The following is a 110,170-nucleotide window of genomic DNA, read 5'->3' on the forward strand; positions in this document are numbered from 1 at the left end:
GATTTTTTTCTCAAATTCACTTTTGTCTTGTGACTTTGATGGCATTTCATAAAATAAAAAAAATCCAAAAAAGTATTGTTGAATTTCGTAGTGATCTTTATGACGCCAACTGCATTTAGAGCAAAAAACTACCCCAGACCCAAATACCTAGAGGTGTGTAGTTTCTAAAAATACGTAACTTATGGAGGTCTTTCACTTCTATCATTAGATATACCATGTTAACCTAGAGATGCGCTTATCGGTTTTGTTTCAATGTAAAATTGTAGAAAATGTTGTTTTATTATTGGGGTGTTTTCTGGGCAAGAAAAGTGGGATACCAATACATATTTGGTATTGGTGGATTCAGCAGAATCGGGGCTTTTACGAATAATAAAATTTTTGTCAGTAAATGTAATTTTTCTTGAAAAAAAAACACAAAATAAAAACATATTTTTCTTTATTTATTTTTTTTTTTACATATTTCACTCAAAATTTTTGTTACATCTCTTGAAAAATTGATTATTTTTTTTACAGTGTTAAAGTCCAATTCGCTCCGGAAAAAACGATATATAATTTGCCTTATTTCATGTAGGCTTTCTTGTCAAAAAACTTAAGCAAATGTAATGAGTGCAAAATGTCTCAAAATTGCTTGGCAGTAGATGTTCGCTTTTAGGGCAAATTGGCTGGCAGTGAAAGGGTTAAGAGACGCAGAGAAAGTTGTTGTTGTACAAGGTAATAATTATGACATTATTTTGTTTGTGACACTTTCACTATATAAATGTCTGAAATCGGTTCATATGGATAGAAAGGCACTGCCCCTATTGAGTAAGAGCCGGAAAATAGCAGCAGTTAGAGACTGCAGTATCTGCAGGCTTATCATAATGAGGGAACCGAATGAGTATTAGCCCAATGTTTTGGCACAAGCCTTTGTCAAGGGGAAATGTTAAAAACGAGTGTGTGGAGTAATTGTATATTATGGGATGTGGTTCTGCCTTAGATTTATGAAGACGCTATGTGCTCCAGCACTTATTTACCTGTTAAAGGAAATGTTTCAGATGACTTTCTCATACTGAGTGCCCTCTGTTGATTGCAGTCTCCTGTTATCACATTAAAGGAACAGTAACACCAAAAAATTAAAGTGTATAAAAATAATTAATATATTATGTACTATTGCCCTGCACTGGTAAAAGTTGTGTGTTTGCTTCATAAACACTACTGCAGTTTATATAAATACACTGCTGTGTAGCAATGGGGGCAGCCATTTAAATTGAAAAAAGGAGAAAAGGCACAGGTTACTAAGCAGATAACAGATAAGTAGCATAGATTCCCATTGAATTCTACACAGTTTATCTGTTATCTTCTTATGTAACCTGTGCCTTTTCTCCTTTTTTCAATTTAAATGGCTGTCCCCATGGCTACACAACAGCTATTTCTATTAACTACAGTAGTCTTTCTAAAGCAAACACACAACTTTTACCAGTGCAGGGCAACAGTACATATATTTTAATTATTTTAAAACATTTTTATTTTTTAGTGTTACTGTTCCTTTAACCTTATTGTTTGGAAGAGTTCATGAAACCGTTACTTTTTAGAAGCTAAAATACAGAAAACAGAAGAGGGAGACCCTCACGAGCAAAAAGAAAACAAAGAGCATGAAGTGACTGGGTCTATTATAGAGACTGATCCCCTTAATAAGGACTGTGCTGAAACAGAGAAAGGGATAAAAGAAAGTAAGTACAAACCACAAGGCTGACAGTAGCTGGTTTAGATCAGCCAACCTATCACAATGGCACGTTAGTGCCACATAGAAGCTAGGGTGAAAAATCATATACATAACTGTTAATTTATCCATTAGACAGGCTAAGGGCAGACGGTGCATATCCGCTCCCTGTAGCTGCACATAGGCTGATGCTGCGCACGTCAGTGTAGGTACATAAAGGTGCAGATGAAAGCGGATCAGCTTCTCTCCATCTGTGTACAAAATGCGGGCAGAGAGAAGCAGATGAAAGGCACTTAGCCTTAGAAATGAGATTAAAAAATGAACAGAGCAACTTAAGATCTAGTAACCCTTAGTAACCAAACAGCGGTTACTCTTTGTTGGTCTGCTGTTTAAAAGCAGTTATTTTATTGGTTGCTATGGGTTTCCATGGAGGAAAACTTTACAGCAAACAGCTGATTGGTTGCTATGGGTTATCATAGAACAAATATTTCACTTGACATAAAGGACACATGGATTCCTCTGCCTGCAGGTGAAGGAACATGGATCCACTGTCATATGCTCCCTGCTATAGCTGCATTGACAGGTATGGCTTTGGCCCATGTGGTGCACGGAGCAGCACAAAAATGCATAAATATGTATCTCCCCCCCCAATATCTGCTCTGTGTAGTTTCACATAGTGTGACACCATGCCTGCAATGGAGCTACGGGGTGGGGCGTATGAGAACAGATCTGCATTTCTCCACCTGGGTTAAAAATACGCTTAGTACTCATCCTCCAAGCACTCCGGCCCTGAGGAACATGCACAGTATGAGGGGGTACAGGCACACCCCGTCTTTATATCCTGCTTCCTCCATCCCACCCCTCCTGAATACAGCACTGCCAAATGTAGGGAACATTGTAATTGTGAAATTAGCTGCGAAGATCTGTAACAATTCTACATGCAATGAAGGCCGACTGTAAAGTAAAAACACTGGGCATGTTGCTCCGCAATTTTTTTTTACTTTGCACTCTGCCTTTCTAATAGTAAATGGCCCCTAAAGCCTTACTTTACCAATCTTGTCTTATTGTTGCTATTGGCCATACTAAACTACACACAGCTCTGTTTGTAGAGCAATGAGAGATGCCTCAGGGTGTGGGAGATGAGACATTAGTGCTGAATGGAGAGTTCTCTGAACAATCTTATGTTTTAGGTGCCAAGGAATCAATATCAGCAGAACTGGCAGAGGAAACAGATGAACAAGAAAGGGGAGTTGATGAAAAGAAAAAAGTTGTTGATAATAACAACACAGGGGCTCACAACATAAATGAGAACAAACAAACACAAGGGAAAAAGAAAAGTAAAGAGCAGAAATGGCAGTTACGTGAGAGAATGAAAGCTGAAAGAGCCGCCATTCAGAATACAGAATGGAATAAGAGCAGCCCTATGTAACAGGCCTTTGCTGAGCAAGTTTCCAGGCTATTTCTAACCCTATGGATTATGGGACACGTGATGTTTGACTGCTGTGTTGCTCTTATCAAGTTAAAGGCAGCGAGTCACGATGGCACCTCAGTAGAATTACCCCCAAGTGGTGTAAAAGTCCTCTCCCAAGCAACGTCAAATTCAAGCAATGTCAGTGTCTATGTTTGCTATTACGTACCAACAGGATTCATGTTCTATAAGAGCTCGCTGCTACACCCCAACCAATGGCCAATGGACCCACCTACCAGCTTTCCCCCTTCCCAGACCTGTTACACAACCCTACCTACAGGTCGCCCTGATAAGGAAACTGCGTAAACTGAAACTGACATCACCGTCTATTTGGCGGATCGACCAGGTGCAACTGGTCTTGTTCCTGGAGCCACTAAAGTGGCTTCTGCTACACCCCAAACAATGGTTAATGGACCTACCTACTCAACCCTACCTACAGGTCTTCCCATCCAGTAGAATGTGTAAATTGAAGCTGATATCACCAGCTACTGAAAGTGACGTCCCTTCATCTGCAGATCAACCAGGTTGTTACTGGTTTTGTTCCTTGGGCCACTTAAGTGGCTTCTGCTACACCCCAAAAAATAATGGCATTGATTAAAGGTACTTGTGTCCAAAGCCACACTCCTTGTGCTTCTGTGCAGTTGTGCTGTGTACGTGCCAAATGTTAGGCACCCCCAGTGATGCTGTGTCCACAGTCACTGGGGGTGCCTAACATTTGGCATGTACAGGTTAATGGGGTTGTCCACCTTTATATTAAGTTTTAGTACGACATAGACATTGATATTCTGTGACAATTTGCAATTGGTTTTGATTTTATTGTTTGGATTTACAGCAGGTATTTGTTTGCTAGGACCTTGTTTACTTTAGCAGCCACACAGTGGTGTGAATGAGAGACTGGAATATATATAGGAGAGGAACTGAACAGAGAGATAAGTAATAACAGTAACAATAATAACAACATGGTAACTTCACATAACAATAGTTTTTTGCCTGTTGGGGTCAGTGACTCCCATTTGCAATTGGGAAAGATGTAGAAAAGAAAGGCATATCATTCAAAAACTAGAAAAATATATAGAACCAATTGCAAAGTTCATAACAATGGGACATTCTGTAACATACTAAAAGTAAACTGAGTCATCCACTCTTTTAAGAACTAATGCACCTGAAGGCCTGAATGAGGGTCACACTATTCATACAGAAAATCTGAAACTCATTTCAAATGAGGGATCCATGAACGCTGGCATTGAGTACGGAATACTGTCTATAAGGTTAGACCCTTAAATAGATCCCTGCCTGCATTAAGCAGCACTCTATCAGAGAGGGGCAGGCAGAAGTGGTACGTAGGCACCCCCATCCTACCCCCTGTACTGTATAATGGAGCTGTGAATGAGAATTTAAGAAAAGTATCTTGGTGCTGAATGAATGCGGAGGGGCAAAAGGCTATTGGCTACTCTGGGTACAGTGCAGACCTTAGCGCCCAACAGTAGGATATCTACTGCACTATATAACAGATGTACTCTGCATCTTGTACTTGTTGACTTTTTCCACACAAATTTTTAAAATTTAGTTTTCAAAAACTATTCTCTAGTACATCTAGAATCACTTTTTTTGCTGTGTTTTTTTTATTCCAGGACCTTGTACTAATGTTGCACAAATGTACTACATCTGTATGAATAGTAACAAGTATATGACGGACATACTCCTTGCAGAATTACTCATATTTAAGGAAAGTTTGCTTAGCGAGGCCTCGGCAGGGATTTTGCGGAGCCAGGTTGTATTGGTGCCTAAAGCAATTCTAATTCATCTGGTGCCCTGACAACAGTACTAAGAATACTGTGCACTCCTTGCAGTATTTTTGCTAAGTGCCCTAACTAATGATTTTCACAAATGAATTCTCTTCTATTACCAAGAAAGCAGCATAAAGGGGCTCAGTGAAGGAGGCAGTGAAGGTGTGCAAGAGTCTTATAGGCTGACTCAGTGAATAAAAGGAGAGCCGTCCAGCCTCGTAGTCTAGAGAGATTCTGATTTTTCTGCAGGACCGGATGTGGGGTAAATCTATGTCTTTACCATCATGTTTCACTGAATATGTGACTTTATATGGACGTGTATACTCTGTCCATCTGTACAAACACCAGGACTTGTTACTATTCCCAATGACGGCCAGCTTCCCTTTCCTCTTTGTACTGGGATAGACCACCCCTACCCTCCAATCCTCAGATTCACTGACCTTCATATCCCAATAATGTCGCCCTGAGGTGAAACTCTTGGTGCTTAAAGCCTGACCAATATACACAAATCTCTTAGGGGTTCTTGGGCGACCCAGGTCTGTTAGTGTGCAGACAGCGGATTTCCTATCCTTTGATACCAGAACCTGATCCCCAGCTGTGCTTATATCCAGTAACATGTCCGTAGCCTCCTGCCCATACAGCCTTTCATTTACCACAGCAAAAATCCCATCTAAGCCTTTGAGTAATGTCTCTGAGACCAGGTCCATGAAAACATCCCCTGAATCTAGGGCCTGTATGTGATTTGTTTCTTTGTGCTTATTGTGCCCCCCCTCCATGACAGCTCCACTAAAATCTGATTCCTGTCTGTTGCACAGACCCTCAATGTCACCGATCTTCCTAGACAGCTCGTCCTTCTTTATTTCCAGCTGCTGGATTAGGGTACAAAGATGGAGGAAAAGCTTCTCTTCTTCTCTGTAGATCTCATTCAGGACTCGCTTCTCTACAGCTTCCAGCTGTTCCTTGATGTCCCTAAACAGGGCAGTGATGACGTCTATCCAACAGGCTGCTTTTTCCTCCACTTCTCTTCTGCGCTCATGCAGCCTCTGGGCTTCTCCATCAGTCTCCTTTCTGTCTGGGCTCAGTTTGAGCAGAACATTTCTCAGTGCCTTTTTCTTCTTCTCAGAGGCCTCAATCAGTGAGCCCACACTGTGGCCCCTGTGCTCCTCAGCCATCCAGCAGTACACACAGACACAGGAAGAGTCCTCCCAGCAGTAATACTCCAGCATCTGTTTGTGTAGGGAACATTTCCACTTCATAAAGCTGGTGGTGGGCTCAGTGAGGACATGTTCTGCTGACTTGCTGTGCACCCTCAGGTGAGTGTCACACAGGGAAGCCTCACAGTGCAGACAGGATTTAGCAGCAGCTACAGATGAGCAAACACAGTAGGTGCAGCAGATATCACTCCCCCCCTGCTCTCCCTTATTAGGACGGAAGTGCTCGGCTATGTTCCCCAGGGCTCTGTTCCTCTGCAGTTCAGGGCGCTCCTGAAACTCCGCTCTGCATTCAGGGCAGGAATAACCGTCAGACTCCTCCTGGGAATCCAGCAGCCTCTCGGCACAGCCCTGGCAGAAGTTATGGCCACATGGCAGCATTATAGGGTCCGTATAAAGGTTCAGGCAGATGGAGCAGGTCAGCTCGTCTCTCACACCAGCAGCTGCCATTGCTGAAACCTGGAACAAGAAATAAAACTAATTGCTCCTCTTTTTCTTTAACCAGTGAGAGTTTCCTTATCCCCCTCCCCTTACACAGCGCGTGCACTAATATACGAGTTTCCTGTTAACCTTTGACATTAGGATTTTACATGTAAAACACCACCACCAAGAATTACAGTATATATAAGTACAATAGTACAAACTTACACTTTACTCCAAAAACTGGTTACAAAGTACTCCCCAAACTGTATTTCCTAAAAAAACAAACAAAAAAAAAAAAAAACGACATTTAATGCAAGGAGAAATAGAGAAAAAAAAATAAAAAAAGGAAAAAAAACCCAATATATATTAGGACTGATTCACTAAAGTGTGTTAAAACGAGCGCTATTTATAGCATGCGTAAAATTTTTATCGCGTCTAATTTTTAACGCACGATTCACTAAAAGGATATTTGCGTTAATTTAGACGCATGTGCGCTACTTTTCGCGCGTACGCCATATTAGCCATACACAGCATTACGTTTGTAAAACTACTTTTTTTGAAAATGCCCATTTCCCTGCAAACTGGCGGCTGCATCACTCTGGGGCCAACACAAACTTGAATAAATCCCACTGCAAAGTCCATATTGTGTTGCCAAAAGCTCATTAACTGTACTTTTCTATAATTACCGCCTGTCCCAAGTAGGGATTAATTTTCGCACAGACTAATGCGATATTTAGCGCGCCTAAGTGTTTGTGAATCATGCGTTAGTGTTATTTCGGCACACGAATTAACGCAATGCGATAAAATTAACGCATGGGGTTTGCTATTTAACGCACGCGATATGTGACTTAACGCATGCGATAATACTTTAGCTAATCGCACGTTTTTTGCGCATCAATTTTAACACTTAAAAGCATGCGATAAGCATTATGGCACTTTAGTGAATCAACCCTATTGTGTGGTAAGATCGAGATGAAGTATGGCTCAGTTAGCAGAATGGATCATTTGTACATAAAAGAATACTGTCACGGGAATTTTTTTTTCAAAATGTATCAGTTAATATGGCTGCAGATTTCTGCACTGAATTTAAAACAAACAGATTTTATATTTAATTTTTAAATTTCACATGGGGCTAGCCATATTCTTCATTTCCCAGGGTGCCACAGCCATGTGACCTGTGCTCTGATAAACTTCAGTCACACTTTACTGCTGCGTTGCAAGTTGGAATAATATCCCCCCTCCCAGCAGCCGATCAGCAGAACAATGGGAAGGGAGTAAGATAGCAGCTCCCTGACACCTCTCCTGAAGGATTCATCTGCAAATGGGTATACAGGCAAAACTGTCTATACTGACCCTCAATTATTTAGGGTTTAGGCATTTCTCTGCCAGCTAAAATACACTGCGGAAAAGGTGTCGCAAGTGCCGTTACGCACAATTAGCTTGTACAGTAAAGCATATTTATATACACCAGTGATCCTCAACCATTGGCTCTGAAGCAACATGTTGCTCACTATCCCTTTGGATGTTGCTCCCAGTGGCCTCAAAGCAGATGCTTATTATTGAATTCCTGGCTTGGGGCAAGTTTTGGTTGCATTTAAACCTGTTGTACTGCCAAACAGAACCTCCTGTTGGCTGCCAGTCCATGCAGGGGCTACCAAATAGCCAATCACAGCTCTTATTTGGCACCCCCAGGCATAGGCGGAGAGAGAATTTTTTGTTTGGGGAGGCTAAAGATGGGCCATACATAGACTGACCTAAAACTAATGTGAGATTTAGTGGATTCACTCACTGCTGGCGTAAAAAAATTAACCCCTCAACTATCTCTTCCAGTTCCCACTGACTTCCAGGGATACTGTGCAAAAGTGCAGGTGGGGGTGCTTTTTTCACTCTAAAATGCATAAGATGTAAAAGTATTCATGCATGCACTTCTGTGAGGGGGTCTCTATCCATTTGTGTTTGGGATCAGTTAGCCTAAATGCAGGGCCGGAACTAGGGGTAGGCAGAAGAGGCAGCTGCCTAGGGCACAAACACTGGGGGGCACCAGGCAGGAACCTCTACTGCCTACCCCTAGCTCCTTTTTCATTGCCCCCCACGCTTGTCAATACGCAGTGGGGGCAATGAACTATAGCGTAGCCACCGTCCCCCCTCCCCGCATGTGCGCGAGCTGAAACGCGAGGGGGGGGGCGGAAGGTGCAGGGGCGAGGTGGCCGACCCGGTTGCCTAGGGCGCCCGGTCGGCTTGGCCCGCCCCTGCTTAAATGTGTAGTTTTATAGCGAGAATGGCAGTGGGTAATGACACCCCAGGCACAGGGTCAGAATCCCGGTGGGCCCCGGCGGCCCAGACCCGACCCTTGCCGCCGCTCCCCCTGCCCGACTGTTCCTCCCCTGACACGTCCCGGGTGGGGGACCCTGCAGGGAGTTAGGGGGGCCCCTGCAGGGGGGGGGGGTTAGGGGACACAGCCGGTGGGGGCACCTTTTCTTTTAAAAGAAATATAAAAGAACAATTAGCTTTTTGTGGTGGAAAGAGTTAATTTAGGACCAGAGAAAGGGTCAAAAGTATATTACAGATGGCGGCTTACAAACATTATTTCATTTCAGTTAGTGATTCAGCCTTTAGACCATATATAATACAGTACCTGTGAGAGTGGGATGAAACCTGCAGCAGATATACAGAGCTAGTGAGGCTCTCACGTAAAGATTACAGCCTGCACAACCTTCATATCAGTCTTTGTGCCTGCAGTGTCTTCCTTTCCCCAGTCCTGCCTACATCTGTGGCTTGATTGGCCAATTTCACTGTCAAGAGAGCTGCACCCTGATTGGAGAAGCCACAGGAAGAAAGATCCAATCAGAGTGCAGCTGATTACAACAGAACCAGAGCTTGCAGGAATGCACAAACCTACTCAGATGTTAAAGTAGCAGCAGCAGCAGCAGCGCAGAGAAAGTCAAGTATAGGGTGAGTTGGTTTTTTTATGTGCCAAGCAGGTTTACTGAAAATCTGCCTATGCCCCCAGGTACTATACCTGATACAGGTATAGGACCCGTTATCCAGAATGCTCGGGACCAAGGGTATTCCGGATAAGGGGTCTTTCCGTAATTTGGATCTCCATACCTTAAGTCTGCTAAAGAATCAACAAAACAATAATTAAACCCTATGGGATTGTTCTGCCCCAATAAGGGGTAATTATATCTTAGTTGGGATCAAGTACAGGTACTGTTTTATTATTACAGAGAAAAGGGAATCATTTAACCATTAAATAAACCCAATAGGGCTGTTCTGCCCCCAATAAGGGGTAATTATATCTTAGTTGGGATCAAGTACAGGTACTGTTTTATTATTACAGAGAAAAGGGAATCATTTAACCATTAAATAAACCCAATAGGGCTGTTCTGCCCCCAATAAGGGGTAATTATATCTTAGTTGGGATCAAGTACAGGTACTGTTTTATTATTACAGAGAAAAGGGAATCATTTAACCATGAAATAAACCCAATAGGACTGTTCTGCCCCCTATAAGGGGTAATTATATCTTAGTTGGGATCAAGTACAGGTACTGTTTTATTATTACAGAGAAAAGGGAATCATTTAACCATTAAATAAACCCAATAGGGCTGTTCTGCCCCCAATAAGGGGTAATTATATCTTAGTTGGGATCAAGTACAGGTACTGCTTTATTATTACAGAGAAAAGGGAATCATTTAACCATTAAATAAACCCAATAGGGCTGTTCTGCTCCCAATAATTCCAGATCCTGAATACATTATACAATGATGGGCAGAAGTAGTGGCACCTAAAATAAAATGTTAAATGGCAGAGTGAATTACTTGCTATGTAAACAGTGTAATTTAGAAATATAAAGTACCCCATAAAAATCATAACACTATCCCTTTAATAGCGCTTGGCATCAGATATCATATTAAGCTGTTAACCCCCTAAAATCCCTTAATAAAGCGGATATCTTACGCTGGGTTTTAGCTTCAAGGTCATTTTGTTACACAGAGGAAAGTAGTGGTTGAGTGTTTTGCTGTACAAGCGACACTTTATAGTATATCCAATAAATGTAAGTTTCTGGGGTCTAAGATGATGTTTTGACCAATTAGATAACACAATTTAATTGTATTTGATCATAACATGCTAATATTGTTTATGCAAGGGTAAAAAAACACATTTAATGGGATGTGGGTGAGGCAATTTAGTCCAAAGCTACTGAGTGCTGTATTGCTATTGTAAGCTTGGTGCACCCAATCAATGAAATTCCTTATCTGAGCGAGCGTTACAAGGGTCCCCAGCTGTGGTGTTTTGTGGGAAATCACCCAGACTTTTTAAACTTATACATCAATATATTCAATTCAGTAGAACTTCAGTTATACCAAATTATTGTTAACATTTATTTATAAAGCGCCAACATATTCCGCAGCGCTGTACAATAATGCCAAATATTCATCCCCGTTCCTTTAGGCTCCTTTAGTAGATGTAATGCATATCACATATATATTGCTTTTCTTGTAATCGCTTTTAAATGTGTAAGATTTTTACAATATATATATATATATAAAATATAAATAATAATAGTATAATATTATAATATAATATTAATCACCCCTTTTACTAGGATTACGGTTCTTGAGAAGCAGACAAATAATACACACCAATAAGTGTATATATAAATGAATATATTGAATAGCAAATCAATTGAAGGATTATTTAAAGGAACAGTAACACAAAAATTTTATACCTTATAAGTCACAAAACATCTCTAACCTGAGATCTCTAGGCCTAGCCTTTCCCCCCTTGCCTTTTTTAAATGCTTCATGTAGAATTTTAGTGATGAACTGCTCCATAGCAGCATGGCGAAAAGGCAATGGCTGCTTGAATTCCTGTGTGCGCTGACCCGGATGTTGTCTTTGTGTTGGAAGACCTTCGGCACTTAAGCTTTTTATTAGTGTATGCAGTTTCAATTTATGTTTCTATTTCTCCAGACAGTTTGGGGGGTAATGTTGCGATCATAAATTTAAACTACATAAGCTGATAAAAAGATTAAGTGCGGAAGGTCCTCCGACACGAAGACAACGTCCGGGTCAGCGCACACAGGAATTCAAGCAGCCATTGCCTTTTCGCGGTGCTGCTATGGAGCAGTTCATCACTAAAATTCTACATGAAGCATTTAAAAAAGGCAAGGGGGGAAAGGCTAGGCCTAGGGGCACATTTACTAATCCATGAACGTCCGAAAAAGCGTCTGAATGCGTTTTTTTTGTAATGATTGGTATTTTGCGACTTTTTCGCAAATTGTCGCGAATTTTTCGAGCTCAATACGAAAGAGTCGTAATGGCTATGAAAAAGTCGTGACAATTCACGAAAGTCATAATGGCTATGAAAAAGTCGCGACAATTCACGAAATTTGTAATGGCTATGAAAAAGTCGCGACTATTCGCGCAAGTCGTAACGGCTACGAAAAAGTCGCGACGATGACGAAAAAATCGCAAAAATACGAAAAAGTCGCAAAATGTTTGTTTCCAATCCGATTTTTTCCCATTCGGGATTCGGATTCGTGGATTAGTAAATCAGCCCCCTAATGTTAGAGATGTTTTGTGACTTATAAGGTATTTAAATATTTTTGTGTTACTGTTCCTTTAAAACAAAACAATACATTTACACTATTTACATTTACAGATTAATAACAAAGTCGACATGATTATAGCTACCGACAAGCCAGCTGATCATGGCCTCCCTCTGGTCTGTAGCCCTCGCATCCTGCCCGGCCACTTCTGATGCAGTTCCAAGATGCTCTCTCTGGAAGCTCCCCAGATGCTCCTCCCCAGGTTCCCCCTCTTACTACTGTCCAGTCCACATTTATACACATTTTCAGCCACTGCCCCCACATACCAACTGATCAGTTGGGGTTGATAAAAACCCCACCTCGCCTTTGTTCAGTTACTGTTGAGAAGGCTTCTCGCATACGGTAATGAGTTTTTATGGCTCCTGTAGCAGCCGTACTGTCCCACCACCATCCACAAATAAACCCTTTGATATGGAGATTTGGCTTTGGGTGTGACGACTGGTTTATAGTAATCAGTAGAACTCCCCCATACAGTGTGTATAACACATAAATATGTATAAAGACACAAACACATATGTATATAACACATATAATGGCACCCAAGATGAGCAATTTCTTACACCTGAAACCCCCGGGTGGTGCTCCTGGTAGGGGCGCGCAAGCGTTCGCGCAGTACAGTGAATAGCCAAACTTTAACACAAAAGCCAGCTTTTTCACTTAACTGCACTCGTGCGGGCCCCAGCATTGCTACAAAAGGAAAAGGAAGGAAGAGGGTCGCTCATCTGCATTTACCCCTGGCCGGTGCAGTTTCCTCCTAACAAGAGCATCAGCTGGGGGTTTCAGATAAGTGATTACAATCGCTGGCGTGGCCTAACATTTGGCACCCCCTAGTGATTTAGCCTTTCCTTCTCCTTTAATATTTGTTTTTCATAATAGTGACAGTTTCCCCTTTAACAACAGCAACAACCCCTGCAAATCACCTGAACATGACACTACAAAAGCCGAGGGTTTTTGCTTTTGCACGTAGATTTCCATGTGCAGATTGCTTGTTCCTAGAAACCAACATAGGATGTTAATATAAAAGGGAAAGTCACTGATGACTGACTAGATTACCAGGCACATTTCAACATGAATTCTAAGAATCTCCTTATACATTATGCATGGGCTCAGCTCCGCGCCATGATAGATGGGCCACTGGCTTGTATGCAGAGCTCAATCTGAAGGGAATTATGTCTGTTTCAGGGTAATGACGATATGGAAAATGTATGGTAGCACAGTACATCCATTGTCTTTTCTCTAATGTGGGTTTATTTTGGGCAGTGTTATGAAGATTTGAGTTCATTCCTTCTCCTGAATGTTGAAAGAAATCTGCACATAAATACATGCAATTACCCTGAGAATGAGGTTACCAAATCCATGTAATAATGGCACCTACTGTAGGCATATATTTGTGGCTACCTTGCTGCTAACCTGAGTTCAATACTGACCTATGTTCACCATGTGCTTTGGTGCGGTTACTCCAGATTCCTCCGAAGGTGTACAAGAGCAGGAGGTGCAGGCCGCAATGGGCCATAGGGCGGGTGGTAATGACCGGGCTTGCCTGCGCCTCCTACAGCTGCATTTGGCTCAGGGAGCAGAGTGGATCTTTCCCTAGGGCACAAGTGCTTCTTGAGGGTGCGCTCTTGCTCCCCTTGCACCCTGGGAAACAGAAAATGAATAATCCATTCCCATTTGGAGAAACCGACACATGACTTTCATGGCTCACTTTTCCTTTGTTCAGTGGTCCCTTCTTTTTGGAAAAGCCATATCATATCCCTACTCCCCTCCCCTTGGGGCCACAGTCACTATGGCCTTCACTTGATTATTTTTATATGAGAATTAACCAAAAAAGTAACCAAAACTGACTTCTGTGATTTATGCTTTTCCCATATACAGCAATACGTAGAGTCCTGTTCAGGTCCGGTTGGAGAGACCATAACCAATACGAACTTGCTGACTTGCAACACGACACAGATCCGCTGACCCACAATACACCCTGGTACACAACCCTACCTGCCCTATCTAAACCATTAGCCTGACCTGAGGACCCATGAAATCCATAAAAAAGTGTCATCTCCGTTGGCTGAAAGTGACATCAGTTCGGAGTCAGATCAACCAGGTCAGGGCAGAAAAAATACCTTTTGACTTTGGGAGAGGTGGGGGTGGAATGTGAGCCTGAATTCCACCATTCCACCCGTCTACCCAGAAAGGGCACCAATGGACTGACCACATAGGGAATTATGGACTTTCAGCCTGAAACTGTACCGCTTTCTGGAAGGTACCCAACCCAATGCAGGACTATAGAATAGGGAGTGATGATGAACAATAGGGTCATTTTGCCTTACATGCCAATGCCCCCCAAACCCCTACATGTGCCATAGACTTTATAGCTCCAAGGTGCACACACGTTCCTTTAGGGCTAGGAGTTCTCAGGGGATTATTCTTCTACAGTAAATGTAGTGATGCCATAAATTTCTGTGCCAAGTAGAACTCACTTGCAGCCCTTTAAAGTGCCAGCCCTTATTAAGCATATTGGTGAAGAATGATAAAAACAATGAAAAATGGATAAAAGCAATGGAAACAATATTACAGCAGATGGATAGAGGATTTGATGTAGCGCTGAGCACTTTTGCTGTTTGAGCTCTGTGCCAATTCTATCACCACAGCATCTGTTTTTAGCATTTTGATGTAATAGCCTAGAATTATTATTAAATGTGTGAGAATGGGGCTTTATTTGCATGATGTCTCAGTAGATGAAGATGTGCTGTGTTCTGCTGGAAGAGCAACAGTATATGGCTTTGGGTTTTGTAGGCTGGCTGGCGTTTGCTGCTTACTGGCATTTCTCAGGCTGGCTGTAGGTGGTCTGCAAGTAACCAACCAGGTAGTAAAATGCATTATTTATAGGATATTAAAGGGCCACCGCACCCTCATGTTTAAAAATTCCCTATATACCTACCATAATCTGCAGAACTGGCCTTTCTATGGCCACCATTAGATTGCTGTTTTTGCTTTGTTTAAGCAGCCATTGTATGACAGGCAGGCTGGCTACATACTCCTTACTACCTTCCGACTGTATTTTCCCATTACAATAGGTCAGAAGGGCGCATCCTGTAATTGGGGACATGACCAACTGAATGGGGCTGTACATGCCACCCACTAAAGCAGTCACAACACCCTATGCTTTTTTATAAGCTGTAATGAGAGATGCCATAAATGTACACAGATATATCTGAGGATAGAGTGGCCTTTTTAAGTTTTGCATTTGTCTAATAGAAAGTGGCCCACCATAATAAATGTGCAAAAGGGGTCCCCCACTCCCTGCAATGTGCTTTGATCACAACTTAGGACACAGTGTTGGACTTGTTGGCAGGCCGACATCAGGGGGGGCACTGGGGGGACAGTTGTCCCGGGCCCGGATGATCGTCGCTTTAAAGGGGGCCCGGCCATGATACAGTTTTTTAGCTCGGGCCCCCTTTAAAGAATAATGGGCCCTGTCATTGGTGGTCAGCCAGTAATTCGATTGGTTGCGCCCCGTGCATACGTGTGACATCAGTACGCATGGGGTGCAACCCTATAAAAATGTGCAGATGCAGCGGGGAGCTGGGGGACATATCAAGTGGATGCAGCCAGAGGAATCTGCAGGAAGCAGGGGGAGCTGGGGGGAGCCGCAGGAAGCAGGAGGATGCTGGGGGGAGCGCAGGATGCAGGAGGATGCTGGGGGTGGGAGCTGGAGGACGCGGGGGGGGGGGTAACTGGAGGATGCTGGGGGGATGCTGGCTACCAGTGTTTTAGTGGGGCCCTGGCTACCAATGTTTTAGGGAGTTCCTGGCTACCAATGTTTTAGGGAGTTCCTGGCTACCAATGTCTGTGTGTCCTTTGTACTGATGGGAGGGGTCCCTGGGGGAAGGGCCATTGGGGGGGGCAGGACGTGGGAGGAGAGGGGGCCCAGAAAATTTGTTGTGAGGGGCCCCGTGATTTCTGATGGCAGCCCTGCTTGTTGGTATTTTTTCTAACCTAACATGCAGGGCCGCCATCAGGGGGGCACAGGGGGGACTGTTGTCCCGGGCCCGGCCGATTGTTGCTTTAAAGGGGGCCTGGCCGTGACACAGCTTTTAAGCACGGGCCCCCTTTAAAGAATTACGGGCCCTTGGGTCATTGGTGGTCAGCGGGTAATTCAATTGGCTGGGCCCCGTGCGTACTGACGTCACAAGTACGCACGGGGCCCAGCCAATTGAATTACTCGCTGACCACGGGCGCAACCTTATAAAAACTGCAGCGGCGAGCCAGTGGGCATAAGAAGGGGATACAGCCGGAGGAGGAGGCGGTGGCGGCGGAGGATGATGATGATGATGATGTAGAAGGCGGGTGCTGGGGAGAGCCACAGGACATGCCTCAGGAGATGTTAGGGGGGGCTGGAGGATGTTGGGGACGACGCTGGGGGAAGCTGGAGGATGGTAAGGGGGGCTGGAGGATGCTGGGGGAAGCTGGATGATGGTAGGTGGGGCTGGAGCATGCTGGGGAGGATGCTGGAGGATGTTGGGGAGGATGCTGGAGGATGTTGGGGGAGGTCGCTGGGGGGAAACTGGATGATGGTAGGTGGGGCTGGAGGATGCTGGGGTAGGATGGTAGGTGGGGCTGGAGCATGCTGGGGAGGATGCTGGAGGATGTTGGGGAGGTCGCTGGGGGGAAACTGGATGATGGTAGGTGGGGCTGGAGGATGCTGGGGTAGGATGGTAGGTGGGGCTGGAGCATGCTGGGGAGGATGCTGGAGGATGTTGGGAAGGACACTGGGGGAAGCTGGAGGATGGTAAGGGGGGCTGGAGGATGCTGATGAGGGCGCTGGGGGAAGCTGGAGGATGCTGGGAGGGAGCTGGAGGATTTTGTGGAGGATGCTAGGGGGCAACTGGAGGATGCTGCAGCGGGGAGCGGGCCATAGTATGAGGATGCTGGGGGAGGACCAGCAATGTTTTAGGGGGCCCTCGGCTGGCTAGCAATGTTTTAGGGGGTCGCTACCCTGGCTACCAATGTTTTAGGGGGGCCCTGGCTACCAGTGTTTTAGGGGGCCCTGGCTACCAATGTCTCTGTGTCCTTTGTACTGATGGGAGGGGCCATTGGGGAGGCGTGTGGGGCGTGGGAGCCCAGAAATTTCTGTTCTGAGGGGCCCCGTAATTTCTGATGGCAGCCCTGCCAACATGCCTTGTCATAAAACAAGACTCGGAGACAAGGTTCTTATTGTGCAAGCCGTTTCTATAGCGCACCGACCGAGGCAACAGCATGTGATACGAGAAGCTTCAAAACAATACAGTAACGGTCTGTGCTTTTATAACCTTTCATATATGACGATTTCCATCAGAAACACTATATTCTAACAGTTATATCCATAAAAGCCAAAATTGTTAGTTACAAAAAAATATCTGTTATTATGAGCATGCAACTGTATTAAACTTAAGGTTTCCTGTGCAAACAGGAACGAGATGAGTTGTTTATTATCACCAAGGGGTGCAGGGCTGTCTGCTAGACTTCACATAGTCTCAAATCTGCCAGCTATGATCTTAAAATATCTATAAACCCATTACTGCCTTTTGCCATTCCTCTTATTTTACCCTGCCTTAGGCCTGTCTATATTGGGGACATAAATTGGGGCTATAGATCAAATAAAGGGGCGGTATCCCTTCTCAGACAGGTCCATTTTGGGGTGAAAGTCATTATATATAATTTTATTTATATTATTATACATATCAACATACTTGGGTGTCCAGGACCCACCACCCCAGTCGCAAAACTACTCTGGCAGTTACCCCCATATATACAACTCCTGTATATCAATCCTTCCACTCTCATAGATTGTTATATTGCAGGTTTCCAAGAAATCCATTTACATTTTTTTGCAATGGACAAAAAGGACTTTGGATTTCCAAAAACGATAATGGGTTAAACTCATCACATATAGTAAGAAGTGCAACCACTTGGCCACAAGGTGTCACCCAAACAGAAAATTCTATACATGAGGCAATAAGAATGAAGTTAACACATTGTATTTATGTAGGGACTGATTAAAGGCCTTGTCACAAGTGTGAAGAAATAGCTAAAAATATATATGCCATTTCCCTGGACTTTGCACATTGTGGGGCACATAGTGCAGCAGTTTTAGGTAAGCATACCTCTATGACAGGTGTTATACAGTATAGGAAAGCTTCCTGCGCAGGAGTTAATAGCATCTGAAAATCTAAAAGGGAAAGGCAGGCTGTATGAGTACTTTGTGAATGAGGTCATTAAAGGAACAGTAACACCAAAAAATGGAAATGTATCAAAGTATAATGGACTGCTACTGTACTAGTTTATTAAAAATACCCTACTGTGTAGCCATGGAGCAGCCATTCAAGCTGGAGAAAAGGAGAAAACGTACAGGTTCCATTGCAGAAAACAGATAAAACACCATTGTAGTCTACAGAGCTTTTCTATTATCATGGATACAAAGCAGGGTATTTATATAAACTGTGGTAGTGTTTCTGAAGCAAACACACTTCATTTTTTGGTGTTACGGTTCCTTTTAACAGTGATAGGTATGTAGCACCTGTAATGGTACCCCTAGAAGTGCAAACTAGACTGGTTACCTAGATAAAGCAGCACTGAGTCCCAACACAGGATTCATTTATTGCCTGATTGGAAGGGACTCTCCCAGGTAGTACTCTGCATGACCAAAGTGGCCACGTTTTGAAAAGAGACTCAGGTTAGAACTTCTCCTAGACATTTCAGCTGAAGGGGATATTAGGAAGGTAGATAATACAAAATCTCGATCACTGGATTGATTTTCCACCGCCATTAGCTTTTATAAGGAGAGAGGCTGCCAAGACCATCGGTTTCACATGATTAATCCTGCCCTGTTTGCAGCTTTAAGGCTAATTCCGCACGTAGCATATGGCGCATATTTTCGGCAAGCCGTAAAACGTCCCTTATTGTACATATTGTATGTCCCATATTGTACAATATACATGTACAGTGGAGCTGATCTGGCCACATTGGCTACAAGAAGACAAAAGAGAGGGGACTGATCAATGCACATTCCCTGATCCCCTGCTGTAACTGTAATCTCTCTTTTGGCAAATGTAGAACATACCAGTTAGCATTTCACATCATTAACCCACGTCCCATATTGTCTGGAAAAAGTCACAAGTTAACAAGTTGTACAGCTTTATGCTTTTAACAGTAATCAGGGGGTTGGTAATATAACTGAGGACATAATGTACACCCAGTAGTAAATAGAGAATGTACCAATCACGTAGAGCTCAAAACGTCACAATCTGTTCCCGTCTTAAGATGATTTCTGCAACTTTCTATCTGTCTATAAGCAAAAGTTCCAGACAGACCATAATATATGCCATACCATACTTTTCAAGGCTACTGTAAGCTTTACTTAGATTGCAAGCTCTATGGGTCAGGGATATCCTTCTGACAGTGTCTATTACCATGTGGAACTTAATCTCTGTATACTTAAACTTGCTATTATTCTATTTTTTAATATTGTAAAATGGTGCTGTGTATCCTAGCAGTGCTTTATAAATAACTTTATACGTACATACTGTATAAGTATTCTATATACCTGTCGATATGTACCTGTTGGAGACTTTTGGTCCAGGACGGGTGAAGAGTAAAAAGTGTCAGCACTCAAACATCAGTTATATTGTAATTGCCAATTACTGCAGGCAATTAATATAATAAATGGAAGGAGGCAGAATATATGCCCTGTTACTTTCAGGTACAGGTTTTGGACCCATTGTCCGGAAACCCATTATCCAGAAAGTTCCGAATTATGGGAAGGCCATCTCCCATAGATTCCATTTTATTCGAATAATTCACATTTTTAAAAATGGTTTCCTTTTTCTCTGTAATAATAAAACAGTACCTGTACTTGATCCCAACTAAGATATAATTACCCCTTATTGGGGCAGAACAATCCTATTGGGTTTATTTCATGGTTAAATGATTCCCTTTTCTCTGTAATAATAAAACAGTACCTGTACTTGATCCCAACTAAGATATAATTACCCCTTATTGGGGGCAGAACAGTCCTATTGGGTTTATTTCATGGTTAAATGATTCCCTTTTCTCTGTAATAATAAAACAGTACCTGTACTTGATCCCAACTAAGATATAATTACCCCTTATTGGGGGCAGAACAGCCCTATTGGGTTTATTTCATGGTTAAATGATTCCCTTTTCTCTGTAATAATAAAACAGTACCTGTACTTGATCCCAACTAAGATATAATTACCCCTTATTGGGGGCAGAACAGCCCTATTGGGTTTATTTAATGGTTAAATGATTCCCTTTTCTCTGTAATAATAAAACAGTACCTGTACTTGATCCCAACTAAGATATAATTACCCCTTATTGGGGGCAGAACAGCCCTATTGGGTTTATTTCATGGTTAAATGATTCCCTTTTCTCTGTAATAATAAAACAGTACCTGTACTTGATCCCAACTAAGATATAAATAATCCTTATTAAAGCCAAATAATCCTATTGTGTTTAATTATTGTTTAAATACATTTTTTAACAGACTAAAGCTGGCCATACACGTGGCGATCTGACGATGTTTCGTGCGACCATCGGTCACCGTCAGGGCTGAAACAGCAGATAAGGAGGTAGAAACAATAGGATTTCTACCTCCTTCTGCCGATTCAGCCCTGACGGCAGATTTTGGTCAGACGCCTTCTATGGCGCCCGATCAAAATTTTCTAACCTGGCCGATCGGCGAGTCGACTCGCCGACATGCCATACACGCACCGAATATCGTACGAAACGAGGTTTTGTACGATAGTATCGGTGTGTGTATGGCCAGCTTTAAGGTAGGAGATCTGAATTTCGAAAAGGCCCCTTATCAGGAAAACCCCAGGTCCCAATCATTCTGGATAACGGGTCCCATGCCTGTAGTAGAATGACTAGTTATTGGGCCTAGTAGCATCATCACTTGGGACAAGACATTTTCCATAATCAAGTTTCTGATAGTGTCCCTTTATATATACTCTCTGTTGTAACCAGGCTGTAGTCATTGAGCTACTGAAGCTATGGAAAACTGATATTGTTCATAAAAAAGTAGAGGGAGATGAACAGTGGAATATATTGGGATGACTATAGCCCTAGCTCTACAGTGATCATTCAATCCATTCAATCCCATTCAATTTCCTTAATGCTGATTTTAGTCAGTCTATTCTCCTCTTCTTGAAACAGGGACTACATAAAAAATATACAGAATTGGTTTAAAACAAAATCAAATAAAAGCAGTTGTTTTTCACATATTTTGGAGGTTCAAACACCCCTTTGCAGTCTAACCTCCAATCAGAACCCTGGGCTTCAGTTGCAGCCCAATCCAAGCCTTGCTTATACCAGGCCTTATCTCTGTATCTCTTTGATAAGTGTTTAGACTGGCTTTAGGCTTTCTGAGTTCCGACTACAGATACACTCACAGGGGACGTACAATATTTACCGAAGCGCATAATGTGCATTTATCTAATGCATGAACATTATTTGGCCATATACATTTAGGCACAGATTTATCAAAATGTGAGTTTAGAGCTTAATACATAAAAACGCACCAAGGTTCTATTCATTCCTATGGGATTTTTAGAAGCTTATTTATCAATGGGTGAAAGTCAGATCTCGCCATTTGATAAATACTCTGCTAAAAATCCCATAGGAATGAATAGAGAGTGGGTGAGTTTTATGTATTAAGCTCTAAACTCACATATTGATACGTTCTTTCTGACATAACTGGGGCAGTTGATTTATCATTGCTCATATCAGGGAAGAAGATTTTATTCTCATCAAACAAAAAGAGTCAGGTTTATTTGCCTTTAAATCAGCTTGTACCCCCACTTTAATGAGGGGTCCCAACTCCCTCTGTATTTTATGATGGCTGTTATTCTTCTCCGTGGGACCACGCCCATATTAGTGACCACAATCCCTAAATGCCACTCACATTTTACAAAATTTGGCAGGTTATTTAAAGTTTGAACACATTTTGGGGGTTTTGGGGTCTTGTTTTATGTGTTATTACAGTCTTGCTAACTCAGTTCCCCCAAGAGGCCTTTTTAGCTTTTACTTACAATTGTATCTAAGTGCAGGTGTAGCTTGTTGAGTTTCTGGGCTCTCTGCCAAAAGCTACTTTTTAAATTAAGTTTGAGAAATATTGTATCTTTTTTAGTGTTCAGTGCTCAGATCAGAGATCAAAGGGAAGTGAGGGACTTTTCAGAAAGAATCCAGGACTGCGGGCTGTCCAGCAAAAATTAGGACAGTTGGGGTGAGTGGTACCATGGGCATTGTAACGTGTCACGGGTAGAAGCCACCCACACCCATGAACATGCTCAGTTTGCAAGCTGGGTGGGTCGCACCGGTGCCTAGGGTGACACCTGACCTATGTGCAGCGCTGCCCCCAATGGGTTGTGTCAATAGGTGCAGCAGACTTGTGCCAAAAATCATATGCAAAAGAAATTATAACTCAAAATGCTGGACATGACTCAATCTCAACATAAAAACATCCTGCATTTAACTGAGGAGAAGCAACAACACTGCCCAGAACCCTTACCCAGAAACACACAGCAGATCTTATATCTCTCTGCTGAGGATGATGGGAATTGTAGTTCATCAGACACACGGCTTCCCTTGCTCCTGTAATTCTCTAGATTATAAGCTGCTTAGCTTGGTTATAGGATTCATTCATTTAATAACAAATAAATGAAAGTGCTTTCTATTTATACATTAGTGCATTCATTACTGTATAGGAAATATCTGCTTTTCCCAGCTCAGTGCAACCATCCCAGCACCGCCTCCCACCCCCCCCCTGCAAATCTGTCAGCTCTCTCCTGGGTACCATCGCCCCGCCAGTGATCTGTTGCTATGACATTTCACCATGGTAACAAGCATCACCTAATTCACTGTACGGAAAGCCTTGGCTCACAAGCCCTTCTGTGGTTCCAGCCTGAAGCAGCCATTTCTGACACGGAGGCGACAAAGGGAAAGGAGAGAGGGAGAGAGACGGGCATTATCAGGTACCTACTCATGCACATTATATATATATATGTATATTTATATATATGTAATAGGCACACAGTATTTTAATTGGGGATTAGACATTTTAAACTAAGAAGCTTTATGGGGATCTGTGTAATGATGTTGGGGAGCTGGAATGATTAAGGTGTGGGGGCTTTTAACACTAGAACCGTCCCTAAATGATGACCTTGAGCATTAGTGGGTCACCAATATAAACGTGCAAGGGATAATGTAGCTGTGCAATTAGGAGAGAGCTATGTTGCTTTATACAGGGCTGGGCTGTAAGGCCAATCACATCCCCTCTAATCCGTACATAATGGGCTCCTGCTGAGACCATCTCAATGCAGTCACATCTGATCCCCTTTCCGGAGACTGAAGTGCAGACACATAATAGGTATTTTATGTGGCTTTTACTACCAAGATCCTAATTGTGGGGTCAGGCGCTTTCAGGCACATAATGGGTTAATGGGGGCATCATTTTCCCTGCAGAGACAGTAGCGAGTCCCAGTTACGAGATGGCACTGCAGGCATTTGTCTATGTTTGCTGCATAGGGGGGACACCTTATTTGTTTATTTTAACCATTTTCCCTTGGCTCTATGTTAAAAAGCTCACGTCAAAGACGGACAGGGCTGTTAACCCTTTACTTGCCATATTGACTGATCTGTGTGTTTTTCTTGTAATTATTTATTCAGGGAACACTGCCTTTTTCATATCAAATTCAGTGGTTTGTCCAAAAAAACCCCCAAAACTTTATTTGGTCCATAAGAATATGCACCAAAATAAAAGGTTTAACGGCCACAATCTGTGAAAACCGGTAATTTGTACCTATAAAATGCAATGCCCATTGTGGGTTTTCTAAATCATGACAAATTGTCAGAGGTAGGAGGGGAGGGGAGGGGGGGTGGCAAGGCAGAATAACTTAGTCCTCCATCTGTTGGATAGAGCAGTGTTTTTCAACCTTTTTTGGGCAAAGGCACACTTGTTTCATGAAAAAAATCACGAGGCACACCACCATTAGAAAATGTTAAAAAATTTAACTCTGTGCCCAGCAGCAGTGCCCCCCTAGTACATTGGTGCCCAGCAGCAGTGCCCCCCTAGTACATTGGTGCCAAGAGCAGTGCCCCCCTAGTACATTGGTGCCAAGAGCAGTGCCCCCCTAGTACATTGGTGCCCAGCAGCAGTGCCCCCTAGTACATTGGTGCCAAGAGCAGTGCCCCCCTAGTACATTGGTGCCAAGAGCAGTGCCCCCCTAGTACATTGGTGCCCAGCAGCAGTGCCACCCTAGTACATTGGTGCCAAGAGCAGTGCCCCCTAGTACATTGGTGCCCTGCCTACGGCACACCAGGCAACATCTCAGTGGTTGAAAAACGCTGGGATAGAGAATGATATGGATTAGGAAGGATCAATCTGCGGCCCTCCGGCTCTAGGTGGATGTGCATTTTAATCACAAAGGGATTATTGAGCAGAAGGGAGAACTACAACTTACTCTCACCCCGTGAGGGCCATATTATCAAATACAATCCCTCCTGACCCCAAAATGCCAAGTGTATACAGATCCCTGGATCATGGAGATAAAAACAGATCCTTTGTGCTCACCCGTATCAGTAAATCAAAGGACGTTACGTATACATGGTGCATTCATGTTCCATATAAAATCCTTTTAAACAAAACAAGGATTGTCTTTCCATTAGAATATATCCAAGCTAGCCAACAGAGCCATCCCTCATCTGCCCAGTCCTACACTCACTTCCATCTGATTCATTAGGAATTCTAATAATTCATGATGCTTTTTTATAGGGTCTAAGGGTAACATGATTAACTTAACTGGGTCATGGTACCCTAAGGCTTGTTTCATTGTCACAAATATATTTATATATTCCCTTTGTTGTGCAACATATTTCCTAAACCTTGGTTTTGGATCTTGTGTGGAGATAGAGAGATAGAGAGATAGAGAGATAGAGAGATAGAGAGATAGAGAGATAGAGAGATAGAGAGATAGAGAGATAATTGATAGATAGACTTTACATTTTTCCTTTTTAAACATTGTTGCAAAAGGCATAAAATATCAAGTTCTCTTAATGGAGTTCATACTTGTATTATTTTCTGTTGTGGTTGGGTTACGGTGCCTCTATCCTATACCCTTGGCCATCACTCATACATCTGAAAGGCTGTGTGCCTGTACTGAGATATCCTTGCAGTGTAGGCTGTACAATACCAGAGGACAAAGGTGGCACACTTTCACCCTGAGCAGTGATTACAGCAAAATGGTCCAGCTTGTCCCCTATGAGGGGATGATAGAGCAGGGGTTTCAAACTGAATCACATAAGGGGGCCGAAAACTAAAACGCAGGCTAAGTCGCCTACCAAATTTTTTATTAAGATACTGTACAGCCAGGCACAGTCACAGTGCAGTCAGGCGATTGGTGCTGTACGCTCAGGCACAGTCACCAGGGGCCACATAAAACAGCCAGAAGGGCCATATTCGAGCCACGGCCGTGTGTGATAGAGAGAAGCAGCTCCCAGTTATCAGCTGCCTTATTTTGCTAAGGTGAGGGTATAGGTGAAGGTATAAGGTGAGGGTATAGGATGAGGGTATAAGGTGAGGGTATAGGTGAAGGTATAAGGTGAGGGTATAGGATGAGGGTATAAGGTGAGGGTATAGGTGAAGGTATAAGGTGAGGGTATAGGATGAGGGTATAAGGTGAGGGTATAGGTGAAGGTATAAGGTGAGGGTATAGGATGAGGGTATAAGGTGAGGGTATAGGGTGAAGGTATAAGGTGAGGGTATAGGATGAGGGTATAAGGTGAGGGTATAGGTGAAGGTATAAGGTGAGGGTATAGGATGAGGGTATAAGGTGAGGGTATAGGTGAAGGTATAAGGTGAGGGTATAGGATGAGGGTATAAGGTGAGGGTATAGGGTGAAGGTATAAGGTGAGGGTATAGGATGAGGGTATAAGGTGAGGGTATAGGTGAAGGTATAAGGTGAGGGTATAGGATGAGGGTATAAGGTGAGGGTATAGGGTGAAGGTATAAGGTGAGGGTATAGGGTGAAGGTATAAGATGAGGGTATAAGGTGAGGGTATAGGATGAGGGTATAAGGTGAGGGTATAAAGTGAGGGTATAGGATGAGGGTATAAGGTGAGGGTATAGGGTGAAGGTATAAGGTGAGGGCATAAGGTGAGGGCATAGGATGAGGGTATAGTCCAGCCACATGTTCGGGTGCTCCGGGTCAATCATCCGGACTGAGGGAGGTAGCATGGCAATGAAGTCTGTTGCACATTAGTTTTGAATATTTCTCCAGTCAGGGTGGAATGTCTAAAGTGGGCCATTCCCAGGCTCATATAAGTCAGCCCCTTCTGATGGGTCGGTAGCTTTTTGGCCTGTGCATGGTTCCATACTGGGCAGATATCTATCAGGCAGACTAGGAAACCTGCACACACACCCATTCAGATCCAAATGGCAAATAAGCACAAGAGTAAACACAAGTTGTCCTATTACTAGCAACTACAAAGGGTTAATATACAATACCCCACGCAGCATGCAAAAAAAAGTCTGCAATTAGCCATCTTCTTGCACTTTGCCCACTACATGGGGCTTTTTCTGAGTAGCTGCTTTTTCTGCATTTCAGAGCACAGATACCAAAGAATGCTGTGTGAATTTAGTACTACCTGTGTTAGGCCATGCTACATGCAAAAGGGACTGGTGCTGGGGCGGGGTAGTAAGAGGGGTCATTTACAATACCCTGTGCAGAGTGCATAGTGCAAAAAAAATTACAGTCAGCAGAAGAACAGGAGAGAAAATGAGAATTTCACTTACCTCTTATCGTAAATTCCATTTCTTCTAGTCCCGACATGTCAGTACGCATGGGCAGTATTGCCCCCACAGCTAGGAGGTAGGACCTATATACCAAAGCCAATCAAAATTAGCCCTTACCTATAAGACCATGTGACTTCCTCCTCACCACTGTTATACATTTGCCAAGCAATACAAGAAGCAAATAATTGGGATGGGAAACCCCGTACTGACATGTCGGGACTAGAAGAAATGGAATTTACGATAAGAGGTAAGTGAAATTCTCATTTTCTTCTTCGTCCCTTCCATGTCAGTACGCATGGGATCTACCAAGCCATGCCCCTAAAATATAAGGGGTGGGAACAATAATATCAACAGATGCTAAAAACAAATCAAGCATCACAAGAAAAAACGGACCATTACAAGAATCCTCTCAGGGACCAGAGGGATTTCCACACTACGGTTGCCATAAACATCCAAGCCCGGCTCGGGAGGATCCTCTGCCAACAAGAAAATGGTCACAATCATAACTCTGACACTGGGCAGTTCACTGGTGTTACCAGCCCAGCAGCAACCAACCAGTTAACCACAACTCTGATGCATTATCCACTAGAGCTGTCTCTATGCCCCCAATCCTTAGCACTAACCTGGGGCCCTAGAAAAATAATTGTGGCACACAAGCATCTAGCTCCAAAGCACACCGGTATCAGCTTAAATTGGTGTTGACAGCCGTCAAACTCAACAACCCCCAGAGATCAGCCAAAGATAATCCAAGCACAGATCTGAAGCAAGGAACAGTGAAAGGGCACACTAGCCATCAAGCCCCCCTATGGCACAAACAAGCTAGGGACTCCAGCCTGTAACAGAGCATGACAGGCTGAAACCCAACTTCCTACCACTCACTGTAGCTACCAACCTTGAGAGGCTACCTAACCAGCAATGTTAGGGCCAGGTTTAGGAACTGTACACAACCTGCAGATGGAAGATCAGCTAACCAGTATAACATGACTGGAATCAACTGGAAAACATGCATGGAACGACTGGTGCACAGCCAGCCCATACTCAATGTACCATCTAGCCACCCTGCATGAAAGTCAGAAGCGCCATATACTATGCATGCTAAACAACCAGCGGACAAACCAACACCCTGCCAGAAGCAGTGGTGGACATGTCAAGCAAAGCACTGGAGAACACGCCAGCTGCCATCCCTGCATGCAAGAGCCCAGAGTGAAAGACAGCTAACACACAAGCAATAGCAAAAACTAGCGCTGTGCTTGCAATACATGACTCTGCAACCACTGATGGACTGTTCAGATACTGTAACTGCAAAGAAACCGCTCCCTAAACTAGCCACTGCTAGTAAGGAGTGGAATACAAGGTGAAAAACAAGCACCCACCCAAGAAAGCAGCTAAGGTAGACAGCCACAAGCGCCAAGGCCCACCATGACATGAACCAAAGACCATATCAAAGGCAGCCAACCACATGCCTGCACCAAGGACCACAGCATGACTGGCAACCATATACGCCAAGGACTAAGCCAAGGCCAGCAGCCACCTGCACCAAGGAGCACACCAAAACTGGCAGCCTCATAAACAATTGCCAGCATCCTATGAGCCTAAGCTCCTAACCAGGGCCAGTCTCCCTGGGAGCCAAAGGACAGAAAACAGGGCAAGTTGGCAAGCAAACCAAGGCTAAAACCGGGGTCAAATGAGCCACAAACCAGGACCAAAGGCCAAAACTGGTCAAACGCCAAGCAAGCCAAAGGCCAGAACTAGAGCCAACGGCCAAGCAAGTCAAAGGCCAGAAACAGAGCCACCATCCCAGCAAGCCAAAGGCCAAAACCAATGGGCAAGCAAGCCAAAACTGGAGCCAATGGCCAAGCAAGCTGAAGGCCAAAAACAGAGCCAAAAGGCCAATCAAGCCAAAGGTCAAAACCTGAGCCAAAAGGCCAAGCAAGCCAAAGGCCAAGCAAGCCAAAGGCCAGAGCCAAGCAAGCCAAAGGCCAGAGCCAAGCAAGCCAAAGGCCAGAGCCAAGCAAGCCAAAGGCCAGAGCCAAGCAAGCCAAAGGCCAGAGCCAAGCAAGCCAAAGGCCAGAGCCAAGCAAGCCAAAGGCCAGAACCAGAGCCAAGTGGCCAAGCAAGCCAAAGGCCAGAACCAGAGCCAAGCAAGCCAAAGGCCAGAATCAGAGCCAATGGCCAAGCAAGCCAAAGACCAGAACCGGGCCAACGGTCACACCAAAGGCCAAAACCAATGGGTAAGTGAGCCAAAAGGTCAAAACTGGAGCCAATGGCCAAAACCAGAGTCAATGGCCAAGCAAACTAAGGCCCAAAACAGAGCCAAAAGGCTGAAACCAGAGCCAAAGGTCTGAACCAATGGACAAGCAAGTCAAAGACTAAACTAATGTCCAAGCGAGCCAAAGGTCAAAACTGGAACCAATGGGCAAGCAAGCCAAAGGCCAAAATCAGATCCCACTGCCGAGCAAGCCAAAGGACAGAACTGGGAAAAAACGGCCAAGCAAACCAGAACCAGCGGCCAAGTGAGCTAAAAGCCAGAATGGAAGAAGCAGCCAAGTGAGTCAAGGCCAGAACCAGGGCCAGCAACCAAGCAAAGAAAACGGCCAAACCAAGGACCAGTGGCCACTCAAGCCAACAAGGACCAGCAGGCAAGCAAGCCAGAGTCCAAAACAAGGACCAGCAGGCAAGCCTATAGCAAAAATTCTGCTGCCAGGGGTGAGAGGCAGTAGCAAAGCAAGCCAAAGGCCATAACCCGGAACCACAGCCAAGGGCAACAAAAGCCATAAACAGACCCAACAGCCAAGCAAGCCAAAGACCGTAATCTGGGCCAACAGGCACACAAGGCAAAGTCCTTGACAAGGACCAGCAGCCAAGCAAGCCAAGGCTATAGCAGAAAGTCTGATGCCAGGGGTCAGAGGCAGTAGACAGATGAGCTCGAGGCCATAAGCAGAAACTGCAGCCAAGTTAGGCAAAGGCCATAGACAGAACCAACAGCCAAGCAAGCCAAAGACCATAATCAGGGCCAACAGACACACAAGGCAAAGTCCATGAAAAGGACCAGCAGCCAAGCAAGTCAAGGCTATAGCAGAAAGTCTGATGCCAGGGGTCAGAGGCAGTAGACAGATGAGCCGGAGGCCATAAGCAGGAACTGCAGCCAAGTGAGGCAAAGGCCATAGACAGAACCAACGGCCAAGCAAACCAAAAACAATAATCACGGCCAGGGTCAACAGGCACACAAGGCAAAGCTCAAAACAAGGAACATCAGTCATGCAAGCCAGAGACATAGCAAAAAACTGGCTAACAGGGACCAAGAACAGCGGTCACGCTGACCAAAGGCCATAACCAGGACAACGACCAACAGGCACGTAAGCAAAGGTCATAGCACAAGCCGGCAGTCATGCAAAATGACAGTCACAGAGCAATCAAACATTTACTAATGTTGGCTCCTATCATGCTAGCAGACAGAAATATACCTGTAAACACACCAGAAAGAAAAAGGAGTTGTTGAACTACAACTCTGTTCATACCTGGTAGGAAAAAACTGCCTTTTAAGCCAAAGACCCAACCAGGGCCTGCAGAAATAAAATAAGCAGGAAAAGGTACACCACTGCCACAGCAGAAACCCCAGTTAAACCAGGAAGCCCCTGATGAAATAAGAGCTGCTATACCTGCTGTGTCTGCACAGTAGATTCTACATATATGAAATAGCAATAACAAGGAGCCCAAGAAGCATACAAGCACCTAACAAGATAACACTGGCTTGTAGGTAAAGGCAAACTCCAGTCAGAACCCTGGAGAAAGACTGGTTACAAGGTGCAGACTCCCTGTGAGAAAAGGAGATACCATACTGCTACAACAGTGCAACTCCCAGCCAGTCTGGGCACACCTGGTGTAATAATGAGCTCCCATACCTGCAGAGTCCGCATGGTAGACTCACAAAGAAAAGCTAACAATATGAAACAGCAATAGCAAGGAGGCCTAGAAGCATACAAACACCTTACAGGATAAAATTGGCTTGTAGGCAAAATGCAAACTCCAGTCAGAACCGTGGAGAAAGGTTGGTTATAAGGTTCAGACTCCCTGCGAGAAAAGGAGATACCATACTGCTACAGCAGTAAAACTCCTAGCCAGTCTGGATGTACCCAGTGTAATAGTGAGCCCCAATACCTGCAGAGTTTGCATGGCAGACTCGACTCACCAAGAAAGGCTAACCATATGAAACAGCAATAGCAAGGAGGCCTAGAAGCACACAAACACCTTACAGGATAAAATTGGCTTGTAGGCAAAATGCAAACTCCAGTCAGAACCCTGGAGAAAGGCTGGTTATAAGGTGCAGACTCCCCGTAAGAAAAGGAGATACCATACTGCTACAGCAGTGCAACTCCTAGAAGCACTCCTGGAAGCACCTGGTGTAAATGAGCACACATACGAGCACCCATACCTGCACCCATACCTGCTGTGTCTGCACAGAGGACTCAGGCTTACAGTAAAAACACTAAAGATATCAATAGCAAAGTGCCCTAAAGGAGCACTTACACCTTACCAGATAGCAGTGAGTAGTCAGCAGCATGGCAACTCCCACAGGAACCCAGACAGCCTTCAGCTGAGGGACATAATTAGCTCATTAGTATGCAGGCTTCTCAGTGCACTGAGCATTTCAAACACACAGTGGAGACTGAAGATTCATACTCACCAGATTCAGGCTTAGTTATCACTAGCCCATATCCATACCCATGGCCCTTTAGTCCGAAATGTCTTCAAAGGCTCAAAACACCATAGGAAAAAGGAGACTCAATTGATCACAGGCAGGAATGTGGAAATACCCACGCCTGTATACTTTCCCACTAAGCAGCTGTTTGCATACTGTGCATACATGGGAATAGAGCAGGGGGCTATTTTAGCACAAGGCTAGGACCATGGGTATGCCCACACCTGCATTTCTTCCCAATAGGTGAAAGTTTGATTACTTTACTTATTGGGGCATCAGGTAAAATCTTCTCCATTACCTGGGAATCATCCCTCTATGTATACACAGAGGTAAAAAATAAAATAAATAAATAAAATGACAAAAACAAAAGAAAAATCAAACTGTGAAATCACAAAATGGTGAGGAGGGAGATCCTACCTCCTGTTCAGTAGGACAAAAAATAACAGTGGTGAGGAGGAAGTCACATGGTCTTATAGGTAAGGGCTAATTTTGATTGGCTTTGGTATATAGGTCCTACCTCCTAGCTGTGGGGGCAATACTGCCCATGCGTACTGACATGGAAGGGACGAAGAAGAAATATAATGTGAAATTTAAAAAAAAAAAAAAAATGGTATTGGGGAACCAGAGGTAGGCAGCAGCACAGTCCACAAGGTGGTTGTAAAGATGAAAAGATCACGGCAACAGTAAAGTAGCAGAACATAGAAGCATATATATATATCCTCATAGGATATTCTCTCAGTGAAAAAAGTAGTACAAGTATGGGACCTTTTATCCAGAATGCTCAGGACCTCAGGTTTTCCAGATAAGCTGTTTCTCAGTAATCATTTAAACATGAAATAAACCCAAATGAGTTGTTTTGCCACCAATATAGATTCATGCAGCTTAGTTACCATCAATTACAAGGTGCTGTTTTATTATTACAGAGAAAAAGAAAATCATTAAAAAAAAATGTAATTATTTAATTAAAATTAAGTCTATGGGAGATGGCCTTCACTTAATTCAGAGCTTCCTGGATAACGGATTTCTGGATAACAGATATCATACCTGTATAAAATATACATTATTAATGAAATGTAGTGTAACCTGTAATGCTTAGATGTACAAGTGAATTGGACTTATGGGGGCAAACCTATTACCCAATTCAGAATTCAGTCGGACCACATGTAGGACCTGTATAAAGCTTGGGAGGCAGACTGCAGCATAATATCCTGATGCCAAAGGGCATGATAATAGAGGGTTTAACATCCCATGAGTCATAAATGCATTAGAGCAGTGTGAGCTACAGCATGTTATTTAGGCTGATTCAGTTGTGTTGCACTACATTATAGACTGAGTGTAAATTAGGCGGAGAAATGGCTGAGAAGAACTGTGGTGTGATAGTTGTACAGATCCCAAATGCCACCATATGTACATGAACTGGCAAAGCCACTGTTGCTATCAGTGTGGATTATGATCTACAGATACAATCACAGAAAAACCATACTGCCTCTCTGTGCCGGGCAAGGTCATTCTCTTTAGATTTGCCTGTCTTTCCATGTCATACTGCCCTTTGTAACCTCTACAAATCCCAGCACAAGTCTATATGTGGGGCAGCCAGTAAAATGGTTGGAGCACTGTTATTTGGATGGATATGGAAGGGACATGTAGCTCTAAGTGAAGGGCATAAACTGAGCAAAGATATGGGAAGTTGCATTAGCTTCAGAAACCCTAAGAATAAATGGAATATCACTGAATCCTGTTTTCTGGTCAAAAATCCTTGGAATTGGATGCGTTTCTTAAAATGAATGCAAAGGTTGGATAATGGAGCATTATGTGTCCATAGAGTCTTTACACAGTTTGTTCTCTATGGTGGCATAGTGGATGGCATTGGTGCTAGTGCTGGCATCCTAGGTTTGATTCCAACGGGGCACAAAGGCCTGTGTCTATGTGGGTCTCCAACTGCAAGTGTATGCAGTACCATCATGACTACACCACTTCAGAGGCACGTGACTTTAGGCGTGGCTGTCTAGAGGGTCACTTGCTCAGTCTCACTCACCTGGCACCCAGGTCAGACTAGCGTCACAGCACCCACCAACACCCACTAAACTCATACAAAACTTGCTGCCACCATACAATGGCGATGAAAGATGCCAAGCACTCTAGTAGTAAAAGGGTTAATGCAACAGAATCGACACACACACTCTTCATACCAGCAGTCAAAGGGTTAATCAGCATACAGCATGCAGAGGGCTAAGGCACCCAGTTACACACTCAGACGCTAGGTTGGCTTTTAGAGCATCAGTGACAAAACGTATTACATGTTATATTCAATCTTATAAAAGGTATAACAGTGCAGTTGTACAAAATGATGTTACAAAAATATAATTACAAACTAAAAGGGAAAACATAGAAGTCCTATACTGTACCAGAGTTCTTCTAGTCCTGGAGGCAAGGGGAAACCAACGGGATGAACTTCCAACAAAGTAAATCCCATTCTAGTCAGAAGAGCTGACTATTTATCACAGTTTGCAGGGGCATCAGGTAACTGCCCCCCCCCCTTAGGAATGCAAGGGGGCATGGCCTAGTTGGACACAACTTAAGTTTTTTATAACCTCCTGTGAGGAGGGACTAGACCAACAATATAATGCCCATAACTTCTTTGGGGAACCTAATAGAGAGATTATATTATATTCACTGGTTCTGAATTCTCCTCCTGATTATATAGAGACCACAAAGCACTGCTGTGTGACATGGCCCTGCCCAGATATTCCCAACTGACCAACCGAGTACCCAAAGCCAGTCCTGTTTGGACTCGTTTGACAGCCAATATCAATTTAAACCTATACCCAGCTTTTGGTACCACTGCTATAACTGGTATGGGATTCTAGGGGGATAAATGTGTTTGAGTTTATGGTGTCCCCTCCACATCACCTATGTGGGTCCCAATGTGAATGCTAAGACATGGGCTTTCACTCCCCCCCATGGCAGGGCTCTTATCAGCCAGGGCTTAGAGCCAGGAATCCCAGGTTGTGGGACCTTTACACTTGGCTGGTTCCAGACCCTAGTGACCAGAGGCCTCTTAAATATCTGTTCCTGGTACAGGAGGGAAGATTTTTTGGATACCTTGGCCTGCTTTATTAACTCTTACAGGCCTGTATCATGACAGCTCCGCTAGGGCAAGGACTAATGTTAATGATGAAGAATCTTAGGAAATGCTGCAGAATATCTCGGCACTATATAAATAAATGTTTATCAGTGTTGGTGGCAATATACTGTATCTCCTTTCTTAGCAGGGACCATCAGACCTTTCCAAGGGGACCTCTGAATCAGCTCTCGGCTTGATATGAAAAAGAGCTAAAACAAGATGGTAGTGGAAAGGCAGCAGAGGACAGATATGTGTGTTTTCAGGCATTTGACAATAGTGAGAAAATGGGAGGGATAGAGGGAATAGTACAGCATGGGAAAGGGAAGGCTATTGGCCTTTAAATCACTTCTGGCATACAGGCGCAAAGGGACCGGGAGCCTTACATTACTTAGCATGACAAGTCCAATTGCTCTTATGGATGTTCACTGAAAGGGAATGCACAACACGGTGTAATGTAACATAAATTACACTGGCAATGAATAGCTCAACGTCTGCCGGATCATGTTTTATTAAAATGTCCCTGCCTGGAGATGTTTTATTCAGAGGAGCATTTCCTTTGCTCTTGTCACTCCTTATGATATCAATCATGTTTCATATGCAATGACCCCTGGGAAACCATAGGTACAATATATATATATATAGAGAGAGAGACAGAGACAGAGAGAGAGAGAGAGAGACAGAGAGACACAGAGACAGAGAGACACAGAGACAGAGTGGAAATACCTGGCTGGAAAACAAAAAGACTGCTTCCATCACTCTTGTACAGATAATCCTACCCGTGTTCTAAGGGGTCCAGAGACAGACAAAAATAGTCCAGACCAGCCAGACCAGACTTCAATTAACAGTCTAAACAAACACAAATATAATTGTTTTAAACCAGTGCTGTCCAACTTCTGTAGCAGCAAGGGCCAACATTTTTCTGGCCTACATGGTGGAGGGCCGATAATGGAAGGCAGTTTTGGCAAACACAAGCAGGGTAGAGGAGGGCAGGCAGAGTATGGCACACACAGGCAGGGTAGGGCGGGCAGACAATGGCACACACAGGCAGCATAGGGCAGGCAGAGTATGGCACACAGACAGCATAGGGCAAGCAGAGTATGGCACACACAGGCAGGGTAGGGCAGGCAGAGCATGGCACACACAGTCTGCATAGGGCAGGCAGAGCATGGCACACACAGTCTGCGTAGGGCAGGCAGAGTATGGCACACACAGGCAGCATAGGGCAGGCAGAGCATGGCACACACAGGCAGCATAGTTCAGACAGAGCATGACACACACAGGCAGCATAGGGCAGGCAGAATATGGCACACACAGGCAGCATAGGGCAAGCAGAGTGTGGCACACACAGGCAACATAGGGCAGGCAGAGTATGGTACACACAGACAGCATATGTCAGACAGAGCATGACACACACAGGCAGCATAGGGCAGGCAGAGTATGGCACACACAGGCAGCATAGGGCAGGCAGAGTATGGCACACACAGGCAGCATAGGGCAGGCAGAGTTTGGCACACACAGGCAGCATAGGGCAGACAGAGTATGGCACACACACAGTCTGCATAGGGAAGGCAGAGCATGGCACACACAGGCAGCATAGAGTCATACAGTGACACTGCTCCTAAAGTCTTAGGTGTAAACAGGTGAACAATGTGGGAGCCTACACTCTGAGCCTGAGTTGTGAACAATGCAGGTACTAAAAGGTGTGAACAATACAGGGGATTACAATGGGGTAATATTAATTGGCTCTTCTCCAAGCTCAGATACCATATAGATCCCTGTATAGAGAGCTCAACAAGGGATGCCTCCTGGCTATTTAACTGGACTAGCCGGTAAATCACCAGCTAGGCACCGTATTACAAATGCACTTATCTGTATATTTGAATTGACAGACCCTTCTTGTCTGACTTAGTATCTGTTATAAATAAAAAAAATAGATTACATACAAACAAGGACATTGACAGTGGCATAACTTTGGGGGCCCAGGTTCCCCAGCAAACATTTGAGGGTCACTCTGCATAGGTAGCAGACCCAGCTGTAGTTACGCCACTAACTATTTTTACCTTATTAGGTCCTATTTTATATTCAGTTTTATTTTATTGTTAGGCTATTTAATTACCTGTTTTATCTTATTATTAGGCCCTGTTTTAAAGTCCAGTTTATCTTATTATTTGGCTATTTAATTAACTGTTTTATCTTATCGTTAGGATCTATTTTGATCTTTATTTTTAGGCCCTATTTTATATCCAGTTGTACGTTATTATTAGGCCCTATTTTATATCCAGTTGTACATTATTTTTAGGCCCTATTTTATATCCAGTTGTACGTTATTATTAGGCCCTATTTTATATCCAGTTGTACATTATTATTAGGCCCTATTTTATATCCAGTTGTACGTTATTATTAGGCCCTATTTTATATCCAGGTTTAAGATATTATTAGGTCTAATTGAATTACCTGTTCAATCTTATTAATAAGGCCCTGTTTTATATTTAGTTTATCTTATTATTAGGCTATTTATTACCTGTTTTATCTTATTATTAGGCCCTATTCAGTTACCTAAATTACCTTATAATTAGGCCCTATGTTACTACCTGTTTTATCCTATTATCAGGCCATATTTTATATCCAGTTTTATGTTATTATAAGGCCCTATTTCATTGACTATTCAATCTTATTATTAGGCCCTATTTTATATTTAGTTTATTATATTATTAAGCCCTACTTGATTACCTGTTTTATTATATTATTAGGCCCTAACTAATGAACTATTTTATCTTATTTTTGGACACTATTTTATATTTAGTTTTATTGGGAATATTAGGACCTACACAATTACCTGAGTTACCTTATAATAAGGTCCTATTTGATTTTCTTTTTATCTTATTATTCAGCGCTGTTTGAATTCCAGCTTTCTCTTAGTTCTTTAGTATTTTTATAAAAGGAATGGTCTCTTCTATACCAATGAATATATATATTTCCTGGCCAATGACTATGCATTATCTTTTTCCTTTGCCTCCGATCTATGAGGTGCAGCTGCTGCTGCTTTTGTTTAAACCAACGTGGGATTCTTACAGAGGCCTAGGCATTTGTTCAGGGAATGAAATAAGGCCTTATAATAAGATACCACTGGAAATCAAATAGGCCTGTTAGAGCGGAGGCAGTGATTATCTACCATGCTGAAACCTCTGTCAGCTGGATATTAATGGCTGCTGCATCCTGATCGATTTCTGTGCTGAGCTGCGCTTTGTGTGGATGATTGCCCCCATTACCTTTCCTTCTGAAACCGCCCACTTATCTTGGTAATAATAATGAAGTGTAAGGGATTTTTACTGAAGTAAAAAAATTAACATAGGATCAATGTCACTGACGGATGGGAAAAAAACAATAAAAAAATAACTAATCAGTCATTTTCATATTATGGGATCTCCATTAATAGAGCTCCATGGGGGGGGGGGTGGATCACATTACAACTTAGGTAACCAGCACAGCCATTGAAATCAAACCCATTTCATTCAAACAATTCTGTTCAAACAGTACAGGTATAGGACCCATTATCCAGAATGCTCTGGACCAAGGGCATTCCGGATAAGGGGTCTTTCTGTAATTTGGATCTTCATACCTTAAGGCTACTAAAAAATTCATAAAACATTAATTAAACCCAATAGGATTGTTTTGCCTCCAATAAGGATTATTTATATCTTAGTTGGGATCAAGTACAGGTACTGTTTTATTATTACAGAGAAAAGGGAATCATTTAACCATGAAATAAACCCAATAGGGCTGTTCTGCCCCCAATAAGGGGTAATTATATCTTAGTTGGGATCAAGTACAGGTACTGTTTTATTATTACAGAGAAAAGGGAATCATTTAACCATTAAATAAACCCAATAGGGCTGTTCTGCCCCCAATAAGGGGTAATTATATCTTAGTTGGGATCAAGTACAGGTACTGTTTTATTATTACAGAGAAAAAGGGAATCATTTTTAAAAATCTGACTTATATGATGAAAATGGAGTCTATGGGAGATGGGCTTTCCGTAATTCGGAGCTTTCTGGATAATGGATCCCATACCAGTACTACTAACTAGAATAAATTAGGTAATGCAGATTATTATACCTGTATATAATGCAGGGCCACCCTAAAATAATTAGTGCTGTTTATTAATTAAGAATAGTATGTTGTATGATAGACCAGAGGTCCTTAAAAAGTCCACTCATTAATCATTGTATTTCTCTGTAGCTGCGCTGATCTATAGATACCAGGCAATGCCTTCCAGAAGCACATCAAGGTGCATCTACTCCATGCTCTTCCTCATGCTAACGATGGGGCTGCCGTTCATGAAGCTGGTCTTAGCAGATGAACCATCTGGAACAACTATTCCCCCAGAAAGTAAGTGCTGGGCATTACTCCTTGCTGTAAGGGTTGCCACCTTTTAGGCTTCTACTTACAGAGAAGGGGTGGGTCAATGGAGCGGGTCCATGATGTCAGGGGTGGAGCAATGACATTAATGGGGGCAGGCATTGGGCCGCATTCAAGTCAGTGGGCCGCATTCAAGGGGACGTAGTTTATGGGTGGGCTAGAAAGGGAGTTGGCAGAGGGGATTGGAGGCAGGCTGGGGCTGGATTGGAGATGGAGGGAAGACAAAGTAAAACAAATTTACCAGCAACTACATTGCTGGTAAATTTGTAATACTGGCCCCAGCCCTGGCTCAACTGGGCTTCAAAATAGGCCCTGGCATTTCAAGTACACAGAGGCCCAAACAGCCCCCCAGCAGCCCAATAAATAGTGACTGTCTATGGCATCTTACAGCAGCCCCTCTGGCATTTGCCTGAACCCACAGATTGCCAGTCCAGGCCTATTAGTGTGATAAACTGCTTGGATAGCAGTGGGTAAAGTGATTCTGCCACGTTAATACAGGTGAAGAGAGTCAAACCAGCACAGTAACTTCTGGAACCTTTATTATAACATGGCAGGAAAACTGGCCTGCCCCATACTGGCTCTCAGCATAGACAGACACATCATAGACAAATGGCAAAACAGGAATGCCCTTAACCAAAATGTCCTCACAAGCAGAAGTTACTACAGTTAGACTACGTTTTGTTAGACACTGCGCCTATAAAAATGCCATACACAAGGTACTTGTAATTATATGTACTAGCGTCGTACCCCAACTTAATAGCACCAGCCTTGATCAGACTGTGAATACAGGGCTATCTTTTATGTGCTGAGCCTACAGGTGCTTGTTGCAGTTAAACTAGGGTTTATATAAGTGTATATCTTTGTCCTGGACTTTTGCTACCTATTCCTTAGTAGGTGCAATGTTAGTGGGCAATATTATATATATGGGTAACTAGCAGTGAAGAGAAATGCAAGGAACAAACAGATACTGCATGCAGCAGCAATTATATTTAATTATAACTTTTACATAATTTAGAAATCTTTAATTAATGTATACTGAAAAGATACTATGATTTTTTTTTTCACTAAGCAAAATATAAATATAGTCCGGGGAAAGATATTCAGCTGGCAATTATTTCATTTCTTATAGCAAGATCATGGTCATTAAATAGGAAACAAAGGGATTGTTACCCTTGATTTCCTTATACCTGCTTAAGAAAAGCATGAAAGTTATTGTGCATGGGGGGGTATTTATCTGCTTATGAAGCTGATCTGTTCTGCCTAGCTACACTTAAGTATATGCCAAGGAAACAGAGCCCCCTAGTGGTGAAGTGATAATGATATTTTAGCAGAATTATTAAAACAAGCAGTTCCTAGGGCTTCTTTGTGGTACTAAACACATGAAGATCCTGCTGTGCACCAAGCAACCTAAATATTACAATAGTCACCAGTAAGGGTTCCCATAGGACACATTTTGCTTCTATTGACACTAGAGGAAATGTTTCATCCTAAGGAGCAAAAAAGATTGTGGTGTTCCTTCTATAAAGTGATGGCAGATACATTAGATAGTTATAAGAAAGAAGTGGATGCCTTTTTTTTTATCAAGAAGGGAAATACAAGGTTAATGCTACACTGTGTTAGAGTCATGAAGCATTTTTCCCTTTCTGAGGCAAATTGGAGACACCTTCCCATGGATCAGCTGGATGGTAAGTAGGATTTACTTCAGCAACTAGCTAGAATAAACCACATAAATAGCCAGATATCTATCAAGCCAGCTACTGTATATTCCCCAGAGACCGGTCAGCTCTGTGTAAGCATAGCCACACTTGCCTGTGCCACAAGGGCTGCTCTGCCTGTACACATTATGGGGGAATGCCTCCAAACATTTTCTTTTTATCTGTGAGCACAGACACTGTAATATTTACTGAAATTGCCTAAAATCTATGTTTGTTGTCAGGTCGCCCCTGTGTCGATTGCCATGCGTTTGAATTCATGCAAAGAGCACTCCAAGACCTCAAAAAGACAGCGTACAACCTAGACTCACGGGTAGGTACCGGGCCCTGTATCTTCAGTGTGTGTCGTGGGCAACAAATCGGCCAATAGGGGGGGAGACTCCGATTGGTTCATTTCTACGTGCAATATGCTAGGCCTATATAAATAAAGGATAGCACACAATAACAGGCATATTACTAACCTGTAGCCAATTGGGGCATTAGAACCTACTTAGGCCTTTATGTATCTATCTATCTATCTATCTTTCTATATCATCTATCTGTCTCTCTATCTCAACCATCTATCTGTCTGTCTGTCTATTAGGGTTGCCACCTGTTCGGTTTTGGCCCGGACAGCCTGCTTTTAGGAAGGACTGTCCGGGCCAAAACTGCCTGCCCGGTTTTCCAAATTAGGAGGACTTGCTGTGACTAATGCAGTGATTGGGCAATCGCCGATCGCCATGTCATAGCCTCACCCCTATGACGCCTCTGACCTGCCACCCCCTGTGATGTCAATGCCTGCCCGGAGTAAGGAGCCAGGAAAGGTGGTAACCCAACTGTCTATCTATCTGTCTTTCTGTCTGTCTATCTATCTATCTATCTACCTACCTATCTGTCTATCATCTAATTATCAAAGTATTATATATCTATCAATCTATCTGCCAGTCTATCCACTCACATATTTATCTACCTTTCTATTGGTCACAGTTTTTTGTGATCCTTTATTTGCAGCATCTATACATAGTATAGGGAATAAAACAATAAACTCTGTTGCAGTCGAATCTTCCTTAACTTGCAGAGAACTGATGTAATAATAACAATACCAATAAAATATACTTTCCTTTCCCCTCAAAGACGGAGACCCTTCTGCTTAAGGTGGAGCGGAGAAGCCTGTGCGACTGCATCACCGCCGAGGGCTTGAGCTGAACATCTCCCACCTGTGACAAGGACATTCTCCCTTAACCCTTCTGCTGCTGGAAAGAGATTACGGCACATTGCTCCGGAGTGTCTGGCAGGTTCTGTTGGCAGCAAAAGGGTTAAACACCGACCATGCCACGAACATCGATTCCACCCGACACCGTATATCACCTTGACACTGTAATGTGCATGTCTGCGTGCAAGAATTTCTAAATGGGGTTCTTAGAATAAAATCATTGGGATCTTTTTAAGAAAAAAATTGTATTTTTTATATGTACATTCATCTTGTTACACTAAATAGATTTATGGGTCAGAAAAATATTTTTCTCGCTTTAGGGATGATGTCATGGTAGCGCAGGGAGACTATTGGCCCCTGGAAACCGAGGGGGCCCATTGGTGTAAAAAGGTTAGAGAAAGGTATATTGGACATATATTAAGGGTCCATGTGCAGTTGAGGGCACTCTGAAATGGATGAAATATAGAGCACTTATTGATGCAATTCATTATAGTAATTGCACCCAAACATGCTCCTGCGCCTCCATTCATCCTACCTTTTCTGATTAATGGCACTCAAGAGCTACCGTCGCCCTGGACACTTTTGAACACATACTCCTGAAGTGACACAAACATCCACTCTTGAAATGCTACAGCCAACCTGCGCCTGATTTGCACCAAAGTGTGATTGAGCCAGTCTTAATGCATCTGGTGCAATTACGTCAGATGCAACCATGCGCTTGGCCGCAATGATGCTTGAGGGGGGGACATGAAGAATGGAGCAACAATGAGGGGGAGGATATACAGTACACTTAAGCTGTGGGTGGGAGGGTAGGGTGCAAGCATTCAGCACCAGTATAGGGGTGGGGTTGCAAGTGACCAGTGGCTGTGGGGCGGTGGCGGGATGACTGGGTGCCAGGTATTGGGAGCCAACAGAATTTGGCACTGCCAGGGGCTTCTTATTCTCTAAGTCTCTGTCTGATGTTTAACAAAGGGGTGTACTGCCCCTTTGACTCCATTTCCTACTGATTGTGTCCAGTCAGCCCAAATGAACTGAAGGTGGCGCTGTTTTTTCTAATTCATTATATCAGTAGTGTAAAAACTGTTGGCTTTTTGCATCAGCTACAATGTAGGCAGGTTTACTTGGACAAAATGTTCAGCCTGATGGAACTAGTATGTAAGATGGCTGCAGCAGGACAATAAGAAGACAGTAATGCTTTTTATATCAGCGTTGCCCTACCAGCTGCCTGTCAGCTATTGTTAATGTACAACTCCCAGCACCCCTCAATAGCTTAAGGCAGCAACGGAAGAGACAGAGTCTATCATCATTTGTCATTTTCATTTTTACCTCCATAAACAGCACGTGTGGCTCTGCAGCAGCTGTGTTTGCCTTTGCTCAGTGTAATTGTATGGTCCAGCGACAACACAATATCTCGTATCATCCAGAAGCTACTAAGAAGCGCAAACACAAATACACAAGCACATCAAAACATTCTGGGATAATTAGTGAGGAAACGTGGGTTTATCTTGTCAGGAGAATAATGAGTATCTGAGCTGTGGGTAAAGGGGGTTGGCTGTGGCACAATGGAGCAAAACATTCCACATCTGTATTGGGGGCCATGCTGGGGCTGTGGAAAGGGGGGGTCTGTCTCTAGAAATTACCAGAATCAATTGGATCATTAAAGAAAAACAGCACAAAAATGTCTTCTCCCTACTCACAACTTAATCATTCAATTAGTCGTCATTTTTTAAAACCAGTTGCTCTGTCAGGCTGAAATTATATTGTTATTGTTACTCTTTCTTACTTTGGGCCTCTCCTATTTATATTAGTATTCTCTCTCAAACTGCTGCCTAGTGCCAATTAGACCCTAGCAACCAGATACAGGTAGCTGCTAAAATTCCAAGCTTGAGAGCTGCTGAACAAAAAGCTAACTTCAAAATATAAAAATGGAGACCAACTGCAAATATCCCCTTGACCCTTAGTAGTTTAGCAAAAAATCTGATTTATTTAAACTTTACCTATTGTGGCTGCATAGAGTAGCCTAATAAAATAGTTATCCCTCCTTCCTTTCTCCTACAAAGTGATGTAACTTTGGAGCTCTGGGACCCCCACTAAAAAAAAGAAAAAGAAACCCTAAGGGTGAGAACCCATGGAGTGGGTCTCTGCTGAGATCACTGGTGGAAAACCCTTTGCATCTCTTTGTTTTCCAAAGTCAAGTGAAGTTGTGATACATTGCGCGCCTTTGGAAACTGAAGGGCTTTTCACCAGCGACTTCTATTGTTGCCGGTGGAAACTCTTTTCAGACCAGTTATAGCAGGGATCTATGGGTTCTAACTCGCTCTGTGGGTTCTTACCCTAAGAGATCCTTGAGAGTTATAGCTTAATTATGAACTGCACAAAGTAACAAATTGCAGCCCCCCCCCCCCCCCACATCAAAGTAGTAGTACAATCTCATACCAGACAGTATATATATCCCATATAGACTGTAAGCTCTATGGGGCACCTCTATCCTCTTGTGTCTTTGACTCTTAACTTATTGCAACTGTATCTTGTATTTATTTGTATTTATCTATTATTACCTTAATAACCCCCTGTCTGTATTAATGTATTCTACTGTACAGCGCTGCGTACATAAGTAGCACTTTATAAATACATATACATACATACATACAGTGCAAGAAGCAGGTTGTAATGCAGACAGGTTGGGACTGAGAGGTCAGAAAGGCAGCAAAGCAGAATAGAAAAGGCAGCTTCTTTCTACATCAGTCCCACTACATGTTGGGTAATGTAATTTTACATTAACTTTGGCTGTAGGTTAATTGTTAAATAAAAACTACATTACCCAGCATACACTGGGATATGCATGCCAGGGGAAAAAATTGGCTGGTTTTCAAAGTACAAACCTGCCAAGGCTCAAAACAGTGGCCCAAATCTATACCTTGGCCAGTTTGTACTTTGAAAAACCCACTGAGCTTTAAATTAGTAGCCCAATTTGGCAGAAAACCTGGCCACCCTGATCTGTCTGCTCCCTCAGAGATCAGCTGACAGGAAATAATGCAGCGCTAACTGTAACAGGAAGTAGTGTGGGAGTAAAAGGCAGAACTCTGCCCATTAATTGGCTGATGGGGCCTAGCATGTATGTGTGCCTTGGCTTGTTTGTGTGCACTGTGAATCCTATGATCCCAGGGGGTGGCCCTTAATTCTTAAAATGGCAGTTTTCTATTTAGGATTACCCAATGGCACATACTACTAAAATAGTATATTTTTATGAAAAATTATGTATTTATATGAAGCAGGGTTTTACATATGAGCTCTTTTATGCAATACAGTCATTGAGAATATTAAAGCAGTCTCACAGTCGTCTCCTAGTATAATCCTGTATTAATCATTCTTGTTTTAAACCCCAAATATTGCCCTATGTAGGCCAAGCTTCTCAGCACAGTTGCCTGGCATCGCCACCAGTAAATTAGATCACTTTTATTATCCTACTAACCTACTTTCATGCTAAACGAAGGCAATTGAGAGAGTCACTAGGGCATGGTAGTGACAGACGTGCCCGTTATTGTGCAGTTGTTACACATACGCCAGGGCTCGGGGAACTGGAACACCATCATTTTATTTCTCTGAGCGCCATGTTTTTGGACACTAATAGGTTAATTCTATCTACCTCACTAACAAACAAAAGTTTCCCAATAGGAATCAGGTCCAAAACCCTTTTAGAGCTTCAAAGGGTGATACTGTAAGTGGGACCATTCAGGCTCTAGGTGCACAAACCCAACAGGTTATACAGTAGGTGAGGAAGGCAAGGGGTGGATAATATTGCCATCTGCAGGGGGTTTTCTTACCGGCACAGCAGACAAAATGGCAAAATTCAAGCACAGATTTATGAAACGAATTGCTGGATTTTTAACCCAGTCTGCTATTAGTAGTCTAAAGGGGGTTATGTACAAAAAAAGGCTCTAAGTTTGCCCAGGAGCAGTACCTATAGCAACCAATCAGCAGGTAGCATTGACTGGTCACCTGTTTAAAAGCAAACATCTTATTGGTTGCTATAGGTTACTGCTCCCGGGCAAACTTAGTGCCTTTTATTACATAAGGGGGTAAAACTGCTAATATCTCAGAACCTACTTATATTTAAAAAAAAAAAAAAGTATATTGTAGAAGAACCATTCTGCGTAACTTTAAAGCAATTCTTTAAAGTTAAAATCCTCTTAAATTAAGCACTTAGCCATCACAGTCATAATTGTGTGGAAAATGGCCTGAAAATGGTTTGAATATATATATACAGGTATAGGACCCATTATCCAGAATGCTCGGGACCAAGGCTATTCCGGATAAGGGGTCTTTCCGTAATTTGGATCTCCATACCTTAAGTCTACTAAAAAATTTTTAAAAAATTAATTAAACCCAATAGGATTGTTTTGCATCCAATAAGGATTATTTATATCTTAGTTGGGATCAAGTACAGGTACTGTTTTATTATTACAGAGAAAAGGGAATCATTTAACCATTAAATAAACCCAATAGGGCTGTTCTGCCCCCAATAAGGGGTAATTATATCTTAGTTGGGATCAAGTACAGGTACTGTTTTATTATTACAGAGAAAAGGGAATCATTTAACCATTAAATAAACCCAATAGGGCTGTTCTGCCCCCAATAAGGGGTAATTATATCTTAGTTGGGATCAAGTACAGGTACTGTTTTATTATTACAGAGAAAAGGGAATCATTTAACCATTAAATAAACCCAATAGGGCTGTTCTGCCCCCAATAAGGGGTAATTATATCTTAGTTGGGATCAAGTACAGGTACTGTTTTATTATTACAGAGAAAAGGGAATCATTTAACCATTAAATAAACCCAATAGGGCTGTTCTGCCCCCAATAAGGGGTAATTATATCTTAGTTGGGATCAAGTACAGGTACTGTTTTATTATTACAGAGAAAAGGGAATCAGTTTTAAAATTCTAAATTATTTGATTAAAATCGAGTCTATGGGAGACGGGCTTTCCGTAATTCTGAGCTTTCTGGGTAACGGGTTTTCAGATAAGGGATCCCATACCTGTATATATATATAATATAGAATAGTTGAATCATTTTTCTCCAGTTTACCTATTTCTAAAACATCAGCTTCTACTGAAAGGTTTCATTCCTTATGACTTTGACATAACATCATATTCCGGAATATTTTCTGACTTTAACCTTTATCAAGAAACTTGAAATGAGTCGACCAGCTCAGACCCTTACAAGCCCATTATATTCAGTGGTGGGTTAGGAACCTCCTTTAGGCAAAACAATACTATTCACTGTTGATCATTTTTGTCGAAGTTGTTGATATGCTGTTGAAATAATGGTATTTCAGTTCACATTTTGCTCGGCAGACTACATTTCCCTGACTGCACTGACAGCTTTGACATGTGTTGGAAAGTTTTGTCTGCATTTCCAGCACTGATGGATACCAGTTAATTACTTCAAAGTAGTAAATGCCAACCCAGGAAGGCCTAATGGTTCCTGTATGTGGATGAAACTATCCTTTTAGATAAAGTGATAGAAGGATTCAATGATGTTTAAATTTCAGTTACTACATCAATGTCACATTCATTGACATGATCCCCCCCATTACAGTTCAGCATTTGTTTCTAGCCCCCCCCCCCTTATCTCATAACAAGGTTACAGACATATGAAAACATTGATCTATCAATCAATCAATCAGCCATGGGGGTAGCAGATGAGTGTTCCCTCTAGATTTCACCCCTATTTTTTAGAATGGGCTTCTAGGGGTATCTGGGATATCAAGTGGGTAATGTGCAAACATCTCACCCTAACTGGCCTATAGTGTGGGCTATTGTTGTTACATAGATTCTAGCCCTAACAGAGTGTCATATCAAAGTTTATTTCATGACTTAGTAGCAAGTCACATGAAGCTGCAGATCTGGCCATTTAATGGGTATCATAATGGGTAGTCACCATGGAAGAACAAACTAAGGCTTGATTGTTACCTGACTGTTTCAGGTATTCTGTCATGATTTTTATAATATTTGTTTTTATTACTATATTACACTGTTCACATAGATAATAATTCACTCTGCCATTTAAAATTCTATTCTTGAACCAAAAAATGTATTTGTAGCTGTAATATTGGTGTGTAGGCGCCATCTCAGTGCATTGTGCCTGAGTCTGAGCTTTCAGCCAGCGCTACACATTAGAACTGCTTTCAGCTAACCTATTGTTTCTCCTACTCCCATGTAACTGGAGGAGTCCCAAGCCGGACTTGCATTTCTTACTACTGAGTGCTATTCTGATACCTACTGGGAGCTGCTTTCTTACTCCCTTCCCATTGTTCTGCTGATCGTCTGCTGGGGGGGGGGGATATCACTCCAACTTGCAGCGCAGCAGTAAAGTGTGAGTGAAGTTTATCAGAGCACAGGTCACATGGCTGTGGCAACCTGGGAAATGAAGAATATGGCTAGCCCCCTGTGTAATTTCAAAATGAAATATAAAAAAAATGTTTGCTCAGATTACAATGCGGGATTCTGTTGGAGTTGTGCTATTAACTGATGAATTTTAAAAAAACATGTTTTCCTGTGATAGAATCCCATTACTTTACATTTAGATATTTTGCTGAAAACATGCTGAATCATCATTATCTCTATTAGGAGCCAAACCTCAGTCTGTCAGATGTATTTGCTTCACGACTCCAGGCCCCATTAGGGCACAACTGGTTTATAGAGTGTATCAATGAGAATGGACTTTTTCAAAAGAGACATACTGTATAACATAATCACAGCCCTGCAGTCACAAGCTTCAGTTCCCTATTAGGTCAGCCTAGCTGCTGATTGGTTCCTTTCCTACATTGCTTTGGGCTGAGAAAAGAGGCTGCAGGAAGTAGAACATATGGGTGGGATTAGGGGGAGTTTCGGATAAATTTTCAATAAATCAGCCTGAAATACAACTTTTTTAAGCATGTTCCTTCTATATTTAGTTAGGGTGTATGTATGTATGTATGTATGTATGTATATCTTTATTTATAAAGCGCTACTTATGTACCCAGCGCTGTACAGTAGAATGCATTAATACAAACAGGGGGTTATTAAGATAGATAAATACAAAGTATAACAATAAATACAGATACAGTTGCAACAAGTCAAAGACACAAGAGGATGGAGGTCCGTGCCCTGTAGAGCTTACAATCTATTTGGGAGGGTAACTTACAGACACAAATGGGCAAATATAAGCGCTGTAGGTCACAGTGGGTGACATTACAGTATAAGTGATAATTCCCAGATCAGGTGCTGGGCGAGTGCTCCAAATCCAGTATTCGGTATTCGGCCAGTATTCGGCCTTTTTCAGCAGGGTTCGGATTTGGCCGAATCTGTGGTCCTGGCCGAACCAAATCTGAATCCTAATCAGCATATGCTAATTAGGACTTGAAGGGTTAAGTGTCGCCATGTGAATATGGAAGTGGAAAATTTTTCATGGGTGGCGACATTTAACCCTTCTGTATCCTAATTAGCATCCTTCCTTTTTCGGCAGGGTTTGGCTTTGGCCGAATCCACGGTCCTGGCCGAACCGAATCTGAATCCTAATTAGCATATGCTAATAATATGCTAATTTGAAGGGTTAAATGTCGCAGAAGTGGACAATTTTTTGTGGGCGGCGACATTTAACCCATATCCTATTAGCATATAATTAGGATTCGGATTTGGTTCGGTATTCGGCCGAATCCCTTACAATCGGCCGAGCCTGAAAAACTGGGTTCAGTGCATCCCTAATATTTATAGGAGTAAAATGCTAAGTTTTCCACACAACACGTGCCCCAAATTCGAGAAATTTGAATCAATTACTATGAAATAATTCCTAGATTCTATCTTCTATTCTATCTTAATATGTCGTCATCTGTTATTAGCCCACCTAGAACGTCTAAACTGTCCAACTTTTCCACGAATGATGTCCCTAAACACACGTGTGTGCACTTGTAGAACTATGATTAAGTGCTTTGAACACACGAAACGCGTCAGGCACTTTTGTTTTTAACATGATGAAATAAAGTTCGAGTTTTAGCAGATCCTTTTGAGTCCGGAGTGCTTGATGTCCTATTTTCGATTTTGCACTTGTAGAACGGCTCGTCCCTATTGGCAGCATCGCCGGTGCTAAATGTGAGTTTCTGTTCTTAGAAAGCAAGTGGGGAAGATAAAGGCTGATGTTCCTGACGTGCAGGCAGCGGCCCCCCACCCTGTGGCTGCTTCCATCGCCATTGAGCTAATGCTATAGGGGACGCAGGAAGGGGAGGCTGAGGCTTTCAAAGCAGCTGTGTCGTTTCTGAAATTCCATTTTTTTTTCCTGTTCCATGTTGTTATGGTAATTCTCTATAGAAATGACCTAATCTGTAAGGAGGGATAAAGCAGGCATGCTCCGTATGTCACATCCGCTCAGCAATCCCGTCTGTCACTGCTACATCCACGGCTCCACGGTAAGATAAGTGCTTCTCCAGCACAACAGGGAGGCCCATGCAAGCTCAGCATCTAGTGAATCTTTAATGGCAAGCGTAGAATTTCTGCGCAGCTCAGTACTGGGGCTTAGTGGGAAGGAAGAATTTCCAAACTCGCTCTTTTAGAGCAGCTTCTGACCCTGGGAGGCACAGTGAAGAAATAAATAGGTTGTGTAGGAACATCTTGCGACATTGCTCTGCTTGGAAGTGACCGGAGAACAGGCAGGTGGCTCTTTCCTGCTCAAGAACTTCATTTTCTAAGCAGAGCTACAGCACGAGAAATTCCTTTTCTCAATAAACCAATTTTCAGCCGAAAGTCGTCAAAAAAGAAAAGCACATGGTGCTGTTGTTTCGAATCGTTATATAACTTGCTAATATCACTCAGGGGAGTGCTCTGAGCAATTTTATATTCATTTGTTCTGAGGGTTTACATTTCCTTTGAGAGAGAGAGAAAAGAAAGTTTGAAAAAAGTTACCTTTCTCTACAATATACCAAAACTTACCCTTTTAAAATGTTTCTTTGGTATTTTCAATGTTTTGCTTAATTTTCCAAAATAATGAAAGTCCAGGCTAAAATATGGATTAGAGTAGACGGCCCCAATCTTTTGTGCCTGCGAGCAACATTCAAAGCAAGTATTTGTGCAGAAAGCGGAGTAAGTGTTTGCGCCACACAAGTGGGAAAATCATTCTGGGGGGGGCGGTTTCCCAGATAACAACTGTTTGTTATCTCAATATGGACTGCCAGTCTGCAGGAGTTTATTTTCAGCAGTACATTTGTCTCTTTGGGCCACCAAACCAAAACTTGAGTGACAGTTTTGAGAGGTCACTAGATGCTAGGGTTGCCATACCTGCCCAGTATTACAGATCTACAGCTCCAACCAGCTCTTTATGGCCAGACACTCCTCATGTACCCAACACACTAATTCACTGCCCCCAACACACCTATACCCCACCCCCAACACACCTATACCCCACCCCCAACACACCTATACCCCAACACGCCTATACCCCACCCCCAACACACCTATAGCCCACCCCCAAACACACCTATACCCCACCCCCAACACACATATACCCCACCCCCAACACGCCTATAGCCCACCCCCCAACACGCCTATAGCCCACCCCCCAACACACCTATAGCCCACCCCCCAACACACCTATAGCCCACCCCCCAACACACCTATAGCCTAGCCCACCCCCAACACACCTATAGGTCACCCCCAACACACTTATAGCCCACCCCCCAACACACCTATACCCCACCCCCCAACACGCCTATACTCTACCCCCAACACGCCTATAGCCCACCCCCAACACACCTATAGTCCACCCCCCAACACACCTATAGCCCACCCCCAACACACCTATGGCCCACTCCCCAACACACCTATACCCCACCCCCAACACACCTATACCCCATCCCCCAACACACCTATACCCCACCCCCAACACACGCACTTCCTGCCCCGAATCTCCCACTCCATAACCCCCATGGTGTCACCACCACCCCTCCATCAACACAGGCCAGTAAACTATGGGGGAAAAGGTGGCAACCCTGCTAGGAGCAACTTCAAAGTAGCTGGCAAGTAACATGTTGTTCATGATGCAGAGATGGCTTTAGGCCAGTGATATCTAGCTTTTTCCATACAGTTCATATAACAAAGCTTATATTTGACTTTTTTTTCTATTCCCAGGTATTGTTTATTGGTGGCAATGGCATCTTTTGGGATTCCATGTCTTCTGTGCTGGGTGCTCACTTGTACATCAGTGGTTGCTTTACAGAATGGAAAGACAATTGGATCCCATCCGGGAACAGGGGGTGTTATCCCAGCTGAAAGTACGTAGAATACTGCACTGTTTTGCTCAAAAGTCTGGGATCAGAACTATGGCTTATCATGTGCTTTTAAACTGTTCTCATCAGTAGCGGTACAGGCTGAACATCATCATCTTGTCTGTGTTGTAGATCTTTACACTTTATACGAACAAGGACTCTTCCTTCCCTGAAAGATGCTTTGGCCATTATTGTGATACATTATTAATACAAATTGATAGAAAAGCATGTGTAAACCAAAAGTGGCAGTGTTACTTCCCACCATTGCACTCACACATTATCAATATATATATAGGACAAGCTAATAAAAATTCCCTCCCCAAAACAGGACATGTTTGTCCAACATGGAGCTGGCCACTGCTCCTTTATACACTATAGCAATAAAGTGGAAGTGTGATCCTTACTAAATATTAATCAATTAGGTTGGGGTTCGGTTAGACTGTGTTCTCTGTTTGTATGAACTGGGTGGTCACAACCTCGTTGCACTACTTTCCCTTTTTTGCTATAGTTTTTTACTTTTTACCATTAGTAGAACCATTAGGTCTGGTGATGAGGCTGTAATGTTTTGAATAGGTTCAATTGTTGATTGGGCCTTGGAAGAGACATCATCAAGTAAAGTTAATTTTATCCAACAAGGTCAGGTTTTTAAAGCCCTGTTTAAAGAATTTAGTATGGCAGAGAGTTTCATACAGAAATGCTTCCACCCAGCTTCTCCTCCCCCTCCCTTACCAGCTGGCATTTAGTGATGTGCTTCTTACCTGGTCTTTTCCTTTTAACTTGTACGTTCTAGACGCCTATTAACTATGTCATTTTACTTTCCCTACTGTTTCACATGGCCCACTCCAATCAAAAACCAGAGAGCAAGAGGTATCTTCATTTAATTTCGCAGAGCAAGGTGTTTTGTCAGTCTTGAATGATAAATATCCTGTAGTTAAAGGTCAATCTCTATAGGAAATTGTCCCACAACATTTCCAATACATTGAGATTTAATCACAGAGCTGGCTGTAACATGTCAGGCCTTGCAAAGTACCTACATTTATCTAAGGAACGTTCTGGCAGTTTCTCAGAGCTGACCCGCCCTTTACAAAATTTAGACGCAATCGTTAATTGGTGTTGTCAGATTCAATTTCAAACTGTGCAAGACCCATTTAAACAAACAAAAAAAAGATTTGTATGCTTAAAGGTAAGACCAGCTCCTGATGAAACTGACCTTCGTGCTTGGGTGTTGTGTAAATGTGATTGTAAGCTCCATTGGCCAGGGACTGATATATATGACAAGCAATCTCTATAAAGTGCTGGGTAACATGGCGGCACTGTAAGTATAATAGCCATTTGGGCCTTTTACAGGGGACCTGTCACCCAAACATAAAAAGCTGTGTAATTAAGTTATAATTAAGTTCAAACTTGGGTTATAAGGTAAAGACTAGTTAGATGTATGTGACCAGATTAGGGTTGCCACCTGTTTTGGAAAAAATATATCCTATCTTCCTATATTTTTGCCTTTTTTTCCTATTAATAACTGGCATCAAGCATCATTTTTACCGCCCAGACCGGCCAGGTGGCAACTTTAGACCAGATAAGTAGGACGATGTGTATCCATAGAAAACTCTAACTCAGTATATAAAGGAAATATCCATATAGTAAAAAGTTGATTTGATTAATTTCTCAGCCTACTGCCTAATGTTTTACTTTGCTGCTAAAGCACAGAAACATTACCACCCAAAGTCTGAAACCAGTGGGGTGTCATTGAAGAGGAGTTTAATGTTGGCATGAAAGAGCTGAATCATCTTTTTCACTTTTTTTTTTAGATCAGGCTGGTTAAATGAGGACTTTGTGAGACGTTTAGCTTTGCTTCAGGAACAGAGACATCTGAAATCTAACAGATTTAATTTGGAAATTCTACAAATGAAAGTTTAGAAACCATAATTCATATTTCCAAGCAATTGTGCCATGGTTCCTATGGGAAGCCACAGGGCCCGGGAGGCGATTGTGCCATGGTTCCTATGGGAGGCCACAGGGCACGGGAGGCGATTGTGCCATGGTTCCTATGGGAGGCCACAGGGCATGGGAGGCGATTGTGCCATGGTTCCTATGGGAAGCCACAGGGCACGGGAGGCGATTGTGCCATGGTTCCTATGGGAAGCCACAGGGCACGGGAGGCGATTGTGCCATGGTTCCTATGGGAAGCCACAGGGCACGGGAGGCGATTGTGCCATGGTTCCTATGGGAAGCCACAGGGCACGGGAGGCAATTGTGCCATGGTTCCTAGGGGAAGCCACAGGGCACGGGAGGCAATTGTGCCATGGTTCCTATGGGAGGCCACAAGGCACGGGAGGCAATTGTGCCATGGTTCCTATGAGAGGCCACAGGGCACGGGAGGCAATTGTGCCATGGTTCCTATGGGAGGCCACAGGGCACGGGAGGCAATTGTGCCATGGTTCCTATGGGAGGCCACAGGGCACGGGAGGCAATTGTGCCATGGTTCCTATGGGAGGCCACAGGGCACGGGAGGCAATTGTGCCATGGTTCCTATGAGAGGCCACAGGGCACGGGAGGCAATTGTGCCATGGTTCCTATGGGAAGCCACAGGGCAGGGGAGGCAATTGTGCCATGGTTCCTAGGGCAAGCCACAGGGCACGGGAGGCAATTGTGCCATGGTTCCTATGGGAGGCCACAGGGCACGGGAGGCAATTGTGCCATGGTTCCTATGAGAGGCCACAGGGCACGGGAGGCAATTGTGCCATGGTTCCTATGGGAAGCCACAGGGCAGGGGAGGAAATTGTGCCATGGTTCCTATGGGAGGCCACAGGGCACAGGAGGCAATTGTGCCATGGTTCCTATGGGAGGCCACAGGGCACGGGAGGCAATTGTGCCATGGTTCCTATGAGAGGCCACAGGGCACGGGAGGCAATTGTGCCATGGTTCCTATGGGAAGCCACAGGGCAGGGGAGGAAATTGTGCCATGGTTCCTATGGGAGGCCACAGCGCACGGGAGGCAATTGTGCCATGGTTCCTATGGGAGGCCACAGGGCACAGGAGGCAATTGTGCCATGGTTCCTATGGGAGGGGTTGTAATTGCACGGGAGGCAATTGTGCCATGGTTCCTATGGGAGGGGTTGTAATTGCACGGGAGGCAATTGTGCCATGGTTCCTATGGGAGGGGTTGTAATTGCACGGGAGGCAATTGTGCCATGGTTCCTATGGGAGGCCACAGGGCACGGGAGGCAATTGTGCCATGGTTCCTATGGGAGGCCACAGGGCACGGGAGGCAATTGTGCCATGGTTCCTATGGGAGGCCACAGGGCACGGGAGGCAATTGTGCCATGGTTCCTATGGGAGGGGTTGTAATTGCACGGGAGGCAATTACAACCCCTGTGAGGCCTCATTTTGAACAGGCAGAAAAAAAAGGAGAAGGCCAAAACCTGCGATTGTTATTAGGGCCATAGTCCTAAATACCTATTCATAATATTTATTTAACCGCCTGGAATGATATAATTATGTTTCTTTCATGTTTTGCTTAGCTCGGCCTTGTGTGGACTGTCAGGCATTTGAATTTATGCAAAGAGCCCTGCAAGACATAAAGAAAACGGCCTACAACCTTGACAGTCAGGTAAATTGCCTTTTCTCTTTCCTTTCTCCCACTGACAATGAAAACTCTTATGTAGGACTTATAAATGGGAATGTTTGCTAAGCTAGTTCTTGTTTTTGTAGGCAATTTATTATATTATAATAATCTTTTATTGATACACAGTGTCACTCTAGTACGCACCACTAACAGGGTATATTCATTTCCATCCGTCCCTACCCCAGTACAGCTTCTCAACTCATTTCCCTTTCCCTAGTCACTAGGGTGTCAGGCTGGGTATCCCATCCATGCTTATTATTGTTCCGCCACGTGCCCTGGTCACCAGAACTACATGCCATTGGTGACTGCCGCTGGGCTTCTTTGCACCCTTCAAAATCTTCATTTTTTTTACACCATTTTCACAACTCCTTTATAAAACTTACTGCATTAAGGGGAACTCCACCCAAACACAACTTAAGCTTTTTGAAAAGTAAACATTTCAAGCAACTTTGCAATATACATCAATTAAAAAATATTCAGCCTTTTCATGATTGTTAATGTAATAATATAGTTTGGAACAGTTCCCTAAGCCCCGCCCCCTGTTCCCCTGCTGATCTGGCTGACTACTTTGTGACTCAAATAAAATGGAACAGTAGTCGCCTCCCCTCAGCCTGCCTTCAGCCTGCCTCCTCCCAATCCCACAATTCCCTGCACACGTGATGTCAATAAGGAAAGGAACATCACAGTGAAATGCATTGTGGGTTATATAGTTCCTGCATGCTGTCTGTAAGCTGTGGAGACGTTGTTACAATTTGTAACATCGATGTTTCAGTCCCTCCTCCCCTGCCAGGATGAAAGAGAAGAACTGTTTTGCAGCTGGATTTCAGCATATAAAAATGGTATTTATTCCTATTATTTTGATTAGATTACAGTGATAGGTATATTAGGGCTTTCTGTGTTGTGTGGGGCTCTTTACCAAACTTTGGTTCGGAAACTGGAGCTCCTGTTTAACAATTGGGGTAAATTAGCCAGCTTCCCTTAATATGCCAACTGATACAGCAAGTAATACATTTAATAAGGTGTCATCTGGGTATCATTAATATAGTGGATGGAGGCGCAAAATCTCCAAAACTTAGAACCAGCATTTCATTTAAAATGGCTAAACCAGAAATTAGTTGGGTACGAGTAGATACCAAAGCTCAGTTAGATTTCTGATAGGAGTTTCAAATTATTCAGCACTGGGTTAGTTTATAAGTCTACTTAATAGACCAATAGAGTATTGAATTAGATTGTTTGTCTTAGTTATTATTATCCTTTGTTTATAAAGTACAAACAGACTCCCTAGCTTATGCATCATTCTCATCAGACCCAGTGAAGCTTACAATCTATGGTACTTATTACATTCATGTAGCGGCATAACTAGCGTGCAACGGGCCCCCCTGCAAAATAATCTTCTGAGGGGCGCACAGCCATGGGCGTCCGCAGAAAATTTTCCCAGGGGGGGCAAGTAAGCTAGCATCATCCTGCAACAGATAAATATATATATATATATTTTTTTTTGCAGGATGATACTAGGGGAGGCTAAATATGGCCCATACACAGACTGACCTACGGCTAATGTGACACTTAGTGGATTCACTGCTGACGTAAAAAGTTAACCTCCCAACTACCTCTTGCCGTTCCCACTGACTCCCAGGGATACTGTACAAAAGTGCGGGTGGGGGTGCTTTTTTTTTTTACCCTAAAATGTTTAGTATTAGTAGTAAAAGTATTCATACGCGCACTTCTGTTAGGGGATCTGCAAACATTTGTGTTTGGGATCAGTTAGCTTAAAGGGGTAGTTCGCATTCGAATTCACTTTTATTTTTAATGGTTTTTCAGTTATTTAGCTTTTTGTTCAGCAGCTCTCCATTTGGTATTTCAGCAGCTATCTGGTTGCTAGGGTCTTATTTACCCTAGCAACCAGGTAGTGATTTAAACAAGAGATGGGAATATGAATAGTTAAGGGGCCTACTTGGAAAAATAAGTAATACAAAATTATAATAATAATAAAATTGTAGCCTCGCAGAGCAATATTTTTTGGCCCCCATTTGAAATCTGTATAGAGGCAGAAGAGAAAGGCAAATTATTCAAAAAAATTAATTAGGAAGACCAATTGCAAAGTTGCTAGGAATAGGCCATTTTATAACATACTAAAGGTTAACTTAAAAGTGAACCACCCCTTTAGATGTGTTTATGTTAGTTTTATAGCAAGAAAGGCAGTGGGTACTGACTCCCCATTATATACAGTGAGACGCAGTCTGTATTTACAAACCCAGCACATTATATGCCATGAGAAGCAGTGGGTACTGATGGCAGATATTCAGGCCCTGGCACTATAACACTGGCACTGATACACAACATTGGCCCCACTGTAACTTACTATAAATGAACAAAACAATGACAAAAAAAAAAAAAAAAATAGTAAGTGCAAAAAACAACAACACATATATAAACACACAATGAGCTTTTTCAGAGGGAAAGAGTTAACTTACCCTCCATGTGTTAGGGTAGGGGATAGATTATAAATTAAACAATTTAATGTCAGCTAGTGATTCTTTAGAACTGTATAGTACCTGTGGGATGAAATCTGCAGCAAAAGTTGAGAGTTGGTTCTCAGGTAAAGTTACAGCTGCAGATTCATCTTTTCAGTCTTTATTTCTGTTTCCAGTTTGCAAAATCTCCCGATCCCTGTGTGCATCTGTGCTCTGATTGGTCAATTTTACTGTCTGTCAAGGAAGCTGTGCTCTGATTGGTGAATCCACAAGAAGAAAGATCCAATCGGAGCACAGCAAAAACGGGCTTGAGGGGAAAGTGCAGAAACGGAGTAAGGTTTTTGTTTTTTTTGCTACTTTTCCAGGGGGGGGCAAGTGCCCCCTCTTGCCCCCTTCTGTGGACGCCCATGCGCACAGCTATCCAAACATGATCTGCTGCCAGCCCTGCCTCTGTCCCCCCTCCCCGCCGGCAGGTAGGTACCCAGATTAGTCATTTGGATATAGATATTTCCCAATGTGGTTTAAACAGTGACCGTACCAGGTTATGGATTAGGCTGGCACCAGTGGCCATGTTTGTACAGTGACTAAGATACTTGAGAAGCTTCAATATAATATTCAGTCTTCTAAAGCTCGGCAGCCAAATGGCAGTCTTTTCCACCAGAAACATATAATTTCCAGAATGACAGAATATGCTGTTTTTTTACCCTGACAGATTAATGAAATGAGTTCTATAGATAGAGAATATGAATTCCCTTGCTCTGCATGTGATTAGCTCTCTTCTATGCGATGCCACAGAACCCAGCAGGGGCTATTTCTCTTCATTTTCTGTCATTTCCCTGGCCTGACTTAGAATGCAAAATACCTGCTGCATGAAAGAAAAGAGCATTGATAGAAATTTCCCGTAGTCGTGAAGAATATAAACATAGTGTGCATACTCATCAGGCCATGGGTGCTGACCTGGCCACTCTTGACAAAGTCATGAGCTTGTCGGCCCTTGTATGTGCCGAAAATGATTGTTTAGATCTCCATGATGCTGGGGGGATTGGGATGATTGTCCATGTCCTGCTGAAAGCCATGATTTGTATATGTTATGGCTTATGGTCTTATGGTTTCTGGAAATATTCTAACTGCGACAAATCCGGAAGTCAAGGCCAAGGCCATGTAGAAGTCAATGGGCAGCTGTCCTGTTTCAAACTGGAAGATCTTCTTTGTGGTATTAGAGGTTCTCAGATCTTTCAGATGCTTCATTCGCTGGAAAACTCAAAAAAATTGTGGTTTATCGGTTTTCCACATTTTTTAAAATTCATGCAAAACCATGAAAATGGGTGCTCAATACTTGCTCAGTGCAAGAAACACCTTCTCAGGTCCTATCGGAAATATAAGTGAATTTCCAAATGTTGATAAATAATCAGATCGGTTTGACACGAGCAAAATATTTTAACCCTTTAAGTGCCAGCCGAATTCGTCATTTCGGTTCCCCCCAGTGCCAGACGTTTTTTAAGCATTTTGTACTCATTCACTTTAACAATGTTTTTTGGTAGGAAAACCTCCACGAAACTAGGGAAATTATATATCGTTTTTTTCGTCACTAATTGGGCTTCGACATACATACCAAATTTTATAACTTTTCTGGAGATATGATGTGTATTTTGGGTGAAATATGTAAAAAAAAAATAAAATTATGAAAAATTTCTGTATATTTTGAGGTTTTTTTCCATAGAAAAGTTAATTTTACTCACTTTTTTTTATTGTTTGTAAAAGCCCTAATACTCCCAATTCCAACGATACCAAATATGTGGTGGTACCCCACAGTTCCTGTCCAGAAGTAACCCCCAAACTAAAGCAATACTTAGTACAATATCACACCAGAACAAAGCAGAAAAGCGCTTGTAACAGTTAATGCAGCATAACTTATATGTAAATCTAAAATATCCCCTCATGTTTGGTATCTTTAGAAACTACAGACCTTCAGGTTTCTAGGTGCAATGTAGTTTTCACTCAAAAGCCAAATACCTTTTGTCAGTGCATTGTGAAATTTGGAACTTTTTATGACATTTTTTTTTTTTTCTAAAACGTAAACTTGGACGCATGATCAAATGTGGATTTGACAAAAAAAAATCTCATAAAAATTTTCTAACAAAGGCATATTTGAAAGACAAACTCCTCCTGAATAAAATGATGCCCCATATGTATGGGTGCACATAAAGACATGGGCACCAAACACTCCAAAGCAGGGGCAATGCACAAGGGCAATTACAGCTAAAAATGTGGGGGCTGCGCTCTATGTGCACTTCCTGCAGTTTTTCAGTGTTAACCCCCCCTACCTGTGAAATAACCCCCACAAACTATATATTTCTGAAAAGTGCACACCTTCAGCTATTCAGAGACACCACTCTTCTCTTTCTACATGGAAAATTGTGGCCGCAGTCCCTTGCAGAAGTAAGCGCTTTGGTCAGAAATCAAGGAAAAACCAGATAAAAAACCTAGATTTCTCCCCAAAATCTCCATGGCAACTACCAAAAACTTACTAAACATCGATCTGCAAGTTCCCCTGAATAAAACGATACCCCATATGTATGGGTGCACATAAAGACGTGGCCACCAAATGCCCCAAAACAGGGGCAATGCATAAGGGCAATTTCAGTTGAAATTTTGGGGGCTGCGCTCTATGTGCACTACCTGCAGTTTTTCATTGATAACCCCCCCTACCTGTAAGAAAACCCCCACAATCTATATATTTCCGAAAAGTGCACACCTTCAGCTATTCAGAGACACCACTCTTCTCTTTCTACATGGAAAATTGTGGCCGCAGTCCCTTGCAGAAGTTAGCGCTTTGGTCAGAAATCAAGGAAAAACTAGATACAAACCTAGATTTCTCCCCAAAATCTCCATGGCAACTACCAAAAACTTACTAACCATCAATCTGCAAGTTCCCCTGAATAAAACGATACCCTATATGTATGGGTGCACATAAAGACGTGGCCACCAAATGCCCCAAAACAGGGGCAATGCATAAGGGCAATTTCAGTTGAAATTTTGGAGGCTGCGCTCTATGTGCACTACCTGCAGTTTTTCAGTGATAACCCCCCCTACCTGTGAGATAACCCCCACAATCTATATATTTACGAAAAGTGCACACCTTCAGCTATTCAGAGACACCATTCTTCTCTTTCTACATGGAAAATTGTGGCCGCAGTCCCTTGCAGAAGTCAGCGCTTTGGTCAGAAATCAAGGAAAAACCAGATACAACCCTAGATTTTGGTCAGAAATCAAGGAAAAACCAGATAAAAACCTAGGATTTCTCCCCAAAATCTCCATGGCAACTACCAAAAACTTACTAAACATCAATCTGCAAGTTCCCCTGAATAAAACGATACCCCATATGTATGGGTGCACATAAAGACGTGGCCACCAAATGCCCCAAAACAGGGGCAATGCATAAGGGCAATTTCAGTTGAAATTTTGGGGGCTGCGCTCTATGTGCACTACCTGCAGTTTTTCAGTGTTAACCCCCCCTACCTGTGAGATAACCCCCACAATCTATATATTTACGAAAAGTGCACACCTTCAGCTATTCAGAGACACCATTCTTCTCTTTCTACATGGAAAATTGTGGCCGCAGTCCCTTGCAGAAGTCAGCGCTTTGGTCAGAAATCAAGGAAAAACCAGATAAAAACCTAGATTTCTCCCCAAAATCTCCATGGCAACTACCAAAAACTTACTAAACATCAATCTGCAAGTTCCCCTGAATAAAACGATACCCCATATGTATGGGTGCACATAAAGACGTGGCCACCAAATGCCCCAAAACAGGGGCAATGCATAAGGGCAATTTCAGTTGAAATTTTGGGGGCTGCGCTCTATGTGCACTACCTGCAGTTTTTCAGTGTTAACCCCCCCTACCTGTGAGATAACCCCCACAATCTATATATTTACGAAAAGTGCACACCTTCAGCTATTCAGAGACACCATTCTTCTCTTTCTACATGGAAAATTGTGGCCGCAGTCCCTTGCAGAAGTCAGCGCTTTGGTCAGAAATCAAGGAAAAACCAGATAAAAACCTAGATTTCTCCCCAAAATCTCCATGGCAACTACCAAAAACTTACTAAACCTCAATCTGCAAGTTCCCCTGAATAAAACGATACCCCATATGTATGGGTACACATAAAGACGTGGCCACCAAATGCCCCCAAACAGGGGCAATGCATAAGGGGGGGCTGTGCTCTATCTGCAGTTATTTAGTCTAAACACCCCCATACCTGTGAAATAACCCCCGCAAACTATATATTTCTGAAAAGTGCACACCTTCAGCTATTCAGAGACGCCACTCTCCTCTTTCTACATGGAAAATTGTGGCCGCAGTGCCTTGCAGAAGTCAGCGCTTTGGTCAGAAATCAAGGAAAAACCAGATACAACCCTAGATTTTGGTCAGAAATCAAGGAAAAACCAGATAAAAACCTAGATTTCTCCCCAAAATCTCCATGGCAACTACCAAAAACTTACTAAACCTCAATCTGCAAGTTCCCCTGAATAAAACGATACCCCATATGTATGGGTACACATAAAGACGTGGCCACCAAATGCCCCCAAACAGGGGCAATGCATAAGGGGGGGCCTGTGCTCTACCTGCAGTTATTTAGTCTAAACACCCCCATACCTGTGAAATAACCCCCGCAAACTATATATTTCTGAAAAGTGCACACCTTCAGCTATTCAGAGACGCCACTCTCCTCTTTCTACATGGAAAATTGTGGCCGCAGTGCCTTGCAGAAGTCAGCGCTTTGGTCAGAAATCAAGGAAAAACCAGATACAAACCTAGATTTCTCCCCAAAATCTCCATGGCAACTACCAAAAACTTACTAAACCTCAATCTGCAAGTTCCCCTGAATAAAACAATACCCCATATGTATGGGTACACATAAAGACGTGGCCACCAAATGCCCCCAAACCGGGGCAATGCATAAGGGGGGGCTGTGCTCTATGTGCTCTACCTGCAGTTATTTAGTCTAAACACCCCCATACCTGTGAAATAACCCCCGCAAACTATATATTTCTGAAAAGTGCACACCTTCAGCTATTCAGAGACGCCACTCTCCTCTTTCTACATGAAAAATTGTGGCCGCAGTCCCTTGCAGAAGTCAGCGCTTTGGTCAGAAATCAAGGAAAAACCAGATAAAAAACCTAGATTTCTCCCCAAAATCTCCATGGCAACTACCAAAAACTTACTAAACCTCAATTTGCAAGTTCCCCTGAATAAAACGATACCCCATATGTATGGGTGCACATAAAGACGTGGCCACCAAATGCCCCAAAACAGGGGCAATGCATAAGGGCAATTTCAGTTGAAATTTTGGGGGCTGCGCTCTATGTGCACTACCTGCAGTTTTTCAGTGTTAACCACCCCTACCTGTGAGATAACCCCCACAATCTATATATTTACGAAAAGTGCACACCTTCAGCTATTCAGAGACACCATTCTTCTCTTTCTACATGGAAAATTGTGGCCGCAGTCCCTTGCAGAAGTCAGCGCTTTGGTCAGAAATCAAGGAAAAACCAGATACAACCCTAGATTTTGGTCAGAAATCAAGGAAAAACCAGATAAAAAAACCTAGATTTCTCCCCAAAATCTCCATGGCAACTACCAAAAACTTACTAACCATCAATCTGCAAGTTCCCCTGAATAAAACGATACCTATGTCTGGTTGCGCATAAGTACATGGCCACCAAACCTGAAAATGCATAATATTGGGGCTGCACTCTATGCACCCCTTTTTTTTTGCCTGCACCCGAATGAATGGGATACGCTCGGGTGCAGGCACATGTAGCCGATATACGCATGAAAACGCGTGAGAATGCAAAGTCTCGCGTTTTCATGCGTATATCGGCTACATGTGCCTGCACCCGAGCGTATCCCATTCATTCGGGTGCAGGCACAAGTAGCAAGCGTAGGGCTGAATTTTCGGCAAGCGTTTTTCCACTTGCTGAAAAAATCAGCCCTACGCCATGTGTGGCATCAGCCTAACCCTTGGCAATAGAAACTACCAGAACAATCTTAGCACCTCTGGACCTTTCTAGAACAACTGAAATCAAATGAAGTTAAAATGGAATAAAACCACTAAAAGCAATCAAAGAACAATAGTTGCAATGAAATCGGTAAGAGCCCTGGATCCACCAATGTCACTGCAAAAGCAACCTTTTTGGGGGCACTAAACACACAAAGAACAATGCAAAGATAAAACACCATAAAATCAGTAAAATCCAATAAAACCACCTAAACCAACAGAAGAACAATAATTGCAATGAAATTGGTGGTCAGAGCCCTGGATCCACCAACGTCACTGCAAATTCAGCACCCAATAGCAATAAAAAAGTTACAGTGCAATAGAATAATTCAAAAACAGAAATCAATTATGAAAATGCCAAAAAAACACTAAAATGCAACCAAATAAATCAGATAATTATAGAGCAAGATCAGAAATAAAGTTTTAGTAAAAAAAAAAGACTGCCAGAGAAAGCAAAGAAAGAAAGAAAAGAAAAGAAAGAAAGAAAAAAAAAAAAAAAAAGTGTAAGTGTAAGTGTGTGTGTAAGTGTCTGTGTGTGCTTGGGAAAGTTGTAAATAAGTGTGTATGTGTACAAAAGTGTAATAATGACAAAGATAGAAGAAAAAATTGAAAAAAAAAAAAAAAAAATTTTTAGACAGTTGAGATAGAAATAAGCAAAATAAACAGTGGTAGAGAGTTGTAGTTCAGCTTACCCAAGGCAGGCAGGCGATCAGAGGCGATCAGGGGCGATCAATCCAGCAGGAAGGCAGCAGGGGAGCTCCATCTTGTCCAACGTGCGCAGCAGGAGTGAGGGAGCCGACAGTAGGCGGCGCTATTTAAAGGGACAGCAGTGGACACGTCATCAACGCGTGCCCACTGCTGTCATTGGCTGGAGCGACCGATCGGTGCGGCTGGGGGACCGGATCGGTGAGTATGTCTTACTCTGCTCGTTGCCTAGGGGGATCTGAGGGGTTTACAAGCGCTGCGCTGCTTTAAAAGCGAGCGCAGCGCTTGTAAACCCGACAGTGCCATTGGACGTAGATTCTACGTCCCATGGCACTTTGGTCCCTTGGTACCTGGGACGTAGAATCTACGTCCCTTGGCACTTAAAGGGTTAAAACCACAATGTTTTTCTTGTTATATCCAACTTATATTTGTACATATCATGTCTTTATTTCATTAAAAGCACTTTCCCAATCCCCAACCGAGGGCTCACCGGGCTGTAATTTCTTGGTTATAAGCTTCTTGTCTATCTGAATATTGCAGCCCACTGTGACTCTTGTGACACTGACCTGTATGACAGCAAAAAAATCCAGTAGCACACTGAAGATGTAAATCGTGAAAAAATTGTATTTTATTTGCCCAAGTACATAAAAACAAGCAAAGAGCAACGTTTCGGGACCCTTTCTCAAGCTAATGGTGCACTATTTAGTGTGCAAGTTATAAAGGTAGTGAAATGGGTGGGGATAGAGAAAACATTCCCTGCTCCAGTGATAGCATGGTTAATTACAACAATTTAACCCCATATGTGCATACTAACAACCAGTCCTTAAATATTCTTATATAAAAATGTTAAAAGCATACAAATATATATTTATTTAGTCCACATTTGTGCAAAATTAGAGATCATTGTGTCAAATATCAGCATAGTGTATAACTGGAACACTCATCTCTGAGACATCTAGTATAAATAAATTTGAAGCAACTGGACTTGTTTAGTAATCATTGAAGACGTTTCACTACTCATCCGAGCAGCTTCTTCAGTTCAACTGACTGGTATGGGAAGTCCTCAGCATATATACTCTTCCACTAATCCAATCACAATGGCACTATGTAACTCTTCAGAAAGGTGACATCTGAAACTCACAGAGGTGTGAATGCTGTGGAGTTACTTTGAAAGGATTACCAAAGTATCATGCAACTCTTCAAACAGGTGTTACTTGTTAGAGTTGCATGAATGGATGTGTGAAGAGTTCTGAAACTGCCGGGGTACAGATGTTAGAACAGCATTGTATGTAGCAGACAGATGGTGTCGAAGTCCCCCGCCTCTGTTAAGGGATGGTTTCTCCACTTTGACATGAATGGCCTCTTTTACACCTCTTTCAAACCAGCGGTCTTCTTTGTCCAAAATTTGGACGTTGCTATTTTCAAAGGAGTGTCCCTTGTCTTTTAGGTGTAGAAATACAGCAGAGTCCTGGCCTGTAGTGTTCGCCCTCCTATGCTGAGCCATTCGCTTAGAGAGCAGTTGCTTTGTCTCACCAATGTAAAGGTCTGTGCACTCCTCGCTACACTGGACTGCGTATACAACATTGCTTTGTTTTTCCTTTGGTGTTGGATCCTTTGGGTGTACAAGTTTTTGTCTCAGTGTGTTGCTAGGTTTGAAAAACACAGGGATGTGGTGTTTGTTGAAAATTCTCCTGAGTTTCTCCGACACTCCTGCTACATAGGGGATGACTATATTGCGCCTTCTCTCTGCCTCAGGACGGTTATTCCTTTTGGTGTTCCTGTTGGGCTTAGTTGCTCTTGTTTTGACAAAGGCCCAGTCTGGGTAGCCACAAGCTTTCAGTGCTCCTCTGAGATGTTTACATTCCTTGTCCTTGGACTCTGTATCAGTTGTTACACTTTCCGCCCTGTGGTGTAGAGTTCTAATGACACCCAGTTTGTGTTCCAGCGGATGGTGGGAATCGAACAACAGATATTGATCCGTGTGAGTGGGTTTCCTGTATACTTCTGTTTTCAAGATACCCCCCTCTTGAATGGATATCAAACAGTCCAAAAAAGCAAGTTTGTTCTCATGGACATCCTCCCTTGTGAACTTGATGTTGTTGTCCACTGAGTTAATGTGTTCTGAAAAGGCCGCCACTTCGTTGGATCTGATTTTAACCCATGTGTCATCTACATACCTGAACCAGTGACTTGGTGTAGTTCCATTGAATGTGAGTAGGGCCTTCCTTTCCACTTCTTCCATATACAAGTTTGCTACAATGGGAGAAACTGGTGAACCCATTGCACAGCCATGTTTTTGCCTGTAAAATTGGTCCTTGTATTTGAAGTATGTGGTGTTCAGGCACAAATCTAACAATAAACATACTTGGTTGGGACTGAGTTTCGTTCTGCTGCTGAGGGTGTCATCTTTCTGCAGTCGATTTCTTACAGTCTCAGTAGCCTCTGTGGTAGGTATACATGTGAACAGTGAAGTGACATCATATGATACCATAGTTTCTTCTGCCTCTAGTTTGACTCCTTGAATCTTGGTGACAAACTCTTTGGCATTTTGGATATGATGCACTGTTTTACCTACCAATGGGGCTAAGATGTTGGCCAAGTATTTTGCAATGCTGTAAGTCACTGAATTGATGCTGCTGACAATAGGCCTGAGTGGTGCTCCATCTTTATGTATCTTGGGGAGTCCATATAAGCATGGTGTAGCTTCTCTGGGGTACAGGCGGTGGTATAAAGCTCGATCAATGGCTTCCTCCTTTTCAAGTTGTTGTAGGCAATCTATCATCTTTTTCTTGTAACTGCTGCTTGGGTCTCTCCTTAAAGGTTCATATGTATTGCTATCACTGAGTAGCGAGGTCATTTTGCAGTGATAGTCAGTTGTGTTTAGCACAACTGTGCATCGCTCTTTATCTGCTGGCAGGATGGTGATGTTCGGGTCCTTACTGAGAGATGTGAGAGCTCTCCTCTCTTGTGTAGTAAGGTTAGAGGGGGGTGCTCTGGCACTTGACAATGCAGCTGACACTTTTAGTCTGAGTTGTTCTGCTTCCTCCACCTTTATATGGTTGTTATTGATGGCAGATTCTGTGGCTGTGATGAGCTCAACCACTGGGATGTGTTGTGGTGTCACTGCATAGTTTAACCCCTTGGCTAGCACGTCCTTTTCTGGCTGAGTAAGTACCCTGTCTGATAGGTTCTTAACCCATGTATCTTTGGTGTTCTTGGATGTCTCATCTTTCTGCCTCCAGGTTAGTTCTTCTGTCCTCAAACCGCTGCTACGTGACAGTAAGCTGGTGAACTTGCTTATTTGCCTCTCCTTACTCTTAATGTGTTGGGCCATCTGTGCATGTTCAATGAACTGAACCACCCTTTCCAGAGTTACATCAGGTAGCTGTTTTGTCAGAGTCTGTTTCAGTTGTTCAATTTTCTGTTTAAGGGCCTCAATGGTGAAGTTGATCTGTCTAACCCGTTCATTTAGTAGATGTTTTTGGGCCTTCTGTAAGATATTGCTGGCTCTGTGACCTTTTACGGTGGAACCCAGGCGTAGGCTACAAGGAGTGAGTCCCTGATGTCTGCATCTGAGATTGAAGCGTAGATGGTTCCGATAGTCTGCGAGTTTTCTTGCTGTTCTTTCATATTCCCGAACCAGTTTTAGAGTATTCTCTCCAAAATGAATGGCAATATGTCTATGAAGATTTTCATTCATCCAGGTCATGGTATATCTAGTATAAATAAATTTGAAGCAACTGGACTTGTTTAGTAATCATTGAAGACGTTTCACTACTCATCCGAGCAGCTTCTTCAGTTCAACTGACTGGTATGGGAAGTCCTAGCATATATACTCTTCCACTAATCCAATCACAATTCAAATTCAAATTTATTTATACTAGATATACCATGACCTGGATGAATGAAAATCTTCATAGTCATCTCTGAGACGTTTAGAGGACTAGTTCAGCACATCATACTCAGTACCTCCCTGAGACTCATTGTAGTATGCTGGAATAGTCTTCCACCCTCAGCGTATCCAGTGTTATCTAGTTAGTAACCTTTAAAAAGAGAAAGATATAAATATATATATATATATTGATACATCACATAAAGTAACAGATATAAAAATACACTAATATATGTACATTCACAGGTATCGAAATTACTCACTTAAAGATAAACATTGCAGGCGTATATTCTCTATTCAGACCTCGGGGCCAAATTGTGTCCAATTTATTAATCCAGAACATTTCTCTTTGTTTCAATTGCAACAATCTATCTCCCCCTCTTCTGGGAATTTCAACAGTATCTATCACTTGAAATTTAAGTTGGCTGACAGAATGTTTAGCCTGATGAAAATGTGCTGGAACTGGTAAGGCTGTAAGTCCCCTGCGTATAGTGGACTTATGTTTAGAAATGCGGTCCCTTATTTTTTGTATAGTTTCACCAACATATAACATACTGTATATATATATATATATATATATATATATATATTTATATCTTTCTCTTTTTAAAGGTTACTAACTAGATAACACTGGATACGCTGAGGGTGGAAGACTATTCCAGCATACTACAATGAGTCTCAGGGAGGTACTGAGTATGATGTGCTGAACTAGTCCTCTAAACGTCTCAGAGATGAGTGTTCCAGTTATACACTATGCTGATATTTGACACAATGATCTCTAATTTTGCACAAATGTGGACTAAATAAATATATATTTGTATGCTTTTAACATTTTTATATAAGAATATTTAAGGACTGGTTGTTAGTATGCACATATGGGGTTAAATTGTTGTAATTAACCATGCTATCACTGGAGCAGGGAATGTTTTCTCTATCCCCACCCATTTCACTACCTTTATAACTTGCACACTAAATAGTGCACCATTAGCTTGAGAAAGGGTCCGGAGGGTCCCGAAACGTTGCTCTTTGCTTGTTTTTATGTACTTGGGCAAATAAAATACAATTTTTTCACGATTTACATCTTCAGTGTGCTACTGGATTTTTTTGCTGTTGGATATTGACCCCCATGCAAGGTGAGGTTCTTCCAGTATTTGCACCTGATACCCGTTTGGGTAAGTTAACAGAGGGTTGAGCTCCCCAATACTGCTATTACTGACCTGTATGACAGCCCATACACTTTAGGAATATTGGTCTAACGTCTGATATATATTCCCTTGGCGCTTGTGGGCGTTTTCCTTAATTGGACGGAATTTTATGTAAAGATTTCCCCATGTTATAATGCTGTTTAGCCGACAACGCAGTCTCACATTGCCCTGAGGGCAGCAGATTTTTTCATGGTGGCAGATAGTATAGTTTAACGGCTTATTTCCCTGCATTTGCAGTCTTTCCTCTTCGGCTGTGATTGATCCTGACCTGATTATCCGCTTTCTGTGTAGACGTTCCATTACAGAACATACAGAGGAGCAGTTACAGATCTGTCACACCATTAGCAGGAACTGAGCCTCACAAATCACACAGGAGATAAAAGGAAATATAACTAAAATGTATATTTACTATCTGTGGCTAAATTAAAGTATATATAAATATATATACAGTCCTATCTATATACTCACATATATAAACTATACATACAATACCTATATTAAAATAAATGTAGATGTTAAAATCACAGTATCCTTGAATATTCTGCTTGTTCAAGAAATTATCCAATCCCCTCTTATAGGAATTAATAGAATCTGCCATCACAACATCACCCAGCAGGGCAAAAACAACACCAACCCTGACAGTCTAACCTCATAGTTTAACCCTTCCATCCCCTTTACCAGTTTAGTTGCATGTCTCTGCACTTTCTCCAGCTCATTAATATCCTTCTTAAGGACTGGAGCCCAAAACTGCACTGCATACTCAAGGTGAGGCCTTACCAGGGACCTATAAAGCGGCAAAATTCTGTTCTCATCCCTTGAGTCAATGCCCTTTTTTATACAAGACAGCACTTTATTTGCTTTAGTAGCCACAGAATGACACTGCCTGGAATTAGACAACTTGTTATCCACAAAAATCCCCAGATCCTTCTCAATTAAAGATCCCCCCAACAAACTACCATTTAGTGTAGAACTTAAGTTTAAGTTGTTTGTACCATGCTGCATAACTTTGCACTCAACATTGAACCTTATTTTCCAGTTTGCTGCCCAGTTTTCCAATTTCGTCAGATCACCCTGCAAAGTGGCACAATTTATTATCAGCAAAAATAGATACATTACTCTCTATGCCCACCATGGGCCATTCATAAACAAGTAAAAAAGCAAAGGACCAAGGACTGACCCCTGCGGCACTCCACTAACCACACTGGTCCATTTAGAAAAGGTCCCATTTACCACCACTCTTTGTAGTCTGTTCATCAGCTTGTTATCTATCTAGGTACAAATATTATGTTTCAGGCCAATATTCTTTAATTTAACCAGTAACCACCTGTGTGTTACTGTTTTAGATGCCGTAGCAAAGTCTAAGTAGATCACATCCACTGCCATCCCATAGTTGAGGTTCCTGCTCACCTCTCATAGAAGGCAATTAAATAAGCCTGGCAAGCTCTGTTATGCATAAAACCATGTTGCAATGTATTCAAGTATCTTATTGCTTATCACCCCTTCCAAAAGCTTTCCTACCACTGACTGTCAGACTAACAGGCCTATAGTCTTCAGGCTAAAAATGGGAACCTTTTTTTAAATAGTGGCACCAAATTAGGACCATGCTAGACCTCAGAGAATCTGAAAAAAATAAGTAGAGAAGTTTAGAAATCAGAGGTACCCTATGATGAATACCATTCCGTTCTGCCCCGAGCCCTGCTACCATGAGACAAGGGGAGAATCTTGCAGCAGCACCCTGTGGGTTTTTTTAAGTCAGGATTTCGGCGCATTGGAAAGGCTGCTTCAGGGTTGCAAATTGCCACTGACCTGTGTTTACCTTTATATGTTCTATGTCTTTTGAATTTCCTCCCCATCAATCAATAGTTATGTGTAACCCTATTTGTAAGTGCAGTGCCGTACTCTGTACTAGCAACAGAAGTGCCTTTTGCTTAGACACTGGGGTAAAACTCCCTGCAACCCCCAGAAGAGCATATACAGTATTAGCCCTTACTCTCTTCCTCTCAGGATAGGTAGAGGAAGTGTTAGCTCCTCTGATCACACACAGGAAGATAACAACACGAGTGCCAGAGGTTGTAAACAATTAACTGTTTATTTACTGAAATAAATAACAGTCTCAATAGTAAATTGATAGTATCTTCATAGTATTACTTAGGCAGAATATTAGTAACAACCACCCAAGTACACCCAGAGACATCCAAGTGGAATTTCATGGGATGTACTTCTTTCCCACCTCTGTCCAATTGAGACCCTACTCTCAGGTGACACCCAGCATAGTAATCCTTCTACACGTCTTAGTGGAGCTTTAAGCTGCTCACTTACTACTTCTGAGATCTATTCTCTTGCTATGTCTATGAAGATTTTCATTCATCCAGGTCATGGTATATCTAGTATAAATAAATCTAAAGCAACTGGACTTGTTAAGAAATCATTGAAGACGTTTCACTACTCATCCGAGCAGCTTCTTCAGTTCAACCGAAGAAGCTGCTCGGATGAGTAGTGAAACGTCTTCAATGATTTCTTAACAAGTCCAGTTGCTTTAGATTTATTTATACTAGATATTCTCTTGCTAGTTACTCCTACTCAGGCCTACTGTCACCTCAGGCTGTTAAACACCATCCACCTCTTCCAGCACGTGGGGTCCAAAAGCTGGAAATTTGTTTCTTTGTAGTTCTATAGTAGCTGAGTTGTGCAGAAGAAAGTATTCCAGGTTCCCCCTGTATGTATATATATATATATATATATATATAATATATTGAGCTTAGTAAGCACTCCCAGGGTGGGGGGTGGGGGTGTTGTATGGAATGTTATATAAATGGCATTGCAAGAACATGCAAAAAAAGCTGATTATTTGTAATTACCTTCCAGGCTGAGACACTGCTGCTGAGGGCTGAGAAGAGAGCTCTATGTGACTGCCTTCCGTGACTGGGGAACATCCCAAAGGAAGACATTTCTGATGGACTCTCGTAGTCAAGCATGATTTAAAGGGAATCTATATCTATGGCATTTGAATGCGTAGCAGGAGGACTTGCTTAGGCTCTCTGGCAAATCTACATTTATTATTCTGTAGAAAGTTGCCAGCTCCAGAACTCCATATGGTGCACTCTTTCCCCATCTATGTCATCAGAGAGCAAAGCTCATCAAGTTTCTGTCTCATTATCCACAAATTATTATAATTAAGTTATAAACCCTCAGGGCCAACTTTAGATTTGTGAACCCCACATTATATTAATAAAAGTAACAATAACTAAATAGGTGGGGGAATGAGTAACAGTAGTACTGTTATCACCTTAAGCTTAAATCATAGCCCCTTCCCCACTACTACTGCTATATATACATCTCTTCCCACAGCCCCAGTCCCTCCCCAGAGGCTATTATCCCCCCACTGCTACTATAGGCATCATCTCTCCCTACTATACCTGCTATCCCACAGCCCCAGTCCCTTCCCAGAGGCTATTATCCCCCCACTGCTACTATAGGCACCATCTCTCCCTACTATACCTGCTATCCCACAGCCCCAGTCCCTTCCCAGAGGCTATTATCCCCCCACTGCTACTATAGGCACCATCTCTCCCTACTATACCTGCTATCCCACAGCCCCAGTCCATTCCCAGGGGCTATTATCCCCCCACTGCTACTATAGGCACCATCTCTCCCTACTATACCTGCTATCCCACAGCCCCAGTCCCTTCCCAGAGGCTATTATCCCCCCACTGCTACTATAGGCACCATCTCTCCCTACTATACCTGCTATCCCACAGCCCCAGTCCCTTCCCAGAGGCTATTATCCCCCCACTGCTACTATAGGCACCATCTCTCCCTACTATACCTGCTATCCCACAGCCCCAGTCCATTCCCAGGGGCTATTATCCCCCCACTGCTACTATAGGCACCATCTCTCCCTACTATACCTGCTATCCCACAGCCCCAGTCCCTTCCCAGAGGCTATTATCCCCCCACTGCTACTATAGGCACCATCTCTCCCTACTATACCTGCTATCCCACAGCCCCAGTCCCTTCCCAGAGGCTATTATCCCCCCACTGCTACTATAGGCACCATCTCTCCCTACTATACCTGCTATCCCACAGCCCCAGTCCCTTCCCAGAGGCTATTATCCCACTGCTACTATAGCCACCATCTCTCTCTACTATACCTGCTATCACACAGCCCCAGTCCCTTCCCAGAGGCTATTATCCCACTGCTACTATAGGCATCATCTCTCCCTACTATACCTGCTATCCCACAGCCCCAGTCCCTCCCCAGAGGCTATTATCCCCCCACTGCTACTATAGGCATCATCTCTCCCTACTATACCTGCTATCCCACAGCCCCAGTCCCTCCCCAGAGGCTATTATCCCCCCACTGCTACTATAGGCACCATCTCTCCCTACTATACCTGCTATCCCACAGCCCCAGTCCCTTCCCAGAGGCTATTATCCCCCCACTGCTACTATAGGCACCATCTCTCCCTACTATACCTGCTATCCCACAGCCCCAGTCCCTTCCCAGAGGCTATTATCCCCCCACTGCTACTATAGGCACCATCTCTCCCTACTATACCTGCTATCCCACAGCCCCAGTCCCTCCCCAGAGGCTATTATCCCCCCACTGCTACTATAGGCATCATCTCTCCCTACTATACCTGCTATCCCACAGCCACAGTCCCTTCCCAGAGGCTATTATCCCCCCACTGCTACTATAGGCACCATCTCTCCCTACTATACCTGCTATCCCACAGCCCCAGTCCCTTCCCAGAGGCTATTATCCCCCCACTGCTACTATAGGCACCATCTCTCCCTACTATACCTGCTATCCCACAGCCCCAGTCCCTTCCCAGAGGCTATTATCCCCCCACTGCTACTATAGGCACCATCTCTCCCTACTATACCTGCTATCCCACAGCCCCATCCCTTCCCAGAGGCTATTATCCCCCCACTGCTACTATAGGCACCATCTCTCCCTACTATACCTGCTATCCCACAGCCCCAGTCCCTTCCCAGAGGCTATTATCCCCCCACTGCTACTATAGACACCATCTATCCCTACTATACCTGCTATCCCACAGCCCCAGTCCCTTCCCAGAGGCTATTATCCCACTGCTACTATAGGCACCATCTCTCCCTACTATACCTGCTATCCCACAGCCCCAGTCCCTTCCCAGAGGCTATTATCCCCCACTGCTACTATAGGCACCATCTCTCCCTACTATACCTGCTATCCCACAGCCCCAGTCCCTTCCCATAGGCTATTATCCCCCCACTGCTACTATAGGCACCATCTCTCCCTACTATACCTGCTATCCCACAGCCACAGTCCCTTCCCAGAGGCTATTATCCCCACTGCTACTATATGCACCATCTCTCCCTACTATACCTGCTATCCCACAGCCCCAGTCCCTTCCCAGAGGCTATTATCCCCCCACTGCTACTATAGGCACCATCTCTCCCTACTATACCTGCTATCCCACAGCCCCAGTCCCTTCCCAGAGGCTATTATCCCACTGCTACTATAGGCACCATCTCTCCCTACTATACCTGCTATCCCACAGCCCCAGTCCCTTCCCAGAGGCTATTATCCCACTGCTACTATAGGCACCATCTCTCCCTACTATACCTGCTATCCCACAGCCCCAGTCCCTTCCCAGAGGCTATTATCCCCCCACTGCTACTATAGGCATCATCTCTCCCTACTATACCTGCTATCCCACAGCCCCAGTCCCTTCCCAGAGGCTATTATCCCCCCACTGCTACTATAGGCACTATCTCTCCCTACTATACCTGCTATCCCACAGCCCCAGTCCCTTCACAGAGGCTATTATCCCCCCACTGTTACTATAGGCACCATCTCTCCCTACTATACCTGCTATCCCACAGCCCCAGTCCCTTCCCAGAGGCTATTATCCCCCCACTGCTACTATAGGCACCATCTCTCCCTACTATACCTGCTATCCCACAGCCCCAGTCCCTTCCCAGAGGCTATTATCCCCCCACTGCTACTATAGGCATCATCTCTCCCTACTATACCTGCTATCCCACAGCCCCAGTCCCTTCCCAGAGGCTATTATCCCCCCACTGCTACTATAGGCACCATCTCTCCCTACTATACCTGCTATCCCACAGCCCCAGTCCCTTCCCAGAGGCTATTATCCCCCCACTGCTACTATAGGCACCATCTCTCCCTACTATACCTGGTATCCCACAGCCACAGTCCCTTCCCAGAGGCTATTATCCCCCCACTGCTACTATAGGCACCATCTCTCCCTACTATACCTGCTATCCCACAGCCCCAGTCCCTTCCCAGAGGCTATTATCCCCCCACTGCTACTATAGGCACCATCTCTCCCTACTATACCTGCTATCCCACAGCCCCAGTCCCTTCCCAGAGGCTATTATCCCACTGCTACTATAGGCACCATCTCTCCCTACTATACCTGCTATCCCACAGCCCCAGTCCCTTCCCAGAGGCTATTATCCCCCCACTGCTACTATAGGCACCATCTCTCCCTACTATACCTGCTATCCCACAGCCCCAGTCCCTTCCCAGAGGCTATTATCCCCCCACTGCTACTATAGGCACCATCTCTCCCTACTATACCTGCTATCCCACAGCCCCAGTCCCTTCCCAGAGGCTAATATCCCACTGCTACTATAGGCACCATCTCTCCCTACTATACCTGCTATCCCACAGCCCCAGTCCCTTCCCAGAGGCTAATATCCCACTGCTACTATAGGCACCATCTCTCCCTACTATACCTGCTATCCCACAGCCCCAGTCCCTTCTCATTTTCCCTTCAACTATAGAACCTGGGGCTAATAGTCTGCAGCCACAGTCTCTTGACAGAAGTACCAAACTTACATCCAAAGTTAATTTCAATTATTTAATTCAATCTTTTCTTTATGATCATAATGATAACTGGTCCTATTCCTGTTTTAACCAACACTTGTGTCAGTGTGCCGTAAGTATATGTTTAGCTTAACTCATATTATTATATACAAATATACAAATAATAGTAACCTGCCTAACCTGCATTCTTTCTGTAACTCAGATACTGCAGGCAGAGTTCTTTTTCACGAGTCACCAGTTCCAACCTATATTATATAATAATAGCTATTTCTACTCATACAGCAATATAAAGATGCCAGGGTTTATTATTTCTACATGAAATCATCTCACACTTGTAGAGAAAGCATTACTCTTTATGAGCATTACTCAGCGCACACAGTATGTTCCATGTTATGAATAAATGCACAGAAATCACTGTTTTACATAAAATAAAACCTGTGTTTTTTTCCTCTCCATTCTGCACAGATATAGAAGTGATAAATGCTAACCTGCCTCCAAGGATATCAAAAGTTATAAGCTTATTCTACATCATTTCACAATTGGCTTTTTTCTGTTTGTGTTTATTGTTCTGCATTATTTTAATTTCTGATTTGTTACTCTCCCTCCAGCCGGGTTCTTGGTTGCTCAGGTCACTATCCATAGCAACAAAAATGTTTTAAGTATAAAATGTGTTGATTTTCTTACTTTTCTACTCTAGCATTAAAAGCATGGTTTCTGGGGTCAACAATCATAGCAAATTATATACAATTCTAAAGTCAGACTGGAACGGTGTAGAATAGAAGGGAACAAACTATTAAAGACCCACACTTATACATAGAATAGAATACAGTATTTACTTAGATTATTGAAAATTCTGTTTTCTATAAATTTGCTGCTTTGATTATTTACTTTGTTATGTAGGGAAAATTCTAATTATCTTCTTGCTTTATATTCTCTAGTCTCTAGCAATGAGTTACTGGCTCAGGTAACAGTTTCAGTCATGCCTAAAGGTCCCCATACACGGGCCGATAGTAGCTGCCGATATGGGTCCCTTGGACCGATTCGGCAGCTAATCGGCCTGTGTATGGGCACTTCCAACGGGCCTGCCCGACCGACAACTTGCCTGAAATCGGCCAGATCTTGATCGGGCAAGTTAGAAAATCTAGTCGGATCAGGGACTGCATTGGCTCGTTGATTCGGTCCCCGGACTGACTTTACCTATACCCGTCATTATAATTTGACCCTGAGGCCAAACAATCAAATTACCCTGGATTCTCCCGATATCGCCCACCCGTAGGTGGGGGATATCGGGAGAAGATCCGCTCGCTTGGCGACATCGCCAAGCGAGCGGATCTGCCAGTGTATGGGCACCTTAAGGTTCCATTGTTTTGAAGGCCAGGACCTTTTTGATCAGCTTCTATAATCCCCCTTCCCTGTTATAATCCACAGAAGGTGGTTTACCTAGTGGTGAAATTTTGTGTAACTGGGGGCATCTTCATCCAATAAGGCCTTAATGGAATACTCTAAATATAACTTTGAACACAGAGATAGCCTATGTTAGTATAGAATTTATCCTGCACAGAGCACAAAGAGCAGCCCCTGAGTTTGCTCATAGCCTTTACAGGGAGATACCATATTTCTAGGTCAGGATAGATATTCCCTATTTTATATAATTGCCCTTTATAGAGCAAAGAGTTTTATGCTCAGCACCTAAACCATCTGTATTAATAAAGGAGGAAATATTGGACAGAATTTATAATATCACCAATAGCAGGCCTGGACTGGCAATCTGTGGGTTCTGGCAAATGCCAGAGGGGCTGCTGTAAGATGCCATAGTCACTCACTATTTATTGGGCTGGGGGGCTGTTTGGGCCTCTGTGTACTTGGAATGCCAGGGAATATTTTGACTCCCAGTCCAGGCCTGACAAACAGTGTAACAGAATGTATCCCTATTCAGCAGGCTGCAGAGTCTATATACCATGCTGAGCCATGAAAATCTGCCATATGAGGTTTATTACATCGGATTTAATGGTAACACTTTATTTAAATGTTTGGTGTTGTTGTGCATAGGGAAAGGCAGATATATGAGACACATGTTGGACGGGCAGGCTGAGTTACACGACATTCCCATGATATTGTTTTGGGGAAGATGAACAGTTACTCTGCTCACTGCTGGTGGCAGTATAAGGCCGGATAATCCAATTCACATCACTAATTTAGAGCGGTACAATTATTTGCTTTTCAGCCTGTAATAGCACCAATTATAAACGGATCCCAGCATAACGGAGCTGATATAAAGTTACCAGGAGATACAGGAGAATGGTTTTGTTAGAAAAGGCTCCGACACCTCTCTGGAACTGTAATATGTTATGTTTGTGTATATACATAGTGTCTATAGCATCTAAAGCATTGCCTTTATAGGAACTTCCCTCGACCTAATGTTATATTGTATATATATATATTCATTTATACAGGTATGGTATGGGATCTTTTATTGGGACTTTTCACCAGCCACAGCAGGGGTGGGTCCACATGGGAGCAGGTCCATAACGTCAGGGGTGGAGCTGTGACGTAAATGGTGCAGATATGACATTGCTAGGCTGTATATAAGGGGAAATAGTGGGCAGAGCAGGCTAAAAATTGAACTGGGAGAGGGGATAGGAAACAGGTTGGGGTAGGTCGGAAGCGGGCCGGGGGTGGAGGACAAGTTATTACAAATTTTCTAGCAGCTGCATTGCCAGTAATTTGTAATACCAGCCACAGTCCTGGTTGGTATTTAACTAGTTAGGCTGGTGAATACCAGCCAGGTGGTAACCCTACTTGGGACCTGGGGTTTTCTGGATTTTCTCCAATTTGGATCTCCATACCTTAAGTCTGCTAATTTAACCATTAAATAAACCCAATAGGACTGTTCTACCCCCAATTAGGGGTAATTATATCTTAGTTGGGATCAAGTACAGGTACTGTTTTATTATTACAGAGAAAAGGGAATCATTTAACCATGAAATAAACCCAATAGGGCTTTTCTGCCCCCAATAAGGGGTAATTATATCTTAGTTGGGATCAAGTAATGTTTTATTTTTACAGAGAAAAGGGAATCATTTAACCATGAAATAAACCCAATAGGGCTGTTCTGCCCCCAATAAGGGGTAATTATATCTTAGTTGGGATCAAGTACAGGTACTGTTTTATTATTACAGAGAAAAGGGAATCGTTTAACCATGAAATAAACCCAATAGGGCTGTTCTGCCCCCAATAAGGGGTAATTATATCTTAGTTGGGATCAAGTACAGGTATTGTTTTATTATTACAGAGAAAAGGGAATCATTTAACCATTAAATAAACCCAATAGGGCTGTTCTGCCCCCAATAAGGGGTAATTATATCTTAGTTGGGATCAAGTACAGGTACTGTTTTATTATTACAGAGAAAAGGGAATCATTTAACCATGAAATAAACCCAATAGGGCTGTTCTGCCCCAATAAGGGGTAATTATATCTTAGTTGGGATCAAGTACAGGTACTGTTTTATTATTACAGAGAAAAGGGAATCATTTAACCATTAAATAAACCCAATAGGGCTGTTCTGCCCCAATAAGGGGTAATTATATCTTAGTTGGGATCAAGTAATGTTTTATTTTTACAGAGAAAAGGGAATCATTTAACCATGAAATAAACCCAATAGGGCTGTTCTGCCCCCAATAAGGGGTAATTATATCTTAGTTGGGATCAAGTACAGGTACTGTTTTATTATTACAGAGAAAAGGGAATCATTTAAACATGAAATAAACCCAATAGGGCTGTTCTGCCCCCAATAAGGGGTAATTATATCTTAGTTGGGATCAAGTACAGGTACTGTTTTATTATTACAGAGAAAGGGAATCATTTAAACATGAAATAAACCCAATAGGGCTGTTCTGCCCCAATAAGGGGTAATTATATCTTAGTTGGGATCAAGTACAGGTACTGTTTTATTATTACAGAGAACAAATAAACATTTTTTAAAATGTGATTCAAATTGACTGTATGGAAAATGGCCTTTCTATAATTCATAGATTTCTAGAAAGATAATGTTTCTATACCTGAACATAGTATTCTCTTCCTCCTATTCTTTGTAAAACTAAGTAGCAAATGTATAAAACATGATGATGACATTGTGTGGGAGGAAACCTTGGCCTGAGCGTTGAGTTCAAAGATGGCTGAATGCAATGAGAAATCCAAGAGCAAAGGAGGAGGAGAGAGAAAGACATTGGCATCAACGTAAATCAATCAAGGAAACCACAGGAACGAGCATCCCTCACACTGAGGCCCCTGGGCCCATTATATTAAACATTACAGAGCCCATTGTATTGTATAAATGATCATTTGGTGCATCCTGTCCATATACAACCTTGTATCCAAGGAACTCTGCATGATTGGAACTCTAAATCCAAAGATGGCCGCACATGCGATGGCAGGATCTTTCAGTTTTGCCATTTTGTAGCAGATGAATGGCCACTGATTCCCTATGGCACTCCTGAATATGCTTGTTATAATGTCACTCAATGAGACTGCACTATAACTGATCAGTAGCATCTCATAATGTCCCTTCTGACTTTTTCTTAAAAGCTTTCCATTTTTTTCCCTATTAACTTCTTTACCTATTAAATCCTTAACACTTACATTTTCTTATTAATGGAATAAATTGAGAATAGTAATGATTTACTATGATTTTAAATGAGAACCACTTTTGCTCTGTGTTTTTAGCAGAAAACATGATGCCCCAATCTATGCCCTGAAGCGCTGCCCTTAAGGAGCTAAAATTCAGTGTCTTTGTTGCCCCCGTGTAAATTTGTTTCCTGCACCAAACATCAAATGAAATAACATTATGGTCACTATTACCCAGGGGTTCAACCACTTGCACATTTGCTATACGTTCTGGGTCATTAGAGATCACTAGATCTAGTATAGCATGGTTCCTGGTTGGCTCCTCAACAACCTGTGACATAAAGTTGTCATGCAGTAAGTTTATAAACTTGTTCCCAGTTACTGTCCTGGCAGTACTATTGCCCCAGTCAATATCAGGGTAATTAAAATCCCCCATTATTATCACTTGCCCCAAACTAGCAGCCTTTTCTATTTGCAACAGAGCCTCCTCCTCTTCCCTTACATTAGGGGGTCTATAGCATACCCCTACCATTAATTGGTTTACGATCTGTAAGGAATCTCTCTTTTGCTAAAACAGCATCTGCTTTTCTGGGAAGGATTTCCACTAGATGTTTGAACATTGTTGGTGGGAATAGCTTCCATTTAAAGTGTAGGCATTGACATTGGGCAATGAGGGCTAGCATACATTGATGTTACAATTCATCCCACAGGGGTTCAGTTGGCTTAAGGTCACGGCTCTGTGTAGGCCAGACAACTCCTTATACTCCTATCACAGACAACCCCTTCTGTATAAATAGGGTCAGACTGGGGTATGCCACCCCACACCCCAAGGGGCACCACCGTCTAACCGCCACCACCTCCCCTCCCCAGGTCACATAGCTCATACTTTCTTAGCCACAATTATGGGAGGGAGGTTTACAGGGGAACCCCAATGCTTCCTAGCAGGGATCGGGTCTAGGTTGGTGCAGCCCACCAGGGCCATGGCCAATTAATTTATTTTCCAGTGTCCCTGTATATAAACCTAATTTCATGCTTGGGGTTATTATCATACTGAAACAGGGAAGGACCATCCCCAAACTGTTGCCACAAAGAATTAAGCACACTACTGTCAAGAATATCACTGTGTGATGTAGCAGTAGCTGTGTCGGCAATAATGTTTGTGGCTTAAACAGCCAATTCCAATAATTACAACATCAGTCCACAGTTCTTTGGCCATATAGTAACTATGGCTGTACATTTTGCTTCAGGTCTAGTAACCCCCAGAAATCAATCTAATGTTTACACTGAAACAGCAGACCAATAAATTCCACCCGATGACAGATTGCTGTGGGTCAGTCGGGCCATATTAACATGCTGCTTGTATCTGATGCGGCAGATGAAGACACATCATTAAGGAGAGTTGCCCCGGCCGGTCAATGGCAGCTGCAATCCATTACTTGCTCTCCATAAAACCTACATTTGCTTTGGAACAACTTTAAAGGTTCCCGTGGGGAATAACCTCAGTGGCTTTCACTGGAACGATACTCAGCGCGTTGTGTAATTACCAATGGGATTAATGTTGTCGCTCAATTAGTTGTCAAATGGATTGGCCTCTTAGTATGCGGAACCCACCATTGGAGCGTAGGCTCCCTTCTAGGAATTCCCTAATGCATTATGGGCTTCTCCCAGTTCTGTTAATGTCAGCAAGAAACAAAATTGCACTCACAAGCGCCCTGACCGCTCAATTTTTATGGAGTCTTGGAAGTGGCGATAAGGCAGTTATAGTTTTTTTGTTTTTGTTTGTTTTTTTATGCATTTGTGCCAAAATTCACTGATTTTTAAATTTGCCTTTTTTGCCGTTCGGTTAAAAAAAAACAAAAAACCTATTTTTTCATGCTTCTTAAATACACATAATAAATAAATAATAATAATAATAATAATAATAATGTGAGCGAGGGTCACAAAGTACAGGGATGTTGTAGTGAATTTCACCTCCAACCACTAGAGGGCTTTAGTTGACAGTAAGTTTTCTTGTTGTTTTTATTGTTAACACAGATTTGATCTATTATCTGGGAACCTGTTATCATGGAAGCTCTAAAATCTCCATAATATGTTCCATAATGTCCTACATAAACAAACAATTCTTTATTTTTCGACTAATTTCCTTATTCTCTGTAATAATAACATAAGACCTTGTACCTGACGATAACTAAGTATAAATTCAAGTTAATGCTGAAACAAACCCATTTGGGTAGTTGAATGTTAAAATATTTATAGGAGCCTTAAGGCAGGGCACTCCATACAGGGCCGCCATTATGGGGGTACAGTGGGTACAGGGGTACAGCAGTCAGGGGCTCCATAGAGTGCCACTGCATTTTTACATTTGAATGTAAATCTTATCTGCCCAAGGGATTTTGGGGGATTTTTTGGATCTTGTGAAGTCAAATATGATGCTTAACTCATATAAAAGTGGCCATTAGATGGTCATAGTGTTTTCTTATTCTTATAGCTGAAATTGTATACTGATTGCAGTGCCTGAGTGCTTCACAGAAAGCAGAATTAGAGAAGTAATTGACCAGCAGGGGGCAGTATGGCAGTGTGTCAGTAGTGGGTAGTCTCCCGGCTTTCAGGCATTAATAAACAAGTAGTGTGGCACTCAATGGGAAACTGCACTCTCTGGGGGGAAGATGCTGCCCCTATTTAAAGTGATACTGACACTAAAAAACTCCTCTTCAAAATGAACGTTGAACGTTTTTCGCTGATAGGGCTGCTTGTGTAAGTAAATCTAATCTATACCTGAAGTCTTTAAACCTGACTGTCAACCTGACTGTCCCTTCCCAACCTGTCAGTTACAGCTTCTATTGCTAACAGCCTACTGCATACCCCCCAACTGTCCCGCTTTAAGTGGGACAGTCCCGCTTTCTATAGCTCGTCCCGCTGTCCCGGATAGTTCCCTGAATGTCCCGCATTTTCGTAATAGATTACAGAAATGCGGGACATTCATAGAAGGGTCCGTGACAGCGGGATGAGCGCTCCGACTCCTTGCGCTGCTTCTCTCCTGTGGCTCCTTTTCCGGCGGTCCCTGGCCCTTTTATAAGGTTGCGCCCCGTGCGTAATGACGGCACACATACACACGGGGCGCAACCTTATAAAAGGGCCAGGGACCGCCGGAGAAGTAGCCACAGGAGAGAAGCAGCGCAAGGAGTCGGAGCGCGTATGGGGGCTCTGTGTATGGGGGGGCCTCTGTGTATGGGGGGGCCTCTGTGTTTGGGGGGGCCTCTGTGTTTGGGGGGCTCTGTGTTTGGGGGGCCTCTGTGTATGGGGGGGCACTGTGTATGGGGGGGCTCTGTGTATAAAGGGTACTGTGTATGGGGGGTACTGTGTATGGGGGGTACTGTATATGGGGGGGCTCTGTGTATGAAGGGCTCTGTGGGCTTCCTTAGGTAGTACAGTATGAGGGTATAGCACATTTGCATCTGATCCCGCCATTTCAACTATATAAAAGGAGAATTTTTAGAAAAAAATGGGGTGTGTTAATTGGAGCGTGGTCACAAAAGTAGGCGTGACCAAAAAATTTGCTGCGCGCGCCAAATCTTTTTGTCCCTCTTTTTATTTTTCAAATGTTGGGAGGTATGCTACTGCTGCACAAATATGGCCGCCCCCTCATAGAGGAACATGGGGGATCAGATAAGGAATGGAAAAGTATTGGGCAAAACGATGTTGTGATAGATGTAAAAATAAGTCAGTATCTCTTTAAGGTGTTAATAAATCTTATATCTTTTTATGTTTATTATAGATTAGATTGATATTGTTAGTGATTAAATAGCATGACCTGCTGCTCTTAATTGATATAATGCCATCACGTTGTGCAGAGCAAATAATACATCGCTCACATAAGTTTCTGCATCAGTGGAGCTTGCACTCTAATGAGCCTATTGCATTGACACAACACACACAGACACTGGGGTAAGGTTAGTAGATCAGGTGAATACAGGGTCGGACAGGGCCAATGGGGCACCTGGAAAAAACCCGGTGGGCCCCAGCGGCCCAGACTCGATCCCCGCAGGGCTCCTTGGGTCTCCCTCCCTCGATGAGCCGGGGAGGGGGTCGGACGGGTGGGGAAGGTTGCAGGGGGGGGGCGGGGAGGTGTGTGAAGGCCGTGGTGGGGTCCATTGGGGGGTGCAGGGGCACCTGAAGCAGAAGCCCCGGTGGGCCCTGCACCCCCCCATCAGACCCTGTGTGAATATTTAGGGACATGTCTAACATATCCAGCTGGGAGGCTGAACTGAGTGCAATTAAATTTAAACGCAATCAGTACATCCCTGGAACATGCATTTATTAGAAGCATCCCTACATTTTCAAGTGAGAGCAGTCCTCTTCCATGAGCCTCAAATGCTTTTAGTAGTGACAGATCTGGCCCATTTGGAACATCCCCACCAACATTATTTTATGAATTGCTGGGAAAGTCACACTTCTGCCCCTGTGTATGTACATATAGCCATATATTATTTTTTTTGGGGGGGGGGGGAGTCATGTGCAAATTTACAAGATTTGCATGTGATTATCACAAATGAGAAACAGTGACATGCATAGTTTAATTAGCTATATAGTCTGATCATAGGATCCAAGTCTTGACTAGTGACGAACACTGGACAAATATCTTGGATAAAATCTGTGGAATATGGCATTGCTGCAAAGTCTCCAGGCAGCTATTAAACCTGGCACCCTTGTCGATTCCCAAAAGATCACAGGTACCCAAACTGTAAGCCTGACTGCCCTAGGGGGGGCAAACGCTCAGTGGGGGGGGGCAACCGCTCAGTGAGGGGGGGCAAACGCTCAGTGGGGCGGGCAAATGCTCAGTGGGGGGGGGGGGGCAAATGCTCAGTGGGGGGGCAAACGCTCAGTGGGGGGGGCAAATGCTCAGTGGGGGGGGCAAATGCTCAGTGGGGAGGCAAACGCTCAGTGGGGGGGGCAAATGCTCAGTGGGGGGGGCAAATGCTCAGTGGGGGGGCAAATGCTCAGTGGGGGGGGCCAATGCTCAGTGGGGGGCAAACGCTCAGTGGGGCGGGCAAGGCAAGCAGCCAGTAATGAATGAACTTTATTTTCAGATATTCAGTAGCAGAACAATCTGCACATATGGGCCATATACAGTAAGTATGGAATGACATGGTTTTGATCAAAGGTTGGACTATATAGGGGAGCTTAAACCCAAAAGTCTAAAACCACAGCTCTAAATGAAATATTTTATGGGGTACTTTTTATTTCTAAATGACACTGTCTACATAGCAAATAATTCCCTCTGCCATTTAAAATTTTTTTCTTGAATTGGTGTGTAGGCGCCATCTCCGTGCATTGTGCCTGAGTCTGAGCTTTCAGCCAGCGCTACACATTAGAACTGCTTTCCGCTAACCTATTGTTTCTCCTACTCCCATGTAACTGGAGGAGTCCCAAGCCGGACTTGGATTTCTTACTATTGAGTGCTGATACCTACTGGGAGCTGCTATCTTGCTCCCTTCCCATTGTTCTGCTGATCGGCTGCTGGGAGAGGGGGGTATCACTCCAACTTGCACCGCAGCAGTAAAGTGTGACTGAAGTTTATCAGAGCACAGGTCACATGGCTGTGGCACCCTGGGAAATGAAGAATATGGCTAGCCCCATGGGAAAAACAGATTACAATGCAGGATTCTGGGGGAGAAACTCTATTAACTGATGGGTTTTGAATAAAACATTTACATGGCAGTATTGCTGTAAGGAGTCAATGCTGGGAGGGTGGGCATGAGAGTGTAGGGGGCAACGCAGGGTAAGTACAGGAAAGGTCCCATTAATGAGAGGTTCTGCGGCTGAACATACAATACAGCAACTGTTAAGCCAATCGGGGGGGGGGGGGGTGCAGAGTAATGTGGTTAATGTATTCAGAATTTTTGCACCACTCAGTGTTCCATTCAGCTAATGAATTGTGTAAGTACAGTGTGTGTTCCCTGGGCCGTCAGCGCTCACTGATCCTCTGCTGTAATAGCTTTATACTGTGCTCTCCTGCCTTATGGCTTGTGGGGCTCAAAGCACTTACAGGGAGCAAGCCAGCCTGCTTATAGCACACTATGGCTAGTAACACTCACACTATGGCTAGTAACACTCACACTATGGCTAGTAACACTCACACTATGGCTAATAACACTCACACTATGGCTAGTAACACTCACACTATGGCTAGTAACACTCACACTATGGCTAGTAACACTCACACTATGGCTAGTAACACTCACACTATGGCTAGTAACACTCACACTATGGCTAGTAACACTCACACTATGGCTAATAACACTCACACTATGGCTAGTAACACTCACACTATGGCTAGTAACACTCACACTATGGCTAGTAACACTCACACTATGGCTAATAACACTCACACTATGGCTAGTAACACTCACACTATGGCTAGTAACACTCACACTATGGCTAGTAACACTCACACTATGGCTAGTAACACTCACACTATGGCTAATAACACTCACACTATGGCTAATAACACTCACACTATGGCTAATAACACTCACACTATGGCTAGCAACACTCACACTATGGCTAGTAACACTCACACTATGGCTAGTAACACTCACACTATGGCTAGTAACACTCACACTATGGCTAGTAACACTCACACTATGGCTGGCAACACTCACACTATGGCTAATAACACTCACACTATGGCTAGTAACACTCACACTATGGCTAGCAACACTCACACTATGGCTAATAACACTCACACTATGGCTAATAACACTCACACTATGGCTAGTAACACTCACACTATGGCTGGCAACACTCACACTATGGCTAATAACACTCACACTATGGCTAGTAACACTCACACTATGGCTAGCAACACTCACACTATGGCTAATAACACTCACACTATGGCTAATAACACTCACACTATGGCTAGCAACACTCACACTATGGCTAGCAACACTCACACTATGGCTAGCAACACTCACACTATGGCTAATAACACTCACACTATGGCTAATAACACTCACACTATGGCTAGTAACACTCACACTATGGCTAGCAACACTCACACTATGGCTAATAACACTCACACTATGGCTGATAACACTCACACTATGGCTGATAACACTCACACTATGGCTAATAACACTCACACTATGGCTAGCAACACTCACACTATGGCTAGTAACACTCACACTATGGCTAGCAACATGCACACTATGGCTAGTAACATTCACAGTATGGCTACCAACATGCACACTATGGCTAGCAACACTCACACTATGGCTAGTAACACTCACACTATGGCTAGCAACACGCGCACTATGGCTAGTAACATTCACACTTCCTTTAAGGATTGCATCAATAAAAAGTATGACAAAACCAGTGCATAAAAAACATGAATTTCTTCAAGTCTTCTTAAAAAGTCAGTACACATACAAACCCCAAGGTGTATCCGCCGTGTTTCTTACCCCTACGGTACTTAATCATAGCCAGTTAGCCTTGGATAAAGTACCGTACGAAAGAGGCACCCTTAGTACTGGTGGCTAAATCCCATTAACAGTGGCCATATTTACCTCTGGCCTATGTGTACATCCCCTTATCCCCTTAATTTAATTTAGTTAATCAATAACCATTGTTAGCATTGCTAAATAAATACTGATGGATAATAAATCCACCCAAAAGCTCATTACCACTTCAAGTCTTGGTGCCTGTGTAGGAAGCGCTGGGACTCGGCACCCAACGAAATGGTTTCTATAGGAAACGGAATTGAGAAGACAGGAAGGTTAATAAGGACAAAGCTGTGTTGTGTCAGGAGGATATTGTCTTACTAAATAATGCACTTTAAGTAAAAAAGACAACTTCAGAGATAAAGATTTGTCAGGCTCAGTTCCCAGTCGATGATATTTTGCCTCAATTACCCTAATAATTATCTTTAGTGTTGCAAAAGTACCAGGGACCCCCATTGGGACCTTTTACTAGACTTTTATATAGTAGCCCTGAACTGTGTCGGCCTGGAGAAGCGCCCGGCGCGGAGGCTCAGTCTTAACACAAATACGCCTGGGATATGGGGGACCTAATTCACAGCCAACTGGCTAATCATCTGCTCAGCCGGGCTTCCCAGCAGCCACCAGGCCTGGCTCTGCTTACAGTGTGTATCTTGTATCTTCAGTCAATATATGGATGGATGTTTTGATCACTTGGGTTAAGTTAGTTAGGTTTTCTGCATGTGTAGAAAATGCATATTGATTCTTGTGGCCAACCTTCTCCCTATATATCTGCACTGTAATTTCCTTGCAGGGCTGGGAGAGACACGAGATATGGACTGAAATGTATTGTTCCTCAGTTTGCAGCACCCCCTCAGTAAAGGCATGAAATTAAGCAAAGGAAAAACTCAATCTAATTACAGAAAATAGAAGTGGTTTCCCCAGGGAGGGATCCTGTATGCACTGTAATAAAATTAGGAATTTAAAATTTCATGCTTGGTTACCCAACCTACACAATTCACCATCTGTCAAACCCCGTAAGACTTTTGTATACTTAGACTAGCTTGCTGTGTCCTGAAGGCTGTTAGATTTATATAGAACCAGGGTTCTGTATCCCGAAATGCCATTGGGTGTCATTGTACTCTCCCGAGTATCACCCAGAATCTGTTAGTGTGCAAATCCCACCCTTATTTATAAAGCCCTCTCCACCAATTCCATACCAAAGCCTGATCCAAAGACTGACCCAACTTTCCAGACTGACCCATGTGTTCCTTCAGTACCCTTACATACTCCAGCTCTAGAACAACCCACTGTTGTTAGTCATCTTGAATGATCTATGAACCTTTTAGTACGTGAGGTTCTGGTGCACCTTAGCACAAATGGCACAGTTTATAGCCTCCATAACGCTGGAGTAGTCACATTTGAGTTTAATACATCTGGGAGGTGTTACCTGACACATTTTGGACAGTCGCTGTTGGTTCTGTTCTTTATGGGGAATTAATACAGATGCTTACCGACAGTCTGGGATAAGGATCAGTGAAGATGGTCCCCAAACTGTGGAACAGCCCACCTAGGATAGTTAGAACACTGATATAAGAAAACAGGTGAACAAATGAGCAAGAGTAATAATAGCCTAAAGATCCAGGCTAATCCATATGAGAGCTGGAGCGTAAAGGAGAAGGAAAGGTAAAAACTCAGTAAGCTTTATCAGAAAGGTCTATGTAAATACAGCCATAAGCACTCACAGTAACGCTGCACTGAGTCCTCTGTCAAAAGATTAGTTGTGTCTGTTTCCTCTGCCAGAGACACGCTGCTCCCCCCTTCCTCAAGAATGCTAAGAACTCACTCCCCCCCTTAGGAATGTGGATCTGAGCCAATCAGCCGGAAGCTGACTCATAGTCTTACTGAGCATGTACACGGTCTTGGTCTCGGTGCAGGACCGAGGAATTATGGGAACTTTCTTTACACAGCTCAGCGTTTTTTTTCCTAGGAGGCTTCTGACTTAAGGGCACTATTGAGAGAACTGAAGGTATGCCTGCAGCTGGAGATTAACTCTTTATTAGCCTGTCCTTCTCCTTTAACCTGCCAGCTGATTTGTATTGAACAGCCCCATACAGATAACTAGTTGTGCCCAAACTCACAATATATGTATTTCACCCAGCAGTGCCAGCACTACAAGGTTTATCAAAGAGCACAGGCTTGGGGTACCAAAAATCTAAGGAGAATGCTTATTTGCTCTTCTGGAAGCCCAGCTTGAAGTAAAGTGTGGGTGGGGTATGGGGATTGATTCCAAGAATTTCTTGAAACTATAACTAAATGGCTGATGCTCCAATGTTTTTGTGTACCTGTAACCTTGTATTTGAGCGATGGGCGGCCCTGACCAAATGTTGGAGTGCGGTGGGGCTTGAACAGTCCAGAACGCACTTCTCTAGAGCTAAATATATATATTTCTATAAATTGCTTTGCAGACCTATTCTGGAATACTGCAGCTTGTGGAGTGATTAGGCAGTGTAGCAAGCAGAAAGAGTAATGAACTGCAAGGCGACAACAACAGTAATTTCCAAACAGCGAGGAAAAAAAAATCCCCTCCAACATCTCTTGCTTAGAGCTGAATAAGCACAATCTGGCCCAGGGATAATCCAACGCTTGTGAGCTCCCTTACACAAAAGGAATTCGGAATGTAATCCATTTGCAAAACATATCTAAAACAGATATTGCGAAGGTCTGAATCTATCAACGGGCGCCTTTTATTTCTGAACGCATTTGTGCAAAAAAAATGGATTTTTTTTCTGTAAATATTATCATTTATTTATAGGGAGAAGAGAAATTGCCTAGTGCAGTGAAAAATGTATATTCTAAATAATTTACAGTGCTGGAATTTTTTTTACAGGGCGTTAATGAGACCCAGCTCTATGGTTACCAGTGGGGGGATGAAGACCCTCCTGGGCCGCTAGCTCCAAAAGGTGAGCAGGGACCCTTTCTAATCAGGTTACAGATATATAAAATGTAATTTTGTTGGACATCCTAGTGTAGTTCTAGGAACAATAGTAAGGTAATAAGCATTTAGCCCATATTTTATCCTTCTGTCTATTAAGCTGGGGTTTAGAGGAAATCTAGTACAGGTATCGGACCCCTTATCCGGAAACCCGTTATCCAGAAAGCTCCGAATTACGGAAAGCCCGTCTCCCATAGAATCCATTTTAATCAAATAATTCAGAATTTTAAAACTGATTTCCTTTTTCTATGTAGAAATAAAACAGAACCTTGTAATTGATTCCAACTAAGATATAATTAATCCTTATTGGATGCAAAACAATCCTATTGGGTTTAATTAATGTTTTATTGATTTTTTATTAGACTTAAGGTATTGAGATCCAAATTACGGAAAGACCCCTTATCCGGAATACTCTTGGTCCCGAGCATTCTGGATAATGGATCCTATACCTGTACAGTAAATTGGCATTTACCCCTCTTCTCTTCATCTTCCCCCTCCTCCATGCACTCTCATGTCATACCTATAGTTTGGGAACCTGTGCCATATAAATCAACATATAGTACACCATACTCTCTCCTATAATATCTCCAGTACCCCCAGAAAACATCTAATCAGGGACAAGTTTCTGTGTAGTGTTTCCGAACACGGAAGAGTCATTATTACAAATCATTGGCAAGTTAATGTATTAGGCCACAGAACATAGAGCTAATGGAGGCAAATTACACCTACATGTACATAACTTGCAACAGGTTCCACCCTTGTATCTGTTCTTCAAAGAAGATTGCCAGTTATGGATAGTGGGGCAGCTATCTACCAGTTTAGGGACAACCCCCATATGTAATGAAAGCCACTAAGTTAGCCCAATAGCAACCAATAAGATGTTTGCTTTTGACCAGTAAATGCTACCTGCTGATTGGCTGCTGTGGGTTACTGCTTCTGGGCAAACTTAGTGCCTTTTATTGTGTAACCCCAAATGATTCTTCAATGTTAAAAGTCTGAAACTGGTTTACAATGGTTTACATTTGGGTGCAACATTTCTGCCTCTCTAAGAAAAAATAAAAAACAATGTGCATAGAGGCATAAAGTTTGGAGTCTATGGCAAAGGACCCTCTAGGGGCCCAGAACAGTGGCATGAAGGCCCAGCCTGAAGGCTGTATTTTCTTAGATGCAACTGGAAACACAGCTTATTACACTTATTTTTTGCCCTAGGTGATCCTATAATGTTTTCACATATATGTACCTTTATTAAGATCCAAAGGGGAGCCTGGCCAAAAGTTAGATCTCAAAGGGAGGCTTGAACATGAAAAGCCAGAAAACTTCTGGTCCATGGCCACTTTATTAGTACTGGCGTTGAGTGCTGGAAAAAAAAATACTAGCCTTCCTATACTTATCTTTCTCTTTGATTAATAACATTGGCATCAAACATCTAAAATACTGGAAGGACCTTGGCCAGGGACCTAGTGGCAAATTCAAAAAGTGGTGGAGATAAGTTATTTTTTTATGTCATTTTTCAGTGCAATGCAAATGTGTTTTACTTTGTAGACTTGGATTTAGAACCCTTAGGATTAACTGGAAGGAAAATTCTAGGAAAGAGACAATTCTATGGAATGGGGGGTTCCATTTCATCAGGCAAATACCTTAATAGCAGCAAACAAGTACTAAGGTGGTTGCTTTATATATGTCAAAAATTGGGTTACGTGATAAAATTTGTATGATCTTGGGAGATTGTGCAAAAATTCAATATGTTTTTACACACAATGCATTGTTTTGTAAAGGATACAACTAAAGCATTTGCAAATTTCATATGTGTTACTTATCCCTTTGCACATATTCAGTCGGCAAAGAAAAAGTACAAAGCTCAGACTGCAAAGATCAGTGGAAATTGAATACAGGGTCCCATCACGCCCGTTGCTTTTGTCATAATTAACTGACATTTATATGGAGGGAAGCTTGCACCCGTAGTGAGAGAGGGCCTATGTGTGAGAGTATTAGATTCACTTGAGTGGCTAACAATTTAATGAGAAACCCAATCTTGCTTGAGAAGTGCTGTTTGGTGGGGGGACTCCTCTGGGTCCTGTCCCCATTCCTTGTTCTTTTTCATTAGTCTGATATAAGCTCTTTGGAAGTTCAGCAGGAAAGGCAGAATGGATGCAATGGGCGCTTGGTATGACTATATGGTAGTGGACTGAGTATGTTTGGGCACATTTAACTTTAAAAAATAGCATCAAGAAGTCCATTTTTAGACTAGGGGTACCCACTGTGTTTTACCTGTGAGCCACATTTAAATTTAAAAAGAGTTGGGGAGCAACACAAGCATAAAAATAGTTCCTGGGGGTGCAAATAAAGAGCTGTAACTGGCCCTTATGTGGACTGGCAGCCTATAGGAGGCTCTGTTTGGCATTATACTTGGTTTTTATGCAACCAAACTTGTCCCTAAGGCACAAATTCAAAAATAAGCCCCTGCTTTGAGGCCACTGGGAGCAACAACCATGGGGTTGGGGATCACTGGTCTAGAATGTTAGACCGGATGATATGAGCGAATGATATTCATTACATGGAACAAAATCAAATTGGAGATCAATGAGAACATGAGAAATACCATCTCTTGTGCCTTCATTATTATTTCTGATAAATGCCTTGTGGGCTTGTTGTAGTTTCACATAAACGGTTTTCCAATATTCTATATGATTTTGGGTTGAAAATGTAAATACTTTTGTTAAATAATAAAAGTAACATTTTTCTGCAACAAAATAATTGGAAAAATGAATAAAAATCAGAAATGTTTTTCTAGTATTAGTAAATCATCCCCTTAATGCCTAAATATTGATTTGAAGATTTCCATCTGTTTATGAATGGAGGAACTGTGGGTTCTGAAAGAGCTTGACAATGTTCTTGGTCCTACACATGTATGACATTTGGGCTCCCTGTGACTTAGACATAGACATAGAGACCAATGTGTTTATACAATATTATCATTTCCGACTGCTTTGTGTGATCCTTTCCGTCCGTGCTTACCCATCATGCCTCAGTTGAATTTCCATAACAAAAAACTTGGGTGGCAGTCGGCCCACACTGGGTCATCATCCAACCCACAGCTGATATGGTCACTGCTGCACCCTTTATCAAAACTGGACAGCACATTAAAACATTTCTTAGAACTTTAGAACTCTTAGAAATCTCCTAATTTTTAACATTATGGCACAGTCCATGAACCACAAAGTTTTAGGCTTAGTTTGGCCTTTTCCAGTTATTTGTTGCCTGTGAATGATGACAACAGTCCGAGACATTCTGGGTAAGTACCACCAGCTCTGCTTCTTTCTACCCTAAATCTCTCCCCTGAAGGATTGAGCTGTCGGTTAGTGTCATTTTGGATTCTCTTGGTACGTTAATCATCTAGTTGCAAGGCGCTAAGGGCAGAGGAGGAGGATGGCTGGGAAGACAAATGAAGAAACGGTAACATGTAGGCATCCAATTTACAGGAAAGTGAGTCAATTAATTGACTGAAGTAGGAGTTTGTGGCCAGGTTGCATCCACAGTTAACATAAATTTACAGGCTATAAAATCTGCATGCAAGAATAATTTATTCCAGTATCTCTCAGAAAGAAAACATTTTGCTGTGCTAGTGTATATATATACATTTGGGGCTCATATTTCTATAACTAATTGGTGTGGAAGATAACAAGCTCCAGCTCATTCCTATTTCCTTCTTTGGCCCCCAACTACCTTTGCCTGAAGGACGTAACGCCTTGGTTAGCCAGCTTCAGGGGATTTCTTCTACTGCTAGGATTCTCCTTGACAGTTGAAGATGCTCAAAATGTCACAGCCAGGAAGGTAGAGAGAGGTAGCGCCGACCGAGGCAAAAGAGGGTAGGTGTCTATTCAATAATGACACCTGCAGAAGAACAAATAGGGACAGGACACACACAATCCAGTTGATACACAGTGATAAACAACAGCTGCAGGTTTTGTTCTTCTTTGAAGGAGAGTGCTGCACCATAATTATTACTATGTTTTTGCCTAATAGTGCATTGTAAGCTCTTTTGGGCAGGGCCCTCTTCACCTCTTGTATCGGTTATTGATTGCTTTATATGTTACTCTGTATGTCCAATGTATGTATCCCACTTATTGTACAGCGCTGCGGAATATGTTGGCGCTTTATAAATAAATGTTAATGTAAAATGTTAATGTAATAGAAAATATAATATATAATATATATTAAATAAATATAATTCCATGCAGCTTCCCAGTATACATTAATTACACATTTTTAAATGTCACGTTCCCCTTATTGTTATTTATTTTATTATGATCAATTCTTCATTTTATTGGCAAACCACTATGAACTCCATTGCTTCCTGTGGTTGTTACTAAAGTCTGTACTGAAATCATGGGCCTCCATATAAATCTAACAATAAAAAGGATAAGAGATTGTTATTACTGGTCCCTAATTATGCACGGTGCAATTTAAACGTAAAGCACAATCAGTGTTAGGTAGAGAATTGCTCAGTTTGGCTGCATCAATATCAGATCTTGGTTCTTCAACTTGGATTCCTGTCCATTATTACACCCTTTGTCTGACCAGCGCTCTCTCGAACCGTTATATATTGGTCGGTTTCTAGCTGATATTGAAACAGTCGTAGTTTAACAACATCTAGTGGGTTTCCCTTGGCAGCTCTATAGAATCTATAGCTCTATAGTTCTATGGCTCTAGGCTTCTTGGTTGCATTGGAGACCCTTTGCTACTTGTTAATGCTCAGTGAAGAGCTCCATTGGAAATGCTTAATTTTGGAGTTGGCAGAAGAAGAAAAATGACAATGACCTGGCACAAAGTTTACTTAGTCCTAAGTGTTTCCCTCAGAATTTATTTTGTACTGAATGTTCTAAGATTCCCCAGGAAAAAAGCACAGCAGGAAGGGGCATGTTGTTCTGGAGGTTATAAATGTGGCGGATGTTAACAAATACAAAGATAGATTATTAAACTCTTGAACAATACTATCCATGCTTGTAATAAATGTGACAATTAGACCAGACTGAGAAGTTCAGTTATAGTATTTATCTACAGTATGCCAGTTGGTATCACAATAGGCCAAATGAGCGGATCTCTCTCCCAATGAGCCCACCTAAGGTGAGCAATGTCGGAGTAATCTGATCATTTGGCCCAAGTGCCTTAGCTGGGCATATTGGGAGAAACGTCTTATAAGAAGGATCTTACAGTGTATGGCCACCCTTACACTTATACAGTGATACGAACCATCCCCCCCACACATGTTGACAACCCTCTGGATTGTTTGTTACATTTGAACATGGTGAAGCTTTCTATTTCTCTTATTTATAAAATACTGAAAACTTTGATATCTAACAAAGAGTTTGAGGTGGGGAAATGGCAAAATGGCTTCACCAAATTCTGGAACTCACAAAACAAAAATTACTTAAACTTAAATCCCTATCATTACTCACTTCTAGCCAGTTCCAGGGGTTACTCCTATCCTGTCCCCAGGGCAGATATTTATCCCTGTTTACTGACGTGCCTATCGATCTGAAATTTTTGGGAGAAAGTTATTATTTGGGTATTTGGTGATACCACATTTAGGGCAGTCAGACTATTGGCAAATGATGTGGTTGAGAAATACCCAATATGAGTTTATCCTACTTGAGCAACTCCGCAGTCATACTACATTCACAGGAATAGTAAAATCTCACTGAGTTCATTAAGATATTAAAGTCCTTCAAGATACAAGCAGTCTCCTGTCTTTTTTTTGTTGCCTCTTAAGCTGGCCATACACGTGGCGATCTGACGATGTTTCGTACGACCATCGGTCGCACGAAACATCGTAAGATCCGCCACACACCATTCAGGGCTGAATCGGCAGGTAAGGAGGTAGAAACAATAGGATTTCTACCTCCTTCTGCTGATTCAGCTCTGAAGGGAGAATTTTGGTCAGGCGCCTTCTATGGCGCCCGATCAAAATTTTCAAACTGGTCCGATTGGCGAGTCGTCCGATATCAGCAGCTTCCTGCGATATCGGTCGACTCGCCGACATGCCATACACGCACCGATTATCGTACAAAACGAGGTTTCGTACGATAATATCGGTGCGTGTATGGCCACCTTAACTTGTTGTATTGTAAGTTTGTATATAATGCTGTGCCATCAGAACACTTTTCCACATGCACTTTCCTGTACAAAAGATAATCAATGAGAACTTGAAAAAGTGGAAAAAAGTGCCCACTGGGGCGGCCATCTGGGGGCCCCCACCCTAGTCGTGAGCTGCTAAACTCAATGTCAACCCCCTTTCCCCCCTAACGCATTCCGTGATGGGAGGGGAGCATTGGCACAAGCAGTAACTGGCGGGGGGAGTGGGTCTGGGTCTGAGGGGTCCACTAGGTCCAGGACCCACTGATTTTTTTTCCCTGTGCCCCACCAACCCTGTTAAAGCAGGAATGTCAATTCCAGTCTCCAGTCACAAGATCGTATTTCTATTTTTACGCTATTCAAGTTATAAATATCCATCGATTTATTGCACATTCTATACTTTACACAGAAGGCTACTGATGCTTACACAACAATGGCTTTCTATCAGATGTCATATGGAGACAGTCAATATTAGATAGGGAAAGGCAGCCATGTGAAAACATGATCAGATTCCTTCTAACTCCACAGCAAATCAAAATCAGCAATGCCTGGCTCTGCAAAATAACGTGAGAAAGATACGAGAATATGCAGCCTCTTGTTCTGTTTTCTCCTTTATGTGCCAAGATATCCAAATCTATATAATGGCTGGTAAGTGTGCCATGCTGGGTAGCAGAGCATTGTCCCCATACTTACTTAGGGGTCGCATATTTTAGAATTTAGAGAAAAAAACACAGGAGGGAGGGAACAACATTTTTCATGGCCACATACACATACATACATACATACATACACTATTTAAGATAAAAACAAATATGTTTCTGTATAAACACTTGCCACAAAACGTGGAACCAGCAGACTGTTGTGCCAACGGAAAACCATGACATTTCAGACCCTAAAAAACAAAATGTTGGTACAACAATGAACCTGAATGGTTTCTGGGCACATACCAAAGGTAACCAAGGCCATTCCATGGCTGCTCAGAAGAAAAGCAATACATACCCCCCAGATGTCCCCATGGTACAGTCATGATTAGCAGATCTGCAGAGGGCGGGGCTAAGAAGGTTTTTGTGGATTTGGATCACATGGCAGTAGCCTTATATGTGCCATTTTACTGTCTTCAAATGATGGAAGTTATGGCAACATGTCATTATTTAAAGAGTTATAGTCACTTTTTCCAGTTGCTCTGATAGCTGCATGTATATTTTTCTATGTTTTCAGGTTGCCCATATGTTACTGTTTTATAAGCAGAGCTGCACTTAATAAAATCCCAGCAATCTTTGGCCCTTCATGTGGCAACTCTCGACCTCTGACATTCCTTCAAACAGCTCAAGTGGTATAGGCAACCGTCATTTTACAAAGATTGCTGATCTGGAAGTCCCCCGAGGCCTGATATGATGCAGTTTCTCAAAAGCTCCCCTCAATAGGTGTTACCTTCCATTAAGAGTATTGAAGGGCTCCGGGCGTCATTGTGCTTGAGAAACCAATGATCCTTGTTACTCTTTAACATGGTTCTTCACACAGTAACTTTCCTATGTGTCCCTCAATGACTGCCCTTCATTATTAAATGCCCATAGCACCTTGTTAGCTAATGTTTTATCCAAAGTAACTACTTGTTACACTTGGTGCTCAACAAAGTGTGACTGAAGCCTTCCTCTTGCAAGTTCAGAAAGCAAAGCTCCAAAGGAACAATGAGACATTGTGGAAATAAAGAAGTCATTACATGTAAAATATACATTGGCCCTAAGGAGGCCACATCTTTATAATAACCTCGGCTATATAGTTCTTCCCACAACTTTGGCCCATTGAAATCAAGTAACTAGGAATTGTGAGTGAAGGGTATGTGTTCTGCAGCATTAATACGTAATCAAAGCCCATGCGTTCAGCAGGAATACAGGGAATGGTAAATAATTCATTAACTCAATGTTCTTTGAAACACTGGCGGCTCTGGAAATCCTCTCAGATATTCGCTTACTGAGGCCAATGGAGCACATTGGCGTTTTGTCACTGCGCTTTTCCCAGAAAAATAATGTGCCCTAGCTTTTATGCCCAGCTAAATAATGATTTTAATTTAACAATTTTTGTCGGTCCATTTCAGTGATCATTTTTCAAGATCTGAACTGGGGAACTAGAGGAGTTTAATTTAGGAAGTATGGGTGTTGTAGTTCATTGCCTGTTAGGAAAGGTGGAGACATGAGTGAAGGAATATAGCCACACCTATGCCCAATATGCCTTTATCAATAAATCCCTATTTTATAGAGTTAGGAAATGAAGGGCATGGTCTCTTTTACCTTGAACAGGTCCCATCAGCCCTCCCTAAAGTAAGGGGGTAGCAGATTATGGGGTTGGTATTAATGTGGGGGGAGGGGCCTCCCTGGGGGTGGAGTTCTGGCGGTAGGAGTATGGAGCGTAGGGTGTAACAGGGGTTAGGCCGGGGCCCAAAGTGATAGAAGGGGCTCGGTGGAAGGGTATGAGTTACTGGGGAAAGCCGTGCCCAGCAGTGACAACAGGCGGGCCCCTCACTCTTATAAGTTATAATTATTTGCCCCCTCCATCGGCTATCGGCGGTTACAAGAAAGCTAATTGTTATACATTATATAAACCTATTGTTTCCATTGGCCTTACACTTAACTGATGTTAATATTCATATGTTGGTTGTTATTTATGAAAATGTGTTAATAAACAAGCTGCAAACTTTTACACCCAAAAGTATTTCATGTAGTCCAGTGAGTTATATTAATAAAGGAGGGGGGAGCTTGGTGTTGTTGGGAGGGGCACATTAAATCAATGCTGCACAACCCTTGGGTTTTACCCACTGGCCATTGAGCATCTCGGCAAAGCTGAAAGCAGCCGTGGCAATAGGAGTGTGACCCACTCAGTAATATTGTTGTGCCGGGAGCAAAGGGGACGGATTTTGCCTGCAATTTACTGCTGTCCTAGGCATTTGGATCATACTGGGGTGGGGGAGGAGGGCTAATCAAAGCCAATTAAAAATGTAAAAACTTTTCTTTAGATGTGGTGAAATGTAAAGTTTCATTTGACTTCCCTGGACATTGACCTTACGTGACTAGAGGTATCCGAGGCAGCTCCCAACAGAGTTATGGTGCCATTCAGTGTATACTTAGGGTCTAAAAACATTAAGTTTAATATTATGTTTGTTTTGTTCAGAAGCATAACGGACTGTCTGTACCTGACTATCTGTGCATGTGTGGCAGGTTGGGAGTCAGTTTCAACAGACCCAAGTCATGATGGATCTAGAGAATAGGAAGTGATGAGGGGCCCCTAGCCCAAGCTAATGTGACAATACAATACAGCCATCTATGTGTATGGCCAGTCGCAAAGTATCAGTTCAGCCTGTGGGATCCCTTTAGTCATATGAGGGCTCATACACAATGCAGGATGCAGAAGTGCAAAAAGAAGGCCACAATTGGCCATTTCTTTGCATTTTGCTCATTGTTTCCTGCATTGTGTAAGTAGCCACAGGGGCCTTTGTGCTTCTTCTACTCCCACCCACTACCCACCCTTTTACTTGAGCATCATTTAGGCACACAAGTTAGGTGCCTATCCTTACCACCTGCCCTAAGCTTCCTCCCCAATGGTATCAGCCTGCTTCCTTTATCTGTACTGGGTTTATAAATCAACAAGAGGGCTACTGGGGGCAATAGAGGTTGGGGACAGAGGGAAGCACATCTGAGGCAAGCTGCTAATTGTACCCCCTCTCCTTGAGAGTAGAAGCCCAGATGTCCCAGCTCATCACAGGAAAAATTGGAGGTTCTTCAGGACCCTGAGCTAGGGGTAGGAAGACAGAAAAGTTATGTGCCCCCCAGTGTTGTGCCCTAGGCACGTGCCTCCTCTGCCTTCCCCAAGTTCCGGCCCTGGTTGGGGATAGCCAGTAAAACATAAGGGCAACTTTATAGAAGCTGGGGGAAGGGGGCAAAAGGGAGCAATTATATCCTCACCTCTCAATATTTCCATTAAACACATGCAAAAAGAAATCTGAAATGAAGTTAAAGAGGCGCCGTAACCAGGACAGGTGATCTGAGTATCAGTTTCATGGCACGAACTCAACAATGACATTAGACAGTTGGCATGGATTCTGGGAGTTTATTTATAATCCCAACAGTCCATTCATTATAAAGAGATAATTAGCATGTGGGTCACGAGTTGCTCTCTGTGCTCACAAATAAACGCAGATAGTTTCTCGTTTGGGGGGGGGGGTGCTATGAAAGATTGGGAGGCTGCACAGCAGTTGATTTTTTACTCCCCTCCCTACACTGGTTATAAGTGAACCCACGAACCCACCTGTATCTATAAAGCTCATGTGAAGATTTATTTTCTCATACAATTAAGACAAGTGGATAAAATAACATCATGTAGACAGTTATCCTTCTCGATTTTTCTTAATCCTTGACCCCCCCATAAACTGCTCATGTGCCTTAAGATCTGTTCTTCTCCACAGCAGATCTCTGCCAGATCTGCTCACCCACTATCGATTGGATCATTCTGTGACCTACAGGGATGTGTTTAGCTAGGACTGCATCAATGGGCCTGCCCAATGGGATTTTTAAACCAAACTGATAGACATTAGGCAAGTTTGGCTGGGCTGGAAGCTTACATTGGCCCATGTTTGGACAACTTTACTCTAACCCTCAAAACAGTGGCATAACTTGGTTGCACTGGGCCCCCCTGCAAAGAAGTCTTTTGAGGGAGCCCGACACAAACAGTCCCTCCTCCCCTGCGCCCCTCCAGGCCTGCACTGCACCGACCCTCCTAGCCCGCGCCACTCTTTTACAAATAATGTCAGTAGTTGGGCTGGGGAGGGAGGACTACATACTGCTGTATAGGTAGTTAGGCCCCAAAAGGATACACCCGGAATTCAGACATTGGTTATCTATGGCCCTGTAGGCATTATGGGACACCATAAGGCAGAAATATCCTACGTGTGCCTGCACCCAAACCTATTCTGTGTTGCACCTAATTGTGGTGCCAGGTCCCAGGTGAAAATCCCATGGCTGCCCAAGGGGCCATAACAATAAACCTAAAGAAATTCCAGCAGCACAGAAAAGGGAGCTAGGGTGAAAAAAGTGATTTATTATCCCAGTAGCTAATACATCACTTTATTTCCCTTACAATGTATCTGTGCCGCCGCTATTTATTAAGGGGTGATACAGAATGACTTGTAAATCGCTCATGTCTCACCCTACAAACTACCCACGGGGCTTGTTTCATACAAAGATCTGAGAAGGATACGTCAACCAACCCAAGACGCTCCCCGCACAAGAAGTCCCTAAACCTCTGCCTCCTGAATCACCATGGAATTGCCAAACCCCAGATTGTCCCTGCTAAAGCATGTAGGCCCCGGGCTGGCACAGGATCCCAAAACATAAGGTGTAGAGACTGATTCCCTGATTCCTTGTTAAACTGCTTTATGCCCACGGATATGCCAACGTGACTGTCGCCTGGTGCAACTTATAGCAACATCTTAGTTGCATTGCGCTTCAGCATATCTTGGGTACTGCATACACACTATTTATATCTGAAACATGATGGCTGTGAGTGTATTGTTGTTCATTAGAAAATAAAAATGTGGTGACATGGCTACAGACAAAATATACACCATGACTTCACTGCCCTGCTGGCAGCATCCTGGCATTCCGTTTCATATCTGCCACGTTCCAATTATATAAGCAGCACTTACACAACTCAGGAATGAGAATACATTACCGCAGTCCTTCCTATTGGGGGTCTTTATTGGGGAAATGCAATGGCTGTATGTTTCTAGCACTAAACTATTGCTGTGAGACTGGGGTTCAATTCCCGGTATCTGGTTCTTGTGGCTTACCTGTTCATTAGTTAGGTTGTAACTCTACACAGTGAAGGAAATGCCACAAAAATAGTACAGGTATCTGACCCCTTATCCGGAAACCCATTATCCAGAAAGGTCATCTTCCATAGACTCCATTGTAATCAAATAATTTACATTTTTTAAAATGGTTTCCTTTTTCTCTGTAGTAATAAAACAGTACCTGTACTTGATCCCAACTAAGATATAATTACCCCTTATTGGGGCAGAACAATCCTATTGGGTTTATTTCATGGTTAAATGATTCCCTTTTCTCTGTAATAATAAAACAGTACCTGTACTTGATCCCAACTAAGATATAATTACCCCTTATTGGGGGCAGAACAGCCCTATTGGGTTTATTTCATGGTTAAATGATTCCCTTTTCTCTGTAATAATAAAACAGTACCTGTACTTGATCCCAACTAAGATATAATTACCCCTTATTGGGGCAGAACTGTCCTATTGGGTTTGTTTAATGGTTAAATAATTCCCTTTTTTTCTGTAATAATAAAACAGTACTGTACTTGATCCCAACTAAGATATAATTACCCCTTATTGGGGCAGAACAGCCCTATTGGGTTTGTTTAATGGTTAAATAATTCCCTTTTTTTCTGTAATAATAAAACAGTACCTGTACTTGATCCCAACTAAGATATAATTACCCCTTATTGGGGGCAGAACAGCCCTATTGGGTTTATTTAATGGTTAAATGATTCCCTTTTCTCTGTAATAATAAAACAGTACCTGTACTTGATCCCAACTAAGATATAATTACCCCTTATTGGGGGCAGAACAGCCCTATTGGGTTTATTTAATGGTTAAATGATTCCACTTTCTCTGTAATAATAAAACAGTACCTGTACTTGATCCCAACTAAGATATAATTACCCCTTATTGGGGGCAGAACAGCCCTATTGGGTTTATTTAATGGTTAAATGATTCCCTTTTCTCTGTAATAATAAAACAGTACCTGTACTTGATCCCAACTAAGATATAATTACCCCTTATTGGGGGCAGAACAGCCCTATTGGGTTTATTTAATGGTTAAATGATTCCCTTTTCTCTGTAATAATAAAACAGTACCTGTACTTGATCCCAACTAAGATATAATTACCCCTTATTGGGGGCAGAACAGCCCTATTGGGTTTGTTTAATGGTTAAATGATTCCCTTTTCTCTGTAATAATAAAACAGTACCTGTACTTGATCCCAACTAAGATATAATTACCCCTTATTGGGGCAGAACAGCCCTATTGGGTTTATTTAATGGTTAAATGATTCCCTTTTCTCTGTAATAATAAAACAGTACCTGTACTTGATCCCAACTAAGATATAATTACCCCTTATTGGGGGCAGAACAGCCCTATTGGGTTTATTTAATGGTTAAATGATTCCCTTTTCTCTGTAATAATAAAACAGTACCTGTACTTGATCCCAACTAAGATATAATTACCCCTTATTGGGGGCAGAACAATCCTATTGGGTTTAATTACCGTTTAAATAATTTTTTAGTAGACTCAAGATAGGAAATCCATACAGAAAGACCCCTTATCCGTAAAACCCCAGGTCCCAAGCGTTCTGGATAACGGGTCCCATACCTGTATAGGTAATCTTAAAATGTAAGGTAATCTTAAATCCCGCTCATGTTGTGTGCGTATGGCATCAGTATCAACAATGGCAATAGTGTCCAATTGATTGGACTCAAGTAAGTTGTGTGTCTAGATGCAACAATGGAATGATGGGCAGCTCGAGGCAGGTGTTCTCTTGGGTCCTTTGGGGCCTGCGCTTTGCATTTGCACAAAATTAATCAGAGCCAGATGAACTGGCACATTGGCACTTGCTGCAAGGTGGCAAAGAGCATAAATAGGTACAAACACCTAATATTGCCAAAGTGTGCACAGGTTCAGAGCTTTGGACTTGCCATTTCATTTATAAACAAGCCCTGGTGACTCAGTAATGCCATGGCTAACAGGGAGTCCTTCAAATGTCCCTTGTCTGTGCTTCTGTGTCAGGGCATGACTTTCCCTTATCTACAAACCTGAGCTTTGCAGGAGAGCTTATCTGCTGTAGGATGGTGTCTCCCTATAGGCACAACCATAAATAAACCAACAGGAAGGCAAATACAAACACCCTTCCCTGCCAGTGGGATTTTAGAAGTTGCCCATACCCTTCCTTAGGGTTGCAGATAACTTACACATTGTTATACCTGCAATGAGCCAGAGATGCCCCCGAATAGACTGGTTGGGAACAAACTACTTACAATTTGGCAAAATACATTTCTGTGTATAGAAATACAAGCAAATATCTAACTGTGTCAAAGGGGAAATAACTCATCACTTACAATGTTTCTAGGAATTAGTGGGGCTTATGGGAAATCACCGCCCCTGCAGAAAATCCAGGTACAACCCTACCTCAGCGCTCGGGTCAGGCCACACTTTCCTGTATGTATACACAATAACATAGTAGGCGAGGGTGGAAAATCACAGGCCCATTAAGTTACATTCCTTATTCAAAATCATTTGTATTTACCAGGGCTAGATAAGAACAAATGGGGACCCAGCAGGGCAGTGAGACATTAAATGTACATATTTGTTCTGCTCCACCTGTTCTGCTAGAATGAGACTGTCAGCACTATTTCCACTGCTGTTACTGGGTGGCCTAGATAGGGAACCTTCCCTGTTCACTCCAATGGAACACTGCTCCTGGAGGCCAAACTGTCACAAATAACCATAAAAACATTTCTCGGCATTTCCAACCAATACATCAGTGTTCCCCAACCAGTGGCTCAGGGACAACATGTTGCTCCCCAGTCCCTTGGATGTTGCTCCCCAGTCCCTTGGATGTTGCTCCCCAGTCCCTTGGATGTTGCTCCCCAGTCCCTTGGATGTTGCTCCCCAGTCCCTTGGATGTTGCTCCCCAGTCCCTTGGATGTTGCTCCCCAGTCCCTTGGATGTTGCTCCCCAGTCCCTTGGATGTTGCTCCCCAGTCCCTTGGATGTTGCTCCCCAGTCCCTTGGATGTTGCTCCCCAGTCCCTTGGATGTTGTTCCCCCAGTCCCTTGGATGTTGCTCCCCAGTCCCTTGGATGTTCCTCCCCAGTCCCTTGGATGTTGCTCTCCAGTCCCTTGGATGTTGCTCCCCAGCTCCCTTGGATGTTGCTCCCCAGTCCCTTGGATGTTGCTCCCCAGTCCCTTGGATGTTGCTCCCCAGTCCCTTGGATGTTGCTCCCCAGTCCCTTGGATGTTGCTCCCCAGTCCCTTGGATGTTGCTCTCCAGTCCCTTGGATGTTGCTCCCCAGTCCCTTGGATGTTGCTCCCATTGGCTTCAAACCAGGTGCTTATTTTTGAATTTCTGGCTTGGAGGCAAGTTTTGGAGGCATAAAAACCAAGTATAAAGCCAAACAGAGCCTTCCCTAGGCTGCCAGTCCACATAGGGGCTATTAAGTAGCCAATTTGAACTCCCAGGAACCTTTTCCATGCTTGCGTTGCTCCCCAATTCTTTTTCCATTTAAATGTGGCTCACGGGTATAAAAGGTTGGGGATCCCTGCAATACATTTTTACTTATATATATTTGCCTTTATATAACTGAGCTATTTAAGGATTGTCATGGAAATCTAAAATTTCTTATAATATCTTCATATTTTTCAACAGGGGGGAACAGTTTAATATATAATAATATAATATTACAGAAGTTCCGGTGAGTCATGTGACAGAAATGACATTACTAAGCACCGTTTATTAGGATATAATGTACAGGATATTCTTGGGTATTATATGCTTATTATTAATAATATGCTCATGTGTATATGAGATACATCTTGTAACAACTGATTTGTTTGGGGAATAACATATACTATAGTATAAGTTAAAGTCATGGCCTAGAAGCACCGAGGGCTCTTTATAATTCAGGTACAACAGGTTTGGTGGAATGTATGAACTCTCGGACTGTTTCTATGCGGTTATACCCACAACACACAATTGGTACTTTATAGTAATAATACTTTAGAGGGAATATTGTGGCAAAATCTTTTCTTTTTTTTAACTGTGTTTATGTGTGTGTCGCGTGTATACGTGTGTAGCACAGGGCATTGTACCTACCAACACCCCCTATTTCCCAAGGAGGTACAGGGTTTTGGGTTGGACTGGGGTGCCTGCCCACCGAAAGTCTGACTTTAAGTGCCCGGAAGCTGAATGGCTTTCCCCTGGCACCAAGCTTGGGGCGCTCCCCAGCAAATAATGGCACATATTTCCCTTCTCCTTAATAATGAGCTGTGATTGGGTCCGGCCAGGGTCGGCGGGCCCACCGGGTTTTTTCCCAGTCCAACACTGGTTGGATTCCCTCCCCTGGTCCCCTGTCACTATACCTCAATTCCCTGGTTTTCCAGTTTCTCTGGTGAAATTCAACGTGCGCGTATAGAGAAGCGTTCACTGACATCAGCGGAGCAAAAATTGCACCCACATATTTCTGAAAAATCAGTAATGGGTTGTATCGTGTAAAGTCGCAGGAAAAGTCACATGTTTTACATATATTTCCAAACGTTGAAAAATTGCAACTGCTGATGAATCACAAGGGAAAAATAGGCCAATTTTCAATTTGATTGACTACTGATTGACACATTTTCCATTGACTTCTATGGCATGGCAACAGGCTGGCATTATTTACAATATATTTTTTTTGCGATCATATATTATTATTAGATGTACATTTATATAGCACTGATATGTTTCCACTTTACAGAGATTATACATCATTCCCATCAGGTCCCTATCACATTCCCATCAGTCCCTGCCCCAGTGGAGCTTACAATCTAATGTCCCTATCACATTCCCATCAGCCCCTGCCCCAGTGAGCTTACAATCTAAGGTCGTTATCACATTCCCATCAGTCCCTGCCCCAGTGGAGCTTACAATCTAAGGTCCCTATCACATTCCCATCAGCCCCTGCCCCAGTGAGCTTACAATCTAAGGTCCCTATCACATTCCCATCAGTCCCTGCCCCAGTGGAGCTTACAATCTAAGGTCCCTATCACATTCCCATCAGTCCCTGCCCCAGTGAGCTTACAATCTAAGGTCCCTATCACATTCCCATCAGTCCCTGCCCCAGTGAGCTTATAATCTAAGGTCCCTATCACATTCCCATCAGCCCCTGCCCCAGTGAGCTTACAATCTAAGGTCCCTATCACATTCCCATCAGTCCCTGTCCCAGCGAGCTTACAATCTAAGGTCGTTATCACATTCCCATCAGTCCCTGCCCCAGTGGAGCTTACAATCTAAGGTCCCTATCACATTCCCATCAGTCCCTGCCCCAGTGAGCTTACAATCTAAGGTCGTTATCACATTCCCATCAGTCCCTGCCCCAGTGGAGTTTACAATCTAAGGTCCCTATCACATTCCCATCAGCCCCTGCCCCAGTGAGCTTACAATCTAAGGTCCCTATCACATTCCCATCAGTCCCTGCCCCAGTGGAGCTTACAATCTAAGGTCCCTATCACATTCCCATCAGTCCCTGCCCCAGTGAGCTTACAATCTAAGGTCCCTATCACATTCCCATCAGTCCCTGCCCCAGTGAGCTTATAATCTAAGGTCCCTATCACATTCCCATCAGCCCCTGCCCCAGTGAGCTTACAATCTAAGGTCCCTATCACATTCCCATCAGCCCCTGCCCCAGTGAGCTTACAATCTAAGGTCTCTATCACATTCCCATCAGCCCCTGCCCCAGTGGAGCTTACAATCTAAGGTCCCTATCAAATTCCCATCAGCCCCTGCCCCAGTGAGCTTACAGTCTAAGGTCCCTATCACATTCCCATC

At 43.0% G+C, this 110,170-nt stretch overlaps 3 protein-coding genes across 9 annotated transcripts; 1 reads left to right on the forward strand and 2 right to left on the reverse strand.

Annotated features, from left to right (window-relative positions):
• Nucleotides 1-3,958: 3,958 nt before the first annotated feature.
• LOC100124771 (novel C3HC4 type (RING finger) and B-box zinc finger protein with SPRY domain) lies at nt 3,959-12,406 on the reverse strand. Of its 7 annotated transcripts, none has more exons than XM_012962286.3 (4): nt 12,291-12,394; nt 9,224-9,399; nt 6,814-6,860; nt 3,959-6,624 (listed from the first exon to the last, which is right to left on the reverse strand). In XM_012962286.3, the coding sequence occupies exon 4, from the start codon at nt 6,613-6,615 to the stop codon at nt 5,035-5,037; it is 1,581 nt and encodes a 526-aa protein (XP_012817740.1). In that variant the 5' UTR covers nt 6,616-6,624; nt 6,814-6,860; nt 9,224-9,399; nt 12,291-12,394; the 3' UTR covers nt 3,959-5,034. The 7 variants fall into 7 exon arrangements, with proteins under 7 accessions (XP_012817740.1, XP_012817767.1, XP_012817716.1 ...); XM_012962313.3 differs by having other exon boundaries at nt 12,287-12,394; XM_012962262.3 differs by lacking the exon at nt 9,224-9,399 and having other exon boundaries at nt 12,287-12,395.
• c4orf48 (chromosome 4 open reading frame 48) lies at nt 9,460-42,435 on the forward strand. The gene is made up of 5 exons (XM_002936760.5): nt 9,460-9,540; nt 23,158-23,228; nt 39,109-39,258; nt 41,225-41,313; nt 42,114-42,435. The coding sequence occupies exons 3-5, from the start codon at nt 39,135-39,137 to the stop codon at nt 42,183-42,185; spliced, it is 285 nt and encodes a 94-aa protein (XP_002936806.1). The 5' UTR covers nt 9,460-9,540; nt 23,158-23,228; nt 39,109-39,134; the 3' UTR covers nt 42,186-42,435.
• Nucleotides 42,244-69,065, reverse strand: LOC116411704. Its single transcript, XM_031904499.1, has 2 exons — nt 66,636-69,065; nt 42,244-42,369 (listed from the first exon to the last, which is right to left on the reverse strand). Exons 1-2 carry the CDS (start codon nt 69,063-69,065, stop codon nt 42,244-42,246), a joined length of 2,556 nt encoding a protein of 851 aa, XP_031760359.1.
• Between the last annotated feature and the right edge of the window lie 41,105 nt (nt 69,066-110,170).

The sequence above is a fragment of the Xenopus tropicalis genome, chromosome 1 (assembly GCF_000004195.4).
Source record: "Xenopus tropicalis strain Nigerian chromosome 1, UCB_Xtro_10.0, whole genome shotgun sequence".
NCBI classification, from domain to species: Eukaryota; Metazoa; Chordata; class Amphibia; order Anura; family Pipidae; genus Xenopus; species Xenopus tropicalis.

Excerpts from the sequence above, each read along its gene's own strand:
- LOC116411704 (XM_031904499.1), bottom strand. The coding sequence starts at position 69,065 with ATGACCTGGATGAATGAAAATCTTCATAGACATATTGCCATTCATTTT. Across the intron at positions 42,370-66,635 it reads TGTCTGCTACATACAATGCT|ACATGCACATTACAGTGTCA; the intron begins GTTCTAACATCT and ends TCTTGCACGCAG.
- c4orf48 (XM_002936760.5), top strand. The coding sequence starts at position 39,135 with ATGCCTTCCAGAAGCACATCAAGGTGCATCTACTCCATGCTCTTCCTC. Across the intron at positions 39,259-41,224 it reads AACAACTATTCCCCCAGAAA|GTCGCCCCTGTGTCGATTGC; the intron begins GTAAGTGCTGGG and ends GTTTGTTGTCAG. Across the intron at positions 41,314-42,113 it reads CGTACAACCTAGACTCACGG|ACGGAGACCCTTCTGCTTAA; the intron begins GTAGGTACCGGG and ends TTCCCCTCAAAG.